Raw genomic sequence first — 144,179 nt, forward strand, 5'->3', positions numbered from 1 at the left:
GGAAACGTGGTACAATCAGGAGACATAAACTGTTAGATCTCAGCGATCTAACTGATTGAGATATTACCACTCGCTTTTTCAGGTATCCTGGCCCAAGAACATTAAGAGCACGAAAGGCGAGGGTGAGGATCTTGAATTGAATGCGGCTTACGATAGGAAGCCAGTGTAGCTTTTTGCAGTAAGAAGCAACCGACTGCCGATAAGGGATATTGCCAATCAGTCTAGCCGCTGTATTCTGCACAATCTTAAGACGTTCGATCAGATATTGAGGGGCACCGGCGTACAAGCTGTTGGCGTAATCTAGATGAGATGTAATGAGGGCCTGAGTGATGGTTCTACGGGCGTCTAAGGGGAGATACGGGAAGATCTTTTTGATCATGCGAAGTTTCGCAAAGCAAGCTGAGGTGACCTTGTTGATTTGCGCTTTACAAGAAAGAGAGTCATCAAACTGAAAGCCAAGGTTGCGTGCTGATTGAACAGGAGTAGGCGGGGGGTTAAGCACTGTGGGCCACCACAGGCTAGGGGACATCAGAGTTTTCTGGTTAAAAAATAAGACCTCTGTCTTATCAGTGTTGAGCCTAAGGTGGTTGGTGGTCATCCAGGCACACATATTATCCAGACATTGGCGGAAGTTGGCAAAGGTGGAGTCAGAGTGATCTCTAAAAGAGAATACCAGCTGAGTGTCATCAGCGTATGAGACCACTCTGACCCCACAGGACTCCACCACTCTAGCCAAGGGTGCAAGATAGACATTAAAGAACAGAGGGCTCAGGGCAGAGCCCTGCGGGACACCACACAGAAGGGGTTTACCCTCTGATTTAAAAGGCCTGAGCACCACCTTCTGAGATCTACCCATAAGGAATGACTCAATCCAGGATAATGCAGAGCCACCAATTCCAACCTGCCTCAGACGATGTAGAAGAATTTTATGTGAAACCGTGTCAAAAGCGGCGGATAGGTCGAGGAGGACCAGCATGGCCTCCTTTCCCCTATCCACACACTCACAGATCATCTCAGAGACCTCCAAGAGAGCAGTCTTGGTACTGAAACCCGCTCTAAATCCGGATTGAGAATCGTGCAGTAAGGAATTGTTTTCTAGGTATTCTGTCAATTGTAGCTGCACGGCCTTTTCCAGAATTTTTGCGGGTTTGGGGAGGAGGGAAATGGGGCAGAAATTGCTCAATTTTGCAGGATCAACATCCGGCTTTTTCAGAATGGGTACCAAGATCACCCGCAAGGGCAGCGTTAACCAAACCGGAGGAGGAATAGCCATCATCTACAGGAACACCATCGGAGTCACGACCAATGCTGAAGACACCCTCACCACCTCCGAACACCTACACATGCAAATCCACACCGACCCCAAAACCACCCTCAGAGGAACCCTCGTCTACGGACTCCCGGGTCCGCGCACACACTTCAGCGAAACCATCGCCAACTTCATCAGCCCACATGCCCTTGCCACATCAGAATACATCCTCCTAGGGGACCTGAATTTCCACCTGGAGAACAATAAGGACAACAACACCACCACCCTGCTCGACAACCTCGTCAACCTCGGACTCAAGCAACTGGTCAACACCCCCACCCACTACGTCGGCCACACGTTCGACCCCATCTTTTCCGCCAGCAACCACGTCTCCTTCAGCCACGCCACTGGACTACATTGGACAGACCACAGCTGCATCCATTTCACCTTTAAGAAGACTACTTCCCACCACCGCCCACAAGAGATCCCCCACAGAAGCTGCAGCAAAATCACCACAGACCAGCTAACCACATCACTGAGCCAAAACCAACCAACCGACACCTCTGACACAAACGACGCAGCCCGCAACCTCGCACAGTGGATCACCGACTGTGCCAATGCCCTTGCTCCACTGAAGAACCCCCCAGTCAAGAACCACAACAGGAATACCACATGGTTCACCGACGCCATCAAAGAATCAAAGAAATCCTTTCGAACTCTCGAGAAATCCTGGCGCCACAAACGAACAACAGAAAACATGACAGCTCTCAAGAACGCCACTCGCAAACACCACCAGCTGATCCGCACCACCAAAAGAACATTGTTCAAAGAGCTTCTGGACAACAACACACAGAACAGCAAGAAACTCTTCAGCATCGTAAAAAAGCTCTCCAACCCCAACCCCAGCGCCAGCAACAATGACATCACACCGTCACAAGACCTCTGCAACTCCCTCGCCACGTTCTTCTACCGCAAAATCACTGATTTACATGACACCTTCGGTGCCCAAACTCCGCCACCACTCACCACACCAACGCCCTCCACCACCATCCATAGCACCTGGACACCCATCAGCACTGAAGACACCACCCACATCATGAACACCATCCCCCTCGGACCCATGCCCTCACCACATCTTCAACAAGGCTGACAGCATCATTGCACCTCACCTCCGGAATGTCATAAACAACTCCTTCACATCCACCACCTTCCCAGGAAGCTGGAAGCACATGGAGATCAATGCCCTGCTAAAGAAACCCACAGCGGACCCTAAGGACCTCAAGAACTTCCGCCCCATCTCTCTCCTTCCCTTCCCGGCAAAAGTCATCAAGAAGACCGTCAATAAAAAACTGACTACATTCCTCGAGGCAAACAACTCCCTTGACCCCTCCCAGTCCGGTTTTCGAGCCAACCACAGCACAGAGACTGCCCTCATTGCAGCCACCGACGACATCAGGACCCTGATGGACAGCGGGGAAAAAACCGCTCTCATCCTCCTAGACCTCTCAGCTGCCTTTGATACCGTCTGCCACAGCACCCTAATAACCCGACTCCACAACACTGGGATCCAAGAAAAAGCCCTTGACTGGATCACCGGGTTCCTCTCCAACAGAACCCAGAGAGTCCGCCTCCCTCCCTTCCGCCCCGCAGCCACCGAGATCATCTGTGGTGTACCCCAAGGCTCCTCGCTCAGCCCAACCATCTTCAATATCTACATGAGCCCCCTCGCCACCATCGCACGCAAACACAACCTCAACATCATCTCCTACGCCGACGACAACCAGCTGATACTCTCCCTCACCAAAGTCCCAGCCACCGCCAAAACCAACCTCCAGGAAGGAATTAAAGACGTTGCGGAATGGATGAAGCTCAGCCGTCTGAAACTGAACTCAGACAAGACGGAGGTCCTCATCCTCCGACAATCCCCTTCCACCTGGGATAACTCATGGTGGCACACAGCGCTGGGCACCGCACCGACACCCACGAACCACGCACGCAACCTGAGATTCATCTTGGACTCCTCACTCTCGATGACCAAACAAGTCAACGCCATCGCATCCTCATGCTTCAACACCCTGTGCATGCTCCGGAAGATCTTGTGATGGATCCCCACTGAAACCAGAAAGACGGTCACCCAGGCCGTTGTCACCAGCCGACTGGACTACGGGAATGCCCTATTCGTAGGAACCCCAGCCAAACTTCCGACTTCAGTGCATACAGAATGTCTCCGCAAGATTCATCCTCAACGTCCCTCGCCACAGCCACATATCTGCCCACCTAAGAAGCCTGCACTGGAGCAAAAGGATCACGTTCAGGCTCCTCATCCATGTATACAAGGCGCTCGACGACATGGGCCCGAATACCTCAACAACCGCCTCACCTTCTACACCCCGACCCGCCAGCTCCGCTCCACCAGCCGCGCCCTCACCACCGTCCCACAGATTTGCAGAACCACCACTAGAGGAAGATCGTTCTCCTACCTAGCCGCCAAGACATGGAACTCCCTCCCCGCCCACCTACATCTGGCCCAGGACCAAATCATCTTCAGGAAACACCTCAAGACCTCGCTATTCTAGCAGTGACAGCACCACCCCCCTCCCTTCAGCGCCTTGAGACCCTCACGGGTGAGTAGCACGCTCTATAAATGCATTGATTGATCGATTGATAGTTTTGTAAGAGTGAAATGCACTTTTTTATTTTCCTTTAGAAATCCATAATTCGGGTTATACTTACTCTCATGTTTTCGTTTTGGTGTCTTCTTTTATATATAAATCTGATCAATGTTTATAAATTGGTGCCGGATTTCTTTCAAAGTGTATCAATTCATTTTCAGTCATGTTTGTACGCTGAAATGCTCACCACATGTTCCTCTACTAAAGCCTGACTGCTCGGTGCTACACTAACAGAAATTAGCTAGAGGTTTCTGTGTGTGAATCCATAGAATGTAGCACATGAAGAAATAAGAGAAATACAGACTTCTTCTTGTTACTTCTCCTCTGGGGAGGTGTAGCATTTTGATGCATTCGAGGGTCCACCAGTTATGGTACATCTGGGAATGTGCCAACATCCATGGATGGATGTGTGAGAACACCCACACTCCACCTATGGAATGCCTCTTTAGTTCAGAGTAACGCAACACAGCAATTTGTGCAGCGTTATTCTAGATTTTTCAAGCCATGTAGAGCCATGATTGGTGTCCTTTTGTGGCTTGAAAAATCTTACTTAGTGGTTGCGTCACCCTGAAAAACCATTGTGTGGGTCAAGAATGAAGGAAATGCGGGATAAATTGCCCCTTAGTATTGTAAGCAGCTGAGAGGTTTTATACAAAATCGTCATAGCATGACAATTTTGACATAGCAATTTGGTCTGAATAGGGGAGATCACCCCCTGAAGCTCTCAAGGGCGGAGCGCAGACAAAGTGAACGGAATGGCATTATGATGATGTGGAAGAAGTGAAGTTAATTTGGACGATCAGGGGATTACATTAATGGAACCTACTTACTCAGACAGGTGCTCCCTGGCTCAAAACTGAAAATGGAGACAGGACCATCTCCCACCATTGATGAAGTTGAGCGAGTCTTTGGATCATTTTTTGACTCATTTCCTATGGCCTTCACATAAACATTGTTACCTCTTCCACAATCAAAAAACAAAATGATCAACAACTAAACTTAGTGGCCCAAAGAGAAATGACCTCTCCAATAGAGAGCAGAAATCTTGGAATGGTGCCCTTTGACTTGGCTCTGCAATATACTGAAAATAATGGTAACAGAAAGAGGACTAACAGGCAAAAGAAAATTCGGCAATAGAAATAAGACTAGCACACATCATAGAGGTAGCCATCTTGGAAGGGAAGTTTGGCTGGCCACCACATGAAAAACTGAGAAAGGATGAGGTTATTTCATACAACCTAATTTTTGTCTTTCAAATTTGCTGCTTTCCCTGTCACCTATATCTGCATGCATACTATTGTCTGGCTTACCTTTATCTCCTAATATTTTGTACTGACTGTGGAGCAAAGTCTTAAGCCATTAAGGCCCATCTGATATTCTCCACGAAAAGAACAACAAAATGGAGGAATATGTTTTACTCCGTCAAGGCAATCATCGCTACGTAGAACATCCCCTACAGTCTAAAAATCATAATTTCAACTCCCCTCTCACTCAAAGTAAAAGCTGACATCTCAATTTCTTAGAATGGGAATATCTTTATCTAAGCAATGGACAATGACCTGCTAGTATTTGACTAACTTTTTAGTAACCTATAAAGGCAAGTAGCACCCTCAGCTAAATCTACTAGTTACCCACCTCATACCTCATCTCCCATCCATTAACCTAAAATAACAAACTCCGGGCCTAGTAGCAAGAAGTAGCGATATTTATAGCTAAATGCGCTTTTTTTTATCGCTGCCTATCGCTGGATATTTTAGATGAGAAAACATGCTATTAGCAACGTTTTTCTCCATTGTGCTAATATATCCAGCGATGGCGGCCAAATGCGAGAATATCGCTGGAAATCCAGCAATATTCTCGCATTAACGCAAATGGGAGCTTAATCTGATAATCCACCCCCCCATTGACTATACAAGTAAATTAACTTTTTAGCAGGCATTAGATTATAGCGATAATCGCGGTTAGCGCAATTTATTTTATCACTTCGCCTGCCTTGCTAATAGGCGATAGCTGTGTTAGCGACTGTTTTCAGTTGCAGATCAGCGTCTAAACATGCAACTGATGTAGCAGGTGTGATCCTAGAGCATAATCTAGAAACCTGGCTCAACCCAACGGCAGCTCCAATACTACGTCTAGACCGCACATTGAAGCAGGGCAGAGGTCTCACTATGATTTACAGATACTTCCTCACTGTAAATTCACTCCCTTTGAAGATACATCATCATTTAAACTCTTGGGAGCAGAAATCATGCTTGAAAGGAAACTTCTTGTGAAAACTCTCCTCTATACTATCCACGGGCGAACATCACAGTCTTCTGAAGCAATTTATGGAAACGATTATAATAAACTCAACATCACTCTCTAATAATATATTATTAGGTGATTCCAACCTGCATTGGAACAATGACAAACACCCAACAGGGGCTGCTCTCAGTAACCTGCTCCAGGACATCAACATGAGTAAAGCTTGCAATGGAGCTACCCACAACAAAGATGCCATGCTTGACCGCATTATCGCTAAACCAGGATCAGTGAATGTGCTAAACATCACTCACCCAGACTGGTCTGACCACAACCAGGTTCTTTTCCAAATATCAACACAAGAAACTAAAATCAAGAGTCGATCAAAAAGGAAAAAAATGTGGATAAGGGTTTACAGTCACGGACTGACCAAACATCAGCTCATGAACTGGTATATCTCTGCAAAAGCTCAAACGGCAGCTTCAATACATCTGAAAAAGCAAAAAAGAAACCTTCATCACCCTTCTTCAATCAATATATGAGCAAAGAAAGAAGAAAATTATGACACCTGGTATGACTTTAGGTGAAGGACCCATATATCACCCATCTTGAATAATTGAGAAGGCACAGAATCGTATACAAAAATGCTATCTGGAGTACAAAAACAACAGTGTTCAGATATCAACCAGACACAGCAAAAAACTGCCCAGAAAACTCTCTGATATAATAAAGCAACAATTGGGAAACTTGCAGAACCCACAATTGCAAACCACTCAACTAACATATTCAACACTTTTTCCACTTTCTTGAAAGAAAAAATCAAAACCCTAAGTAACTTAAACCCAGCGAAGCTAGTTCCCAGCCATAGGTACACAGCGACCCTAGTCTCACAGAACACAGCAAGAACATTGACCAACACTCCCCATGATCACAAGAAACAACAGAGCCTCCTGGAACAGTTTCAGATCTCTGTCTGAGGGTGAAATATTTAAAAACTATCTAGTTAATGAATTCTACCACATATTTTGGCAATCCCATTCCCTCCCACATACAGAAAGAGATCCACCAATCCGTCACTTCCTTATGGACGGAAACTGTGAATACATCTTTCCAACAAGGATCCATCCCTGAATGCTTGAAGATGGGTCAAGTATCTTCCCTACTAGAAAAAAGGGCACTGACCAGAAATATTTAAACAACTCCCTACCATTAACAAGTCTTTCTTTCCAGGCTGAATTGGTAGAAAAATGCGTCCATGATCAGTTATGCTGACATATGAATAATCTGAACTTATTAGACACACACCAATCAGGCTTCAAGCCTAAACACAATACTTAGGTCACCATTCAAAACATCCTAGATGATATACAAGCAACTCTAAACCAAAACTAATCCTGTCTACTAATTCTGTCAGCAACGTTTGATACAGTTAGCCTCAAATGCCTCAAAGAAACTATACAATTCAGAATGGGCCTCTCAGGAGCTGTTCTTAGCCTGTTTGCTGCTTGCATCGGCCAATAGAACTACCTCCCTTCTGAGTTTGGCACGTCCATTGGCCGACTCCAGGGAGCGCATCCTGAACCCTTCTTTTTTCTCTTCCCTTGGAGAGATACAGAAGGCTTTCCACATCTCTCACTGCCTCAATCCCACCCATCTGTGATGTCAGCGTGCCATGAGTCGCTCTGACATCACCGTTTTATCCACCAGAGTTGAGGACAGCCGCAGGTAAGGCAGCACTCAACTCCGGTAGAGAAAACAAGCCGAAAACAGCCTCCCCAGCCGCAGGCGATTGACAGTAGGTAGTTCTGGTTAGGACCTTGTTTTTATTCAATAAGCGTTTTATCTTTTGCCAATATCTTTGGCACCGTTTGACGAATCTTTGCAAAATGTTCAAAAATAATGGTTTGCTCAGGTCAACTCCTGTCTTGAAAGTTTTGGGTTGATTTTTCAAGTGAGGGGCGAGAAAAGGGGGGTCACAAAACGCATTTTACCCATGTTAATTTCCATAAGAAATTTAGACAAAGCAACAGCCCAAACTGCTGAACTGAATTACACCAAATTTGGCAAAAACACTGTAGGTCTTGGTTCAGAAAGTGTGTTTTTTTTTAAAATGGTGTAAATCCATTTAGTTGTTGCTGTGAAATTAAAAAAATAAAAATATCCATATCTGAGCAGCGAGGAGGATTTACGAATCCTCCCGAGCACAAGCTTCATTCTGATTAGCTGCCAACACTCTAAACCAGAATCTGTTGGCAGCCATTTTGTGACTCTGTAACCGAAGAAAACAGTTAAAAAAAAGGTAAACAACAAGAAAAGTGGGCAGGGTAGAAACACCCTGGCCCCCTAGGCCTGCTCAGGGGTTCCCACAAGGACCCCTAGGGCCAAACAAAATAATTTTTTATAAAACAAAATTGGATCAATTCATTCTGGGTGCGTGAATCCAGCCAAAAATGTTCTACGAAATTAAGCACAGTCTCCTGTGCTTCATTTTCTATAAGTCCATGGGTGGGCTAAACCCGGGGGCAATACCTAATTAAGTAGCGGGAGCCCCCCCAGCACTGGGGACCGCCAACTCCCCCGGGCTTAGTTTATGATATACAGGGGCACCTGGCCCCCCTGCAGCCCAGGGGACCACCAATTTCCTGGGACATTGTTATTATAAGATGGAGGTGTCACAGGCTCCCTCGAGACCTGGAGACCCTTACCTCCACAGGGCGATCATTTATTTAGGTCAGTGGGACCTCATGGTCCCCCAAAAGCCCTGGGAAACACCACCTCCCCAGGGCTACATGATTTTATTGCGGGGGCCACGCGGCCCCACCCACAGCCCTGGGGACCGCCACCTCCCTGGGGCTATTTTGAAAAATGAAGTGTCGGGTGGCTCGAGCCCCCTCCACCCTTCTCCAGGGACCACCACCTCCCCAGTGCACTCTTCATTAAAATGTGGCCCCCTGGGGACCACCACCTCACCGGGGCAATAAACAGTTGGGAGGGGCTCCGCAAGGCCCCCCTCCATGAGACCTCCACAGCCCTGGGGACCACCACCCCACTGGGACGCCCCCTGCAATGTCCCGAGGTGCCCACCCCTGGGACACTGCCATTTGCTATGGCAGGGCAGGAGCATGGCTCTGCCCTGCCATAGCAAACACTGCTTTGCCTCTTGGAAGCAAGTGCAGGAAACCTGCTCTCACTTCCATGAAGCAAAGCAGAATTGCTTTTGGACAAGGGGAGCTGCATGTCAGCAGCTCCCCTTGCCCAAAAGCAATGTCGGCTCCTGCAGGAGGTAGGGATACATCTGGGACCACAGAGGCATTGGGGCTCCCCCTACTGTCCCCAACGTGAGGGCCCCAAGGAATGGCTGGGCCCCGGGTGATAGGATCTCTGAGGCCCAAATCAGCCTTGAGAGGGGGGCTGCATGGCCCCTCTACCTGAAATAAATAATAAAAATTGTTGGCCAAGCCTCAGGGGATATTTTCCTGGGGACAAAAATGGCCTGTGGGGAGGGGCAGCTCGGCCCCCTCCCTATGTATTAATGACATTAAAAAAACAGCCTGGCCCAGGGAGAGTGGGTCCTTGGGGCTGAGAATGAAAAAGGGAAGGGGGGTCAAATGGCCCCCTTCCTTAAAAATAATCATTGAATAAATGGCCCAGCCCCAGGGGATGGGGTCCCCAGGGCAGAAATCAGCCTTGGGAGGGGGACCACCCGCCCCCTCCCGTTTCATTGTAAAGAAATAAAAAAATCAAACAGGCCCTGGGGGATGAAGTCCCCAGGTCCTAAAATGGATCAAGGGAAGGGGGGCCACACAGCCCCCTTTCCTAAAATAGGGAAAGAAAAGAAAGGCACAACTTGCTAATGCCCCGACCCCTCTCTACATGACTGTGCAAATGTGCCTCCTGGCATGATCTGGGTTGTGAGATGAAGTCCCCTTTCATGGTGAGGGTCATTAGGGGCCAACTAGTCCATCTGTTAATTAGTGGGATTGCTGAGAGGTGGTACGAGGCCATGCCCCTTTCTACATCACTCTGCAAACGTACCTCTTAGTGCACTGCTGGTGGGGTGATGAGGTCCTCTTCTGTCCTGAGGACATTAGGACTGAAGTGGACTTCATCCCCTGAACAGCAGTGTGCCAGGAGGCGTGTTTGCAGAGTGGTGTAAAAAGGGGGCATGGCCTCGGACCACTTTCAGCTATCCAGCTGCGTGGGGCTTAGTGGAGGTACCTGGTGGGCTAGTTGGCGCCCAGGGACCTTCAGGAGGCAAGGGAACTTCATCCTTCTGCCAAGAGCATGTCAAGAGGCACATTTACAGAGTGGTGGACAAAGGGGTTGTGCCCTGTGTCCACCTATCAGCAATCTCACTATATGCGGCATACTGGAGGTATCAGGTAGGCTAGTTGGCCCCTAATGAACCCCAGCAGTGAAGGGGACTTTATTTCCTATCCAAGAGAGCACCAGGGAGTGTGTTTGCAGAGTGGTGGGGAAAGGGGGGCATGGCTTGCTATGAGAACTTAGCAATGCTGCTCAGTGGGACTTACTGGAGGAAACAGGAGGGGTAGTTGGCCCCCATGGTTGTCCATGGGGCCCAACCACCGCTTCTGTTACCTCCACTAAGTCCCACACAGGGGGATTGCTAAGATGCCTTTGGACACTACCCCCCTTTCTCCACCACTCTGCAAACGTGTCTCCTGGCACAGTACTGGTTGGTGGATGAAGTCCCTTTCATTCCTGAGGGACTTTGGGGGCCATGAAGCCCTCCTGGTACTTCATGTAAGTCCTATGAAGCAGAATTCCTGAACGCTAGGTGGAGGCCCAACCCTCTTTCTCCACCACTCTGCAAACGTGACTATTAGTTAAAAAAAGCATTTGTAATTTAATAGTTCTTGCATTTGCAAGAGTTAGAGCTATTGGCGTTGTAAATGTAAAAGTTTTTTACTAGCGTTTTTGGGAGTGGAGTGGATGTACTTTGTGTGAGGTGGAATTATGTGGTATGTTGTGCAGTGAAAATATGTGGATAGAAAGCATTTAGTATTTATTTTATAGGAATTATGTGTTATGGTGAGTAATTATGTGTTATAGTAGTCTGTGTTGTGGAGTGATAACCTCAGGTTTAGTTTTCCTCTTTTCCATTGAAGCTAAACCATGAAATCAATGGGACAAAAAAGAAGGAATCACTGAGGAGCACATCTAGAACAAGTCAGCGGCATGCGCAGGGCCACTGGAATTATGCGACTGGCTGCACCAACTTTCGCACAATTATTGTTGAGCGCTGAAAAACAGAACTAGGCTTCCACAGGATCCGAAGAACTTTTCCCACCTCCCCAACTCCACTGTGGTCAAAAATATATTTTAACTAACAGTAAAGAGAGGGAAAGGGGAATCGGAGAGAAAAAGAGACTGCCACTACAGTGTCTTGTTCAGCTGGAATTTCCGGATATGGAACTGCTACACCTGTAATCACAAAGCACAGGATTACTAGTTCACACCAAGCTGCCTAATTCTTACTGGAGAAAACTTGCCCATCCTGCCTACTGTTTTCCATATCCTTTACCTGCGCTTACAGTGGTGATAGGCTCTCTCTTATATAATTATTGTTCGTAGTAATTAATATGAATGATATTTAACTGTCTCTTTGTTGTTTCTTGTCAATATAGGAGCGGTTCGAAATGCAATGAGATTCTTTACAGGTAAGTTGGTAAGCATAAATATATATATATAGATATTTTCACCTACTTGGAGGTTTATTGCATTTAGTAAACTTATTGGTTTAACTCAAATTAACTGTCTCAAAGTCTCTTGTAATCTTGTCTTGCAATTTTCTTTCTTAAATGAAGGATAAGCAGTTCCTTTAGCGCATTTAAACTACTCTGCAGACTCTATGCGCATTACTTGAAAGAACATAACTTCTTAGTTTCTCTCAAGAAAACATCTGTAGAATTGAATTCAGCACTGTAATCAAAAAAAGCAAACGTTTCCCAATATTCCACAATGGTGTGAATAGGAAATGAAAGCGGCAAAATCTGGGAAGAGAGACTCAAGACTAAATGTCTCTCACAAAACCCAGTCGCCGCAAATACCTTTCGTCCCTCGACTGCTGAGAAAATAACTACTCCTTGACCTCCACACTGGCTTAATCAAAACTGGAAAGGGCTGGGTTGGCGAGCAGTAAAAATACCCTCGCAAAATCCTCTGACTGAAAACCGGAGCTCGGAAAACATGCTGCTGCTCTCAGTTAATTGACAGTTGAAATGCCCAGAGCTGAAATGCTCACGCACAAACATAACTGTCACCTGAAGCACTAAAAAAACACTAGAGCGCTAACTGCAAGATCGCGGCGGCCGCCATGTTGGAATACTGCGAAAAACGGCAGCTGCGATCTAAATGGCCTTCATAAGGCTGTGAGCCACCAATTGCCTCCAGGACAAGTGAGGCTTCCTTCTTGCACCATCCAAGCGTCTTCCTAGAATGTGAGGCCTGGAACCTGCAATCCTGACAATTATATGTTTTCCTTATTAGCCACATAATCCATCATCTGCTGCCTAATCTGCAGATTTGAACACAACAAGCATTTTTTCTGGCTCAAACATTACCAAAAATGCAGCAACAAGTGTTACAGCGTGGTGGAAGGTCCTTTGTAAACCTAGAATGGTCACCTGTACTTATTAATAAAGTGGGTGTTAAATTGTTAGCAATGGTGTGCAAGCCACTGTTGCTTCTTTCCGCACCTCTCTTGCTTCTTTCTGCATTTCTATTGCCTCTTGATGCACCTTTCTTTCTTTTTCTGCACTTCTCTTGCCTCTTTCGGCACCTGTTTCTTCTTTTTGCATCTCTGTTGCTTCATTCAGCACTTCTATTGCTCTTTCTACATTTCATTTGCCTGTTTCTGCAACTCTCTTGTCTTTTTCATCACTTCTCTTTCTTCTTCCTGCACCTCTGTTGCATCTTTCTGAACTTCCCTTGGCTCTTTCTGTACCCTTTGTGCCTCTTTCAGTACCTCTGTTGCTTTTTTCTGCACTTCTCTTCCTTCTTCATGCACTCCTCCTGCATTGTTCTGCAACCCTCTTGCCTCTTTATGCACCTCTCCTACCTCATGCTGCACCCCTCTAAGCCCTTTTTGCAACTCTGTTGCTTTTTTCTGCACTTCTCCTGCTCCTTTGTGCCTCCCTCTTTCTTCACCCCTGCTGCCTTTTTCTGCACCTCTGTTCCTTCTTTCTGCACTTCTTTTGTTTTCTTCTGCACCTCTCTTGCTTCTTTCTGCACCCATCTTGCCTCATTTCCACCCCTGTTCCCCCTTTTTGCATCTCTGTTGCTTCCTTCTGTATTTCTCGCCTCTTTTTTCACCCCTCAACCCTCTTTCTGCACCTCTGTTGCTTCTTTCTGTGCTTCTCTTGCCTCTTTCTGCACCACTCTTCCCTCTTTCTGCTCCCCTCTTGTCTCTTTCTATACCTCTGTTCCTTCGTTCTTTTGTTTCTTTCTGTAACTCTTGCTTCTTTCTGTGTCCCTCTTGTCTCTTTTTTCTCCCCACTTCCCCCTTTCTGCATCTAAATTGCTTCTTTATGCACTTCTCTTGCTTCTTTCTCTACCTCCTTGCTTCTTTATGCACTCCTTGTTCCTCTTTTTTTTGGAATATTTTTATGTAGGTTTTACAAATATACGCCCTCAAGGAGGGGGGGGGGGGGTAAATACATCAGTCAATCATGCACTCCTTGTGCCTCTTGATGCAGCCTACTTCACTCTTTCTGCCCTCCTCATGCCTCTTTATGTATCTCTCCTGCTTCTTTCAGCATTTCTTTTGTTTCTTTCTGCACATCTCTTGTTTTTTCTGCACCCCCTTGCCTCTTTCTCCTCCCTTCCTCCTCCTTTCTGCATATTTGTTGCTTCTTTCTGCACTTCTCTTGCCTCTTTCCGTACCTCTGCCCCTTCTTCCTGCAACCCTTTTGCCTCTTTCAATCAATTAATTAATAAATCAATACATTACTGCTCTTCCCTTTTTCTGCTCCCCTCTTGGCACTTTCTGTACCTCTGTTGCTACTTTCTGCACTTCTCTTGCCACTTTTTGCACCCATGTTGCTTCAATCTGCAGTTCTCCTGCTTCTTTCTTTACCTCTCTTGCTTCTGTACCCCTGTTGTCTCTTTCTGCACTTGTCTCCCCTCTTTCTGCACCTCTCTTTGCTTCTTTCTGAATCTCAATTGCCTCTTTCTGCAATTCTCTTGTCTCTGTCTGTACTTTTCTTGTCTCTTTCTGCACCCCTCTTGCCTCTTTCTGAACTCCTCTTGCCTCCTTCGGCACATCTGTTGGTTCTTTTTGCACTGCTCTTGCTTCTTTCTGTAGCTCTTTTGCCTGTTTTTGCAACTCTCTTGCATCTTTATGGTCCCCTCCTGCCACTTTCTGCACCTTTGTTGCTTTCTGCACTTCTGTTGCTTCTTTCTGCACACTTCTTCCTTCTTTCAACACCTCTCTTCCTTCTTTCTGCACTTCTCTTGCCTCTTTATGCACCCCATCCCCTCTTTAATTACATCTCTTGCCTATTTCTGCAACTCTCTTGCCTCTTTCTACCGTTCTCTTGTCTCTTTCTGCACCTCTGTTGCTTTTTTCTGCACTTCTCTTGCCTCTTTCTGCTCCTTTCTTGGTTGTTTCTGTTCTGTTCGTGATTCATTCTGCACCTGTCTTGTAATTTTCTGCACCCCTCTTGCCTCTTTCTACTCCTTTCTTGGTTGTTTTTGTTCTGTTCTTGATTCATTCTACACCTGTCTTGAAATTTTTTGCACCCCTCTTGCCTCTTTCTGCACTGCTCTTCCCTCTTTCTGTACCTCTCTTGCCTCTGTCTGCATCCCTCTTGCCTCTTTCTGCACCTCTGTTCCTTCTTTTTACATGTCTCTTGCACATTTCTGCAGCCTTGTGCCTCTGCGGAAACTCACTTGCTTCTTTATGCTCTTCTGTTGCCTCTTTCTGCACCTATCCTGCCTCTCTCTGTACCTCTTTTGCTTTTTTCTGCACATTTCTTGCCTCTTTTTGTATCTCTCTTGCCTCTTTCTTTACCTCTTTCGGTTCTTTCTGCACTGATCTGGCATATTTCTACACCCCTCTTGCCTCTTACTACCCCTCTGTTGGTTCTTTCTGTACCTCTCTTGAATCTGTGTGCACCCCTGTTACCTCTTTGTGCAGCTCTTTTGCCTGTTTCTGCAACTCTCTTTTCTCTTTCTGTACTTTTCTTGCCTCTTTCTGAATCCCTCTTGCCTCTTTCTGCACCTCTGTAGCTTCTTTCTATGCTTCACTTGCTTCTTTCTATACCCCTCATGCCTCTTTCTGCATCCTTCTCCCCTTTTCCTGCAGGTTTCTTGGTTCTTTCTGCACTGCTCTTTCTGCACCCCTCTTGCCTCTTTCTGCACCTCTGTTGGTTCTTTCCACGCTGCTCTAGCTTCTTTCTATACCTTTGTTGTGTCTTTCTGTACTTCTCTTGCTTTTCTCTACACCTCTCTTGCTTCTTTCTGTACCACACTTGCCTATTTCTGCAAGATTTTACCTCTTTGTGCATCTCTCTTGCCTCTTTCTGCATCTATTTTTACTTGTTTCTGCTCTTCTTTTGCCTCTTTCTGTACCCCTCTTGCCTCTTTCTTTTGTTACTTACTGCACTGCTCTTGCTTCGTTCTTCACCCTCCTGCCTCTTTCTGCATCTCTGTGCATCTTTCTACACTGCTCTTGCTTCTTTTTATACCTCACTTGTTTCTTTCTGTGCCTCACTTGTACATTTATGCACCCCTCTTGCCTTTTCTGAACCTCTATTGCTTCTTTCTGCACCTCTTTTGCTTTTTTCTGTACCACACTTGCCTCTTTCTGCATCCTTCTTCCATCTCTTGCCTCTTTTCTGAACCTCTCTTGTCTCTTTCTGACCCCTTTAGCCTCATTCTGTACCTCTGATGTTACTTACTGCACTTCTCTTGCTTCTTTCTGCACCTCTCTTGCAAATTTCTGCACCCTTATTGCTTCTTTCGGAACCCCTCTTATCTCTTTCTGCACCCCTCTTCCCTCTTGCTGCACCTCTGTTGCTTCTTTTTGTACTACTCTTTTTTTCTTCTTTCTGTACCTCTATTGCTTCTTTCTACACCTCTCTTCTCTCTTTCTTCACCCTTCTTACCTCTTTCTGCACCTTTCTTGCTTCTTTTTGCACCTCTTTTGCCTCTTTACGCACACACAGGGCTACTTTTAAACTAACCTCAGGCTCAGCAAGCCACACATGCAAGTGCAAAAAGGTCTGCTGTCCTCTAAACTAACATGTCCTATTATATTGTTGGACTTGGCCCTTCTGGCAGGTTCACCCCTAAACTTTTTGCTTTGGTATGTGACTAAGTGTTTGTTGTGTTTGGCTTTTGCGCACTTTCAATGTGTCCCAGTGTAAAGTACATGCGCACTCTGAGTGCGTGTGGAGAGATTGGCCTGCCCTCCCATAGGAATACATGGGGAATGTATGTGTCCATTTTAGTTCCTGATTCAATTCAATTCATTTATATAGCGCGCTGCATACCCAGAGGGTCTCAAGGCGCTTGGAGAAGGGTGGTGAATTACTTGTCGAATATCCAGGTTTTAAGTTGCTTTCTGAATGCTAGGTGGTTCTGAGTGAGACGAAGGTGAATGGGAAGTGAGTTCCATGTTTTAGCCGCCAGGTAGGAGAAGGATCTTCCTCCCATGGTGGTTTCGTTGATGCGAGGTACAGCAGCAAGGGCTTGGTTGGAGGAGTGAAGCTGGCGGGAGGGGGTGTAAAAGGAGAGTCGTGTGTTGAGCCATTCGGGTCCAAGTTCGTAAAGTGCTTTGTGTGCGTGGGTTAGGAGACGGAATGTTATCCTCTTATGACGGGGAGCCAGTGGAGGTTTTTCAGGTGACCAGAAATGTGGTCATTACGCGGGATGTCTAGTATGAGTCTGGCTGAAGCGTTCTGGATGCATTGGAGTTTTTTCTGAAGTTTTGCGGTGGTACCGGCGTATAGGGTGTTTCCGTAGTCCAGTCGGCTTGTAACCAGTGCGTGGGTGACCGTTTTTCTAGTTTCGGTGGGGATCCAGCGAAATGTTTTTTTGAGCATGCGAAGAATGTTGAAGCATGATGAAGAAACGACGTTGACTTGTCTGGTCATCGAGAGTGAGGATTCCAGAATGACGCCCAGGTTCGTGCGTGGTCAGTCGGAATGGGTGCTTTACCAAGGGACTCTGGCCACCAAGAGTCGTCCCAGGCAGAGGTGGAGGTACCTAAGATAAGGACTTCTGTTTTGTCGGAATTCAGTTTCAGACGGCTGAGCTTCATCCACTCGGCTACTTCTTTCATTCCTTCATGCAGGTTGGTTTTGGCGGTGTTTGGGTCTTTGGTGAGTGAGAGGATCAGTTGAGTGTCATCAGCGTAGGAGATGATGTTGAGGTTGTGTTGGCGTGCGATGGCCGCGAGGGGGCTCATGTATATGTTGAAGCGGGTGGGACTGAGTGAGGATCCTTGTGGCACTCCGCAAATGACTTCAGAGGCCTCTGACTTGAATGGTGGGAGGCGGACTCTCTGGGTTCTTCCGGCAAGGAACGAGGTGATCCAATCCAGTGCTTTTCCTTGGATTCTGATGTTTCTGAGGCGTTGTAACAGGGTGCTATGACAGACTGTGTCGAAGGCTGCGGAGAGGTCGAGGAGGATGAGGGCGACTGTGTCTCCATTGTCCAGTAGAGTTCGAATGTCGTCTGTTGCTGCGATGAGTGCGGTCTCAGTGCTGTGTTTGGCTCGGAAGCCGGACTGTGAGGAGTCGAGGGATTTGTAGGTTTCGAGGAAGGCGGCGAGCTGGTTGTTGACAGCTTTCTCGATGACTTTGGCCGGGAATGGAAGGAGCGAGATGGGGCGGTAGTTTTTGAGTTCGGTGGGGTCCGCTGTGGGCTTTTTCAGAAGGGCGCTGAGTTTGGCGTGTTTCCAGCTTTCTGGGAAGGTGGCGGAGTTCAGGGAGCAGTTGATGACGTCTCGGAGATGTGGTGCTATGATGGAATCTGCTTTGTTGAAGATGTGGTGAGGGCATGGCTCTGTGGGGGATCCTGAGTGGATGAAGTTCATCAGGCGGATGGTGTCCTCAGTGGAGATTGGGGTCCAGTCATTGAGGATGTTCAAGGGGGGTGAAGGTACGGCAGAGGGTTGGGTGGGTTGGTCTCCGGGTTGGTTGACGAAGCTGTTGTGGATGTCTGCGATTTTGTTCTGGAAGAACGAAGCTAGGGAGTCGCAGAGGGCTTGAGAGGGAGTGATGTCGTTGGAGTTGGCAGTGGGGTTGGTAAACTCTTTGACGATGTTGAATAATTCCTTGCTGTTGTGGGCGTTGTTGTCTAGACGGTTTTTGAATGCAGCTTTTTTGGCAGTCCGGATCAGTTGGTGGTGTATGCGGGTGGCGTTTTTGAAGGCGTCCCTGGTGCTGGTGTTTGGGTCTTTTTTCCATGCCTTCTCAAGGAAGCAACAGAGTTTCTTGGATTTCTTAAGATCATCGTTGAACCAGGGGGCGTTTTTGTTGCCTAGTTTGATTTGACGTTTTTTCAGGGGGGCTAGGTTGTCAGGCTAACATGTCCTATTATATTGTTGGACTTGGCCCTTCTGGCAGGTTCACCCCTAAACTTTTTGCTTTGGTATGTGACTAAGTGTTTGTTGTGTTTGGCTTTTGCGCACTTTCAATGTGTCCCAGTGTAAAGTACATGCGCACTCTGAGTGCGTGTGGAGAGATTGGCCTGCCCTCCCATAGGAATACATGGGGAATGTATGTGTCCATTTTAGTTCCTGATTCAATTCAATTCATTTATATAGCGCGCTGCATACCCAGAGGGTCTCAAGGCGCTTGGAGAAGGGTGGTGAATTACTTGTCGAATATCCAGGTTTTAAGTTGCTTTCTGAATGCTAGGTGGTTCTGAGTGAGACGAAGGTGAATGGGAAGTGAGTTCCATGTTTTAGCCGCCAGGTAGGAGAAGGATCTTCCTCCCATGGTGGTTTCGTTGATGCGAGGTACAGCAGCAAGGGCTTGGTTGGAGGAGTGAAGCTGGCGGGAGGGGGTGTAAAAGGAGAGTCGTGTGTTGAGCCATTCGGGTCCAAGTTCGTAAAGTGCTTTGTGTGCGTGGGTTAGGAGACGGAATGTTATCCTCTTATGACGGGGAGCCAGTGGAGGTTTTTCAGGTGACCAGAAATGTGGTCATTACGCGGGATGTCTAGTATGAGTCTGGCTGAAGCGTTCTGGATGCATTGGAGTTTTTTCTGAAGTTTTGCGGTGGTACCGACGTATAGGGTGTTTCCGTAGTCCAGTCGGCTTGTAACCAGTGCGTGGGTGACCGTTTTTCTAGTTTCGGTGGGGATCCAGCGAAATGTTTTTTTGAGCATGCGAAGAATGTTGAAGCATGATGAAGAAACGACGTTGACTTGTCTGGTCATCGAGAGTGAGGATTCCAGAATGACGCCCAGGTTCGTGCGTGGTCAGTCGGAATGGGTGCTTTACCAAGGGACTCTGGCCACCAAGAGTCGTCCCAGGCAGAGGTGGAGGTACCTAAGATAAGGACTTCTGTTTTGTCGGAATTCAGTTTCAGACGGCTGAGCTTCATCCACTCGGCTACTTCTTTCATTCCTTCATGCAGGTTGGTTTTGGCGGTGTTTGGGTCTTTGGTGAGTGAGAGGATCAGTTGAGTGTCATCAGCGTAGGAGATGATGTTGAGGTTGTGTTGGCGTGCGATGGCCGCGAGGGGGCTCATGTATATGTTGAAGCGGGTGGGACTGAGTGAGGATCCTTGTGGCACTCCGCAAATGACTTCAGAGGCCTCTGACTTGAATGGTGGGAGGCGGACTCTCTGGGTTCTTCCGGCAAGGAACGAGGTGATCCAATCCAGTGCTTTTCCTTGGATTCTGATGTTTCTGAGGCGTTGTAACAGGGTGCTATGACAGACTGTGTCGAAGGCTGCGGAGAGGTCGAGGAGGATGAGGGCGACTGTGTCTCCATTGTCCAGTAGAGTTCGAATGTCGTCTGTTGCTGCGATGAGTGCGGTCTCAGTGCTGTGTTTGGCTCGGAAGCCGGACTGTGAGGAGTCGAGGGATTTGTAGGTTTCGAGGAAGGCGGCGAGCTGGTTGTTGACAGCTTTCTCGATGACTTTGGCCGGGAATGGAAGGAGCGAGATGGGGCGGTAGTTTTTGAGTTCGGTGGGGTCCGCTGTGGGCTTTTTCAGAAGGGCGCTGAGTTTGGCGTGTTTCCAGCTTTCTGGGAAGGTGGCGGAGTTCAGGGAGCAGTTGATGACGTCTCGGAGATGTGGTGCTATGATGGAATCTGCTTTGTTGAAGATGTGGTGAGGGCATGGCTCTGTGGGGGATCCTGAGTGGATGAAGTTCATCAGGCGGATGGTGTCCTCAGTGGAGATTGGGGTCCAGTCATTGAGGATGTTCAAGGGGGGTGAAGGTACGGCAGAGGGTTGGGTGGGTTGGTCTCCGGGTTGGTTGACGAAGCTGTTGTGGATGTCTGCGATTTTGTTCTGGAAGAACGAAGCTAGGGAGTCGCAGAGGGCTTGAGAGGGAGTGATGTCGTTGGAGTTGGCAGTGGGGTTGGTAAACTCTTTGACGATGTTGAATAATTCCTTGCTGTTGTGGGCGTTGTTGTCTAGACGGTTTTTGAATGCAGCTTTTTTGGCAGTCCGGATCAGTTGGTGGTGTATGCGGGTGGCGTTTTTGAAGGCGTCCCTGGTGCTGGTGTTTGGGTCTTTTTTCCATGCCTTCTCAAGGAAGCAACAGAGTTTCTTGGATTTCTTAAGATCATCGTTGAACCAGGGGGCGTTTTTGTTGCCTAGTTTGATTTGACGTTTTTTCAGGGGGGCTAGGTTGTCAGCGCTGTTGGTTAGCCATTGAGTGAGGTTAATGGCTGCTTGGTTGGCGTCCTAAGAGAGGGCAAGGGGGTTTTGAAGAAGCGATGAGGAGATCTGGTCGATGGTGATTTTGTTCCAGTTTCTTCGCAGCGTAGGTTGAGGGTGGTTGTGGGTTGTGGTCTTTTTGTAGATACAGTGAACGCAGCTGTGGTCTGTCCAATGGAGAGCTGTGGTGTGACTGAAGGAGATATGTTTGCTGGAGGTAAAGATAGGGTCGAGTGTGTGACCTGCGTAGTGAGTGGGGGTATTAACAAGTTGTTTGAGTCCGAGGTTGGCAAGATTGTCCAGAAGGGTGGTGGTGTTGCTGTCGTTGCTCTTTTCCAGGTGAAAGTTGAGGTCTCCCAATAGAATGTAGTCCTCGTATGGGAGGGCGTGTGGGGTGATAAAGTCAGTGATGTCTTCACAGAATTGTGCATGGGGTCCTGGTGGCCTGTAGAGGAGGGTGCCTCTGAGTGTCGTCTTGGGGTCGGTGTGGATCTGGAAGTGAAGGTGTTCTGCGCTAGCGAGGTTGACGTCTGAGCTGGTTGAGATGCGGATGGAATTCTTATGGACAATAGCGATGCCTCCTCCTGTTTGCTTGGTGCGGTCTTTTCGGATGATCTTGTAGCCTTCCGGGATGGCTATGGTGATGTCTGGGGCAAAGGAGGCGTTCATCCATGTTTCTGTTCGGAAGGCGACGTCCGGGGAGATGGTGTCTAGTAGATTCCAGAGGTCGATGGCGTGTCTGTGGACCGAGCGGGTGTTGAGCATGATGCATTTTAGGTGGTTGGTGTCAGGTCTTTGTTTGGTTTTAGTGGATGATGAGTTGGTCTTGGTGCCGTCATACTTGCAGGAGTTGCATGTGAAGGGTCCATGGGTGTGTCCAGGAGCGGCTTGGGCGCAGTTGGGGAGGCGGCCGGGGTTTAGGGCTAAGAGGGTGGAGGGCCGTATGTAAGGCGGGTGGGGTGGGTGGAACGGGGGCCAGGGGGTCTGGCGCTGGGCGCGGGCTTGGCGCGGATGGGCGCAGACGGGCTTACCTTTGGCGCACCTTCGGCGTGACCACTGCGCGTGGACGCTGCGCATAAAACCATCTATCTAAATGGAGAATGGGGGGCGGAGCGTGGGAGGGTCAGCTGGGAGGCGGTAGCAGGGGAGGGTAGGCGGGCCAAGGGGGTCCACAACAAACAAACAAGATGACAAAATGGAGGATGGCACGTGAAACGGGGGCAGGTTACTATAAGGCTTAATTGCTCAAATTAATGCACACAGTAAAGCAGCACAAAAATACAGTGAGTCAATGGCGGCAGTAGTTACAATACAACCAGGCAACTTTGCGCTTCAATGTTAATTATCATGCGAGGTTCGGCGCTGTATTAAAGTCAATGCGCTATGATTAAATGTCTATTACAATCGCGACCAGAGCGCTGTGCCTACGATACCACGGTGAAATCGGCAGAGGCGCTTCAGGAACGAGGATAGCAGGCAGATTCTGTGGCCAGGGAGCGTGGGGGGAGCGACCTCTTAGGATCAGATCAGGGTCGAGTTTGGTATGTGCGGACTCGTGAGATTGGATGCGGCGCTATGTTTTGTGCGGCGTTAATGGGTCTAGTGTGGAAGTGGCACTTCTAGAAGTTGGCATGTCTGTGTAATAAATGTGAAATGAATGTCTGGCTTGTGATTGGCTGGAGCTGGCTGGTGAGCCTAGCTCTTAGAGTCAGGATGGACTGCCCCGGTGGTGAATAGAGAGATTGACAGCCAGATGGGTGGGAGGAGTGCACCTGGGACCTGAATAGGGCTGGGCGTCCCCTACACAATGCTGGCTCCACCCCCTGTGGTGCGTCTGATGTCCCTAGCCTGTCCTGTGAATGGGGAGAGTGGCTGAGCACAACAGAGTACTCCAAAACCAGCTGTGACTGTTTTTTCCTTTAACCCTGCAGCCTAGACAAAGGATTTAGGTGTATAAAAAGGGGCTGTGACCCCTTGCAAAATATTCACTCTCTGTTCCTGACTTGAGGGGGCCTACGGCTGCTGGGCATCAGAAGGAACTGCCACTGGGGACTGCCTCCCTATCTGGAGGGCCCTGTGAGCTGGCCCCATGGCCCAGCCTTTGCCCCCCTGTTTGCCTGCATCCTAAAGGACTTTTTCCTGAACTTTACCCTGGACTTTGTGCCTCCAGCACCTGCGGGCGCTTTAGCTCTCCTCCTGGAGAGGGCTACTTATTTCCCTGGCTGGAGAAGCACTTTATTGCACTAAGGAGTGCTGGGCCTTTCCCCAGGAGGGCTGTTGAGGGCCTGCAGCACAATGCTGCACCGCGTGGGTACCCCTTCTGCCTCTGTGCCTTGTCCAGTGGGTGCTTACCCCGCATTATGCTTTGTATCCTATCCCTAGCAGGTGCCCACCCGGCCAGGGACACTGCCACTTTGTTATTTATTATGGGTGCCTACCCCGTGTTACACCGCTGCGGCCAGAGCCGCTAGGTAGACCTCTTCCGGGCCGCTGCCCAGCTCGACCTGGAAGGCAGGCGAGGTGGTGTGCTGGGAAGCGGGGCTTCCAAGACGGAAGAGGGAAGCCCCACAAGTGAAGGATCGCCTCCCGGAGAGGACGAGAGCCCACCCTGCCTCCGCGAGTTCTAGTCAAGTCCCATGTTCCAGGTGAAGGCCTCCGACGTCATCAAGCCCAGCCCGCGGACCCAAGCAGCAGACCCGATCGCCCGGGCCCAGGAGCAGACTTCACCGGAGGAGCAGCCTGGTAAGTCCAGACGGGCTGATGGGACTCCCTGGGTGCCACGTGGCTGCGGGACCAGAGACACTATGAGCAGGCCCAGCATTGCGGGCCTCTCCCACGTGATGGGCATATCTACCTAAGGGGCCATTGTGACCCGGGTCCCCAGGGCAGGACTCCAATGTCTGGGGCAGTCTGTGTGGTAGAGCGGCCCCGGATGGCAGCGGGCCGCTCCCACATTGTTCAGCATTTCTGTATCTAGAGCCCACGAGGCTCTAATATCAGGGGGCATTGTTGTTCAGAGCCCACGTGGCTCTCACAAGTAATTGGGCACATTTTTGGTAATTAGAGCCTGCGATGCTCCCACGTTCTTTTGGGGGCACTAGTGTTCTTAGGAGCCCCAGAAGAGATTCAGGAGGCACACTGGGGCCAGGATCAGTTCCACAGCTGCCCAGCACTTAGTGGGCAGCTGCTTCGTTAAGGCCTGAACCTTTGTGCATCCTTCTGTTTGCAGCCTGCACAGCCTGCCCTGACTTTGCTGGACACAGGGCATTTCAGCCCCTGAGAGGCCAAGTTGGCCTGGTGACAGTTTCATGTGTTGTGCCCTTGCGCGGGGTACATGTCTTTGCCTCATGTGATTTTTGCCCAAATGTGATACTTACCTACTGTGATTTATGCATAATATGCAAATGCCTTTATGCTTGAGATACCTCTAAATGTATTTCTATGCTTAGGAGGTTGTTTTTCCTAGTATAGTTATGCTAGTGAGTTCATGGTTTCCTGCGTGATATTTGCCTACGGTGTTTAGGATTGCGTAGGGTGTACTTACCTTTTACCAGTGGTTACTGGTTGTGTGCTACAGTTGCTATTTGGTGCTAAAATTATTCTATGTGCTAAGTGTTATTCCTACAAGGTGTTATTTCTACCATGTGCTAGTTCTACCAAGTGCTTATTCCTGACAGTGATCCATGTGGCCCTGTCCCATGTATATAATCCCCTGTAAATTCTGCCCGTGCCCATGGCACATTGCAAATTGTGTGTTATTATCTAATGTGTTTGGTGTAATACAAAGGCTATTTTTATATATATAGTTGTAACAAAAAAGGGGAGTATCACCACAGAGATTCATAGATTCTGAATGGGATGTATCTTTGAGAAAAGGTCTAGAAAGTTTTGAGTAGGGAGCTACCCTTTGTGACAGGAAAAGGATTGGGTCAACAATCATACAAAATACAGAACTCCTTCTCCTGGATTTAGTAAATCTTGAGTAAAGTACATCACTAGGGGGACGTTTTCATTAGACAACAAGGGATTTGCAGTATTGTATGGGTTACCAAATGTACAACTAAAACAATCTGTTGGACCCACAAGTACTATAGAAACCTCATGCACACGGACAAAAGTTTATGTAAAATATCATTCATTTATTTTATAAAAGTTAAAAATTCATAGTAACACAGAACATGTTATATGAAACAACAAGAAATACACTTTCAATTTTTGCAAAAATATACACTCAAATGTTAAAAAGAGTTATAAGGTTAAAAAATGCTATTGTAGCACTGTCTACATCAACATATTAAAACATCACATTTATTGGTCAAACAATGATAAAGGAGCAAACTGTCGACGCAGCGTTTCGGTGAGTGAGGGTTTTTTACAAAAGGAAAAATGTTCCTTTTCTCAAAGATACAAAATACAGAACTCCTTCTCCTGGATTTAGTAAATCTTGAGTAAAGTACATCCCTAGGGGGACGTTTTCATTAGACAACAAGGGATTTGCAGTATTGTATGGGTTACCAAATTTACAACTAAAACAATCTGTTGGACCCACAAGTACTATAGAAACCTCATGCACACGGACAAAAGTTTATGTAAAATATCATTCATTTATTTTATAAAAGTAAAAAATTCATAGTAACACAGAACATGTTATATGAAACAACAAGAAATACACTTTCAATTTTTGCAAAAATATACACTCAAATGTTAAAAAGAGTTATAAGGTTAAAAAATGCTATTGTAGCACTGTCTACATCAACATATTAAAACATCACATTTATTGGTCAAACAATGATAAAGGAACAAACTGTCGACGCAGCGTTTCGGTGGCCTTTGTTTTATTCTTGCACCTTCCTCAGGACTCGTTCCCTGTATTGTCACATCTACAAAGATCACAGTACATTTCATTAGGTCCCATTCCATTATTACATCAAATGCACTTAGTTTGCTACATCTATTCAATTTTGCCCTAATATTTGGTAACCCTCACACATTACAATCCAAAGTTCATTTATATTGTTCTAATGCATCTCTAGTTTACTGCATATTCTCTTAAGGATTTATATCGAGGACATATATCATAGTCTTGCACTCTAGATACATGTTGGATGTTTGTTTAATTAACATCAAGGACTATTTGCCTTATTAGCTCTGCAGTCCCCCCCGCATGTTGACTTACCCAGGTGATTTAATGTCCTGGATCTGATGTCTATGAGCCTGTTTCTATCCGCTCTTTACACTGTATCTTTGTTTGTGCTAGAACAAAAAAACGTTTCCGTTTGATTATTGGTTCTAACTTATGTGGTTATTCATAAGAAAACCTATGGTTCTGGTTGTTTCATATAACATGTTCTGTGCTACTATGAACCAGAACCATAGGTTTTCTTATGAATAACCACATAAGTTAGAACCAATAATCAAATGGAAAAGTTTTTTTGTTCTAGCACAAACAAAGATACAGTGTAAAGACCGAATGTCATCAGGGTGTGCTGCGACACCTGAACTACAGTGGAGCTGGTTATTGTGAGTGATAAGTGCAGCAAAAATGTTAAAATTGTCCTGGTATGACTTGTATGAAAAAAACTTTATTCGCAAGCTACTGGACAATGTTAAAAAAGTGATGAGATACTTAGTAGGTGATTATGACCAAGAGTATCTATGTGGGTGGTCTACATGTTTCAACCTTTATGTGGAAGTTTCCAGGTTTTCTTCAGGACCAAGGTGCAAGAAAATTTACGGTCTACACTCCCTAAAAAGTATATCCAATCCTAGATTCTTGGTACCAGAATTGCAAAAATCTGCAATCGGTATGTGCTCAAACCTATCTAGGCGAGAAAAAAGGAAAAAGACCTGTGGGAGGAAAAAACGACGAGGCAGTCACAATCAAACTAAATTACGTGTCTGTAAAGTAGTGTTGACTCAAGTGTCTGCATGCTTCATGCGAATCCCATTCTATTAGCACACCAGACATGATGATTTGTCAGAAAGGCGTAAGCAATGTCACGTCTAGTTATTTGGAGTGCTAGTTCATTGTATATATAATCATATACCAGTGTCTCGGTTTGAGCTATTTGCTCATTCAAGCACACAGATCAATAGGTGTGTGTGGTGTGGTAGATTACATTATTCTGTAAGTCACAAGGGCATCCATACTTATGATGGGGTGACTCTCCATACTCACAAATGTGAGTATGGAGAGTCACGCTTTACACCTTGCCTCTAGGATAAGCCTGACTGCTCGTGCCAAGCTACCAAGGGGGTGAGCAGGGGTTATCTTGGTGGGTGACTTCCTTGCCCTGACCAAGTGGTAGTTTCTGCCTGGCTTTTGCGCAAGCCTTAGCCAACCAGAATCCCCATTTCTAACATATATGCTAGGGACGTAGAGGTAATTTCAATCCCCCTGCCCTCATATGTAATAGGGCCTTACAGGTGAGGTCATGCCAATCACAGGGGTACCCCAACCTATATTGTACATGTAAGATTTGGGGGTCTCTAGTTGGCACAGGTAGGTACTTGTGACAAATAAGGACCCTTGCCTCTAGTCAGGGTAAGGGGGTACACTCCTAAAATAACCCCTGCTCACCCCGTTGGTAGCATGGCACGAGCAGACAGGCTTATCTCAGAGGCAGTGTGTAAAGAATTTTGGACCACATACAGTACTCCAGTGACAACACAACAGATGGACACCACACAGTTGTATAATAAAAATAAGTATTCTTTATATAGATTTAACAAAAGACCATAAACAACAAAAATACACAATACTATACTTAAGAAGGTAGTTTTACCTTAGTTCAGTTTGGTTCTTAAGATGCAACACTTTGCATCAATGTACCTTACGATGCGTTGCGCTTCAACAACAAGCAATGTTGCAGCGATTGAAAATGCGGCAAAATTCTGATGCAAAGAAATAGAGCTGTGAAGATCTTCCAGATGAGGCACGCTTCTCCGATGATGTGTGGAGTCTCGATTCAATGCATCAACTACAGCGGTGACACCCTTGTTCCGTGATGAAGCAACAACAGCTTCAGCTGCAAGAAGCTTCTGCACAATGCAACAACTACAGCGGCAACATCCTCGATGCGACAGCAGCAGCTCTGATGGCGGTGCCCTTCTCCAGGAATGCGAGGCGCTTTCCTCGATGCGGTGCCATACAACAGCTACAGCGCCGCCATTCAGCGATGGCGAAATGTTATTCCTCGTTGCAAGACACTTCTCTTGATGCGGTGCAATATGACAGCTACAGCAGCTACACCCTCCCTTGGAGTTGTGAAGGCAGCAGCAGCGACGGCGACACGCTTCCTCTTCGTTGCGAGATGCTTCTCTCGATGCAGTGCAATACGACAGCCACAGCAGCGACACCCTCCTTCGGAGTTGCGACGGCAGCAGCAGCGACAGCGACACACTCCTTCCTCGTTGAGTCGTGATTCCAGCTCCAAGTGACACACAGTCCCTCAGAAGGCCCAAAACAGCAGCAGGCACTTCTAAAGAACTCTGGGGAGCTGGGGGGTGAAGTCTGTTGTCCCTGAGACTTCAGCAGGAGGCAAGCTCTTTTCCAAGACCTTGGAGATCCTTCACAAGTTGAAAGTAAAGCACACAAAGTTCTTTCTCCTCTCTTTGGCAGTTAGGCAACCACTGCAGGCCAATCCCCTAAGCAGCACTTCAGTTTAGGAATAGTCTCTCCTCAGTTTCTTCAGGTTCTTCTCCTCAGCAGTGGTGTCTTCTTGTAGTCCAAAAGTGATCTAATTTCTTGGGATCAGGGTCCCAATACTTATACCCCAACATCCTTTGTCCTCTGAGGGCAGGGGGGCCTTTGCCTAGTCCAAACCAGTTCAGGAGCACTCTGTTTATATGACTCCTCCTTTCCTTTCACAGTGCAGGGCAGAAACCTCAGACGCCCTACAGGAGGTGGAGCCAGCATTGTAGAGGGAAGGCAGCGCCCTGGAGCACTTTGCTGAAATCATTCCTTCTCTTCCTTCACAGTGCAGGGCAGAGATATCAGCCACACCCCAGGGGGTGGAGTCAGCATTGTGGAAGGCAGGCACAGTCCTATTCAGGTCCCAGCTGCAACTCCTCCCACCCATCTAGATGCAGATTTCTTTGTTCATCACTGGGCTGACTCATTCTGTCTCTTGGAATCCCCCAGCCCTGTCACTTAAACTCCAGACAAGAAATACACAACCTAGCAGAGGCAGGCGTTTGGATAGTTAGACAAGAAAATACCTACTTTCTAAAAGTGCTATTTTCAAAACCAACTTCACTAAAACCTGTATTTTATCATTCAGGCATACTAAACTCATTTCTACTGTGTTCTCTGAGTCAGTTAGGATTATAAGAATGTATTAATCTAACTGCCCATTCTGGCCTATGGAGAACAGGTAGCCTTGCAATAGTGAAAAACACAAATTGCTGTAATTCACAATTAGGACATGCCACATACATATGTGCTTGTCCTACCTTATACTGACAATGCACCCTGCCCTTTGGCCTACCATAGGGGTGTCTGATATGAAGAAAAGAGAAGGTTTAGGGACTGGCAAGTGGGTGTACTTGCCCAGTCAGCATGACAGTACCAGACTGCACACAGGCTCTGCAATGGCAGACCTTAGACACATTTTACAAGGCTGCTTCTGTGGGTGGCACAACCAGTGCTGCAGGCCCACCAGCAGCATTTGGATTTCCACTCCCTGGGCACACTCAGTGCACTATACTAGGGTCTGACAAGTAAACCAAATCAGGCAATCATGGAATCACTAATCAATACATTAATTTACAGTAGGGAGCACTTGCACTGTGGCACTGGACAGCAGTGGCACATTGCCCAAAGCATCTAACACCAGCAAAAACACATGAGGCAAAAGCAAAAATGGAAGGTAGACCCACGCCAATGGTGCCAGGTCTAACACGTGTACCCTCCAGCTGAAATGTGGGAATAACTAACCTGCTTCCAGGGAGTTCTCAACACTAAGGCAGAAAAATCTGGAGAGACCATCAGCGTTGGCGTGTTCTGTACCAGGGTGGTGTTACACCGCAAAGTCCATACCCTGTAAGGGAATGGACCACCTCAACAGCTTTGTTCCTCCAAGAAATCTAGGGCATGTCCGTAGTTCAATACTTTTGGTATTCACAAAAGTTAAGATTTTGTCTTAAGTTAGTGTTAAGACAAACTTAAGACAGACTTAAGACAGACTTAAGATAGACGTAAGTTAGGATTTTGTCTTAAGTCTGTCTTCAGTTTGTCTTAAGACAAACTTAAGACAAAATCCTAACTTCTGTGAATACCAAAAGTAGTAAGTTAAGAATTTTGTCTTAAGTTAGCTCTGTGAATGCCCCCCCATGACAGTTGTTGAATCACAACTCTTTCAATCGCCCAAGGTGTAGGAGAGTAGGGTCTGCTATCCTATGGTCACCCCAATTTTTGCTTTTTGCTTCACTGGTTTTCGACTTACTGAGGCTGTGGGCCTGCTAATCAGACCCCCAGCCTGCTGTTCTCTCTCTAAATTTATAATACATGTGCTATAGGTACATACCACAATTGGAAATGGACTCCTTGTCAGCCCCTGTACCATGCACTATAGGTGCTCAGGGCATAGGTGCCACCAAGGCCTACCAGGGGCTGAAGCATAGCTTTTGCCACCCCTGGCTGGTTCTTAAATTGACACAACTGGCTGATCACTCAGCTGGGGCAAGTGGGTGTAATCACCCCTTGCTTAGATATAGTATACCTATATCTAAACCTATATCTGGACACATATATAGCCTGTAAGCCACTCCTATGGAAGGCCTCATCAATCCTGGAGGCAGAGTGCGTGGTTTTATGTGAGATGGAGCTCTGGCATGAGCTGAGCCTGTCTGCAGCTGTCGGGAACAACTCCCTAAGCTGATCCGGGATAATGCCATACCATATACTCTTAAGCGCCTTATAATCCTCGCGGTTATATAGCAACTTTGGTTTGGCTTTATCAAAACATGTCGTGTAAGGTGTCATACGAATTGGAATACTACCCCCTCGCCAGTTCTGGCGACGGGGGTAGCATTCCACCCTTCTAGAGGGTTAAGACATGTTACTTTACTGAAACGCGGTTGATTTAAAATGAGCCTCAGATCCACAAAATGGATGCCTCTGCCACAGACACGGGTCTGGCCTCCTGCTGCTGACCGAAACTCAGCATATGGTGGCCTGGACAAAGAGTTTCCTGTCGCAGGGCGGTGTCAAACCACCCCAGACAGGAGATAGTGGATTGTAGTAGGGAGGTTTCAAAGAAACCAGACACTGCCTGTGGAGCACAAGGCTGCCCCTTGCATAATCCGGCCAAACCGGTTCTGGGGCCTTCCAGCCCCCGTCCCTGGATCAAAGGAAAGGGGTGTAACCACCCCCTTCCTGGGTCCTACCCATAGGAGGGGACCTAGCAGGATGTCCAGCCCACCAGATTCGAATAAGAGTGGGAGCAGTGCCAATGCAACTCAGATCATCCTGAAGAAACATAAGAAACGAATTCTGGACCCTTCGACATTCTACTCAACATAGAAGACTGAAGAATCTCCCTTGTGGTCAAGGAGTGACCACCCTGTGCAAACAGGCAACATCCAGCCCTCGACCCTTGCTTTGTTGCAGTTCCCGCCGGAACTCGAGCAACAGAGATCGACGAGATCAAGCTTGCCTGCCTTCTCCCTGCCCGATCCACAGTCCCTGCAGAGCTGAGACCAGTGGAGGCGACCGGAAGCGTGGGGCACGACATCTTGAAAAGGCCACGAGACGCTGACCGTGCAGCCCACGAGTGACCCTCGAAGCTGTACACCGGGGTTTGAGAAGCCCCAACCATGAGCTCCACTTGCACCAAAGCTACCCCCTCCATACTCAACGAGTGCTGCGTGGGGCCCTTCTGCTTGTGTTGGCTCGACGCGTTGGCCCGGTCACTTGCCAGCTGGCTTGTGGCCCCTGTGCCGACGAAAACTTGAATACGACTTGCTTTTCTGGTTGCTCCAGATCTGCACCAGCTCCTGTGAAAAGGAGCCCCCACTCTGACCCTCCTGGTTCGAGTGTTAAGCAATCTCCCGGTTCCGCGTGGATTGCTTTTGCCAAGTGCTGTTTGCTGCAATCTTGAAGCCGACGGTGCTGACGGCGAGAGCCTTCGTGGGACAGATTGTGACCCGCTCCTGGACGTCGCCCCAGAGCCCACGTGACAGCGGAGAGAAGCCTATCGACAACCACCTGATTGCGCCCGACATTGCCTGGTTCTGTCCTGGTTCCACCCTGGTCACTGCTGAGTGACCCAGACTCTGTCCCCTCTGCTTTCAGGTAGTTTTCTACTTCGATCCACCCTTGGATCGCACCGGACACTTCTGCTTCACATCGCCTGCAGCTGCCACAGCTCCAAGCACCAAGAGCCTGCGTGTCAAAACCCGACGCCACTTCGACCCTGTGCACCCACGGCCTGTGGGTGAGGTAACATTGCAACGCCGGTGTTCCTACACTGGTACACACCTCTAGGGTCTGTGTCTAAAGTTTTGTTCCTCTAGGTTCAGCGGAAGTATCTTTTAACTCACTTTGTGTAACTTTTACGCACCATTGACATTGCATTGGTGCAAGCCGCACTTTCCGTGCTGCACCCGAGTCCCGTGGGCTACTCCCGACTTCAGCATTGCTAGTCCTGACTGCTCCCAGCGATTCTCTAGGCCCTAGGCCTAACCACTGTTCGATTGGTATCTCTTATACCACTTTCTTAGTATATGGTTTGAGTGGCCACCGGCCCTTATCCAAAATTGTGCAACTTTGTATGTTATATTGCGCTTTTGATTTAACGCTTGTGCCCCTTTCCTCATAAAGAGTACTGGGGAGTAATTTAGAAATAAATACATATATTTTTATAATATATACTTGTGTGGTGTCCTTTCATTTGATTACAGGATTGTATGTGGTAAAACAGCTCGCTTAACACGACCTCTTAAGTTAAGCCTTTAAGGCTGCTTAGTCCATGCTACCTCTAGGATAGCTTGTCTAACAAGGTTGACTTACAACCAGACATCTTTGGGGTTTGTTTGGACTGATACCAAGTGGTTCCAGAATTGGAAACACTACATATCAGGCCAACTTCTCACATTGGTGTGCAGCGGTGCGGATTTGAGCTTGCTGTTTGTTTTACCATTGCAATCTTTACATCAAATTGAAAGATCACATCAAGTACCTTAGGTACATATAAATCAAAAGCTTAGCATATTAAGTTCTACTGAACTTAGTAGTTGTAGATTAAAGGGATTAGCACACCCTGACTACAACTCACTAGCAAGGTACAGTAGGAAAACACTCAGTGTAGGTAAGTGCATCACTTACACCTCACTAGCAGTCATGTCTGATACAGGTGGAGCCTCAGGGTCTGCTCCTGTAACAGTTGACCCTACAAGGGCAACTCCCAGATATGACAACCTTAGCCACAAAGACCTAAGTGCCTTGTGCACAGCCAGGGGGCTAAAAAAGGGCAGAGGCCCTACTATTCCTTCCCTGATAGCTATCCTGGAAAAGGATGACTTAGATAAGGTGAGTCAGGCTCCCTTAGGTGCAGGTGAAGGGGTAAACTCCCCTGAGAATGAGGATCTTCCTGAAGATGAAGAAGAGGAGGAGGAAGAGGAAGAGGAAGAGGAAGGCTCAGATGTAGATGAGCCTGAGGATCAGGATCAGAGGGTGAACCGGGTACAGGTTGCCAGGCTTAACCAGGCCAACCTAGACCTACATGGGAATGGAGAGGGCCAGCACCACTCCAGATCTCATAACCAAATTCTCCCAGGTAACAGGAGGGTGCGATCTCAATCAGGGGACTCTCATCTTTCTAGTGCCTCAAGAGAATCTCAGAGAGGGATGACTCCCTCCCAGAGGAAAGAACATAGGGCCAGAATGAGGGCTGTCCAACTCCAGATAGAGAGGGAAGAGGTAGCCTTGGCTCAAGCTAAACTTGCTTTAGCAAGAGAAAGAAAATTGTGTGGCTTAGATGCCACTGGTGGCAGCAAAGTTCCTAAAGAAAAAGACAGGGCCTATGACAATAGAAACCTGACAAAAATTGTGCCCCCCTACAAGGAAGGGGATGACATCCACAAATGGATGACTGCTCTTGAGAGGGCCTGCATGGTACAGCAGGTCCCTGAGGATCAGTGGGCAGCAATTTTATGGTACTCCTTTTCTGAGAAAGGGAGGGACAGGCTCCTCACTGTTAGACCTGAGGATGCCAAAAACTACTCTGTTCTGAAGAGTGTTCTTATTGAAGGGTTTGGCCTAACCACTGAGCAATACAGGTTGTTGTTCAGAGACACCCAAAAAGCACAGACTCAGGACTGGACTGATTTTGTTGATTGTGCCACTAAGGCTCTGGAGGGTTGGCTGCAGGGAAGTAAAGTTTCAGACTATACAGGATTGTACAATCTTATGATGAGAGAGCAGATCCTTAATAACTGTCAGAACCAGCTGTTGCATCAATACCTTGTTGACTCTGATTCGACCTCTCCCCAAGAATTGGGAAAGAAGGCAGACAAATGGGTCAGAACAAGGCTTAAGCAGAAAAACCAGAACCAAGGTGACCAGAAGAAAACAGACCAGAAGGGTGGGAATCAGAAAGATAAAGAAAAGGACCAGAAGTCTTCAGGCCCCCAAACTAGTAATAAGGAGGAGGGTTCCCAAAATGGAAACAAGAAAAAGAAGAATGATGGCCCAAAGAAACCTTGGTGTAATACCTGCAAATCAGTTTCACACTGGGGCAGTGAGTGCACTAAGAAAAATCCAGTTCCTACCACTGCAGCTCCTAAAGCAACTGCACCCCCTAGTACAGTCAGCAGTGGTAGTGCACAACCTAAGGGGATAGTAGGGTTAACCTTGGGTACTGAGGTGGAATCTGGCCTAGTCAGAATCCCCACACAGGCAGTTCTCCTATATGATGTGGACTTATCTTTGACCACTGCAGTAAGCCCCAGTAACCTGGTCAAATATAGGCAGACTCCCTTAATCAATAAGAAACTGGCTCAGGCCTACAGGGACACTTGTGCCAGTGTCACTGTTGTGACACCTGACTTTGTGGACCCTGGTCAGATTGTACTAGGTGAAAGTTACCTAGTGACCAATGCAAGCAACTTCACTACTTCACATAGTGTGGCTGTTGTGAACTTCTCCTGGGGAGGGGTAGATGGCCTAAAGAAAGTTGTTGTGAGTGCAGACCCCCCAGTAGACTGTCTGTTAGGCAATGATCTTGAAAGCTCAGTTTGGTCAGAAGTGGAGTACAGGACTCATGCAGAAATGCTAGGGATTTCAGCTCATGTCCTTGCAGTGACAAGGTCTCAGGCTAAGAAGTGCCTTCCTGAACCAGTGGTGGATCTTGGAACAATAGACCAACCACAACCCAAGAGAAGGAGCAAGAGGGTTAAGGCTGTGCCTTCCCACTTGCCCCAGGTTGAGGATCAAGTTTTACAGGAAACTGATTCTGCAGTCCAAGAGGAGACTGTCTCAGAGGAGCTTGAACCTGAACAGGTTGAGTTTCTGGGGACAGGGGAACCCTCAAGGGCAGACCTGGGGCAGGCCCAATTAGATTGCCCTTCACTTGAACCCCTCAGACAGCAAGCTGCTGCTGAGGCTGCAGGGAATGCTCAAGGTACCCATAAAGTTTATTGGGATGAGGGACTCCTTTATTCAGAGTCTAGAGACCCCAAGCCTGGCACAACCAGGAGGTTGGTCATACCTTTGAAGTTTAGGGGTTTCCTTCTTACATTGGCCCATGATATTCCCCTTGCAGGACACTTAGGCCAGAATAAGACTTGGGACAGGCTTGTTCCACACTTTCACTGGCCTCACATGTCAGAAAATGTCAAGGAGTTTTGTCGCTCCTGTGTCACTTGCCAAGCCAGTGGTAAGTCAGGTGGCACAACAAAGGCCCCCCTGATACCACTACCTGTGGTGGGGGTACCATTTGAAAGAGTTGGAATAGACATTGTGGGTCCCATGGATCCTCCAACAGCAGCTGGGCACAGATTCATACTGGTGGTAGTGGATCATGCCACCAGGTACCCAGAGGCAATTCCCCTGAGGACCACCACAGCTCCTGTGGTGGCAAAAGCCCTCATTGCAGTTTTCTCAAGAGTGGGCTTTCCAAAGGAGGTTCTTTCAGACAGAGGTACCAACTTTATGTCTGGATACTTAAAAGCAATGTGGAAAGAGTGTGGAGTAAACTATAAGTTTACCACACCCTACCATCCACAGTGCAATGGGCTTGTTGAAAGGTTCAACAAGACCCTAAAGGGAATGATAAAAGGTTTACCAGAGAAGCTTAGGCAGAAATGGGACATCCTTTTACCCTGCTTGCTCTTTGCTTACAGAGAGGTCCCACAGAAGGGGGTTGGCTACTGCCCTTTTGAACTTTTGTTTGGCCACCCTGTGAGAGGTCCATTGAGTTTGGTGAAGGAAGGATGGGAGTTACCTCTCAAAAAGCCTAAACTAGACATTGTGGACTATGTACTTGGTCTCCGCTCCAGGATGGCTGAATACATGGAGAGAGCATCCAAAAACCTTGAGGCCAGTCAAGAATTACAGAAAGCTTGGCATGACCAAAAGGCTGTTCTGGTTGAGTTCCAGCCAGGGCAGAAGTTGTGGGTGTTGGACCCAGTGGGGCCAGCAGCTCTCCAGGACCAATGGACTGGACCCTACCCTATCATTGAAAAGAAGGGAGAAGTCACCTACATGGTTGACTTTGGCACCCCTAGGAGCCCCCACAGGGTGCTCCATGTAAACCGTTTGAAAGCATTTGTTGACAGGGAGGACATGAGTCTCCTCATGGCCACAGATGGGGATCAGGAGGAAGAGAGTGACCCTCTCCCAGACCTGCTTTCCCAGAACCCTGATGATGGTTCAGTTGATGGAGTAGCCTTGGCAGGCAGCCTCACTGAGCAGCAACAGGTGGACTGCAGACAGGTGTTGCAGGCCCACAGACATATGTTTTCACTCACACCCAGCTAGACTAACTGGTGCACCCATGAGGTGGACACTGGTGACAGTCTGCCTGTGAAGAATAAGATCTACAGGCAACCTGACCATGTCAGGGATTGTATAAAGGCTGAGGTGCAAAAGATGTTGGAGCTTGGAGTGATTGAGCCATCAGAGATCCCATGGGCTAGCCCAGTGGTCCTTGTGCCAAAACCTCATACCAAAGATGGGAAGAGAGAAATGAGGTTTTGTGTGGACTACAGAGGTCTCAATGCTGTCACTAGGACAGATGCCCATCCCATTCCAAGAGCAGATGAGCTCATTGATAAATTGGCTTCTGCCAAGTTTCTGAGCACATTTGATTTGACAGCTGGCTATTGGCAAATCAGACTAGCTGAGGAGTCAAAAGCCAAAACAGCATTCTCTACCCCTAGTGGACATTATCAATTTGTGGTAATGCCCTTTGGTTTGAAGAATGCACCTGCCACCTTCCAAAGGTTGGTGAATCAAGTCCTTGCTGGGTTGGATGACTTTTGTGCAGCATATCTAGATGATATTGCTGTCTTTAGCTGCACCTGGGAGGATCACCTGATCCACCTGAAGAAGGTTCTGGAGGCCCTGCAAAAGGCAGGCCTGACTATCAAGGCTACCAAGTGCCAGATAGGGCAGAGCAAGGTTGTGTACTTGGGCCACCTAGTAGGTGGGGGTCAAGTTCAACCACTGGAGAGCAAGATCCAGACCATACAGGACTGGGCTCCTCCAACTACCCAGACACAAGTCAGAGCCTTCTTGGGCCTGACTGGGTATTATAGAAAATTTGTAAAGAACTATGGGTCCATTGTGACACCATTGAATGACTTGACATCCAAGAAGATGCCCAAAAAGGTTCAGTGGACAGTTAGCTGTCAAAAGGCATTTCATGACCTGAAGAAGGCCATGTGCTCTGCACCTATCCTGAAGAGTCCTGACTACTCCAAACAGTTCATTGTACAGACAGATGCTTCTGAGTTGGGGGTGGGAGCTGTGCTTTCACAACTTAATCAAGATGGTCAAGACCAGCCCATTGCTTTTATTAGCAGAAGGCTGACCCCCAGGGAGAAACGTTGGTCAGCTATTGAGAGGGAGGCCTTTGCTGTGGTTTGGGCCCTGAAGAAGTTGAGGCCATACTTGTTTGGAACTCACTTCCTAATTCAGACAGACCATAAGCCCCTCTTGTGGCTAAATCAGATGAAGGGTGAAAATCCCAAACTGCTCAGGTGGTCCATTTCCCTACAGGGGATGGACTTTACAGTGGAGCACCGCCCAGGGACTGACCATGGTAATACAGATGGTCTCTCCAGGTACTTCCACTTAGAACATGAAGACTTATCTGGTCAAGGTTAAGTTTAATGTCCCTGCGTTTGGGGGGGGGGGGTTGTGTAGGAGAGTAGGGTCTGCTATCCTATGGTCACCCCAATTTTTGCTTTTTGCTTCACTGGTTTTCGACTTACTGAGGCTGTGGGCCTGCTAATCAGACCCCCAGCCTGCTGTTCTCTCTCTAAATTTATAATACATGTGCTATAGGTACATACCACAATTGGAAATGGACTCCTTGTCAGCCCCTGTACCATGCACTATAGGTGCTCAGGGCATATGTGCCACCAAGGCCTACCAGGGGCTGAAGCATAGCTTTTGCCACCCCTGGCTGGTTCTTAAATTGACACAACTGGCTGATCACTCAGCTGGGGCAAGTGGGTGTAATCACCCCTCGCTTAGATATAGTATACCTATATCTAAACCTATATCTGGACACATATATAGCCTGTAAGCCACTCCTATGGAAGGCCTCATCAATCCTGGAGGCAGAGTGCGTGGTTTTATGTGAGATGGAGCTCTGGCATGAGCTGAGCCTGTCTGAAGCTGTCGGGAACAACTCCCTAAGCTGATCCGGGATAATGCCATACCATATACTCTTAAGCGCCTTATAATCCTCGCGGTTATATAGCAACTTTGGTTTGGCTTTATCAAAACATGTCGTGTAAGGTGTCATACGAATTGGAATACTACCCCCTCGCCAGTTCTGGCAATGGGGGTAGCATTCCACCCTTCTAGAGGGTTAAGACATGTTACTTTACTGAAACGCGGTTGATTTAAAATGAGCCTCAGATCCACAAAATGGATGCCTCTGCCACAGACACGGGTCTGGCCTTCTGCTGCTGACCGAAACTCAGCATATGGTGGCCTGGACAAAGAGTTTCCTGTCGCAGGGCGGTGTCAAACCACCCCAGACAGGAGATAGTGGATTGTAGTAGGGAGGTTTCAAAGAAACCAGACACTGCCTGGGGAGCACAAGGCTGCCCCTTGCATAATCCGGCCAAACCGGTTCTGGGGCCTTCCAGCCCCCGTCCCAGCGCGGCCTGGATCAAAGGAAAGGGGTGTAACCACCCCCTTCCTGGGTCCCACCCATAGGAGGGGACCTAGCAGGATGTCCAGCCCACCAGATTCGAATAAGAGTGGGAGCAGTGCCAATGCAACTCAGATCATCCTGAAGAAACATAAGAAACGAATTCTGGACCCTTCGACATTCTACTCAACATAGAAGACTGAAGAATCTCCCTTGTGGTCAAGGAGTGACCACCCTGTGCAAACAGGCAACATCCAGCCCTCGACCCTTGCTTTGTTGCAGTTCCCGCCGGAACTCGAGCAACAGAGATCGACGAGATCAAGCTTGCCTGCCTTCTCCCTGCCCGATTCACAGTCCCTGCAGAGCTGAGACCAGTGGAGGCGACCGGAAGCGTGGGACACGCCATCTTGAAAAGGCCACGAGATGCTGACCGTGCAGCCCACGAGTGACCCTCGAAGCTGTACACCGAGGTTTGAGAAGCCCCAACCACGAGCTCCACTTGCACCAAAGCTACCCCCTCCACACTCGACGAGTGCTGCGTGGGGCCCTTCTGCTTGTGTTGGCTCGACGCGTTGGCCCGGTCACTTGCCAGCTGGCTTGTGGCCCCTGTGCCGACGAAAACTTGAATACGACTTGCTTTTCTGGTTGCTCCAGATCTGCACCAGCTCCTGTGAAAAGGAGCCCCCACTCTGACCCTCCTGGTTCGAGTGTTAAGCAATCTCCCGGTTCCGCGTGGATTGCTTTTGCCAAGTGCTGTTTGCTGCAATCTTGAAGCCGACGGTGCTAACGGCGAGAGCCTTTGTGGGACAGATCGTGACCCGCTCCTGGACTTCGCAGATGCCCCAGAGCCCACGTGACAGCGGAGAGAAGCCTATCGACAACCACCTGATTGCGCCCGACATTGCCTGGTTCCGTCCTGGTTCCACCCTGGTCACTGCTGAGTGACCCAGACTCTGTCCCCTCTGCTTTCAGGTACTTTTCTACTTCGATCCACCCTTGGATCGCACCGGACACTTCTGCTTCACATCGCCTGCAGCTGCCACAGCTCCAAGCACCAAGAGCCTGCGTGTCAAAACCCGACGCCACTTCGACCCTGTGCACCCACGGCCTGTGGGTGAGGTAACATTGCAACGCCGGTGTTCCTACACTGGTACACACCTCTAGGGTCTGTGTCTAAAGTTTTGTTCCTCTAGGTTCAGCGGAAGTATCTTTTAACTCACTTTGTGTAACTTTTACGCACCATTGACATTGCATTGGTGCAAGCCCCACTTTCAATGCTGCACCCGAGTCCCGTGGGCTACTCCCGACTTCAGCATTGCTAGTCCTGACTGCTCCCAGCGATTCTCTAGGCCCTAGGCCTAACCACTGTTCGATTGGTATCTCTTATACCACTTTCTTAGTATATGGTTTGAGTGGCCACCGGCCCTTATCCAAAATTGTGCAACTTTGTATGTTATATTGTGCTTTTGATTTAACGCTTGTGCCCCTTTCCTCATAAAGAGTACTGGGGAGTAATTTAGAAATAAATACATATATTTTTATAATATATACTTGTGTGGTGTCCTTTCATTTGATTACAGGATTGTATGTGGTAAAACAGCTCGCTTAACACGACCTCTTAAGTTAAGCCTTTAAGGCTGCTTAGTCCATGCTACCTCTAGGATAGCTTGTCTAACAAGGTTGACTTACAACCAGACATCTTTGGGGTTTGTTTGGACTGATACCAAGTGGTTCCAGAATTGGAAACACTACATATCAGGCCAACTTCTCACACAAGGTCATCCTGGCAGTGAACCAAACACCCAGATTTCAAGGCCAGACACTAAGGGGCCGATTCACAGAACTAACTAAAGACAAAAACCTAAACTTACTACTTGTGGTATTCACAGAAGGCATTTAGTAAAAGTAAAGTTAGGATTTTGTCTTAAGTTTGACTTAAGACAAACTTAAGAAAGACTTAAGACAGATTTAAGACAGAGTTAAGACAGACTTAAGACAGACTTAAGACAAACTTAAGACAGACTAAGACAGACTTAAGACAAAATCCTAACTTAACTCTGTCTTAAGTCTGTTTTAGGCTTATCTTAAGTTTCTCTTAGGTCATACTTAAGATAAAATCCTAACTTTACTACTACTAAATTCCTTCTGTGAATACCAAATGTAGTAAGTTTAGGATTTTGTCTTAAATTAGTTCTGTGAATCGGGCCCTAAATGCTGGTGGAAGGACCTCAGAATGAAAAGTGAATATAAGCCATTCACCTTTTAGTCACCCAAACAATGACCCTGTCCTGATGCTATTGAGCCAGATGCAATGCAGTGCAGCAACAAGCTGCTGTGCTGCATCACAAGGGCAGAGACAAAGCACCTCCCTTTCTCCAAACGTAAGCTATGAGGCTGCTTTTCTCTCCATGTGCTGGCCTAATGTGAGCTCCATTCACCAATATGCACACCCCGGCACCAAAGTGCACACCCTACACCAATGTGCATCCCTGCATCAAAGTGCACACCCTGCACCAATGTGTACACTCCTGCACCAATATGCATGATCCTGCACCAATGTGCACACCCTGCACCAATGTGCACACCCTGCACCAATGTGCATGCCCTGCACCAATGTGCACACCCCTGCACCAATGTGCACAACCTGCACCAATGTGAACATCCCTGCACCACAGTGCACACCCTGCACCAGTGTGCATGCCCTGCACCAATGTGCACACCCTGCACCAATGTGCACACCCCTGCACCAATGTGCACACCCTGTACTAATGTGCATGCCCTGCACCAACATGCGCAGCCTGCACCAATGTGCATACCCCTGCACCAATGTGCACACCCTGCACCAATGTGCACGCCCTGCACCAATGTGCACACCCTGCACCAATGTGCACACCCCTGCACCAAAGTGCACGCCCTGCACCAACATGCACAACCTGCACCGATGTGCACACCCTTGCACAAATGTGCACACCCTGCACCAATGTGCACACCCCTGCACCAAAGTACACACCCTGCAGCAATGTGCACACCCCTGTACCAAAGTGCACACCCTGCACCAATGTGCACACCCCTGCACTAATGTGCACACCATGCACCAATGTGCACATTGCTACACCAATGTACACACCCCTGCACCAATGTGCACACCCCTGCACCAAAGTGCTCACCCTGCACTGCAACACAAGGCTATAGGCATTCTGTCAAGCACAGTGTCTGGATTTGAAGCAGAAATCTTCCAGAGCAAACACTCTGCTTTAACACTTCTCCAATTATTTACGTGTACTCTACAGTGCAGTACATATGCAAACTTTAAAACGTTTTAATGAAACAGAACTGGAACGATTCACAAAGGTAAACTGAGACAAAAGTCTAACTTTACTACTTGTAAATGCCCTTTGTAAATACCGAAAGTCGTAAAGTTAGACTTTCGTCTCAGTTTACCTTTGTGAATCGGGCCCAGTGTTTTTCAAACCTTATGCCTGTATCAAGGAGCCGTAGGTTTTTGCACAAATCCCTTCTACCAATATCAGCAGATAATGCTTTGCATAAAAACGCAATGTCCAAGCATGGCAACACCCATGGACCACCCGTGGATGCCCTCTTCTTGCAAAGCAGCACAAAATAGTGCCTAACACTGCTTTGTGTTACTCTAACCCCATGCTGCTCGTGACGGAACCGATCCGTCACGAGCCTCGGGTGGGCTGTGCTGGTGACGGAACGGTTCCATCACGGCCCGCGCCTGTGCAGCGCGAATCCACGCCTGCGCTGAAGGTTCTATTAGGCGGGCGGGGCCGCGACGGAACCGTTCCGTCATAAGCAAAGCCCACCCAAGGCTCGTGACAGGGCGGTTCCGTCACGAGCACGGGAGCGCCACGCGGCCCCCCCTCCCCCTTAGCGCTGCGGCGGAATAGCAGCCGCAGCTAAGGGGTTAAACAAAGTAAATTCCGACACAATGTTTTGCACTGGGGTTGCATCGCTTTCGGTATGCAAAGCAGGCACAAACCAGGCACAAAGAGTTGATTAATTTCCCTCCAAATGTTAAGTTGGGTAACATCTGCACTCCTTTGTCCTTTGACTATGGTGCCATTTTAGATAATAGACAGTAAACATGTCATAAAATCATTTACAAAAATATCGTCTAACATAAATATTGTGTTTTAGATATTGGAGGTGATTATGAATGTAAACCTGTTAATGAGGTGTATCTCAACATGAGGAACCCTGGAAAACCTCCTGAAAATGGAGGTTCTTAGTATTGAATGCTGTAAAAAGGTCAAGCAGAGCCAGGAGGCAGTCTCAGCCTTCACCAACAAGGTGCTGGACTCTTCCCAGAAGATGAGTAACACACTCTCAGTCCCACCACAGGACGAGACACTCAGGGACATATTTACAGAGATTTGGCGTGTGCCAGTGCCGCAAGTAATTTTGCTGCGCTGCCCTGCACCAATTTTAAAGGACAGAAATACACTGTATTAGCAAGATATGGTGCATTCCTTTCTTTTCAGCCGACGCAAACATTGCAGCTGTGCTCCAAGGCAGACACACTTGCACCATGGTACAAGGGTGTCTGTGTTGTTAGTATGATTGTTTTGGGGCAGGAAAGGGCTCCTCCCTGTGCAAAAAGAATAACAAGAGGCATGTTTATCTTTCTATGTGTGCTGCAGAATACAGCATACATGGAAGGAGTAAAAAACTAGGAGAAATGTAAACATTTCTCCTCGTTACGCCTGCTCTGGGAGGCATACCTTTATGGCGCTGCCCAGATTTATAATACGTTGTAAATCTGGGGCAGTGTCAAAATCCATGGGTGTTGTGTTGGAACACCCACAGCAAGACCCATGGCACTCCTTCCTGCTGCAATGTAAGACTATGCAGCGGCTTGCACTGAGTGGCTGTACATCTTAACCACAAGTAGATGAAAAGCCACACAGAATGGCTTTGGATGGCTTGTGGATATGGGCACCGTGCACCATCGGGGCATCAAAAAAGTGAAGTTCTGGAGCCGCACAGGGCTTGTAAAGATTCCCCTGAGTTTAAGTTCAAAAGGGATATATATTTATAAAGATTTACCTGGAGCAGCATCACTACAATGCTTTCTAATGGTGTTGCTTAGTTTGGCTTATTGGTGATGGACCAATAATTAGCCACAACCAAGGGTCCAAGGTAGGCTCTTTGAAGAGGTGGAACTTGGCAGAAAGAGCGGCAGAGAGAAAGGCACAGAGAGGGGCACTGAAAGGGGCACTGATAGAGGGGCAGAGAGAGGATAAGCGAGAGGGGCATTGATAGGGTAGAGAGAGAGGCAAAGAGAAGGACTTCAAGAGGGGAACAGAGAGGGGCAGAAAGAGGGGAAGAGAGAAGGATGGAGAGAGGGGCAGAGGGAGGGGCATAGAGAAGGGCACAGAGGGGGTAGAGAGAGGGATGCAGAGAGAGGGACACAGAGATTGTCAGAGAGAAGGGCAGAGAGAGGGGCAAAAGGAGAGGCAGAGAGAGGGGCAGAGAGAGAGGGGTGCAGAGAGTGGCATACAGAGGACAAAGAAATGGGCATCAAGAGGGGTACACGTAGGGATGCAGAGAGGGGCATAGAGATGGGCATATAGAGGGACAGAGAGAGGGACAGAGGCAGGGCACAGAGAGGGGCACAGAGAGGGGTAAAGAGAGGGGCAAAGAGAGGGGAAAGGATGGGCCAAATAGATGGGCACAGGGAGAGGTCAGCGGGGGCAGAAAGAGGGGCACAAAGAAGGCACAGAGAGAGTCAGGGAGAGGGGCACAAAGAAGGCACAGAAGGGGGTAGAGAGAGAGAGCGAGAGAGAGAGGCAAAGAGAGATGCAGAGAGGGGCAAAGAGAGATACACAGAGAGAGGGACAGGGAGAGAGGCAGAGAGAGGGGTCGAGAGAGGGGAGAGAGAGAGAGAAGAGGGAGGGGCAGAGAAAGGCACAGAAAAGGGCATAGAGAGGGGCACAATGTGGGGTGCAGAGAAGAGCAGAAAGAGGGACAGAGAGAGGGGCATAGGGAGGGGCAGAGAGGGGCACAGAGGAGGGCAAAGAGAGAGAGAGGCACTGAGAAGGGCATAGAGAGCGGCACAAAGAAGGGCAGAGGGAGGGGCATGGATAGGGGCAGAGAGAAGGGCACAAGGCGGAGCTAGGAGAGTGTCAGATAGAGGCACAGAGAGAGGGAAAGAGAGAGGGGCACAGAGAGGGGCACAGAGAGAGGGGCAGAGAGAGGGGCACAGAGAGAGGGGCATAGAGAGGGGCACAGAGAGGGCAGAGAGAGGGGCAGCAAGAGTGGCAAAGAGATGTGCACAGAGAGGGGCACAGAGAGAGGTGCAGGGAGGGGCAGAGCGAGGGTCAATGAGAGGGGCACATGGAGGGCCCAGAGATTGCTGTGGAGGGGCAGAGAGAGGGTCACAGAGAGAGGGTCACAGAGAGAGGGGCAGAGAGAGGGGCAGAGAGTGGGGCATAGAGAGGGGCACATAGAGGGGCACCAAGAGGGGCAAATAGAGGGGCAGAGAGAGGGGCACACAGAGGGGCACAAAGAGGGGCAAATAGAGGGGCAGAGAGAGGGACACAGAGAGGGGCACAAAGAGGGGCAAATAGAGGGGCATAGAGAGGGACACAGAGAGGGGAACAAAGAGAGGCAAATAGAGGGGCAGAGAGAGGGGCATAGAGATGTGTACAGAGAGGGGCACAAAGGGGGCACAGAGAGGGGCACAGAAGGGGGTACAAAGAGGGGCAGAGAGAGGGCAGAGAGCGGGGCACATAGAGGGGCACAAAGAGGGGCAAATAGAGGGACAGAGAGAGGACCACAGAGAGAGGCACAAGAGGGGAACATGGAGGGGCACAGAGAGGGGCAGAGAGATGGGTACAGAGAAGGGCACAGGGGGGGACAGAGAGGAACTCAGACAGGGCACAAAGAGGGGCAGAGAGAGGGCAGAGAGCGGAGCACATAGAGGGGCACAGAGAGGGGCACAAAGAGGGGCAAATAGAGGGACAGAGAGAGGACCACAGAGAGAGGCACAAGAGGGGCACATAAAGGGTTACAAAGAGGGGCAGAGAGAGGGGCTCAGAGATGGGCACAAAGAGGGGTAGAGAGGGGGCAGAGAGAGGGGCACAAAAAGGGGCAGAGAGAGGGGCAGAGAGGGGCAGAGAGAGGGGCACAGAGAGAGAGAAGCAGAGAGAGGGCAAAGAGAGGGGCAGAGAGAGGGCAGAGGGAGGTGCAGAGAGAGTGGCAAAGAGATGGGCACAGAGAGAAAGGTACAGGGAGGGGCAAATAGAGGGGCAGAGTGAGGGACAATGAGTGGGGCAGAGAGTGGGGCAGAGAGAGGGGCAGAGAGAGGGACAAAGGGAGGCGCAGAGAGAGGGACACAAATAGGGGCAGAGAGTGGGGCAGAGAGAGGGGCAGAGAGAGGGACAAAGAGAGAGGGGAGCAGAGAGGGGCACAAGGAGTAGCAAAGAGAGTGGCAGAGGGAGGGCACAGAGAGGGGCACAGAGAGAGGGGCGCAGAGAAGGGAAGAGAGAGGGGCTCAGAGAAGGGCACAGAGAGGGGCACTGAAAGAGGGGCAGAGAAAGGGCCAGAAGGATGGGAAAAGAGAGAGGGGTACAGAGAAGGGCAAAGAGAGATGCACAAAGAGGAGCACAAAGAGGAACATAGTAAGGGTCGCAGAGAGAAGCAGAGAGAGGGGCAAAGGGAGAAGCAGACAGACGGACACAAAAAGGCAGAGAGAGGGGCAAAGAGAGAGGGGAGCAGAGAGGGGCACAAGGAGGAGCAAAGAGAGTGGCACAGGGAGGGCACAGAGAGGGGTCACAGAGAGAGGGGCAGAGAGAGGGGCAGAGAGAGGGGCACAGAGAAGGGCACAGAGAGGGGCACATAGAGGACACAACCATCAGAAAAGCACAGGTTGACCAATTGAGGTGTAGTGGGGAAAGGTGGCCGCATGCTCTGTGGGAGGCCAGGCATGTGCACGGTGAATAGGTATGGAGACCTCCATTAATGATCTGAGCAGCTGACCCTCTGTCCTCACAGTGACAGCTTGCAATCAGAAGGCTGAAGGACATGGGTAGATAGTGTGAACGAGGGTGGACAGTGTGGACGAGGGTAGATAGTGTGGACGAGGGTAGATAGTGTGAACGAGGGTGGACAGTGTGGACGAGGGTAGATAGTGTGAACGAGGGTTGACAGTGTGGACGTGGGTTGATAGTGTGGACGAGGGTAGATAGTGTGGACGAGAGTAGATAGCGTGGACGTGGGTTGATAGTGTGGATGTGGGTAGATAGTGTAGACGAGGGTAGATAGTGTGGATTTGGGTAGATAGTGTAGACGAGGGTAGATAGTAACCCTGGGCGGAGTTCGCGGAGTGGGGCTTCGCGGAGCTACGCGAAGTGGGCGAGAAACTACGCCCACCTCCGCACTCCGCGTAGCCCCACTCCGCAAAACCACTGGCCGCCAGCCCCGCCACCCGCCTCCCTCCCGCCCTCCCTAAATACTTTAAAATAAAGGAATGCTAGAATTTAAAAAGCACTTACCTTGCCGCCGCTGCCCGCCGCGTCCCCGGGGCTCGCTATCTTCCGTCTTTATCAGTAATGCGCATGTGCGGGCGGCCGCGCATGCGCATTTTCTCGTGAAAATGCGCATGCGCGGCCGCCCGCGCATGCGCATTACTGATAAGGACGAAAGACGGAAGATAACGAGCCCCGGGGAACGCGGCGGCCAGCGGCGGCAAGGTAAGTGCTTTTTAAATTCTAGCATTCCTTTATTTTAAAGTATTTAGGGAGGGCGGGAGGGAGGCGGCTGGCGGCCAGCTACGCTCCGTCTGCGGAGCGTGCGTAGTGCCGCCTGGCTCCGCCAGCTCCGCAAAATGCGGAGTGGGCGGCACTACGCACACTCCGTGCACGGAGCGTAGCTGGCCGCCCACCCCTAGTAGATAGTGTGGACGAGGGTAGATAGTGTGGACGTGGGTTGATACTGTGGACGAGGGTAGATAGTGTGGATTTTGGATTTGGGTAGATAGTGTAGACGAGGGTAGATAGTGTGGACGAGGGTAGATAGTGTGGACGTGGGTTGATACTGTGGACGATGGTAGATAGTGTGGACGAGGGTAGATAGTGTGGACGAGGGTAGATAGTGTGGACGTGGGTTGATACTGTGGACGAGGGTAGATAGTGTGGACAAGGGTAGATAGTGTGGACGAGGGTAGTTAGTGTGGACAAGGATAGTGTGGACGAGGGTAGATAGTGTGGACGAGGATAGATAGTGTGGACGTGGGTTGATAGTGTGGATGTGGGTAGATAGTGTGAACGAGGGTGGACAGTGTGGACGTGGGTTGATAGTGTGGACGAGGGTAGATAGTGTGGACAAGGGTAGATAGTGTGGACGAGGGTAGATAGTGTGGACGTGGGTTGATACTGTGGACGAGGGTAGATAGTGTGGACGAGGGTAGATAGTGTGAACGAGGGTAGATAGTGTGGACGAGGATAGTGTGGACGAGGGTAGATAGTGTGGACGAGGATAGATAGTGTGGACGTGGGTTGATAGTGTGGATGTGGGTAGATAGTGTGAACGAGGGTGGACAGTGTGGACGTGGGTTGATACTGTGGACGAGGGTAGATAGTGTGGACGAGGGTAGATAGTGTGGACGAGGGTAGATAGTGTGGATGAGGGTAGATAGTGTGGACGTGGGTTGATACTGTGGACGAGGGTAGATAGTGTGGACGAGGGTAGATAGTGTGGACGAGGGTAGATAGTGTGGACGAGGATAGATAGTGTGGACGAGGGTGGACAGTGTGGACGAGGGTAGATAGTGTGGACGAGGGTAGATAGTGTGGACGAGGGTAGATAGTGTGGACGAGGGTAGATAGTGTGGACGAGGATAGATAGTGTGGACGAGGATAGATAGTGTGGACGAGGGTAGATAGAGTGGACGAGGATAGATAGTGTGGACGTGGGTTGATAGTGTGGATGTGGGTAGATAGTGTGGACGAGGATAGATAGTGTGGACGAGGGTAGATAGAGTGGACGAGGATAGATAGTGTGAACGAGGGTGGACAGTGTGGACGTGGGTCTGAGCCTTGAACAGTAACAGCCACACTCTCCCTTTCCTTGTTATTTTGTACAGAAAAAAATATTTATTTAGATCTTCACAGATGTTCACAAATAATTTGTAAACCTGTGTACTTTATATGCTAAAATGCAATGCTTAAAATAGCTGCACTGCCTGTTGCCCATATTTGTGCTGAAACATTCTTTAAACAGAAAAAACAAAAAACAAATCAAGAACAGAAAAGCAGTTTCGCTCTTCATGGAGGAGAGGTGGCGGATCTTACTCTGGGGTTGTTTTGCTCCTTGGGCTGCCTTGTTCCTGAGCGCTGGCTCAGGGTGTTCTCCTTCGGAGGCAGGGAGGAATAGTTGAAGCGCGGAGGCCCCAGGACCAGCTTGGTTCAGTGCAGACAGAGAGGAGAGTCGGCGATGCGGAGGAAACGGAGGACTGGCGTTGGTTTTGGATGCTGTCTGTATGGCTCTGTTGTGTTTTTGCCGCTCTGCTCCACTGATGCACTATTGTGTTACTGCTGTTCCCTCTGTGTTGCTGCTTTGTTCCCTTCGGTTTTGTCACCCAAAACACACCAAAAATCACGGTAGTAAACTAGGTAGAAAAACAGGGGGCGTGGGTTCTAATTACTCTGCTCTCTTTTTTTTTTGTTTTCTTGTTTTATTTCTGCCCTTACACTCCGATCAGCTTGAAAATATCTGAATACCCTGTGAACTACGCCTCTCATTCTTTAGGGTGGCAGGGGCTCTTGCTGAACATCGGCGCCTTTGGCATCAACGTGATTGGCAGTTAAGTTCTAGCCCTTGCTTACCCCCCACACTGATCCGAATGGGTTCTCACTATCTACAGTTAGACCTGGTTGGCAAGTGGAGAGCTATTCAGGAAGTGGAATTCCCAGAACACCTGGAAGTCTCAATTCAGAATCATGCTATCTATCCGGGAAAAGTCAGCTAAAGTAAAGGAGTCGAGGAATGAAAGTGCCCTCTGTCCCATGGAGCCATCTGGCCAGCTTGAAAATAGTGAGGTTCTGTCTACTGAGAGGGGCCTGAACAAACCTAAGGAGTGAGAGGTGTCTCTCGGTAAGAGAAGAAAATTGAGATCACGCATACTTTTCTGTGGGGGACTCATTGCTCAACAGCATGATCAAGGCTGCCAAGGTGTAGCTGGCCCAGCAGCGATAGCAGTGAACCTCAAGTAAAAGAAGCTGTCCAGTAGAACAGGAAAACCTGGGAAACCTACGCCTACGAAGAGCGGGAAAAAAACTTTGCTCCCAGTTAAAGTGACTCCTTCCCTTAGGTCATACTTTATGGCTATTACTCAAGTCACCGGGAAACCTAGTTCTCGGGCATGGATGACCCCAGCAATGCTTCTGGCGACAGTTGAGAATCAGAACTTACTGGCTGCAATTCCCATTTCCAATCATTATACTCTGTTAAGTGAGTCCCGTATGGTTTCTTTGGTAGAAGGTGGCAGTCAGATCAAATTGGATGAGCCAGACCTCTCATCCCCGATCTCCCCGTCCTCTGTTGTACAGAGCACGGATTCACTACACAGGATGTTAAAACAATTATCCATTGAGATCGGAGTACGATTTTCGACTTCTGAATCAAATCAAAAGCTTTTCTTGAACAGAAGCCGACGCTGCGGAACTGGGGAATTAGAGTGTATCCTTATTCCACCCCCGGGTACCCCACCTCCCTGTTAATAAGGCTGACCTCGCCTAGCCACCTGTCAACATCTAAAACAACAGGAGGCGTAAGACCCTACTCGGTCTTAAAAAATGCTTCAGGGGCCGACGTTAAACCAATAGGGCCCGAAAAAGTTGGGATCAAAGAAGAATCCAATTACAGCTAGGGGTGGCTGCCAGCAATCCTGTCATCAAAACATTCATACTGACCGCCAGCGGGGGAAATACTTGAAGAAATACACAATCCCGCTAGAAAACCCCTTTTAGCGGCAGATACATGGCACAAAAGACACACCAAGCAGGGACAGTCTCCATTCTCACTGTGCTCATGGAATATCAGTGGACTCCAGCAAAAAACTTCAAACGAAGACACTGGCTTTTCTGTGCAAACATACAGCAATCGCCATACAGGAAACTTGGGCGACAGAGGGCTGTCCCATAGAAGGATACATTGAGTTCTGGAAACCAGCCGTCAGGGACAACCGATTTGGCCACCCCAAAGGCGGTTTGTCCACATACATCACAAATAACCTAAAAGGCGCTTTCAACCAAATCCCCCTCAAGGAAGATTGGTTACTTGGGGTTAAAATCAACCGCTGTGGGAGGCAGCGTCCAATTCTCCTTGTCAATGTGTATATTAATCCCAGCACCCGTACAAAAAAAGACCACCTCGTCCGATTGTGCGTAATCATGAACGACATCGCTACTGAATATCCTAACTCGGACCGCATCTTTACTGGAGATTTCAACACAAATCTATTCCAGGGGATTGCAGCAGACACGGAAGGGCCGGACATGACTAATATTATCAAAGCTTTGACTCAATCCAAACCCCCGAAGCAAGCCCTAAACATACTAGTTGAGCTCTCCGTGACAAGATTCTACAACGCAGGCTACTTAGTAGTGAACGGAAGGACATCAAGCGATTCACCCCCAAACTGGACCTGGTCGAACGGAAGGAAAAAATCTTATTTAGTAATAGACGGGGACCTGGAGGGTAGGCCGAGGACAAGGGGAGAGGCCTCCGGGGAGGGCCGTCTCCAGCGATCGTACAGACAAGTAACTTCCCCCCCACAGATGGACACCACACAAGGATAAGGTTAACGCTTTTATATGCAGTTCTTGAAGCAAAGTATCACGGTACAGTGAGATCGGGACACGAGGGTCCTCTCAATTCTAGTCTCTGGAAGGGAAAGGGGTAGCGGGACAGTCTTAGTACCGGTCCGGTACAGAGGTGGTAGGGTGGATAGCTCACAATCCTCCAGCTCGAAGTTCTGGGAGGTTGGGCCGCAGCAGCACCAGCGGCTCGGATGGTAGTTCACACAGGGACGGGCCGCGGCAGCGCAAGCAGGTCCCGAGGAGGCTGTAGATTGCAGTGGGCCGCGGCAGCGCCAGCAGGTCCCGACGAGGATGTAGGTTTGCAGTGGGCCGCGGCAGCGCCAGCAGGTCCCGACGAGGATGTAGGTTGCAGTGGGCTGCGACAGCGCCAGCAGGTCCCGACGAGGATGTAGGTTGCAGTGGGCCGCGGCAGCGCCAGCAGGTCCCGACGAGGATGTAGGTTGCAGTGGGCCGCGGCAGCGCCAGCAGGTCCCGACGAGGATGTAGGTTGCAGTGGGCCGCGGCAGCGCCAGCAGGTCCCGACGAGGATGTAGGTTGCAGAGGGCCGCGGCAGCGCCAGCAGGCAGGACGATGATTCACAAGGCAGGGCTGCGGAGCGCCAGCAGTCCGTCAAGGATGAGTTCTTCAAGGTGTCTCTTGACTCCAGGATACAACTGCCTTCCTGCTCTGGAGCTGCCCCAGTTATAGGTCTGGCCTCCTTTGATGTCCGGACCCTCGCTCTTGGAGGTCGGGAGGTCCGGGATGAGGGAGTCCAGACACCCAGCAGGGGGGTGGAGCCAGCGCCCGGGGAGGCTGGGGGCGATCGGCACCTGGTGGGGGAGAGCCATCGACACTCCTCGCCCCCATTGACCTGCCAAGTGGTCCGTTCACCTCCTGGGTGGATGGTGGTGCCGGGATGTCGGGGCCTGGCCAGGCCCAGGGTTGGGGTCGGGCTGAGGCCACGTGGCCTCGTGGTGCAGTGTCCAAGATGGCGGCTGGGCCCGGCAATGGTGCTGACGGTGGCCCGGGCCAGTGATATAGGGATGTCCGGGAGCAGGCGTCCTGTAGGGGCCGGGTTGCGGGTTGCTTCTGTGGGGCGTCGGGGTTGTTCTTCTGGTGGCACCGGGAGAGCCGGTGTCCGGGCTCTGTCATGCGGGGAGGGAGCGAGCCCTTCACGAGGCCTGTCCAACATTTAGATTTCACTATCTGCAATTCTGAACTACTGTTTAAACTAAACTGTTTTTGCATCCACCCACGGTCTGATAGCGACCATAGGCCCCAGGTCATCACTCTCACTACAAACCCGGAACTCCATAAAGCGGCCCCCATAACCTACAAGGGAATTCACACGGAAAACCTCAAGCGCCTTAAATGGGATGAAACCAACAGTCAGAGTGTTCTAAAAGCAAGCAAGGACTATATAACAGGCAGCCTTGATAACAAGGCCAACCCGATATGGAAATGGTCGCAGTTGTGCCTCCACCTGATCAACTCATATCCTGCGACTGCTCAGAGCACAAACCATTTGTCTCCACTAGGGGCCGCAACCTCAGACGCCATTAAACCACTAAAGAAAGCAAGGAACATCGCACTGAGGTTGATTTTAAAATTCCCGCGGAACAGCGCCTTCCTTGCCACATATCATCATGCCCAAAAAGCATTCAGGAGGGCAGTCTACCAAGAGAAACAGGCCCAGGAAAACCAATACTGGGTAAAATTGGTGTGGGAAAGCAAGCAAAAAAACTCAAGGAAATTCTGGTCCCTTGTTAACCACACCCATCTAAATCTGACAAACTCTGGCTCTGCAAATATCCAGGAAGGAGAATGGGTAACATATCTAACAGTTCACTTCCAGGCACAAGATAATCCCGATAGTACCAGACCACTCATAGGACGCGGGACTGCAGATGACGAATCACTGAACACCTCCTTGGATAAAAATCAGGGACTTACCCCTGTTTATGTATTAACCGAGGATCGAGTTGCCAAAGCAGTGACACAAGGGAGGCAGGATGGAGCACCAGGCCCTAATGGCCTGCCACAAAGGCTATTTAAATCGGACATTCCTTTTTGGTCCAAGGTGTTTTTTAATCTTTTTAATTACACCCTGCGAACACTGACAATCCCGGACTCATGGCGGGGCGCAATAATTCATCCCATCTACAAATCTGGTTCACGAGCTACGCCCAACATTTACAGACTAATCGCCCTACTGGACATAGAGGCAAAACATTTTGCAGGACTCATTCTAGAGGATCTAAGGCAATGGGCAAAGGACCACGATCTGATTCCTCTAAACCAGACAGGGTTTGTTGCCAATTCAGGAACTATGATAAATCTACTGGCAGTTTCCACGATAATCGACAAAGCCTTATCAACAAACAGGATGGTCTTCTGCTGCTTTGTCGATTTTAAAGCAGCGTTTGATAGAGTGCCCAGGGCGGCCCTTTGGAAAAAACTGACTCAGTGGGGCATTCCAAATGAAATACTGAACCCAATTATCCAACTCTATTCCAACACATGGATCCGAGTGAAGCTAGGGTCCGGCTCGCATCTCTCGCGAAAAATCATGACCTCACGAGGTGTCAAGCAGGGATGCGTGCTGGCCCCTCTTCTCTTTAACCTATTCATAGCTGACCTGTCAAGCACTCTAGACAAGGTAAATAGCCATCCACCCAAAATAGGAGGTGCGGCATTATGTAACCTTTTATACGCTGACGATTTGGCCTTGTTTAGCCTCACTAGAGTAGGGTTACAAAGGCTCCTTGCTGAACTATCAAAATACACGTCCGACAACCAGTTAGAAATTAACATGGAGAAAACCCTGATAGTCCCATTTGGCAAGAACCACTACAGCGGCGGTGGTTGGTCAATTCATAACACAAGCCTTTCGATCGGCCAATCATACAAATATTTAGGCGTCCATCTGGACGCAAGGGGTAGTTTCTCAAAGCAAAGCAGTGTGATCGCAGCTAAAACTACGGCCTTAGTGGTATCTTTAGCAAAGCTATCGAAGAAACTCTCAGCCCAACCTTTGCCCCTTTATTAGAAGTCCTCAGAGCAAAAATTGGGCTAACACTTTCGTATGGCATAGAGATCTTCAAAGGCAAAATGAACACTGCCCTTAACAAATATACAACTAAAATCTACAGGAAGTTACTTCATTTACCGAGCGCTGCCTCCCCGGCTCAGATCAGACTAGAGCTGGGATTAACCAACTATGAAGCCACTAACGTTGGTGCTTACCTTAAGCTATGTCATAAATTGAGACAGGCCGAACCAGGCACACTAGAATCCCTAATATGGATAGAAATCAACAAGACTAATCCAGGGGGAACATTTGGGCGCCTTCTGAATGATTATATCCATCAAATGTCAGCTGCCGATCTTTGGGCTCTTAACCCCAGTCAGACTGTTTTTAAAAACATAATCAAAAAAGGTGTAAGACTGAAATCTCTGGCTTCGGACAAAGTTCTTGTCACGAAACGCAGTCACTCCTGGGCGGTAGTTAACTCCTACAAACGATTGGCCCCTGCTGCCTACCTCTCCACGACATTTGCACTTCATCTAAAGCGCTGTCTGATTGCTCTAAGACTGGGAGATTGGCGCTTTCTCCAAAATCTTCCCACCTGGCGTCGTAAGGAAGAAGACACAACATGCAGAGGATGGGGGTCAGCAACAGAAACAATCTTACACGTGCTCTGCATCTGTCCCTCATTCAATTTCCAGCGGCGATGCCTCCTCAAGCCAGAATGGAACAGGCTTGGTATTCGGACCTGCAGGCACGCCATCATTGCTGCTATGTCTCCAGATAACATTGTCTTAAACATAAATCTGTCCAAATTCATTCAGCACGCTTACCGCAACCTAGATAATATGGACATTGCTGAGGCCATATAGCTGATTGATAAAATGGAAACCTGCACTTTAATAGACCTTGCAACAACGGGGAGAGTTAACTTACAAACTGAAAGGTTTTAATTATTATGCTTACGGTCACATTTTATTCTTTTATCATTTTTTATTCATAAAACTGTACACAATATGATTTGTGCAATCTTTTAAAGATATGTTTTTTATATCTAAATAAAGAATTACCAACTACAAAAAAAACAAAATCAAAAGAAGATTCAAGATACCTGTACTAGCTTAGAGGAAAATCTTACAGCATTGACGCACAGGATGGAAACTCTTGAGAGCAGAGTGGAGGAGCTGGGTTCAGAGGTCAAAGGCAACTCTAATGAGGTACAGAGACTGAAGGATAAAGAGCGGGATCTAACGGAGAGGTTGGAAAGGTTAGAAAATATCTTGAGACAAAAAAAAATCAGGCTTCTAGATTTGAAAGAAGGCTTAGAAGGAGATAACTTAAAGGCCTATTTTTTTAATCTTTTGAGCAAAGCCTTTACACAAATTGCTACAGCCAGTATCTTGGAGTCTGAAATCCAGAAAATACATAGGGATCCTTTTAAATTGAATCCAGCCCGGAAAAAGCCTAGGAAAGTACTGACCTACATTCAATCTTATTTTTTAAAGGAGCAACTACTGGGGGCTGCCTTAAAACTTAAATCTATCCAGGTCCGATAGGATTCGGTCCGATATTTCTCAGGTACAGAGGATAGAAGGTGGGAATTGGGAAAGAGAATGGATGCATTGAGGGACCAGAGAGCCCAGGTACAATTACGATTCCCTGCTTTCTTGAAAGTTGTATGGGCTAACAAAATGTATCATTTCAGATTCCCAGAGTAAGTAGGAAACTTTTTGGCACAGACTAAACCCAGTTAACCCAAGTTTAAGGCGGGTCCATATCGGCACTAGTCTTTACTATAATTCTTCATGTTGCTCATTTCTTTTTCTGTTTTGCTGTTCTGTTTTAGAGGCTGGGGGCCTCGACCTGAATAGACAATATTAATTGCCAATGGGTAATCATTGAGGGTTCCCGCAGGGGGGTGGAGGGGTTGTGGGGTTGGTGGTAAAAGTATGCACGTTTGTTGGTGGGGAGCATTGGGAGAAAATAAAAAAAAGTGTAACAACAATCTCAAGTGACATAATAGCCTCTTGTAGCTTTTGTAGTCTTTGTAGTGAGTGGGGACAAGATAGCGATGAAGGCTAGACCAAGGCAGGGAGGGAAGCATCATCTTGATTTCCTAAGCTGGAATGGATTGAGGGTGAAAGGGAGACAGCGCTTGATCATCCAGTACCTAAAAAATAGCCCAGCTAGTATTTTAATGCTACAAGAAACCCATCTTCTACAATCAGAATGTGAGACATTATTTGAAAAACTAAGATGGGTCGACAAGATTATTGAAACAGATCAGCAATGTGCATTGAACGGGGTGTCTGTGATAATTAAAAGAAATTCAGGAGCAGAAGTAATCAAGTCTCAAGTGGACGAAGAAGGGTGTTGGGCTATAGTTGCAATTAAGTGCCGGAGGACAAAGTATACAATAGTTAGTTATTATGGGCCTAATGATGATGATACAACTCCCCTGAATAACCTCTGTCTTGCACTAGCAGACTATGATTCAGCCTTAATTTTGGGGAGAGATTTTAACGTACTTCTAAATAGTAAACTAGATAGGTCCTCCCTTAAAACTCTAGTATCAGTGCCTATCTCCTGGCCATGCTGAAAAACTTTAGTCATTTTGATGTATGGCGGAATAAAATGAGTGAGAGAAGGAAATATTCCTTCTACAGTAAGAAGAATTCTCACTATTCAAGAATAGATTATATATTTATGGAAAATTCTGATCTTGAAAAAATCTGTACAATAGAATATTTGCCCATTCACCTTTCTGACCATAGTGCCATACTCTTGAAACTGGAACTTCGCACTGTGGTATCTTTGACGAGGTGGACGTTAAATAGAAGATTTCTTTTGCAGTCTTCAACCCCGGGCCTTCTTAAGATAGAATCAGTTTGTTTTTTTCCAGGAGAACTTGGGGTCAACTAGTATACACGTGGGTTGGGGCTCCTTCAAGGCCTGGGTGAGGGGGATACTAAAAGCTGCGGTTGTGGCTTATGACAGGGCTGAGAGAAAAGAAGTAGCGACCTGGAAAGAGAGATAGCGGAGGCAGAGGCAGATTTAAAGGCGACTGGCTCTTCCAGAACAGATAATATAAATCTAATTAAGAGAGTTGAAGAGCTGCAGTTGAAATATAGACTGAGGTCTGAGGAGATCCTCTTGAGCCAAAAATGGGAGGCAAGTAAAATGAGAGACTTTGAGCAGGGGGAGAACTGTGGCAAACTTCCTGCAATGAAAAGCAGGGTTGACAGAGCTAACAATTATATCACCAAAAGCACAATGGGCTCTCAAGTTGTAGGGGACAAGGGCAGTATAGAACAAGCCTTCATACCATTTTTCCAGGAACTCTATGAAGATCGTCTTCAGGTGATAGAAGATCATATTGATGGGTAGCTTAGGGATAAACATCTCCCTACACTAGCGGAGGGCAGTCAAGGAATCCTTATGTCAGAAATAACTGCATCCGAGATCTTAACTATCTTAGAGGCTGTGAAGAAGGGGAAAGTGTCAGGCCCCGATGCTATACCGGCTGAGGTCTATATGATTTTGAGGGAGGAGATTATCCCGGTCTGGCTAAAACTGTTTAATCGGATTTTAGAAGGTACATCTCCCCTGCCTGACTCTTGGAGCGATGCAGTCATCGCACTGACTTTAAAGCCAGGGAAGAACCCTACCCATTGTCAGTCATACCGTCCAATTTTTTTGCTAAATGTTGACTATAAAGTCTTTGCTGGAGTTATGAACACTAGATCAAATGTTTTTTTGCCAGGACGACAGATGTCCGATTTAACACACACTTTACTTGGTCACAGGGTCTCCCTCTCTCAATCATTACTATTGATGCAGTTAAGGCTTATGACCGGGTGAACTGGAACTTCCTTGATGGGGTTCTGAAGGTCTTTGGTTTTGCTGATAGTTTCAGGGAGATGTTGAAAGAAATATATAAATTCCCTCGGGCCCAGATTTTAATTATTGGCAATCTTCCCCTGGTAGTTAAGATAGGGCTTTGAACTAGGCAGGGCTACACGCTTTCTCCCATTTTATTTGATGTATATATAGAGCCGCTAGCTCAGAGCATGACGTTGAATCAGAAGATTGTCCCTTTCGAAATAAACGGGTTTGTACGAAAGTTAGCACTGTATGTGACAATCTGATTCTTCTATCATCCAATGTTAGCACTACACTTTCAGAGCTTGAAGCTGAAACCCAAATTTCTGGAAGCCTGTCAGGTTATGAGATAAATAATGAGAAAACCGAGATTATGGCCTGGTACATAACCAACCAGGAGGGGAATTTTGCTAAAGAACTTAGATATTTAGGAGTTATAATAACTCAGGATCCCGCCCAAATCCCCAAGTTTAATCTAGATAGTCTCAAAGGAGGTCAATGTCCTACTAAGAAGATGGCAGACCATCCCACTATCATTGTATGGGCGACTTAATCTGATCAAGATGTGTGTGCACCCAAAATACACTTACCTTTTCAACAAGATCCCTTCAGAATTTGGAAAATCTGATATCCTTAAAATTCAGGGCATGATACCTTCCTTTATCTGGGCTAGCAAAGCAATCCAGTTATCCTGGAAAAAATTAAGGCGCAAACTTCAGTGAGGGTGGTGGCCCTACCAGACTTCAAACTGTATTGTTGGGCCTATCAACTAAAGAACTGTAGAATGTTATTTCTCTCTCCGGATAACTCATTGATAGGCTGCATTTTTAAAGCCATGTTAGCAGAAAAAGAAGAGCCAGGTTTTATGTACAAGTTTGGTTCTCCTAAATTCTTTAAAAAAATCAGTTTCAAAACTCTGCGTACGGCGACTAGGTTGTGGTCGGACTGCCGGAATTGTCTTGGACTATACTATTATAGTGATTGGGTGCCAGTTTGGGATTCTCTGGGTACTCCGGAATGTCTTTTGGATGCTCTTGCTCTCCCACTAAAAGAGGCAGGAGATGTATATTGGAGAGACATTGTGCTGGGTGATAAATGCCATTCATGGGAATACTGGAACCATATTACTAACGGTACTCTGTCCAGGTTCATCAGAATGCAGATGACACCCACATATTTGCTTCCTACTCCAAGATACAAGAATTCTGTACAAATGTGACTAAGACTGCTTCCAGAGTCCTGGGTCGCATCGTGGAGGTAAGCCCAACTCTTATACTATTTGGTCTTACTCCAGTGCTGCGGGGAATGTCCGACCTGATAGTGCCCGAACAAAAACTGGCGTTTGACCTAATTTTGCTGGATAGGAGGGAGATATGTAAAGTGTGGCACCAGATGACACCTCCCACCTGGAATGCTTGGTGGAGTTCTGTTAGACATTTTAGAGCACTGGATCAAAGAGTAAATGTTAATAGAGAAAGCTCAGAGAAGGGACAGTTTTGGGATCTCTTGGATGATGCAGCATCTGGTTGAGTATAGGGACAGGACAATGACCCAATGATTAAAACCTCTGGTCAGCTCTGGTTGTATGTTATGGGTACCCCCGTAAAGAACAGAAGCTGAGAGTGGAACCACCAAGCTAACACACATCAGAGGTGGTACAGATCGAAAAGGTGCTATAGCTACGGAGGTCATATGAGTTGAGTTAAAAAAAGAACAGAAAAGCAATGCAAAGGCCACACTTCTGTGCTCGCCACCACATGCCAGGTCACCTGTGTTTGAATCTATGCAGGCACCTGGGAGGATGTGAGACTGGCATTGTACCCTCAGACATGAATAAACATACTTCCTAGAGCGGGAAAAGGGAGGTGTTTTGCCATCAAGCAGGACGAGGCTGACCTCAGAAGCGTCATGACGCTCGGGCTCTTCGCACTACGCTCCGGCTTTGAAGCACTGTCTCAGCACCTTGAAGCGCACCTCGGAGGCTGCGTGGGTTTGTGTGCGCAATCCTCTCAGATGTCACACACAAGTAACATGAATTAAAAACAGTGTGATATGCTTCCGGAAGTGGGTACAGGCGTGCACAGCGACAGGTCCGGGCTCCGCCTTTCACCGCAGAAACATAAAGTAATGAATGATTCTGTGAATAACAATCTTTGTTCCAAGGCTCTGCTACCAAATAGCAAAAGATTGAGGGCTGGATTAACTAAGGTTTTGTGTCATGATTGAATCACTTTTATGGAGCGGCCCTAATGCAAAATACTTTTTAGCATTTACTAAGCCATATAAAGCCAAATGTGGCTGTGCATGGTTGAGTGAACACACAGGGGATTATCTCTGAGCCCTATGAGCCACCTTTAGGTCACTTTTTGTGACTCTGCGGCGGCATAAAAAAAGTGCTACGTTGCACAATATTAACAAAGTGATGCATCTAAGCAGATGCGTCACTTCGGATGGCCTTTAGATACATTAGACCTGTGTAAAGTACGATGTATGCAGGGTGAGGGTTACCACACAAAAAAGACTCATAGAAGTGGAACAGTGAAATCTATGAGATTTCACTGCGCCTCTTCTAGGACGCCAATGCGTCAAAGCCTTACGCCTGCCTCACAACAGGCATGACTGACGCAGGCATCTTTAACATGGGACTTGCCCATGTGTAATGACCCATCGTGGGAGTTGCTTCACTTTTCCAGCATTATTTCCAGAGTCATTACTGCGCCTACAGATATGTCAGAAATACTGATGTATCTGTAAATCTTGGCAACAAGGAGCGCTGTACAATAAATGCAGCACATCCATGGTGTCACAGGAGGGCGCAGTGAGAAGTGTTGCATCTCTGTTTTCACAAAGCCATCCAATGCCTTTCATAAATGAGGCCCATAGTAAAGCAAGGCAGCACAGGGGGCTACTGTAATTTACTTCATATTAGGGAGGAGTTCCATGGGTGGAGCATGAGTGTTCCATGGGTGGAGCATGGTCGTTCCATGGGTGGAGCATGAGTGTTCCATGGGTGGAGCATAGACATTCCATGGGTGTAGCATGGGCATTTCATGGATAGAGCATCAGTGTTCAATGGGTGGAGCATGGGCGTTCCATGGGTGGAGCATGGGCGTTCCATGGGTGGAGCATGGGCGTTCCATGGGTGGGGTGTGGGTGTTCCATGGGTGGAGCATGGGTTTTCCATGGGTGGAGCATGTGTGTTCCATGGGTGCAGCGTGGGTGTTCCATGAGTGGAGCATGGGTATTCCAGGGTGGAGCAGGGGTGTTCCATGGTGTAGCGCAGGTGTTCCATGGGTGGAGCCTGGGTGTTCCATGGGTGGAGAATGGGTATTCCAGGGTGGAGCAGGGGTATTCCATGGGTGGAGCATTGGTGTTCCATGGGTGGAGCATGGGTGTTCCCTGGGTGGAGTGTGGGCATTCCATGGGTGGAGAATTTGTGTTCCATGGGTGGAGCATGGGTGTTCCTTGGGTGGAGCAGGGGTGTTCCATGGGTGGAGCATGGGTGTTACATGGGTGGAGCATGGGCATTCTATTGGTGGAGCATGGGTGTTCCATGGCTGTTCCATGGGTGGAGTGTGTGCGTTCCATGGGTGGAGCATGAGTGTACCATGGGTGGAACTTGTGTGTTCCAGGGGTAAAGCGTGGGTGTTTCATGGGTGGCACATGGGTGTTCCATGGTAGGATCGTGACTGTTCCATGGGTGTTCCATGGGTGGAGCATGTGTGTTCCATGGGTGGAGCATGGGTGTTCCATGGGTGGAATGTGGGTGTTCCATGGAGGGAGCTTGGGCGTTTCATGGGTGGAGCATGGCTGTTTCATGGGAGGAGCTGGGTGTACCATGGGTGGAGCATGGGCAATCCATGGGTGGAGCATGGGTGTTCCATGGGTAGTAATACTGGTTTGGGATTGATGCACAGCGTTTATATTGTTTGAGGAATTTCTTTTACAATTTGTATGTTTGAAGGTGCTTCTGTTGGGTGACGCTCTCCGTGCCGTGGCGTCTGCCACTTTCCCAAATGACCAGAGTGAAGCGAATTACCTCGGATCCCCAAACAGTCACATCTAGAATAAAGGAAATAGGGAAACGTTTCAGGAACAGAGGATATCCAGAGTCCACGATAAAAGAAGCCGAAAGACAGATATCATCCAAAACAAGAACAGAACTACTAACTCCAAAAACCAAAGCAGACAACCAAAGGATGGTAGCTGTATCAAAATTTTCCACATCTAGCAGACAGTTAAAAAAAACCATCATCAAACATTGGCCAATGCTGAACCTGGAACCTGATTTCAATAACATTTTTGAATCAACCCCACTGTTTGCCCACACAAGGGCTAAGAACTTCGGTGAGATTCTAAAACAAAGAGGATCTACAATAACCCAACATAAGGGAACACGGCCGTGTTATAATTGCAGCAATTGCAACAACGTTATCACCGGTAGCATAATAACACATCCCATGAAGGGACATAACATCAAATTGAGGGTCACTGCAACATGTGACACCCCCAATGTAATTTACCTACTGAAATGTCGTTGCGGAAAGGTATATATCGGCAAAACCGAAAGGAAGCTTAAGACTCGCATTGTAGAGCACAAATCCAATATCTGCACCAGAAACAGCAAATCTGTGGTTGCATGTCACTTTGTGGAGGCTCATCATAACATCTCACAAATAAAATGTCTTGCGTTGGAAATAGTGGAAAAAATAGAAGGAAGAGACAATAATCAATTCCTTTTACAAAGGGAAAATCACTGGATTTATAGACTGGGGTCTCTAAAACCAAATGGACTGAATGAACGTATTGAACACTCTTGCTATTTGTAAATACATGTTTGATCCCATTGTAAACACATGTTTGATCCCATTAACTGATATGTAAAAGTGGGGAGTATACCCACACTTTGGTTCGAAATGGTGTTTGATTTTGTCAGATCTTGAGCACATCTATCGAGAACTACACATGTAACATACACAAACCTTTGGGGTTTCGTCATTGATTTATTTTCGAATTTAATTTTTAATTTTTAATTTTTTTATTTTCATTCTATCCATGGGTCGATCTTTTTTTGCCTACATTGCCATTCGTTCCAATATTTACACTGAGGTATGATATTTATGAATAGAAACATCACACACGTTAGTCTTTTCTCTTTACTGCCGATACAGCGTGATTTCTTCAGTCTCCATCTTCCAATGTCCACGTGACACGGAAGTAAGTAGTTCGTTGCCGGCAACATCGGAATATACATATCGAAGGCGGCTAGTTCCGCCATTCAGAACAACAGAGATACGGCGCGAATGAACCGGGAGCACTAGAAACCAGGTTAGTGAGATGGACCCTTGATTGGGATTAAAAACTTTCAGTGAGAATACGAACGATTATTTCAACAATACTCCTTGTCGTTTTTCACAGTTTTTGAAGCTTCCACAGCCAGCGACTTATTTGTAAGAGCTTTACCCTTTCATTACTATTATTATTTCACCGGCATGACAGCGGGCACGAGTCACAAATACACTGCACATCTATTCACACGTGCACTATGCATGGTTTAAACTTTATTATTGGACATTTCGTGACAAATGCGTATTATGTATGTACAGTGTGATTACAGTTACTTTTTACGTTCTCAACAGATTGGCTCCCTGAGGAAGTGCAAGAAATGCCCAAAATGCATTGGAGCTCTAAAAGTAAAATGTATCTAAAATGATTATATGAACATGATGAAAAGAGGATTATGATCTAAATAATCGCAAAAAAATCATAAGAATAATCAATAAAAACATATAATTAAGGAATACTTGGAGTCTTCATTTAAGAGGAACCTATATCAGTGTGCCTGGAGGGGATGTAACCAATGACCTATTGGTTACACATTCAGCGTGTTCCATGGGTAGAGCATGGGTGTTCAATGAGTGGAGCATAGGTGGAGCATGGGTGTTTCATGGGTGGAGCGTGGGTGTTCCATGGGTTTAGCATGGGCGTTCCATGGGTGGGTGAAGCATTGGTGGAGCGTGGGCGTTCCATGGGTGTTTCATGGATGGAGCGTGTGCGTTCAATTGGTGGAGCATGGGTAATCCATGGGTGAAATGTGGGTGTTCCATGGGTGGAGTATGGGTATTCCATGGCAGGAGCATGGGCGTTCCAGGGGTGGAGCATGGGCAATCCATGGGTGCAGCATGGGTGTTCCAGGGTTGGAGTGTGGGTGTTCCATGTGTGGAGCATGGGTGTTCCATGGGTAGAGCATCGGTGTTCCATAGGTGGAGCATGGGCGTTCCATGGGTGGGTGGAGCATGGATGGAGCATGGGTGTTCCATGGGTGGAGCGTAGGAGTTCCATTGGTATTCCATGGGTGGAGCGTGTGCGTTCCATGGGTGGAGCTTGGGTGTTTCATTGTTGGAGCATTGGTGTTCCATGGGAGGAGCTGGGGCATTCCATGGGTGGAGAGTGGGTGTTCAATGGTTGGAGAGTGGGTGTTCCTTGGGTAGAGCATGGGTGTTCCATGGTTGGAGCATAGATGGAGCATGGGTGTTCCATGGGTGCAGCGTGGGTGGTCCATGGGTGGAGCATGGGTCTTCCATGGGTGGAGCATGGGTGTTCCATGGGTGAGCGTGGGCGTTCCACGGGTGGAGCGTGGGCGTTACATGGGTGGAGCGTGGATGTTGCATGTGTGGAGCACGAGTTTTCAATGGGTGGAGCGTGTGAATTCTATGGGTGGAGCAGGGGCATTCCATGGGTGGAGCATGGGCATTCCATGGGTGGAGCAAGGGTGTTCCATGAATGGATTGTGGGCATTCCATGTGTGGAGCATGGGTGTTTCATGGGTGGAGCATGGTTGTTCCATGAGAGGAGCGTGGGCGTTCCATGGGTGGAGCATGGGCAATTCATGGGTGGAGCGTGGGTGTTCCATGGGTGGAATGTGGGTGTTCCATGGATGGAGCTTGGGCATTTCATGGGTGGAGCATGGTTGTTCCATGGGAGGAGCGTGGGCATTCCATGGGTGGAGCATGGGCAATTCATGGGTGGAGCGTGGGTGTTCCATGCGTAGAGCATGGGTGTTTCATGGGTGGAGCATGGGTGGAGCTGGGCGTTCCATTGGTGGAGCATGGGCAATCCATGGGTGGTGCGTTGGTGTTCCATGGGTAGAGCATTGGTATTCCATGGGTGGAGCATAGGTGGAGCATGGGTGTTCCATGGGTGGAGCGTGGGTGTTCCATGGGTTTAGCATGGGCGTTCCATGGGTGGGTGAAGCATTGGTGGAGCGTCGGTGTTCCATGGGTGTTTCATGGATGGAGCGTGTGCGTTCAATTGGTGGAGCATGGGTAATCGATGGGTGGAATGTGGGTGTTCCATGGGTGGAGTATGGGTATTCCATGGCAAGAGCATGGGCGTTCCATGGGTGGAGCATGGGCAATCCATGGGTGGAGCGTGGGTGTTCCAGGGTTGGAGTGTGGGTGTTCCATGTGTGGAGCATGGGTGTTCCATGGGTAGAGCATCGGTGTTCCATAGATGGAGCATGGGCGTTCCATGGGTGGGTAGAGCATGGATGGAGCATGGGTGTTCCATGGGTGGAGCGTAGGAGTTCCATTGGTATTCCATGGGTGGAGCGTGTGCGTTCCATGGGTGGAGCATGGGTGTTTCATAAGCGAAACTTGAGTTTTCCATGGGTGGAGCTTGGGCGTTTCATTGTTGGAGCATTGGTGTTCCATGGGAGGAGCTGGGGCATTCCATGGGTGGAGAGTGGGTGTTCAATGGTTGGAGTGTGGGTGTTCCATGGGTGGAGCATGGGTGTTCCTTGGGTAGAGCATGGGTGTTCCATGGTTGGAGCATAGATGGAGCATGGGTGTTCCATGTGCAGCGTGGGTGTTCCATGGGTGGAGCATGGGTCTTCCATGGGTGGAGCATGGGTCTTCCATGGGTGGAGCATGGGTGTTCCATGGGAGAGCGTGGGCGTTCCATGGGTGGAGCGTGGGCGTTACATGGGTGGAGCGTGGATGTTGCATGGGTGGAGCACGAGTTTTCCATGGGTGGAGCGTGGGAATTCTATGGGTGGAGCAGGGGCATTCCATGGGTGGAGCATGGGCATTCCATGGGTGGAGCAAGGGTGTTCCATGAATGGATTGTGGGCATTCTATGTGTGGAGCATGGGTGTTTCATGGGTGGAGCATGGTTGTTCTATGAGAGGAGGGTGGGCGTTCCATGGGTGGAGCATGGGCAATTCATGGGTGGAGCGTGGGTGTTCCATGGGTGGAATGTGGGTGTTCCATGGATGGAGCTTGGGCATTTCATGGGTGGAGCATGGTTGTTCCATGGGAGGAGCGTGGGCGTTCCATGGGTGGAGCATGGGCAATTCATGGGTGGAGCGTGGGTGTTCCATGGGTAGAGCATGGGTGTTTCATGGGTGGAGCATGGGTGGAGCGTGGGCATTCCATGGGTGGAGTATGGGTGGAGCATGGGTGTTCCATGGGTGGAGCGTGGGTGTTCCATGGGTGGAGCGTGGGTCTTCCATGTGTGGAGCAGGGGTGAAGCATGGTTGTTCCATGGGTGAAGCGTGGGTTTTCCATGGGTGGAGCGTGGGTGTTCCATGGGTGTTCCATAGATGGAGCATGTTCGTTCCATGGGTGAAGTGTGGCCATTCCATGGGTGGAGCTTGGGTTTTCCGTTGGAGGAGCATGGGTGTTCCCTGGGTGGAGCATGGGTGTTCCATAGGTAGAGCATGAGTGGAGCATGGGTGTTCCATGGGCGGAGAGTGGGTTTTCCTTGGGTGGAGCTTGGGTGTTCCATGGGTGGAGCATTGGTATTCCATGGGTCAGCATGGGTGTTCCATGGGTGGAGCATGGTTGTTCCATGGGTGGAGCATGTGTGTTCCATGGGTGGAGCATGGTTGTTCCATGGGTGGAGCATAGGTATTCCATGGGTGTTCCATAGGTGGAGCGTGTGTGTTCCATGGGTGGAGCAAGGTGTTCCATGGGTGGAACGTGGATGTTCCTTGGGTGGAGCTTGGGCATTTCATGTGTGGAACATGAGTGTTCCATGGGACGATCGTGGGCGTTCCATGGGTGTTCCGTGTGTGGAGCGTGGGTTTTTCATGGGAGGAGCATGGGTGTTCCATGGGTGGAACATGGGTGTTCCATAGGTAGAGCTTGAGTGGAGGATGGGAGTTCCATGGGTGGAGAGTGGGTTTTCCTTGGGTGGAGCTTGGGTTTTCCATGGGTGGAGCATGTTATGTTATGTTATGTTATGTTAAAGGATTTTGATACCGCGCTCATACACCAATTGGTTTCTTGGCGCTCGAAGACAGTGGGCTAGGGCGCAGGGGGTGTGGACAGCTAACCGTGGGCAAGACGGAACAAATGAGTTTTTAAAGATTTGCGAAAGGTGGGATAGTCAGGGATGAGCCGAATGGGGAGGGGAAGGGAGTTCCAAGTAGATGGGGCAAGGAAGGAGAAGCCAGCACCACCGTGCTTCTTGCGTCTGAACCTAGGAGTGACCAACAGATTGTGGGCAGAGGATCTAAGGTGTCGGGGAGGGATGTAAGGGTGTAGGCAAAGAGAAATAAAAGCAGGAGCGGAGACAAAAAGAGATTTGAAAACGGTGCAGCCAAGTTTGAAGATGCATCGTTGCGCAACAGGGAGCCAGTGCAGAGTTTTTAACAGTGGGGTGACATGTTGATGTTTTGGTTGCTGAAAAATTAATCTGGCAGCCTGGTTTTGCACCAGTTGAAGCCGTTGAAGATGGTAGGCTGGAATCCCCACGTATAGACAGTTGGCATAGTCTAAACGTGAGGTAACCACGGCCAGGATGACAAGGATAAGAGCCTCTGGGGACAGGTACCTTTGGATCTTCCCGATCCTGCGAAGATGGAAAAAGCAGGCCGAGGTAACAGCATTGATGTGCGGCCGCATCGAGAGGTCACTGGAGATGACAACACCTAGGCTCTTCACGGAGTCAACTGGGCAGGGGGGGGGGCCGAGGGCAGGAGGCCAGAAGTTGGAAGTCTAAGGATGAGGGGGCCCGTCTATCAGGACCAGCTCTGTCTTGCTAGGGTTGAGCTTCAGCTGGCTGAAGTTCATCCACTCATAGATGGAGAGCATGGTGGTTTGGAAATTAGAGCAGGAAAGAGGAGAAGAGTCAATAGGAAAGATAAGTTGTAAGTCATCTGCATAATTAAAAGTGGTAACAGAAGAGTGACGGAGGGAGACCAGAAGAGGCTGCATATAAAGATTAAACAGGAGGGGGGATAAAGCAGAACCCTGGGGGACACCGCAAGAAAGTGAAGTGGAAGGGGCAGAAAAGGAGGATAGGTGAACAGATTGGGTCCGGAGTTGGAGAAAGGACACAATCCAAGACCGGGCCAGGCCCGATATCCCAGCATTTCTGACACGGTCGACCAATATGTCGTGGTCGACCGTGTCGAAAGCGGCCGAAAGATCAAGTAGCACCAGGGCCTGGGCCAAGTTCTTGTCCGCCCCCTGTCTCAGCGTGTCCATAACCGCTGTCACCACTGCCTCCGTACAATGGGAGGGTCTGAAACCAGCCTGTTGGTCATCGAGGAAATGAGTCTCCTCGATGAAAGAGCTCAGGCAGCGGGTGACATAGGTTTCCAGGACCTTCCCCAGATATGGGAGAAGGGAGATAGGTCGGTAGTTACCCAGTACCGCAGGATCGGAACCGGGTTTTTTCAGAATAGGTACCACCACAGCGCTTTTGAAAGCATTGGGGACAGAGCCTGTGGAGAGTGACCGGTTTAAGAGGTCCAGAGGAGGGTCGGGACATGACATGAAGGCATCTCTAAGGATTTAGGGGGGACAACAATCCTTGGGGGAGCCTGAGCCCACAGCCGAGAGTAGTGAGCGGAAGGTGTCTAAAGAAATCGGGGGAAAAACATTCAGGGAGTGGGGGTTCGGAGGAGGAAGGGCGCTGATGTGAGACATAGTGGTGGGGGGAATATTGTTTTTGATTGTGGCAATTTTATCAATGAAAAAAGAATTGAGGGAGTCGCACAAAGCTTGTGATGGCTGAGGCTGAGGTGTTACACGGTCAGGAAGAGAAAGTTCAGCGACAATTGAAAAGATTTCTTTAGTCTTGGAGGCAGAGTTAATTACTTTTTGGGAGAAATAAGCAGATTTGGCTAGGATGATGGATTTTTTATAAGATTTAAGTAAGTCGATGTAAACAGACTTCAACGAGGGATCATAGTTACGCCTCCATCGGCGCTCAGACTGACGAAGAAGGAGTTTGCTGGCCTTGAGTTGGTCAGTGAACCAGCGCTGAGCGTCGTGGGGCCGCTTCGATTTAATGGATTTAGCTGGAGCGACTGCGTCACTGGCTTGAGACAGCCATAGGTCCATTGCGGCTGCTTGGGAGTTCAAGTCGGAGTGGCTAGGGGGTAGGGTGGAAGCAAGGGTCGAGTGGAACAGAGAAATATCAGCGTGCTTCCAATTGCGTGCAGAGAAGTTGGAGGTTGGAGGGGGGCGGGTGGGTGCAATGATTTGTAGGGAAAAAGAAATGAAAAAGTGGTCGGACCAGGTACAAGGGTACACCAGAGGAGAGGAAATGTCCAGATTAGTGGTCCACACCTGATCCAGGGTATGGCCCTTGATGTGAGTCGGAACTGAGATGTGTTGGGAAAGATTTAGGCCAGATAGAAGACCAGAAAATTCAAGTGACACTGAGGATTCAGAAGGATCAGATGGCCAGTAATTAAAATCACCAATGATCAGGATCCTAGCGGAGTTAATGGTTAGTTGCGAAATAAGATCACTGAACAAAGATGGGAAAGAGGGAATGTTAACAGGGGGACGGTACATTAAGACACAAATGAAGGAGTGTTTGGGAGAGGAAAATTTCAACATAAGAATATCAGAATTCAATATAGGGGTGGTTGTTGCATGTGTGTTCCATGGGAGGTGAGTGTGTGTTCCATGGGTGGAGCATGGGTGTTCCATGGGTAGAGCATGGCCATTCCATGGGTGGAGCGTGGGTTGACCAATGGTGTTCAATGGGTGGAGCGTGGGTGTTCCATGGATGTTCCATGGGTGGAGCATGGATGTTCCATGGGTGGAGCATGGGTGTTCCATGGGTGGAGCATGGGTGTTCCGTGGCTGGAGCGTCGGTATTCCATGGGTGGAGAGTGGGCGGAGCATGGACGTTCCATGGGTGAGGAATGGGCGTTCCATGGGTGAGGAATGGGCGTTGCATGGGTGGAGCATGGGTGTTCCATGGATAGAGCGTAGGTGGTCTATGGGAGGAGCGTGGGCATTCGATGGGTTTAGAGTTGGTGTTTAATGGGTGGGGCATGGCATTCCATGGGTTGAGCTGGGTGGAGTGTGGGCATTCCATGGGTGTTATATGGGTGGAGCGTTTGCGTTCCATGGGTAGAGCATGGGTGTTCCATGGGTCAAATGTGGGTGTTCCATGGGTGGAGCATGGGTGTTCCATGGAAGGAGCATGGGCGTTCCATGGGTGGAGCATCGGCAATCCATGGGTGGAGCGTGGGTGTTCCATGGTTGGAGTGTGGGCGTTCCATGTGTGGAGCATGGGTGTTCCATGGGTAGAGCATTGGTGTTCCATAGCTGGAGCATGGGCATTCCATGGGTATGTGGAGCATGGGTGTTCCATGGGTGGAGCGTAAGAGTTCCATTGGTGTTCCATGGGTGGAGCTGGGGCATTTCATGGGTAGAGAATGGGTGTTCCATGGTTGGAGTGTGGGCGTTCCATGGGTGGAGCATGGGTGTTCTTTGGGTAGAGCATGGGTGTTCCATGGTTGGAGTATAGGTGGAGCATGGGTGTTCCACGGGTGGAGCGTGGTTGTTCGATGGGTGGAGCATGGGTCTTCCATGGGTGGAGCATGGGTGTTCCATGGGAGAGCGTGGGCGTTCCATGGGTGGAGCGTGGGTCTTCCATGGGTGGAGCAGCGGTGAAGCATGGTTGTTCCATGGGTGAAGCATGGGTTTTCCATGGGTGGAGCGTGGGTGTTCCATGGGTGTTCCATAGATGGAGCATGTTCGTTCCATGGGTGGAGTGTGGCCATTCCATGGGTGGAGCGTGGGTTTTCCGTTGGAGGAGCGTGGGTGTTCCATGGGTGGAGCATGGGTGTTCCATAGGTAGAGCATGAGTGGAGCATGGGTGTTCCATGGGCGGAGAGTGGGTTTTCCTTGGGTGGAGCTTGGGTGTTCCATGGGTGGAGCATTGGTATTCCATGGGTCAAGCATGGGTGTTCCATGGGTGGAGCATGGTTGTTCCATGGGTGGAGCATGTGTGTTCCATGGGTGGAGCATGGTTGTTCCATGGGTGGAGCATAGGTATTCCATGGGTGTTCCATAGGTGGAGCGTGTGTGTTCCATGGGTGGAGCAAGGTGTTCCATGGGTGGAACGTGGATGTTCCTTGGGTGGAGCTTGGGCATTTCATGTGTGGAACATGAGTGTTCCATGGAAGGATCGTGGGCGTTCCATGGGTGTTCCGTGCGTGGAGCGTGGGTTTTCCATGGGAGGAGCATGGGTGTTCTATGGGTGGAGCATGGGTGTTCCATAGGTAGAGCTTGAGTGGAGGATGGGAGTTCCATGGGTGGAGAGTGGGTTTTCCTTGGGTGGAGTTTGGGTTTTCCATGGGTGGAGCATGGATATTCCATGGGTGGAGCATGGGTGTTCCATGGGTGGAGCATGGTTGTTCCATGGGTGGAGCATGGGTGTTCCATGGGTGTTCCATAGGTGGAGCGTGTGTGTTCCATAGGTGGAGCATGGGTGTTTCATGGGTGGAACGCGGATGTTCAATGGGTGGAGCTCGGGCATTTAATGTGTGGAACATGAGTGTTCCATGGGAGGATCGTGGGCGTTCCATGGGTGTTCAGTGCATGGAGTGTGTGCTTTCCATGGGTGGAGCATGGGTATTCCATGGGTGGAATGTGGGTGTTCCATGGATGGAGCTTGGGCATTTCATGGGTGGAGCATGGTTGTTCCATGGGAGGAGCGTGGGCGTTCCATGGGTGGAGCATGGGCAATTCATGGGTGGAGCGTGGGTGTTCCATGGGTAGAGCATGGGTGTTTCATGGGTGGAGCATGGGTGCAGCGTGGGCGTTCCATGGGTGGAGTATGGGTGGAGCATGGGTGTTCCATGGGTGGAGCGTGGGTGTTCCATGGGTGGAGCGTGGGTCTTCCATGTGTGGAGCAGGGGTGAAGCATGGTTGTTCCATGGGTGAAGCGTGGGTTTTCCATGGGTGGAGCGTGGGTGTTCCATGGTTGTTCCATAGATGGAGCATGTTCGTTCCATGGGTGGAGTGTGGCCATTCCATGGTTGGAGCGTGGGTTTTCCGTTGGAGGAGCGTGGGTGTTCCATGGGTGGAGCATGGGTGTTCCATAGGTAGAGCATGAGTGGAGCATGGGTGTTCCATGGTCGGAGAGTGGGTTTTCCTTGGGTGGAGCTTGGGTGTTCCATGGGTGGAGCATTGGTATTCCATGGGTCAAGCATGGGTGTTCCATGGGTGGAGCATGGTTGTTCCATGGGTGGAGCATATGTGTTCCATGGGTGGAGCATGGTTGTTCCATGGGTGGAGCATAGGTATTCCATGGGTGTTCCATAGGTGGAGCGTGTGTGTTCCATGGGTGGAGCAAGGTGTTCCATGGGTGGAACGTGGATGTTCCTTGGGTGGAGCTTGGGCATTTCATGTGTGGAACATGAGTGTTCCATGGAAGGATCGTGGGCGTTCCATGGGTGTTCCGTGCGTGGAGCGTGGGTTTTCCATGGGAGGAGCATGGGTGTTCTATGGGTGGAGCATGGGTGTTCCATAGGTAGAGCTTGAGTGGAGGATGGGAGTTCCATGGGTGGAGAGTGGGTTTTCCTTGGGTGGAGCTTGGGTTTTCCATGGGTGGAGCATGGATATTCCATGGGTGGAGCATGGGTGTTCCATGGGTGGAGCATGGTTGTTCCATGGGTGGAGCATGGGTGTTCCACGGGTGTTCCATAGGTGGAGCGTGTGTGTTCCATAGGTGGAGCATGGGTGTTTCATGGGTGGAACGTGGATGTTCAATGGGTGGAGCTCGGGCATTTAATGTGTGGAACATGAGTGTTCCATGGGAGGATCGTGGGCGTTCCATGGGTGTTCAGTGCATGGAGTGTGTGCTTTCCATGGGTGGAGCATGGGTATTCCATGGGTGGAATGTGGGTGTTCCATGGATGGAGCTTGGGCATTTCATGGGTGGAGCATGGTTGTTCCATGGGAGGAGCGTGGGCGTTCCATGGGTGGAGCATGGGCAATTCATGGGTGGAGCGTGGGTGTTCCATGGGTAGAGCATGGGTGTTTCATGGGTGGAGCATGGGTGCAGCGTGGGCGTTCCATGGGTGGAGTATGGGTGGAGCATGGGTGTTCCATGGGTGGAGCGTGGGTGTTCCATGGGTGGAGCGTGGGTCTTCCATGTGTGGAGCAGGGGTGAAGCATGGTTGTTCCATGGGTGAAGCGTGGGTTTTCCATGGGTGGAGCGTGGGTGTTCCATGGTTGTTCCATAGATGGAGCATGTTCGTTCCATGGGTGGAGTGTGGCCATTCCATGGTTGGAGCGTGGGTTTTCCGTTGGAGGAGCGTGGGTGTTCCATGGGTGGAGCATGGGTGTTCCATAGGTAGAGCATGAGTGGAGCATGGGTGTTCCATGGTCGGAGAGTGGGTTTTCCTTGGGTGGAGCTTGGGTGTTCCATGGGTGGAGCATTGGTATTCCATGGGTCAAGCATGGGTGTTCCATGGGTGGAGCATGGTTGTTCCATGGGTGGAGCATATGTGTTCCATGGGTGGAGCATGGTTGTTCCATGGGTGGAGCATAGGTATTCCATGGGTGTTCCATAGGTGGAGTGTGTGTGTTCCATGGGTGGAGCAAGGTGTTCCATTGGTGGAACGTGGATGTTCCTTGGATGGAGCTTGGGCATTTCATGTGTGGAACATGAGTGTTCCATGGGAGGATCGTGGGCTTTCCATGGGTGTTCCGTTCGTGGAGCGTGGGTTTTTCATGGGAGGAGCATGGGTGTTCCATGGGTGGAGCATGGGTGTTCCATAGGTAGAGCTTGAGTGGAGGATGGGAGTTCCATGGGAGGAGAGTGGGTTTTCCTTGGGTGGAGCTTGGGTTTTCCATGGGTGGAGCATGTGTGTTCCATGGGAGGTGAGTGTGTGTTCCATGGGCGGAGCATGGGTGTTCCATGGGTAGAGCATGGCCATTCCATGGGTGGAGCGTGGGTTGACCAATGGTGTTCAATGGGTGGAGCGTGGGTGTTCCATGGATGTTCCATGGGTGGAGCATGGGTGTTCCATGGGTGGAGCATGGGTTTTCCATGGGTGGAGCATGGGTGTTCCGTGGCTGGAGTGTCGGTATTCCATGGGTGGCGAGTGGGCGGAGCATGGACATTCCATGGGTGAGGAATGGGCGTACCATGGGTGAGGAATGGGCGTTGCATGGGTGGAGCATGGGTGTTCCATGGATAGAGCGTAGGTGTTCTATGGGAGGAGCGTGGGCATTCGATGGGTTTAGAGTTGGTGTTTAATGGGTGGGGCATGGCATTCCATTGGTGGAGCTGGGTGGAGTGTGGGCATTCCATGGCTGTTATATGGGTGGAGCGTTTGCGTTCCATGGGTAGAGCATGGGTGTTCCATGGGTGAAATGTGGGTGTTCCATGGGTGGAGCATGGGTGTTACATGGAAGGAGCATGGGCGTTCCATGGGTGGAGATTCGGCAATCCATGGGTGGAGTGTGGGTGTTCCATGGTTGGAGTGTGGGCGTTCCATGTGTGGAGCATGGGTGTTCCATGGGTAGAGCATTGGTGTTCCATAGGTGGAGCATGGGAGTGAGGTAGTGTGGCTCACTGGTTAGAGGCGGCAGACCCGAGAGCAGAGGACGGCCCGGGACCAGGGTTCGATTCCCGGCGCGGCAGGTTTCTGGACCAGGGTCAGCGGACTCGATAATCCTCTCGTCTCGGTGCCCACTCTGATTAGCGATCACACTCGGCAACTCTGGGCATTAGCTTGCCTCATCCTCACTAACGGCCCCACCAGACCGCCGGGGATGCCTGGTCTCACCCTGGAGATATCCATTAAGGGACCATCTCTCAGGGAAGCCAGGAAGGGTTTCGCAGCGGTCGAAGCGCCTTGGGACCCTCCGGGTAAGTAGTGCGCTATATAAATGCCTACACATTTACATTTACATTTCATGGGTATGTGGAGCATGGGTGTTCCATGGGCGGAGCGTAAGAGTTCCATTGGTGTTCCATGGGTGGAGCTGGGGCATTCCATGGGTAGAGAATGGGTGTTCCATGGTTGGAGTGTGGGCGTTCCATGGGTGGAGCATGGGTGTTCTTTGGGTAGAGCATGGGTGTTCCATGGTTGGAGTATAGGTGGAGCATGGGTTTTCCATGGGTGGAGCATGGTTGTTCCATGGGTGGAGCATGGGTCTTCCATGGGTGGAGCATGGGTGTTCCATGGGAGAGCGTGGGCGTTCCATGGGTGGAGCGTGGGTCTTCCATGGGTGGAGCAGGGGTGAAGCATGGTTGTTCCATGGGTGGAGCGTGGGTGTTCCATGGGTGTTCCATAGATGGAGCATGTTCGTTCCATGGGTGGAGTGTGGCCATTCCATGGGTGGAGCATGGGTTTTCCGTTGGAGGAGCGTGGGTGTTCCATGGGTGGAGCATGGGTGTTCCATAGGTAGAGCATGAGTGGAGCATGGGTGTTCCATGGGTGGAGAGTGGGTTTTCCTTGGGTGGAGCTTGGGTGTTGCATGGGTGGAGCATTGGTATTCCATGGGTCAAGCATGGGTGTTCCATGGGTGGAGCATGGTTGTTCTATGGGTGGAGCATGGGTGTTCCATGGGTGGAGCATGGTTGTTCCATGGGTAGAGCATAGGTATTCCATGGGTGTTCCATAGGTGGAGCGTGTGTGTTCCATGGGTGGAGCAAGTTGTTCCATGGGTGGAACGTGGATGTTCCTTGGGTGGAGCTTGGAGCATTTCATGTGTGGAACATGAGTGTTCCATGGAAGGATTGTGGGCGTTCCATGGGTGTTCCGTGCGTGGAGCGTGGGTTTTCCATGGGAGGAGCATGGGTGTTCTATGGGTGGAGCATGTGTGTTCCATAGGTAGAGCTTGAGTGGAGGATGGGAGTTCCATGGGTGGAGAGTGGGTTTTCCTTGGGTGGAGCTTGGGTTTTCCATGGGTGGAGCATGGATATTCCATGGGTGGAGCATGGGTGTTCCATGGGTGTTCCATAGGTGGAGCGTGTGTGTTCGATAGGTGGAGCATGGGTGATTCATGGGTGGAACGTGGATGTTCCACCCATGAGCTTGGGCATTTAATGTGTGGAACATGAGTGTTCCATGGGAGGATCGTGGGCGTTCCATGGGTGTTCAGTGCATGGAGTGTGTGCTTTCCATGGGTGGAGCATGGGTATTCCATGGGTGGAGCGTGGGTGTTCCATGAGTGTTCCATAGATGGAGCATGTTCGTTCCATGGGTGGAGTGTGGCCATTCCATGGGTGGAGCGTGGGTTTTCCGTTGGAGGAGCGTGGGTGTTCCATGGGTGGAGCATGGGTGTTCCATAGGTAGAGCATGAGTGGAGCATGGGTGTTCCATGGGCGGAGAGTGGGTTTTCCTTGGGTGGAGCTTGGGTGTTCCATGGGTGGAGCATTGGTATTCCATGGGTCAAGCATGGGTGTTCCATGGGTGGAGCATGGTTGTTCCATGGGTGGAGCATGTGTGTTCCATGGGTGGAGCATGGTTGTTCCATGGGTGGAGCATAGGTATTCCATGGGTGTTCCATAGGTGGAGCGTGTGTGTTCCATGGGTGGAGCAAGGTGTTCCATGGGTGGAACGTGGATGTTCCTTGGGTGGAGCTTGGGCATTTCATGTGTGGAACATGAGTGTTCCATGGGAGGATCGTGGGCGTTCCATGGGTGTTCCATGGGTGGAGCATGGGTGTTCCATAGGTAGAGCTTGAGTGGAGGATGGGAGTTCCATGGGTGGAGAGTGGGTTTTCCTTGGGTGGAGCTTGGGTTTTCCATGGGTGGAGCATGTGTGTTCCATGGGAGGTGAGTGTGTGTTCCATGGGTGGAGCATGGGTGTTCCATGGGTAGAGCATGGCCATTCCATGGGTGGAGCGTGGGTTGACCAATGGTATTCAATGGGTGGAGCGTGGGTGTTCCATGGATGTTCCATGGGTGGAGCATGGATGTTCCATGGGTGGAGCATGGGTGTTCCATGGGTGGAGCATGGGTGTTCCGTGGCTGGAGCGTCGGTATTCCATGGGTGGAGAGTGGGCGGAGCATGGACGTTCCATGGGTGAGGAATGGGCGTTCCATGGGTGAGGAATGGGCGTTGCATGGGTGGAGCATGGGTGTTCCATGGATAGAGCGTAGGTGTTCTATGGGAGGAGCGTGGGCATTCGATGGGTTTAGAGTTGGTGTTGAATGGGTGGGGCATGGCATTCCATGGGTGGAGCTGGGTGGAGTGTGGGCATTCCATGGGTGTTATATGGGTGGAGCGTTTGCGTTCCATGGGTAGAGCATGGGTGTTCCATGGGTGAAATGTGGGTGTTCCATGGGTGGAGCATGGGTGTTCCATGGAAGGAGCATGGGCGTTCCATGGGTGGAGCATCGGCAATCCATGGGTGGAGCGTGGGTGTTCCATGGTTGGAGTGTGGGCGTTCCATGTGTGGAGCATGGGTGTTCCATGGGTAGAGCATTGGTGTTCCATAGGTGGAGCATGGGCATTCCATGGGTATGTGGAGCATGGGTGTTCCATGGGTGGAGCGTAAGAGTTCCATTGGTGTTCCATGGGTGGAGCTGGGGCATTTTATGGGTAGAGAATGGGTGTTCCATGGTTGGAGTGTGGGCATTCCATGGGTGGAGCATGGGTGTTCTTTGGGTAGAGCATGGGTGTTCCATGGTTGGAGTATAGGTGGAGCATGGGTGTTCCATGGGTGGAGCGTGGTTGTTCGATGGGTGAAGCATGGGTCTTCCATGGGTGGAGCATGGGTGTTCCATGGGAGAGCGTGGGCGTTCCATGGGTGGAGCGTGGGTCTTCCATGGGTGGAGCAGGGGTGAAGCATGGTTGTTTCATGGGTGAAGCATGGGTTTTCCATGGGTGGAACGTGGGTGTTCCATGGGTGTTCCATAGATGGAGCATGTTCGTTCCATGGGTGGAGTGTGGCCATTCCATGGGTGGAGCGTGGGTTTTCCGTTGGAGGAGCGTGGGTGTTCCATGGGTGGAGCATGGGTGTTCCATAGGTAGAGCATGAGTAGAGCATGGGTGTTCCATGGGTGGAGAGTGGGTTTTCCTTGGGTGGAGCTTGGGTGTTCCATGGGTGGAGCATTGGTATTCCATGGGTCAAGCATGGGTGTTCCATGGGTGGAGCATGGTTGTTCCATGGGTGGAGCATGGGTGTTCCATGGGTGGAGCATGGTTGTTCCATGGGTAGAGCATAGGTATTCCATGGGTGTTCCATAGGTGGAGCGTGTGTGTTCCATGGGTGGAGCAAGGTGTTCCATGGGTGGAACGTGGATGTTCCTTGGGTGGAGCTTGGGCATTTCATGTGTGGAACATGAGTGTTCCATGGAAGGATCGTGGGCGTTCCATGGGTGTTCCGTGCGTGGAGCGTGGGTTTTCCATGGGAGGAGCATGGGTGTTATATGGGTGGAGCATGGGTGTTCCATAGGTAGAGCTTGAGTGGAGGATGGGAGTTCCATGGGTGGAGAGTGGGTTTTCCTTGGGTGGAGCTTGGGTTTTCCATGGGTGGAGCATGGATATTCTATGGGTGGAGCATGGGTGTTCCATGGGTGGAGCATGGTTGTTCCATGGGTGGAGCATGGGTGTTCCATGGGTGTTCCATAGGTGGAGCGTGTGTGTTCCATAGGTGGAGCATGGGTGTTTCATGGGTGGAACGTGGATGTTCAATGGGTGGAGCTTGGGCATTTAATGTGTGGAACATGAGTGTTCCATGGGAGGATCGTGGGCGTTCCATGGGTGTTCAGTGCATGGAGTGTGTGCTTTCCATGGGTGGAGCATGGGTATTCCATGGGTGGAATATGGGTGTTCCATGGATGGAGCTTGGGCATTTCATGGGTGGAGCATGGTTGTTCCATGGGAGGAGCGTGGGCTTTCCATGGGTGGAGCATGGGCAATTCATGGGTGGAGCGTGGGTGTTCCATGGGTGGAGCATGGGTGTTTCATGGGTGGAGCATGGGTGGAGCGTGGGCGTTCCATGGGTGGAGTATGGGTGGAGCATGGGTGTTCCATGGGTGGAGCGTGGGTGTTCCATGGGTGGAGCGTGGGTCTTCCATGGGTGGAGCAGGGGTGAAGCATGGTTGTTCCATGGGTGAAGCGTGGGTTTTCCATGGTGGAGCGTGGGTGTTCCATGGGTGTTCCATAGATGGAGCATGTTCGTTCCATGGGTGGAGTGTGGCCATTCCATGGTTGGAGCGTGGGTTTTCCGTTGGAGGAGCGTGGGTGTTCCATGGGTGGAGCATGGGTGTTCCATAGGTAGAGCATGATTGGAGCATGGGTGTTCCATGGGCGGAGAGTGGGTTTTCCTTGGGTGGAGCTTGGGTGTTCCATGGGTGGAGCATTGGTATTCCATGGGTCAAGCATGGGTGTTCCATGGGTGGAGCATGGTTGTTCCATGGGTGGAGCATGTGTGTTCCATGGGTGGAGCATGGTTGTTCCATGGGTGGAGCATAGGTATTCCATGGGTGTTCCATAGGTGGAGCGTGTGTGTTCCATGGGTGGAGCAAGGTGTTCCATGGGTGGAACGTGGATGTTCCTTGGGTGGAGCTTGGGCATTTCATGTTTGGAACATGAGTGTTCCATGGGAGGATCGTGGGCGTTCCATGGGTGTTCCGTGCGCGGAGCGTGGGTTTTTCATGGGAGGAACATGGGTGTTCCATGGGTGGAGCATGGGTGTTCCATAGGTAGAGCTTGAGTGGAGGATGGGAGTTCCATGGGTGGAGAGTGGGTTTTCCTTGGGTGGAGCTTGGGTTTTCCATGGGTGGAGCATGTGTGTTCCATTGGAGGTGATTGTGTGTTCCATGGGTGGAGCATGGGTGTTCCATGGGTAGAGCATGGCCATTCCATGGGTGGAGCGTGGGTTGACCAATGGTGTTCAATGGGTGGAGCGTGGGTGTTCCATTGATGTTCCATGGGTGGAGCATGGGTGTTCCATGGGTGGAGCATGGGTGTTCCGTGGCTGGAGCGTCGGTATTCCATGGGTGGAGAGTGGGCGGAGCATGGACGTTCCATGGGTTAGGAATGGGCGTTCCATGGGTGAGGAATGGGCGTTGCATGGGTGGAGCATGGGTGTTCCATGGATAGAGCGTAGGTGTTCTATGGGAGGAGCGTGGGCATTCGATGGGTTTAGAGTTGGTGTTTAATGGGTGGGGCATGGCATTCCATTGGTGGAGCTGGGTGGAGTGTGGGCATTCCATGGGTGTTATATGGGTGGAGCGTTTGCGTTCCATGGGTAGAGCATGGGTGTTCCATGGGTGAAATGTGGGTGTTCCATGGGTGGAGCATGGGTGTTCCATGGAAGGAGCATGGGCGTTCCATGGGTGGAGCATCGGCAATCCATGGGTGGAGCGTGGGTGTTCCATGGTTGGAGTGTGGGCGTTCCATGTGTGGAGCATGGGTGTTCCATGGGTGAAATGTGGGTGTTCCATGGGTGGAGCATGGGTGTTCCATGGAAGGAGCATGGGCGTTCCATGGGTGGAGCATCGGCAATCCATGGGTGGAGCGTGGGTGTTCCATGGTTGGAGTGTGGGCGTTCCATGTGTGGAGCATGGGTGTTCCATGGGTAGAGCATTGGTGTTCCATAGGTGGAGCATGGGAGTGAGGTAGTGTGGCTCACTGGTTAGAGGCGGCAGACCCGAGAGCAGAGGACGGCCCGGGACCAGGGTTCGATTCCCGGCGCGGCAGGTTTCTGGACCAGGGTCAGCGGACTCGATAATCCTCTCGCCTCGGTGCCCACTCTATTAGCAATCACACTCGGCAACTCTGGGCATTAGCTTGCCTCATTCTCACTAACGGCCCCACCAGACCGCCGGGGATGCCTGGTCTCACCCTGGAGATATCCATTAAGGGACCATCTCTCAGGGAAGCCAGGAAGGGTTTCGCAGCGGTCGAAGCGCCTTGGGACCCTCCGGGTAAGTAGTGCACTATATAAATGCCTACACATTTACATTTACATTCCATGGGTATGTGGAGCATGGGTGTTCCATGGGTGGAGCAAAAGAGTTCCATTGGTGTTCCATGGGTGGAGCTGGGGCATTCCATGGGTAGAGAATGGGTGTTCCATGGTTGGAGTGTGGGCGTTCCATGGGTGGAGCATGGGTGTTCTTTGGGTAGAGCATGGGTGTTCCATGGTTGGAGTATAGGTGGAGCATGGGTTTTCCATGGGTGGAGCGTGGTTGTTCCATGGGTGGAGCATGGGTCTTCCATGGGTGGAACATGGGTGTTCCATGGGAGAGCGTGGGCGTTCCATGGGTGGAGCATGGGTCTTCCATGGGTGGAGCAGGGGTGAAGCATGGTTGTTCCATGGGTGAAGCATGGGTTTTCCATGGGTGGAGCGTGGTTGTTCCATGGGTGTTCCATAGATGGAGCATGTTCGTTCCATGGGTGGAGTGTGGCCATTCCATGGGTGGAGCGTGGGTTTTCCGTTGGAGGAGCGTGGGTGTTCCATGGGTGGAGCATGGGTGTTCCATAGGTAGAGCATGAGTGGATCATGGGTGTTCCATGGGTGGAGAGTGGGTTTTCCTTGGGTGGAGCTTGGGTGTTCCATGGGTGGAGCATTGGTATTCCATGGGTCAAGCATGGGTGTTCCATGGGTGGAGCATGGTTGTTCCATGGGTGGAGCATGGGTGTTCCATGGGTGGAGCATGGTTGTTTCATGGGTAGAGCATAGGTATTCCATGGGTGTTCCATAGGTGGAGCGTGTGTGTTCCATGGGTGGAGCAAGGTGTTCCATGGGTGGAACGTGGATGTTCCTTGGGTGGAGCTTGGGCATTTCATGTGTGGAACATGAGTGTTCCATGGAAGGATTGTGGGCGTTCCATGGGTGTTCCGTGCGTGGAGCGTGGGTTTTCCATGGGAGGAGCATGGGTGTTCTATGGGTGGAGCATGGGTGTTCCATAGGTAGAGCTTGAGTGGAGGATGGGAGTTCCATGGGTGGAGAGTGGGTTTTCCTTGGGTGGAGCTTGGGTTTTCCATGGGTGGAGCATGGATATTCCATGGGTGGAGCATGGGTGTTCCATGGGTGTTCCATAGGTGGAGCGTGTGTGTTCGATAGGTGGAGCATGGGTGTTTCATGGGTGGAACGTGGATGTTCAATGGGTGGAGCTTGGGCATTTATTGTGTGGAACATGAGTGTTCCATGGGAGGATCGTGGGCATTCCATGGGTGTTCAGTGCATGGAGTGTGTGCTTTCCATGGGTGGAGCATGGGTATTCCATGGGTGGAATGTTGGTGTTCCATGGATGGAGCTTGGGCATTTCATGGGTGGAGCATGGTTGTTCCATGGGAGGAGCGTGGGCGTTCCATGGGTGGAGCATGGGCAATTCAAGTGTGGAGCGTGGGTTTTCTATGATTGGAGTGTGGGCGTTCCATTATGGAGCATTGGTGTTCCATGGGTGGAGCTTGGGTGTTCCATCAGTGGAGCATGGGCTTTTCATGGGTGAAGTGTGGCCATTCCATGGGTGGAGCATGCGTTTTCCATGGGAGGAGCATGGGTGTTCCATGGGTGGAGCATGGGTGTTCCATAGGTAGAGCTTGAGTGGAGGATGGGAGTTCCATGGGTGGAGAGTGGGTTTTCCTTGGTGGAGCTTGGGTTTTCCATGGGTGGAGCATGGGTATTCCATGGGTGGAGCATGGGTGTTCCAATGGAGGAGAGTTGGCGTTCCATGTGTGGAGCATGGGTGTTCCATGGGTAGAGCATGGCCATTCCATGGGTGGAGCATGGGTGGACCAATGGTGTTCAATGGGTGGAGCGTGGGTGTTCCATGGGTGTTCCATGGGTGGAGTATGGGTGTTCTATGGGTGGAGCATGGGTGTTCCATGGGTGGAGCGTGGGTGTTCCATGGCTGGAGCGACGGTGTTCCATGGGTGGAGAGTGGGTGGAGCATGGGCCTTCCATGGGTGAGGAATGGGCGTTGCATGGGTGGAGCATGGGTGATCCATGGATAGAGCGTAGGTGTTCCATGGGAGGAGCATGGGCATTCGATAGGTTTAGAGTTGGTGTTTAATGGGTGGGGCATGGCATTCCATGTGTGGAGCTGGGTGGAGTGTGGGCATTCCATGGGTAGAGCATGGGTTTTATGTGGGTGGAGCATGGGTGGAGCATGGGTGTTTCATCAGTGTTTCATTGGTGTTTCATGGGTGGAGCATAGGTGTTCCATGGGTGGAACGTGGGTGTTCCATGGATGGAGCTTGGGCGTTTCATGGGTGGAGCATGGCTGTTCCATGGGAGGAGCTGGGCGTTCCATGGGTGGAGCATGGGCAATCCATGCGTTGTGCGTGGGTGTTCCATGGGTAGAGCATGGGTGTTCCATGGGTGGAGCATAGGTGGAGCATTGGTGTTCCATGGGTGGAGCGTGGGTGTTCCATGGGTGGAGCATGGGCGTTCCATGGGTTGGTTAACTATGGATGGAGCATGGGTGTTCCATTGGTGGAGTGTGGGCATTCCATGGGTGTTTCATGGGTGGAGCATGTGTGTTCCATGGGTAGAGCATGGGTGTTCCATGGGTGAAATGTGGGTGTTCCATGGGTGGAGCATGGGTGTTCCATGGGAGGAGCATGGGCGTTCCATGAATGGATCGTGGGCATTCCATGTGTGGAGCATGAGCGTTTCATGGGTGGAGCATGGGTGTTTTAATGAGAGGAGCGTGGGCATTCCACGGGTGGAGCATGGGTGTTCCATGGGTGGAGCATAGGTGGAGCATTGGTGTTCCATGGGTGGAGCGTGGGTGTTCCATGGGTGGAGCTTGGGCGTTCCATGGGTGGGTTAACTATGGATGGAGCATGGGTGTTCCATTGGTGGAGTGTGGGCATTCCATGGGTGTTTCATGGGTGGAGCGTGTGTGTTCCATGGGTAGAGCATGGGTGTTCCATGGGTAAAATGTGGGTGTTCCATGGGTGGAGCATGGGTGTTCCATGGGAGGAGCATGGGCGTTCCTTGGGTGGAGCATTGGCAATCCATGGGTGGAGCTTGGGTGTTCCATGGTTGGAGTGTGGTCGTTCCATGTGTGGAGCATGGGTGTTCCATGGGTAGAGCATCGGTGTTCCATAGCTGGAGCATGGGCATTCCATGGGTGGGTGGAGCATGGGTGTTCCATGGGTGGAGCGTAAGAGTTCCATTGGTGTTCCATGGGTGGAGCATGTGCGTTCCATGGGTGGAGCATGGGTGTTTCATAAGTGAAACCTGAGCTTTCCATGGGTGGAGCTTGGGCGTTTCATGGTTGGAGCGTGGGTGTTCCATGGGTGGAGCGTGGGTGTTCCATGGGTGGAGCATGGGTGTTCCATGGGTAGAGAATGGGTGTTCCATGGTTGGAGTGTGGGCGTTCCGTGGGTGCAGCGTGGGTGTTGCATGGGTGTTCCATGGGTGGAGCGTGGGTGTTCCATGGGTGGAGCATGGGTCTTCCATGGGTGGAGCATGGGTGTTCCATGGGAGAGGGTGGGTGTTCCATGGGTGGATCGTGGGCGTTACATGGGTGGAGCGTGGACGTTGCATGGATGGAGCATGAGTTTTCCATGGGTGGAGCATGGGAATTCTATGGGTGGAGCATGGGCATTCCATGGGTGGAGCATGGGCATTCCATGGGTGGAGCATGGGTGTTCCATGAATGGATCGTGGGCATTCCATGTGTGGAGCATGGGCGTTTCATGGGTGGAGCATGGGTGTTCAATGAAAGGAGCGTGGGCATTCCATGGGTGGAGCATGGGCAATTCATGGGTGGACCGTGCGTGTTCCATGGGTAGAGCATGGGTGTTTCATGGGAGGAGCGTGGGCGTTCCATGGGTGGAGTATGGGTGGAGTATAGATGTTCTATGGGTGGAGCGTGGGTGTTCCATGGGTGGAGCGTGGGCGTTCCATGGGTGGAGTATGGGTGGAGTATGGATGTTCCATGGGTGGAGCATGGGCGTTCCATAGGTGGAGCATGGGCGTTCCATGGGGGAGCGTGGGCCTTCCATGGGTGGAGTGTGGGTGTTCCATGGGTGGAGCACAGGTGTTCTATGGGTGGAACGCGGGTGTTGCATAGGTGGAGCGTGAGTTTTCCATGGGTGGAGTGTGGGCGTTCTATGGGTGGAGCGTGGGTGTTCAATGAGAGGAGCATGGGCGTTCCATGGGTGGAGCATGGGCAATTCATGGGTGGAGCATGGGTGTTCCATGGGTAGAGCATGGGTGTTTCATGGGTGGAGCATGGGTGGAGCGTGGGCATTCCATGGGTGGAGTATGGGTGGAGCATGGGTGTTCCATGGGTGGAGCGTGGGTGTTCCATAGGTGGAGCGTGGGTCTTCCATGGGTGGAGCATGGGTGTTTCATGGGGGAGCGTGGGTCTTTCATGGGTGGATTGTGGGTGTTCCATGGGTGGAGCGCAGGTGTTCTATGGGTGGAACGCGGGTGTTGCATAGGTGGAGCGTGAGTTTTCCATGGGTGGAGTGTGGGAGTTCCATGGGTGGAGCATGGGCATTCCATGGGTGGAGCATGGGCATTCCATGGGTGGAGCATGGGCGTTCCCTGAATGGATCGTGGGCGTTCCATGTGTGGAGCATGGGTGTGTCATGCATGGAGCGTGGGTGTTCCATGGGTGGAGCATGGGTGTTCCATGGGTGGAGCGTGGTTGCTCCAGGGGCGGAGTATAGGTGTTCCATGGGTGGAGTATGGGTGGAGCATGGGCATTCCATGTGTGGAGCATGGGTGTTCCATGGGTGCAGCAGGGGTGAAGAATATTTGTTCCATGGGTGAAGCGTGGGTGTTCCATGGGTGTTCCATAGATGGAGCATGTTTGTTCCATGGGTGGAATGTGGCCATTCCATGGGTAGAGCGTAGGTGTTCTATGGGAGGAGCGTGGGCATTCGATGGGTTTAGAGTTGGTGTTTAATGGGTGGGGCATGGCATTCCATGGGTGGAGCTGGGTGGAGTGTGGGCATTCCATGGGTGTTATATGGGTGGAGCGTTTGCGTTCCATGGGTAGAGCATGGGTGTTCCATGGGTGAAATGTGGGTGTTCCATGGAAGGAGCATGGGTGTTCCATGGAAGGAGCATGGGCGTTCCATGGGTGGAGCATCGGCAATCCATGGGTGGAGCGTGGGTGTTCCATGGTTGGAGTGTGGGCGTTCCATGTGTGGAGCATGGGTGTTCCATGGGTAGAGCATTGGTGTTCCATAGGTGGAGCATGGGCATTCCATGGGTATGTGGAGCATGGGTGTTCCATGGGTGGAGCGTAAGAGTTCCATTGGTGTTCCATGGGTGGAGCTGGGGCATTTTATGGGTAGAGAATGGGTGTTCCATGGTTGGAGTTTGGGCATTCCATGGGTGGAGCATGGGTGTTCTTTGGGTAGAGCATGGGTGTTCCATGGTTGGAGTATAGGTGGAGCATGGGTGTTCCATGGGTGGAGCGTGGTTGTTCGATGGGTGGAGCATGGGTCTTCCATGGGTGGAGCATGGGTGTTCCATGGGAGAGCGTGGGCGTTCCATGGGTGGAGCGTGGGTCTTCCATGGGTGGAGCAGGGGTGAAGCATGGTTGTTTCATGGGTGAAGCATGGGTTTTCCATGGGTGGAACGTGGGTGTTCCATGGGTGTTCCATAGATGGAGCATGTTCGTTCCATGGGTGGAGTGTGGCCATTCCATGGGTGGAGCATGCGTTTTCCATGGGAGGAGCATGGGTGTTCCATGGGTGGAGCATGGGTGTTCCATAGGTAGAGCTTGAGTGGAGGATGGGAGTTCCATGGGTGGAGAGTGGGTTTTCCTTGGTGGAGCTTGGGTTTTCCATGGGTGGAGCATGGGTATTCCATGGGTGGAGCATGGGTGTTCCAATGGAGGAGAGTTGGCGTTCCATGTGTGGAGCATGGGTGTTCCATGGGTAGAGCATGGCCATTCCATGGGTGGAGCATGGGTGGACCAATGGTGTTCAATGGGTGGAGCGTGGGTGTTCCATGGGTGTTCCATGGGTGGAGTATGGGTGTTCTATGGGTGGAGCATGGGTGTTCCATGGGTGGAGCGTGGGTGTTCCATGGCTGGAGCGACGGTGTTCCATGGGTGGAGAGTGGCTGGAGCATGGGCCTTCCATGGGTGAGGAATGGGCGTTGCATGGGTGGAGCATGGGTGATCCATGGATAGAGCGTAGGTGTTCCATGGGAGGAGCATGGGCATTCGATAGGTTTAGAGTTGGTGTTTAATGGGTGGGGCATGGCATTCCATGTGTGGAGCTGGGTGGAGTGTGGGCATTCCATGGGTAGAGCATGGGTTTTATGTGGGTGGAGCATGGGTGGAGCATGGGTGTTTCATCAGTGTTTCATTGGTGTTTCATGGGTGGAGCATAGGTGTTCCATGGGTGGAACGTGGGTGTTCCATGGATGGAGCTTGGGCGTTTCATGGGTGGAGCATGGCTGTTCCATGGGAGGAGCTGGGCGTTCCATGGGTGGAGCATGGGCAATCCATGGGTTGTGCGTGGGTGTTCCATGGGTAGAGCATGGGTGTTCCATGGGTGGAGCATAGGTGGAGCATTGGTGTTCCATGGGTGGAGCGTGGGTGTTCCATGGGTGGAGCATGGGTGTTCCATGGGTGGGTTAACTATGGATGGAGCATGGGTGTTCCATTGGTGGAGTGTGGGCATTCCATGGGTGTTTCATGGGTGGAGCATGTGTGTTCCATGGGTAGAGCATGGGTGTTCCATGGGTGAAATGTGGGTGTTCCATGGGTGGAGCATGGGTGTTCCATGGGAGGAGCATGGGCGTTCCATGAATGGATCGTGGGCATTCCATGTGTGGAGCATGAGCGTTTCATGGGTGGAGCATGGGTGTTCCATGGGTGGAGCATAGGTGGAGCATTGGTGTTCCATGGGTGGAGCGTGGGTGTTCCATGGGTGGAGCGTGGGCATTCCACGGGTGGAGCATGGTGTTCCATGGGTGGAGCATAGGTGGAGCATTGGTGTTCCATGGGTGGAGCGTGGGTGTTCCATGGGTGGAGCATGGGCGTTCCATGGGTGGGTTAACTATGGATGGAGCATGGGTGTTCCATTGGTGGAGTGTGGGCATTCCATGGGTGTTTCATGGGTGGAGCGTGTGTGTTCCATGGGTAGAGCATGGGTGTTCCATGGGTAAAATGTGGGTGTTCCATGGGTGGAGCATGGGTGTTCCATGGGAGGAGCATGGGCGTTCCTTGGGTGGAGCATTGGCAATCCATGGGTGGAGCTTGGGTGTTCCATGGTTGGAGTGTGGTCGTTCCATGTGTGGAGCATGGGTGTTCCATGGGTAGAGCATCGGTGTTCCATAGCTGGAGCATGGGCATTCCATGGGTGGGTGGAGCATGGGTGTTCCATGGGTGGAGCGTAAGAGTTCCATTGGTGTTCCATGGGTGGAGCATGTGCGTTCCATGGGTGGAGCATGGATGTTTCATAAGTGAAACCTGAGCTTTCCATGGGTGGAGCTTGGGCGTTTCATGGTTGGAGCGTGGGTGTTCCATGGGTGGAGCGTGGGTGTTCCATGGGTGGAGCATGGGTGTTCCATGGGTAGAGAATGGGTGTTCCATGGTTGGAGTGTGGGCGTTCCGTGGGTGCAGCGTGGGTGTTGCATGGGTGTTCCATGGGTGGAGCGTGGGTGTTCCATGGGTGGAGCATGGGTCTTCCATGGGTGGAGCATGGGTGTTCCATGGGAGAGGGTGGGTGTTCCATGGGTGGATCGTGGGCGTTACATGGGTGGAGCGTGGACGTTGCATGGATGGAGCATGAGTTTTCCATGGGTGGAGCTTGGGAATTCTATGGGTGGAGCATGGGCATTCCATGGGTGGAGCATGGGCATTCCATGGGTGGAGCATGGGTGTTCCATGAATGGATCGTGGGCATTCCATGTGTGGAGCATGGGCGTTTCATGGGTGGAGCATGGGTGTTCAATGAGAGGAGCGTGGGCATTCCATGGGTGGAGCATGGGCAATTCATGGGTGGACCGTGCGTGTTCCATGGGTAGAGCATGGGTGTTTCATGGGAGGAGCGTGGGCGTTCCATGGGTGGAGTATGGGTGGAGTATAGATGTTCTATGGGTGGAGCGTGGGTGTTCCATGGGTGGAGCGTGGGCGTTCCATGGGTGGAGTATGGGTGGAGTATGGATGTTCCATGGGTGGAGCATGGGCGTTCCATAGGTGGAGCATGGGCGTTCCATGGGGGAGCATGGGCCTTCCATGGGTGGAGTGTGGGTGTTCCATGGGTGGAGCACAGGTGTTCTATGGGTGGAACGCGGGTGTTGCATAGGTGGAGCGTGAGTTTTCCATGGGTGGAGTGTGGGCGTTCTATGGGTGGAGCGTGGGTGTTCAATGAGAGGAGCATGGGCGTTCCATGGGTGGAGCATGGGCAATTCATGGGTGGAGCATGGGTGTTCCATGGGTAGAGCATGGGTGTTTCATGGGTGGAGCATGGGTGGAGCGTGGGCATTCCATGGGTGGAGTATGGGTGGAGCATGGGTGTTCCATGGGTGGAGCGTGGGTGTTCCATAGGTGGAGCGTGGGTCTTCCATGGGTGGAGCATGGGTGTTTCATGGGGGAGCGTGAGTCTTTCATGGGTGGATTGTGGGTGTTCCATGGGTGGAGCGCAGGTGTTCTATGGGTGGAACGCGGGTGTTGCATAGGTGGAGCGTGAGTTTTCCATGGGTGGAGTGTGGGAGTTCCATGGGTGGAGCATGGGCATTCCATGGGTGGAGCATGGGCATTCCATGGGTGGAGCATGGGCGTTCCCTGAATGGATCGTGGGCGTTCCATGTGTGGAGCATGGGTGTGTCATGCATGGAGCGTGGGTGTTCCATGGGTGGAGCATGGGTGTTCCATGGGTGGAGCGTGGTTGCTCCAGGGGCGGAGTATAGGTGTTCCATGGGTGGAGTATGGGTGGAGCATGGGCATTCCATGTGTGGAGCATGGGTGTTCCATGGGTGCAGCAGGGGTGAAGAATATTTGTTCCATGGGTGAAGCGTGGGTGTTCCATGGGTGTTCCATAGATGGAGCATGTTTGTTCCATGGGTGGAATGTGGCCATTCCATGGGTGGAGCATGGGTTTTCCATGGGAGGAGCGTGGGTGTTCCATGGGTGGAGCATGGGTGTTCCATAGGTAGAGCATGAGTGGAGCATGGGTGTTCCATGGGTGGAGAGTGGGTTTTCCTTGGGTGGAGCTTGGGTGTTCCATGGGTGGAGCATGGGTATTCCATTGGTGAAGCATGGGTGTTCCATGGGTGGAGCATGGTTGTTCCATGGGTGGAGCATGGGTGTTCCATGGGTGGAGCATGGTTGTTCCATGTGAGGATTTTAGGCGTTCCATGGGTGTTCTGTGGGTGAAGCGTGTGCGTTCCATGGGTGGAGCATGGGCATTCCATGGGTGGAACGTCGGTGTTCCATGGATGAAGCTTGGGCGTTTCATGGATGGAGCATGGTTGTTCCATAGGAGGAGCGTGGGCATTCCATGGGTGGAGCATGGGCAATTCAAGTGTGGAGCGTGGGTGTTCCATGATTGGAGTGTGGGCGTTCCATGGGTGCAGCATGGGTGTTCCATGGAAGGAGCGTGGGTGTTTCATGGGTGGAGCATGGGTGTTCCATAGGTAGAGCATGAGTGGAGGATGGGAGTTCCATGGGTGGAGAGTGAGTTTTCCTTGGGTGGAGCTTGGGTTTTCCATGGGTGGAGCATGGGTATTCCATGGGTGGAGCATGGGTGTTCCATGGGAGGAGAGTGGGCATTCCATGGGTGGAGCGTGGGTGTTCCATGGGTAGAGCCTGGCTATTCCATGGGTGGAGCGTGGGTGGACCAATGGTTTTCAATGGGTGGAGCATGGGTGTTCCATGGGAGGAGCATGGGTGTTCCATGGGTGGAACATGGGTGTTTCATGGGTGGAGCGTGGGTGTTCCATGGCTGGAGCGTCAGTGTTCCATGGGTGGAGCATGGGTATTCCATGGGTGGAGCATGGATGTTCCATGGGTGGAGCATGGGTGTTCCTTGGGTGGAGCCTGGGTGTTCTATGGCTGGAGCATCAGTGTTCCATGGGTGGAGCGTGGGTGTTCCATGGGTGGAGCATGGGGGTTTCATGGGTGGAGCATGGGCATTCCATTGGTGGAGCATAGGCATTCCATGGGTGAGGCATGGGCGTTCCATGGGTGGAACATGGGTGTTCCATGGGTAGAGCGTGGGTGTTCCATGGGAAGAGCGTGGCCATTTGATGGGTTTAGATTGGTGTTTCAGGGGTGGGGCATGGCATTTCATGGGTGGAGCTGGGTGGAGTGTGGGCATTCCATGGGTGGAGCATGGGTGTTCTATGGGTGGAGCATGGGTGTTCCACGTTACCTCCACTTCTTCTCGGATGTTAGAGAGGGGTACCGACGGATAGGTAGGTCTCGGGCTTTCTCCATGGGGGTTGCTCAAACAAAGAGAGCTCTCAGCTTTTCACATACATTTGGAATGGATCTCTCCCCAGTTAACGAGCATAGAGAAATTGGGCACCTTGATCCTTTTAAGTTTACCCATTTTTCATTTAAGGGTTTTTTGCCAAATCAAATTTTCATCACCAGTGGTGGAGATCATTCTGCGCCATTAGCAACTTCACTGTAAATATTCAGCCTCCATGATCACAGAGGGGATGTCTTTATTTAACAACTGGGTTTTATCTCAAAGTAACGATGATATAGCAATCTAGCTGGACACAACAAATAAGGTATTGATTGTGGCCTTATTTCATTTTTACACAACAGAGAGGGGCCTCATGTTCCTGAGCGGTTGCCGGGCAAAGTGAGGTTATCTCCCACATAATGCTGGGTGAGTAAGATATCCAATAATTTAATTAAATCAAAAATAATTAATAAAACAGAAGTACAATATACTTCCGTTTAGCGAAGGGGCGTTACTCTTCGTTTTGTGTGTTTCTGTAGTGTCTCTTTATGTTTTTAGGGATACATGTATGCAACCTTACTATGTATTTGTGCATTGTCTCTTTTTCCCCTCCAGGAAAGGACAACTAACTCATTTACCACCAGATTACATTGGGGACCCAAGTTCCTGGTAGGATGAAATGAACATTTTTTGCACAGTAACACTTTTTTCATTGTCACTTTTGCAGTAGCTTTTCATCTTTGGTCCTGAAGAAAGACGGACAGTTTGTTCCGCACGGCTGAAACATATTGACCTTCCGGCACAGCACCACAGTATAGTTATATTTTCAGACTATTATGCGTCATTTTAACTTTGACACTAGGACAACCTTTATTAAACTTGATTTTTTTGCCTTAGTAGCCAATTTTAGATTTTCACTCACTTTTTTCACAGCACTGCACATCGTCAGCTCCACTTGAACAACACTGTGGCTAGAGTTTACTGCAGATAACCACCTCCGCACCATCGATTGATGGGTTGGGCGAGGTTTGGATCCACTATCTGAATCCCACATGATGATGCTCAGCCATAAGGGTGGGCTGATCGGAGTTTCTCAGCCTAGTGTTATTTCCTGTGGTTGTTACACAATCCCAAATTTACTTTAGTGTCCAGTACATTAGACACGTATTTTTGACTGTGTTAGACCTGACATCTTTGGCGTGATTACCCCTATCTTTTTGCCTCTGCCTCCTGTATTTTTGATGCTGTGCTGGATTCGTTTTTGCTGGTTTAGATGCTTTGGACACTCTGCCACTGCTGATCAGTGCCAGAGTGTAAATGCTCTCTATGTAAATTGTTATTCTGATTGGATATACATGTTTGGCATATTTGTATCACCATGAAGTCCCTAGTAAAGCGCACGGGGTGTGCCAGGGCCGGTGATGACAAATGCTACTAGTGGGCCTGCAGCACTGATTGTGCCACCCACAGGAGTAGCTCTAAAATGGTGTCTCGGGCCTGCCACTGCAGCGCCTACGGGCAGTTTAGAACTGCCATGTCCTCCTGGTCCGCGTCCCCGCTGACCAGGCCTAACCCTTCCCTTTTTGTGCACATCAGTCACCCCTATGGAAGGCCCAATGTACCCCCCTGGGCAGGGTGCCGTGTATGTGAAAGGTAGAGCATGTACTAGTGCAGGTGACATGCTCTGGTAGTGAATGACAGCCATTTTCGTTTTTCACTATTGTAAGGCTATCTTGCTCCATAGGTTAACATGGGGGATGCTGGCTACAGTGGTTAACAGCATTTCTTCCCATAGGAACAAGATAGGACATAAGTATCTAGTATCCCTGAGCTCAGAATGTAATAATACATCTTTTAGGAAAGGTGGTTTTTAAATCCTGTGTTTGAGAACAGCACTTTTCGAAAGTTGCTGTTCTCTTGTCTGACCCTTCTGTGTGCCTGGGTCTGTTTGTGTATTGACTGTCTGGTTTGTGAGTGACAGGGGCTGGGGAATTCCCCCGGAGGCTGGATGAGTCAGCACTAGGCTGAATGAATGCAATTGCTACCTGAGTGGTGGGAGGAGTTAGCACCTGGGCCGAATAGGGCTGTGCCTGCCTGCCACAATGCTGGCTCCACCTCCTGCTGGGCGGCTGAGGACCCTGCCCCTCACCCTGAAAGGAAAGATGCAGCCAGCAAAACAAAGTGCTCAGGATCCACCCAGAACTGGTTCAGACCGGGCTCAGGGCCCACATGCACAGAGAGAACAAAGACTTTAGGGGTATAAGTACAGGACCCCTGACAACAGAAAATTAGATCATCCTGGAAATCAAGAAGGAACCTCTGCCAAGGAGAAAGCTGACTCTGAAGAAGGAAGACTGTCCTGCTATTGCTCTGCTGGACTGACCTGCTGTTGCTTTGCTGCCAAGGAGAGGGGAAGGACTTTGCTGTGAGCTGTGTCCCCTGTCTTGTAAGGAATCTCCAAGGGCCTGAGAAGAGCTGGCTCCCTGTTTCAGAAGTCCCAGGAACAAAAGGACTTCACCCCCAGTCTCCATGAACTCTGCTGAGAGAGTTCTGTCCTTCGTAGAGTGCTTGATCCAGTTGTGGGGCCTCTAGAAGTTGAACCTGAGCTGGGAAGCTTGAGACTAAGCTGAGAGACTTGTGAAGATGAAAAGTGTTGCATCGCTCGCTTCCAGAGCACATCCCCGACAGTGCGAGAAGTTTCCCGCCGCTACGAAGGTCGAGATCGGCGCAGCGCCTGATATCGCTGCCGGAGCCGTCGCACCCTTCATTTGCGGGACGCACCAGACCGGTGCGGGAGAATCGAACATCGCTGCTAGTGTCGTTGCAGAGCCTGTCGCCTGGGTGAGATCGCCGCCCCGCTTGCTTGCGGACCGCATCACGTCGCTGCGAACATCGTCACAGGAACATCACATCGAGGAGCTGCGAGAGAGAGGATCCCCGCTGGACCGCGCATCGTCGCCCCGGAGATCGTCGCAGCCCGTACGAGATCATCACATCGTGCCTTTGCGAGAACAGACTTCCTACGGAACCTACGCACCGGAATCCACGCAAGCTGCCTTCCTTCCCATACAGACCGGATTCGTCGCCACACGCCCACTGCTGCAGCGGGGCTGTCGCATCGCCTCCCCAGGGTCTCAGGAGTAACGCATCGCTTGTTTCCACCGCACCAGCTTCCTGCTTGTGGAACTTTGTTGCATCTAAAAGGTACTGTGAGTCAACGTGACGCAACTGTGAACTTTTCACGCATCTGTGGATTTTTTGATCGCAACTTAAAGAACTTTGTTTACAACCTGAAGAACTCTTTTGAAACCATATCCTTGAACTGTGTGTTGGATTTTTGACGTTTTGGTCTTGTGTAGTTTAGAATAAATATCTTTATTTTCCTAAACTGTTGTGGAATCAGTTTGTGGTGTTTTCACTGTGTTACTGTGAGTGTTGGTACAAATACTTTACGAATTGCCTCTGGTTAGCCTAGACTGCTCAGGCCAAGCTACCTTGAACGCGAGCAGGGGTTATCTAAGAGGGTTATCTCCTTGCCCTGACTAGAAGCAAGGGTCCCTATTCGGACAGTGGTACCTACCTCTGCCAACTAGAGACCCCCAGTTCTAACAGACCGGACATCTCTTCTTCTTTTGTTGCTATAATTAAATAGGGGTATTGAGATGTCAGGGTCGGTAAACTAATCCCCTTAGACCCTCATTGCACTCTCTTTTTTTCCATATTTGGAGCAACTTCAGTTCTGGGTCGTTATATGCAGACGGGTTTGAACTAATTTTGTTCATCCCCTTAAAGGCTCGCCTGGTTGATTCTCATATTGACACTCCTTGACTGATCAAAGGCTGATTTTGCAGGATTGGCGTTTGATGATGAAGTTTTGAACTCTATCCTGACTAACAATCCTAGCATTTTAGATTCTTTACCGGAAACCACTAGCACAACAAAAGATGATTGGTTGATATTGCTAAATTTGAAGAAAACACAGTCACGCACCACCGTACATGGGCTGACAATGGCGGAATACCTGAGAGGGAAATGAGCACCTACAGGTTTAATAGTAACTAACACACCCAGACTTTTTCTGACCGACAAAGATTTTCTCTGAGACTGGTCCTGTAGTGTAGTTCCTATTTTCCCAATAGGCCCTGCGCAGTGGAATAACATAAACAGTAGTATCGACGTAGAAGTGCGGATCTTCCAGGCCTCCACTGACTATGCTAAACTTAATTGGGTTTGTTACCAACTAGCTCAGAGGTCACTGGAAACTTTCTTGACTGAAATAGGAAGTGATCAGCTTCCCTGGCACAGCCAAGAAGGGATTCAGTTTTCCAACAACCGTGCAACATGACAACTTTGCTCCTCAGATAAGAGTCAATCTCTAGGGTCGTGTGAAACAATAGACAGTTATTTTACTCAGTCAGTGGTTGTGCAGGTTACTTTCACAAAATGTAGAGAATAGAGAGACGGGCGTTTTCAATAAAGGGTAACATTTATTGAACAGTCTTTCTTCTCTTACAAGAGAAATGAATTGCCACAATTGCAAGACTTGTTATTATAAAAAGTACGTACAGTAAGATGAGTATTACGAAATAATACTGTAAAAGCATTGATATGGTTTCTTAGCCATACAATGGTTTAAAATGAATAAAACATATATACATTCATATATACATTAGGCTAAAATACTCAACTGGTGCTTCTAACTATGCCTACCCCAGTGTACCTGACCTAAGCCTAATACTTGGGAGGGGAGTAAGTAAGTAGCTTTAAGTTAAGTTGGTTTTGCCAAGGTTTGCTTCAAGAATTCTCTCTAAGGGTTTAGTCAACACCATACCTCTGGAATAGAATGATGGAGGTCTGGTATCTCCTTCAGGGGGTCGATATCCCAGTCACCCGCAAGGGTAGACTAGAAACGCCGGAGCTGGATCTCTCTGCAGGAGAAAGACAGCGTCTCTTCTCAGCGCGTCGAGGAGGAGGAGGAGGGGCAGCGTCCGCGGGCAGCTTGCATCTGCTGGGCTCTTGCAGGGGGACGGCTGTTCAGCTCCCAAGTTCACCACACCATCGTTGGCTAGTTAGCAGCGATAGCAGTAGCGATAGCAGCTATGGTATCATCAGCATAACACTACTTCAGCAGCAGCGAGACAGCAGCAACATCAGCTGCAGCATCAGCGTTTGCTTAAGGCAACGTTGGTAATATTTATACCTGAAAGGTGCCTTGTTTGACGTAAGTTTTTGGACATAAGATGTCAATAAAGATGTCACTAGGAAGTGATCGTCTATCAGTGCTCATTAGAGTTCTATTACTAATCAAAACACAGCAAGCAGGGATTTCCAGGTTGCTGAGTTTTTATCTTGTTGAAGAACTCGGAGTGTTAATCTAGGAATCTCAGATAGTAACTTCTGCTATGTCATTGCACTAATTGGTTGCAAAGGAAGTGGCAGAGAAAGCTATTCTGAAATGTGGCTCTGTTTGTGTGAGGCCAGAGACGAGTTTCTGAATATTGCACTTGAACGGTTATGCCAATATAGGGAATAAATGGATTTATAGCCGAATAGGGGCATAAGGTCACAGTATCGATCAGGGTCCTAGATTAGAACGCAATACCCACTCCACAAATTCATGTCCATCAAATAACTAAAACTAGAGCAATAAGATGCATGTGTAACATTGCCCACCCCAAAATACATATATGCATTTGAAATAGGCGTATTTGTAATACGTGAAAATTTAGGTACTGTACGTTTTTGAAGCATAGAAATCATTCAAAAATTATAGCATATGAAATCAATGAACGATTATGCAAAAAGAATTACACATGAAATATCTCTGAAACAGAAGAAGGGCGAGATAATTTCATCACATATAAATGCATTGCAGTAAAATGTGCTAGAGGCTGGTTTAAAGTGATTATGTCTCTAGATGTATTTAGAAATAGAAGTTGAAGCTTCTGTTCTCTATGAATAGTTTTACTTTAAGCAAAGAATCTTTTGTGCCAAAAAGGGTGAATATTAAAAAGTGTTCAATTCAAAATAATTAATGCTTGAACGGGAAAAATAGAGTTCCAACGCTTTTAGCAGTTTTTGTTGTTCAAAACTGAAGGCCGAATTCAGAGTTCATGGGAACGCTGTGTGTCGGAATGCTTCTCTAAAGTTATTGTTTCTGCTCGGGTGAGAACATCATATCAGACAGGCTCTCAAAGAATTGGTCTACAAAATCAGGTGACAGTTCGATCAAATTTGATAGTGCTGTAACTTGGCAGGTGTGAGAATGATTGCTGTCATCAAAGTCGGGATCAGCAATGCTCACAGAAGGTCATACCTGGGTGATGTTGCTTTTGTCACTCGCTCCACTGTTACCACCTAGTCGTAGCACAGGAGTCTCAACGAATGCCGTCATCAGGATTGGTAGCCGCTGGGGACAACACAATGCGTGAGCGGTTATCGGACTGAGCAAAGTATCGATATCCATTGGTACTGCTGATGGAAGTGAAAGACAGATGTCCAACACGCACTCATCTCCGCATAGCATACATCGTAGTACAGGTAAGATGCAATTTTGCCATATCGGTCTAAATGAAAGGAACCAGTTCATGTTTAGATCTCTCAGCCTGGCCAATCCAAGGACTCTAGTTATTCTGTTCCGGTAGCGCACTGCTAGGATTGTTTCTTCCATTCCCATAGGAGTCATGTCTGATCTGTGGCTTGCCATAACAAAGCAGGAGGGTCAAAAATAAAATTCCTGCTACAAGTCCCAAAAATAGGGGTATGCCGCCAAAAACAGAGTGGACAAAATTTTGAACGATTCCCAGAATTGCTTGAATTGGTGTTAGCAGTCCCATAAAAATCGTCTTAAATATGCCTGGGATGCCTGTGGCACTAGACATGTTAAGAAATTGGCTCAACATTTCTACGAAATGCACAGGGCAATTTGTTGATAAAAGGTCATGAACCTCCGAAGCTGTCCTTGCAACTAGGAGATCATACGTCTCTTTTGATGACGTTATGGGCACTGTTGTCTGCAAAAGCACAGACTTCATTTTGCTTAAAGTATCAATTCGTATAGAATAGAGATTCAGACAAGGCCAGATGGGAGTCTCTATGTCTCCAGGCCCGCTCGGGAACAATGCTTGCATACAGCATTTGACCATGGAAGTTACGCTTACGAGATAACTTTTCCCTGGCACAAGGCCACAACATCTGCGATCCGTTCTTCGAATGTAACTCCCATTCGCGAGTTGCATAAAGAAGGGCTCTATCTGTGTTGCAGGTGTGACAAGCTGGTGGCATGAAAGGTTGTTAGAATTACCTTCACAGGCTCCGTGTAAATTAATACCCTGACACAAAAGTATACCGCTTAGTGAACGTTTACAGTTTTCACCACTAAGAAATACATTTTTGTCGCTGTCACTATAGCATGAATGTGTGTATGGTAATTTCCATGCTGATTTTACATATCCTTTACCCAATCGTTCATACTGGCCAGTAGGCATGTATTCAAGGCACTTTTTAAATCGGAAAGTTGTTATCGGAATAGTGATAATTCCGTGAATTATCCATTCAATGACAGGACTTTCTGACATTGTCAATGGTAATCTCTCAAGTTTTTCGATGCTCAGGATTGTATAGTCTACTCCTTTCTGTGCCAAGCTGATTTGTTTATCAGTAAGGTTAAAAATGGAAAACAATGACGTTGTGTTGATTAAACGCCAAGGCACATAGCCTGAACGAAGATTTTGCAGCGTCCAGCCTAATTGTACAATAGAACGTAATTGTGACTGGCCATGCTGTAACATTAGCAAGTCTCTGTCTATTATGTCAAAGGCAGAAGATACAATATTGTCCAACGAATATATTCTGGAGGACAGAGTCATTAACCCATTGTCCACTACAGAAAGTGATTTTTCCAAATGAATACGATCAATTTCTCGTATTTTTTTCTGCTGTTTCAATTTGTGTGACTTTCCAAGCCTCGCTGTACCCAGCATAGATGCTGGCCGCTATGATACGCTTTTGACGCTGTTTGCGTGGTCCAAGAATGAAATCGCGCAAATCAGCACCATCTTTTAGTAAAGATAAGTGTTGCTTAATTTCAGCCAGTGTGGATGATCCTACCATTCGAGGCAGAGTTTCCCTACACTGTATGTTGTTACTATCCCTGGATGTTGTCTCTGGGAGTATCTAGGGTCTTGTCTGGTCATTTTTTAACCCCTGTGTTTTGTTCAGGAATCTATCTTGACAGTTGTTTGTGTCAGTAGGCCAGATTAACCACTTTTTCCAATCAGGATGTGTTCTGTTAAAATGTAAAATTCTAGTTACGTCTATCTCAATATCTGTTGTTGCATTTTCAGGTATTGGCTTCGGAATAGACGGTTTGTTTAGGTCTTTGATCTTAGCTAGGCCAAGACAGGATGTTTGGTGAATTGTGTCATTTAAAAACATCATTTGTTCTAGTATCATGCAGGTTCTGAATAGTGCTTCTAGGCCTTGTACCTGCCAATCTTTTGTACCCCAAATGGTTTTTGTTTCAATGTTATTTTTCCAATAATCAAAACCAAATGTCATCATTTTGTCATAAAATGCTTCTGAATATATTAATTTAGTGTTTGTCAGCATTGTTTTCATTCCTGTTTTATCTTACAGTTTGTAATAAAACGTTTCTGCATCACTGGTGTTAAACCCTGAGAAGTATTCGAATTTCTCCAAGAATGTTTTAGAACTGCTTTTAGGTGGTGTAGCACAATGTTCCCATTGATTATACTTAAAAACATTTCTAGGCTGTGCAGATTTATGCAAATAATGATCGCCATAATGTGTGTAACAGAACAACTGTTCATAACTAGACGAACCTTGTAAATAATCATGTTCTGTGAATCTAGCTGACATTACTAAATCAGACATCATGTCATTAATACTGTTAAAGTCCCAATCATCAGAGAATGTACTATGTTTTACAAAGTCACTTAAGGAAACCTTCAGTTGATGAGGATACTTCAGGATCTCGACCAAACCATAGATCTCATAGTCAGTTTTCTCCCATACTACCCTACTGGGTATTGGAATGGCTGTGACATTTACTGTTGACAGTTCTCTTTTCTTCACGTGGGATGATCTGTGTGGTTTGAGGACTAGGTTGATGTTCAGACTTGCTGTGTCCATTCAATTGTAATAAACTTTCCTAAAATTAAAACTAAAATTAGGCATAGTAGGAGTATGAGTACCCCTGAAATAATCCAATGCTCAATCAACGGTGTATCCAGATATAATTCTTTGATTTGTTGAAGGAGTTCCGTTTTATTTTCTTTAAGAGTCTTTTTTGTTTCTGGCATCACTTCGGGGTTACTTTGATCCTCGGAAAAGTTGTCGAAGTCGATGAAATAACCGGAGGCAGTTCTGTCAATTGTTGGGATTGTTCTTTCAATCTGTCTTTCGGTAGCACTTTCTGATGCCACATTATTGTAGACTGGTGTTTCTTGACGAACTGTTTCAATCTGTGTCTCAAGAGGCACAAGTTCCATGGCATTATTGCATAGTCCTTCTCTGTGCACTGCAGGCTGATCGAATGTGATTAGTCTTTCAGTTTGAACCTCTTGGATTGTTGCAAATTTGGGTATTCTGTTGTTTCTTGGGAGTCCACTGGGCCTACTGTTGATTATAGGCCACATGCTTGTGGTTTTACCAGGTCGATTGATACAACTCTGTTCTCCTTTTTACCAGCAAGGGGCGGTAGTACTACTGATCTTGTTCCGGTGACTGCCAAGACAGGTACTGCTTTTCTGTAAGAAGGCCCAAATTCCTTCTTCACCGCTATTTTTTCTCTGACTAGATCACCAATCTTTGTAATCCAGACAGGCCTTGCTGGGGCTGTTGCTTGTGGTGCCTCGTCAGTGGTATCTGGCTGTCGCTTTAACTTTATGTTTCTTAAGGATTTTCTTGTTTCATTCAGTTCCTGTAAAACAGCCAAACGATCTTTGATGTCAAAGTCTGTTTTATTATCTTGTACCACTGATACTTGACTATCTAAGTCCTGAATTCTCATTTTAATTCCGAACAATAGTTCATGTGGCTGAAACCTTTTAGAGAATTTCTTGGCAAATTGTTAAGACTGGTTTGGACACTTATTAAATGTTTGACCCACCCAGCGCCTGAACCTAATACCTTCGCTATTATAGATCGCTTTATGTCCCGTTTTTTTCTTTCTACCACACTATTCCCTTCGGGTGTGACGGACAAGAATACCACAACCCAATTCCCATGCTGGCCATGACCTCCTTATATACTCGAGAGCTAAAAACAGGACCCTGGTCAGAATGGAACGTGGCAATTGCGTATGTGCCGATAAAGACTCGCAGATCTTTTATAACCGTTCTAGCGTCAGCCGATCAATCAATCAATCAATCAATCATAGGCATTTATAGAGCGCTCTACTTACCCGGAGGGTCTCAAGGCGCTAGGGGGGGGGGGGTGCTGCTGCTACCCGAACAGCCAGGTCTTGAGCTTCTTCCTGAAGGCGAGGTGGTCTTGGGTCAGGCGCAGGTGGGTCGGGAGGGAGTTCCAGGTCTTGGCGGCCAGGTAGGAGAAGGACCTTCCTCCTGTTGTCGTTCTTCGGATGCGGGGGACGGCGGCGAGGGCGTGACTGGCTGATCGGAGATGTCGTTTGGGAGCGTAGAAGTTGATGCGGTTGTTGAGGTAGCTCGGGCCTTGGTCGTGAAGAGCTTTGTGTGCGTGGGTAAGGAGACGGAAGGTGATTCTCTTGTTGACCGGGAGCCAGTGCAGGTCTTTTAGGTGTCCGGAGATGTGGCTGTGTCGTGGGATGTCGAGGATGAGTCTGGCTGAGGCGTTCTGGATCCGTTGGAGTCTCTTCTGGTAATTGGCGGTAGTTCCGGCGTAGAGGGCGTTGCCGTAGTCCAGTCAGCTGGTGACGAGTGCCTGGGTGACAGTCTTCCTGGTCTCGGTGGGGATCCACCGGAAGATCTTCCGTAGCATGCGCAGGGTGTTGAAGCATGACGAGGAGACGGCGTTGACTTGCTTGGTCATGGAGAGGGAGGAGTCCAGGATGAAGCCCAGGTTGCGTGCGTGGTCTGTCGGTTTGGGTGCGGTGCCCAGGGCGGGGGGCCACCAGGAGTCATCCCAGGCGGAGGGCGAGGATCCCAGGATGAGGACTTCCGTCTTGTCCGAGTTCAGCTTCAGGCGGCTGGTCGACATCCACTCGGCTACCTCTTTCATTCCTTCGTGAAGGTTGGCTCTGGCGGCGGCGGGGTTGTTGGTCAGGGAGAGGATGAGCTGGGTATCGTCAGCGTAGGAGATGATGTTGAGGTTGTGTTGGCGTGCGATGGCCGCGAGGGGGCTCATGTAGACGTTGAAGAGGGTTGGGCTCAGCGAGGATCCTTGGGGGACGCCGCAGATGACTTCGGTGGCCTCTGACTTGTACGGTGGTAGACGGACTCTCTGTGTTCTTCCGTCGAGAAAGGAGATGATCCATTCCAGCGCCTTCTCCTGGATTCCAACGTTGCTGAGGCGCTGCACTAGGGTGCGGTGGCAGATGGTGTCGAAGGCCGCGGAGAGGTCTAGTAGGATGAGGGCCGCTGTATCTCCGTTGTCCATCAGGGTTCGGATGTCATCGGTGGCAGCGATGAGGGCGGTCTCGGTGCTGTGGTTGGCTCGGAAACCAGACTGTGAGGGGTCGAGGGATCCGTTCGTCTCGAGGAAGGCGGCCAGCTGCTTGTTGACGGTCTTCTCGATGACTTTGGCTGGGAACGGGAGCAGCGAGATGGGGCGGTAATTCTTGAGTTCGGTGGGGTCCGCTGTTGGTGGCCGCATTATTTAAGTGTGTTTAGCCTTAATGGTTAATAGGACGCAGGATGGGGTGTAGACAGCGTTACACTGTTTCTGATTGGTAGCCGGTAGCATGGTTCACTACTGCGATCCCTGTTGCAGTTTTCACAGTTGTTTGCATATATTTGGTGTTGTACACTCATTCCCGGCCCCCTGTATACTGATTGTAATTCAGTCAGGGATTCCTTGATCTTTCTGTGCCTAGGACCCAAACCCATGTGTGCGTCAGCTATTAAAAATATTCTCCTGTTCGTGTTTGGAATTACCCTATCCCCCACTCCAGGGATTCGAGCAAAAGGAACGGAGTTTGCATCGATTATGTATGCATAATTGAGTGGATAGTTCACGGGCAGTGCTGCACAGTCGCCTTTTAAGGACGTTTTTACTGCCAGCATGGTTTCCCCGTCTATGTATTTTTCTGCACGCTTTTTTGTGGCTACGGAAGCCGGTTTAGTTGCTTCCGCTGTGGCTGTGTTAGCCAATGAATTCCCTGCAACGTGAACGCCATCACGTTGAAGATTCTGTGCGTGTATCACGTGAGTCATTTGTAGTTCTTTCTGTAAAAGAGCTACCTGTTTCCAGAGCAATTTATGCTTTATTGTGGCACCTGTGTCATCTTTGTAATCGTTTTCAATCCAGCTCTGCAGTTTATTATTGTAAGAGTTGACGCATAAATAAGAATCACACACGATAAGTGTGGGCAATTCACGTTCTGCATTTTCAAGTGCCATCTTTAAACATCTGATTTCAGCTCTCTGAGCCGAACAGTTTCTTACTGATTCAGTGTTTGTTACTTTCGGTCTGAATTTACCGCACAGCCAACGACCTTTAACAATCGCACACGCTGCATCGTAGGATTTGCTCTCTACGTTGAAATGCTGTACAAATCTATCTGTATAGATTATACAGGCGTATTGTGGGAGAGGCAGAAGTTCGATTGGCAGAGGATATTCTTCTTCATATTCTAAATCATTCAGTTCTTCGAATTGCGGGGCGAAATAGTATTTCACATCTTCCGCTCCTAGAGAATCTACACACTGTATCCATTTCGGATCCAGTGACACTGTAGGCAGGTTTACTGGGCTGAATAGCGCCTCGAAGGCGGATTCCGCTGTGAGGATATTAATACTTTTGCCGTGTGATAGTTCTCGTTCATTTGCTATTGCGGTTTGCACTGCTTTCACAGTATTTTCTGTGTGACTGAATGTTTTTTCCGCTTGTATGTACAAGTGAGAGTTAATTGAAATTGGTACCTTTTCTCCCTCATTAGAGGTCAGGGATGTGAATCCGCATCTTCCTGGGATGACTCGGATTACAAGATCGCGTGTGTTGTCACGTGTGTCTAATTTTGTTTTTGCTAACATGTCTGTTTGCAATGATCTCAAAATTTCTGTGTGTTTTTGAGTCCAATTGATTTGTTTAAAATCTGGTTTAATTAGTTCGTAGAGAGGTTTAACCCTCTCTGCGTAATCTAGAATGTAAGTTCTTCTGAAATTCAGAAAACCTAGTATGGATTGTAAATTCTTCAGCGTTTTTGGAGCTTGTAGTACAGCGCACTTCTCTAAGAAGTTGTACGCAAGGCTTTTTCCTTCACTTGATAATTCGTATCCTAAAAATAATACTGTCCGATGGGCAATTCGAGACTTTTTAAAGTTGAATTTGTAACCCTCTGCTGCGAACCCAAGTATAATGGTGTTCACTCTTTTCAAGTGAGTATCCAAGTCGTCATCTGTGAGATAGATATCATCTACGTAGGATAATGCCTCATCATCATATATTTGTAGTAACTCTGTTACCCTAGCTGAGAATAGTCCTGGGCTGTTCTTGAACCCCTGTGGGAGTCGACAGAAATTTTTCTGAGACCCCATTACAGAGAAAGCGGTCAAATACCTGCTTTCTGGTGCAATGTTTTGACAAAAGAAACCATTAGATATGTCTAATGTCGTTTTATATTTTTTCCTAACTATGTTGTTCATTAGGGCTGCACTATGCGAGTTTTGTACTGCAAAAGTTTTGCAACATGCATTACGGTGTCTGCAGTCCAAAACTAGACAATATGAATTGTCTGGTTTGGAGACAGGAAAAAAGGATTAATCATTTGAGAGGTGCATGTTTCAATCACCCCCTGGTATTCAAGTTGATCTAAGATCTCCCTGACTTGTTTTTTAGCTTCTTGCTTAATGGGATACTGCCGGTGGGCAGTTGGTTCACTTTTTAACTGGATTTTGTGAGGAGGTGAGTCCTCATCCCATCCTATATGATTTTTATATAATGCCGGTGCCTGGGCTACTGCCCATTTCCTTGCATAAGTATATTTTTTGTGAATCGGAATGTGATTCGAGAAGGCAGGCATAATCATTTCTTCGCCACGAGGGCACTCCCTGACAAACTCTGCGGGCCAATCTTTTTCAGCTAACAGAATATCATAGCCTTTTGAGAGTTTATCCCAAAATAGACCCTTTATTTTCCTAGTCTTATCACCCTATATACGCAATGTTATTTCGTATATCCTATGGGGCTCGCTAAGTCTGGTGTCGGCAGTTTCAACCTGAATGTATTCATTCGTGTCCACTGTCTCCAGATGACTCATCAAGATCTTGCGTGCTATAGTGATTTCTGCTGCACTGTCCAACATTGTCTGTGCCCACTCCCCGTTTTTCAACTGTGCCCTCAGTATTCTCGGCATGGTTGATTACTCTAATACTGACTACCTTCTTTTTTGGAAATTGAGATTTTTTACTCTGAGCAGGTTCCTTGTCTTTGGACTTGGTGTGCTCTCCTGGGTCTGACCGTCCTCTTCTTTCCGATTTCTGCGAAAAAGATCGAGAGGGACGTGTATCCATACCTTCATATCTATCAGGCTTCTTCAAATTATCCCTATTTCTAAGGTTGTATCTTTTCTCAGAGGGCTCCCTCTGGGGAGACTGGTGTTCTCGAGTCAGAGTTCTTTCCCTCGGTCGAGGAGACCTTCCTCTGGACTGGAAAACTTTTTCCTTGGGAGTGGATTGTTTATTTCCATCCCAGCTCTTTTTAGCAGTGTTTGAATTATTTTTAATAAATAATTTTTCAGGATTTTCGAGCAGTTAGGGCTTTACTGGCTTTCCACCCAAGCTGACTCTACCTAATTCTTCATAGCACTTTTCTATGATTCTGGCAAGCTCAACTGGCTGATCTGTTATATCTGTTTCCTTCAACTTCTGGCGGATCGCCACAGATGCTGCTTCTCCTTTTATGTTGGCTAATAATATAGCTGAGACCTGCTTGAAGTCTTTCAGTAATTTCATACTAAGAGTTAAAGCAGGTTCTGAACCGTATTCATTTTGAATCTGTCGTAGTACATCTGGTATTACCGCCATAGACGGAACACCATGTGTTTTTGTGTAAATGGAAGCAAAGACTGTACCCCAAGTGTCACAGTCCTCCACGTGTGGTGCGATTCCCATAGGAAGGCAGATGGTCAAGATTCTGTGTTTCTCGATAGGGGTAGTATCCGGAAATACTGCCTCTATTTGAGTGATTTTTTGTGCTAACCAGAAAGGAATTTGTTCCCGTTTTACGGGTGTTTTACCAAGACATGACTGTATGTTCAGTGGTGTAATTTTATTAGTGTTCCCCTGATGAGGGGTCAGCTGTGGTACATTAACAGCTGGTTAGACTGTTGCAGTCCGCATTACATATTGGACTAATTGCCTATGTATTTTAATTAGTGTTTTTAGCTGTACTAACAGCTCTTCTCCAGACATTTTTGCAATGTCCAGATGTGGTGTGTAGCTGGCTAGAACCGGCCACGTTGCTCCTGGTCTACCTAGTGGACCGAGCCTGGTAATATGATCATTATGTTTTAGGGCGCCATTAAACCAGAGCAGATGCTCTTGGAATTTTAGTGGGATTTCAGCGTACTCATCCGGAGGTTTCTCTATTTTGTAATAGTGAAACTCTTTTGTTCTAGCGTTTGCCGCTGGAAAGTTTATCCATGAATAGAATACCTCTGTCTGCCGATATTCGTGTGCCTCTATCACGAAAATTACTGTACCACCTTGTGGTGTCAGTCCATTTTCTATAAGTTTTAAAGTTATAGACTTTCTTAAGTGGACCGGGATGTCGATAGCATCCGGGTCAGTCTGTAGGAGACTCGAGTCTTCCTCTATTAGTAGGGTTGCCAGCCTAGCTGCTTCCCTTTCTTCTTCACTGTCTGACATTTTATAAATGCAGGTTTTGCAGAGTAGGTCTCCAAGGAGACAAAGATTAGGTGCACAATATTTTGGAACACTGTATCCTTCAATGTTGAATAAACCAGAGCTTTACATAGGAATCTCTTCCTACTGAGTTCGGGCGGATTTTAACCTTTCACCCACTCCAGACGTCTATTGGAGTATTTACGGGAGAAAGGGGTCTGTGTGAAAAAATGCACGACTGAGTTACTCTAACGTCTTGCGTTAGTTTATCGCCTTACCAAACGTTGGGCGCCATGTAGTGTAGTTCCTATTTTCCCAATAGGCCCTGCGCATTGGAATAACATAAACAGTAGTATCGACGTAGAAGTGCGGATCTTCCAGGCCTCCACTGACTATACTAAACTTAATTGGGTTTGTTACCAACTAGCTCAGAGGTCACTGGAAACTTTCTTGACTGAAATAGGAAGTTATCAGCTTCCCTGGCACAGCCAAGAAGGGATTCAGTTTTCCAACAACCGTGCAACATGACAACTTTGCTCCTCAGATAAGAGTCAATCTCTAGGGTCGTGTGAAACAATAGACAGTTATTTTACTCAGTCAGTCGTTGTGCAGTTTACTTTCACAAAATGTAGAGAATAGAGAGACGGGCATTTTCAATAAAGGGTAACATTTATTGAACAGTCTTTCTTCTCTTACAAGAGAAATGAATTGCCACAATTGCAAGACTTGTTATTATAAAAAGTACGTACAGTAAGATGAGTATTACGAAATAATACTGTAAAAGCATTGATATGGTTTCTTAGCCATACATTGGTTTAAAATGAATAAAACATATATACATTCATATATACATTAGGCTAAAATACTCAACTGGTGCTTCTAACTACGCCTACCCCAGTGTACCTGACCTAAGCCTAATACTTGGGAGGGGAGTAAGTAAGTAGCTTTAAGTTAAGTTGGTTTTGCCAAGGTTTGCTTCAAGAATTCTATCTAAGGGTTTAGTCAACACCATACCTCTGGAATAGAATGATGGAGGTCTGGTATCTCCTTCAGGGGGTCGATATCCCAGTCACCCGCAAGGGTAGACTAGAAACGCCGGAGCTGGATTTCTCTGCAGGAGAAAGACAGCGTCTTCTGTCAAGAAGGATTTCTAAAAAGGAACCATAAACATGCCAGCTGGAATTGCACATTCAATGCCATTTTAACTCTTTTTTAAGAGTGAGCATAATGTTTGTATCTATCGGTTAATGCAAAGAATTATTCTCAGCTAGTTTGAAAGTAAGACTAGACAGACTGTGGAGCAAGATTTCAAACCGGTCATTTGAAGGAATTATTTAGAATCAAGGTTATTGTATCCAGAACAAGGCTTTCGCCTGTCTTGCAGTGTTAGCAGTCAGACGATGCGGCGATTCCAGAACTCAGTGGATTTGGATGAATCTCAGGCTGAATTGCACATTTATGTGTAGTACATCTAAATAATGATATTTAGTGCTGTAAAAGTATACTTGCTTTTTACATCAGTTGTGCTTTATTTCCTCACAGCTAAACATCTGAATGACACGATTTTTTAGGGAAACTTCACATTCTGTGGAGCGATTCAACATTTTCGAGTTGTTGAATTGGCCCATTACCTTTGTCAACTCAATCACACTCATCAATTTATGTTCGGAATAATGGGGTCTTTATTTCTGTAGGAAAGCACAGCCCCTTACATGCAACTTGAATTAAACTAACTTAAAAATGTAAGGGGCTCAATTATGAGCCCCTGTGTCCCTTTTGCGCCACTGGTCCATCACTTTTTTTGATGTACCAGTGGCGTAAACAATGCGCCATGTTGCGCCATATTTACGAAGGGACGCATCTAGGTAGATGCGTCACTTCCTAAACCCCTGCACTACATTCTACCTGTGCCAGGTATAATGTATGCAGGTTAGGCATACCCCCACAAGAAAGGGTCGTAGGAGTGGTGCAGCAAAATCTATGAGATATTGCTGCGCCACTTCTAGGATGCCAATGCGTCAAAATCTTACGCCTGCCTCAAGACAGGCGTAAGGGTGACGCAGGCACTTACGCATGGGGCTCGCCCCATGTGAAAGGAACATTGCTGGAGTTGCGTCCAGCTTCCGACACAGCTCCAGCAATGCGCCACTTTTTGCGCTGAGATGTTCCTTGTGACATGGAGGAGGTCGCACTTAGAAGTGGCGCATCGCAGCTTTCACGCAGCGATGCGCCACTTCTTGTAAATGAGGCCCCAGGTTTAGACACCCTCAAATGAGGAACTAGGAGGATGGATTGACTAGCGAGATTCTGCAGTATGACCAAGAGCACATTGAACCGGCTGTGAGGAAACACATTTTTCTTTTTTTTTTTAAATGGATCTTTGTCGCTTTTTCATTCCACCAGTGTTGACTTAAAAAACAGATTGAAAGACAAGAAACCGAAAACTAATAAGTTGCAAGTGTTGCATTTCAGACGGCTATACAATAACAAGCCTTACTAGAGAAATGAAGAATCAAGAGACCGTTTTAGAGGTGAATGATGCTTCATGGTTCTGCTACATCATCCGTCCACATCTCCGCTGCGGGCCACGAGTAAAGCCAAGCATGTCCGTGGCATAGCATGTGTGAGATTTCCTTAACCCTCCAGGCTGGGCACGAGAGAGCAAAGCGATGAAAAGCATACAGGTGAGGATAAATCATGGCTGTTTCTAAAGCGGCAGGTCTGCCCGGCCAGCTCTTTACCCAGTGAGCGAGACACGCCGAGTATAATAGATTTGTAATGGGCATATTTATCAATTTCTCAGGCTCATTCAGTTTGGCGCCAGATTAACCTCTTTGGAGAACTCTGGAGAACACTGCATGTCCTGAAGGCGGCTTAGATTAATAAGGAGATTGTTGGTCTCTATAAAAACAGGCTCAAGGGCACGCAGAGAACCGGATGTCGAACTGGAAGGGAGTAATGATGTTCTTCAAGGCTCTAAGCCATCCTGGGCTTCTCGGTAGACGCTGCTGCAGCAAGCAGATTAGGTTGCGCTGGGTGAAGGATGCTTCTAAGTGAGACATCAGTCTTGCTGTTCATTTCATGTATTTTGGGCTGATATTCGGTGCACTGCTCAGTGCTCAACAGAACCTCGGCTTAAACAGTAACACCAGACTCTCAAGACCCTCTGGATCATAGAGTAAGATAAACAAGGGCGCGCGCCTCGTGCTCAAAGTATATATAAAAAAAAAGCAGCAGGGGGATGAGAGATAGGAGGGGGCCTGCGCCTATTTCCCTTGTGGGAGCGAGCAGGATGGTTTGAAAGCTCGATCCCGCAAGGGAATCGCGAAACGTGCACTCGTTGCTACTCAAAGCAATGCAATGCGTGCACGTTTCTGACTGCAAAACTGAATCGGTTTCTAAAGGTCTTTTTCCTATTTAGCGATTGCGCGGTGCGTAGGCGAGACTTCACATTTTCCAATTTGTGAAGCAGCTTTTACAAAAAAAATGATTGCTTTATTTAAAAGCAATCTCAGACATGGTGTTCTGCTCACACCAGCAGGCCACCATCACAATGTATTTTGCGATTCCAAGGGGGTCGCAAATTGCGAGCTACCTCATTAATATTAATGAGGTAGGTCGAATTGTGTCCCACTACAAATTACTATCTGAAACTCATGGAGTTTCATACATTGGGAATTCAGGTTACCTTATTGTGATTCTCAGAAAATCGGAATTAGGTAATCGCAATTCCCAAGTTTGATACATGTGGCTCATGGAGTTTAGAAGCAGTAGCTATTTGCCCATCAGAAAAAATGTGGGTACCTATACTGTGAATTACAGGACATTTTTCAAGAAGACTTATTTTGTCATACATTGTTTTACAATTGAAAGGCAGAAATGTATAGAAAGTCAATAGGTAACAACAGTTGCTACACAATTCTGTGTTCCCCTAAGTCTCCCGATACAAATGATACCTCACTTGCGGGTAGACCTAGTGCCCGCGACAAGAAACAGCCTAAACCACAACATGGACACACCACATTTTTAAAGAGAAAACAGAACCTTTTTGGCAAGGTGCCTAGCTGTGGATTTTAAACCTTAGCTCAGCCGGCACCCAGGGAAACCTAGCAAACCTATACTTTTTTAAAAACTAGACACAGAGGGGAATACAGGAGGAGGTGACTTGTGTGACTCCTACCAGAATATGTTACCCAGAATCCATTGCTAACCTCAAACTTTATCAAAAACACATTTTCCTCACATTTCTGTGATGAAAATGTCTCGAATTTGCCTGGATCCACAAACTTCCATGCACCCTGTATTTCCCAAAGTCTCCTGATAAAAATGGCACCTCAATTGTGTTGGTAGGCCTAGTGCCTGCCACAAGAAATTGGCCAAAATGCAAAGTGGACAAAACACATTTTATCTCTGAAAACATACACTTTTTTTGCAAAGTACCTATCTGTGTATTTGGACCCCTAGCTCAGCCGGCACCCAGGGACATTTTTGAAAAGTAGACACCGAGGGGAATCCAGGAGGGGGTGACTTCTGTGGCTCTCAACAGGGTCCATTACACAGAATCCCTTGCAAACGTAATTAAAAAATATATTTTCCTCAAATTTCCGTGGTGGAAAGTTCTGGAATCTGTGTGGATGCACAAACTTCCACTCACCCCACATTCTCCAAAGTCTCCAGGTAAAAATGGTACCTCACTTTTGTGGGTATGTCAAGTTCCTGTGACAGGCAAGAGCCCAAAACATATTTTGGAGACATCGAAATTTCCTATCACAAAACAACAACCTGGTTTTGCAAGGGGTGGCACCTCGGCTTTTGGCTACTGGCTCGTTGGGCATCTAGGGAAACCTACTAAACCCAGACATTTCTGAAAACTAGACATGAAATGGAGTGCATGGAGGCATGGCTTGCAAGGGTCCCCTAACGATTTCCTACATAGAATACCCTGCAAACCTCAAATTTTCCCAGGGCAGCGAGGGGCTTGAAGGTAAGCATGGGCGGAAAATCCGTTTCGCTCGCGGATTTTGCGGATTTTCGGGAAATTCGCAATCCGCGAGATTTGCGAATCTCCCGCAAAATCCGCAAATCCGCGAGCAGCGGATTTTGCTCGCACTGTTCGCACTGTTCGCGTGAGTTCGCGCCCCGCGAATAAGTGCAAAATTGCAGAAATACGATCTTAGCAAAACTGAAACTACTTACCAGGTTCAAAAGTACAGGCTCATCATTAGTAGCCATTTCCTGTAGTGCTTCCTGAGGGGCCCCTCCAGAGTTCAGTTGCCAGTTGCAACTATTATGTGACCCTGCTCTGAACCTCAGAATAGGCGTGGGCGGAAAATCCGTTCCGCTCGCGGATTTTGCGGATTTTCGGGAAATCCGCAATCCGCGAGATTTGCGGATTTCCCGCAAAATCCGCAAATTCGCACGCAGCGGATTTTTTTGGCGGCGCGCGGCGTTGGTGATACAATTTTTGCGGCGCGCGGCGTTTATCATCGTTTGCCGAGTTGTTTTTTTCGATAGTTTGCGAGTGCTGCGCCATTTTGGATCTTGCTGTGTGATCCCGCGGGAATTGGCGAGCGCGATTACGTCATCGCGGCTTGCCAGCGAGAGTTTGTCAACGCGAGTACGGCGAGATCACGTCTCGCGGTACTTCGCAAATTGCGAGATTTGAGATGCGGCGCGCGAAAATATAAATTTGCAATTCTGCACAAGAAATCCACCAGCAAGCAGCATAAACCTTCTAGAAATGATGATTTTTATGTGAATAACTCCTTAGTTTGACATTTGCCTGCACTTTTTTAGCGAGGAGTCCATTTTGGGGAGGGGGGCAGGGGGGTGGGAGGAAGGAAGTGCCCCATAGTCTTCAACTTCCTGTTCCTGTTCAGCAGGCTCCTCCCAGTGCTTTGTCCATCTCCTGGTCACTTTTCATTCGGATGTGGACCTGGAAGGATTACCTTTTGTGGATGCTGCTGGATCTTTGGATTTGAGGCCTTTTTGACTTTCTTTGGATCACTGTTGGATTAGAAATTTTACAAGTAAGTTTGTTTGGGGCATTACAGTTGCTGCAACTAAAATTTTGGGATTTTCGATTTTTTTGCTGTTTTGGGGCCTTTTCCCAGGGGTACTCAGTGGTGGGTGGACTGATTCTTTCTGTGGGTTGTCTTGAATTTAAACATCATGGAGGCCATAGATGAATTGGGATTGTGCTGATTTTTCTGTGTTTTTCGATTTTTTTTTTTTGTAAAATTTTGTGTTTTTCGATTTTTGACCTGTTGTTGGGGCCTTGACCAGGGGTAGTGAGTGGTGCATGGGGCCTAGTCTTTCTGTGGGCTGTCTTGAATTTAAACATCATGGATGGAATGGGATTGTGCTGATTTTGCAGTGTTTTTCGATTTTTGGGGGTGTTCATGGGGAGGGACATGCCATGTGGCTGGTGGCCATTTTGAGTGCAGCTACAGGCACTTGCCATGTGCTGGCAGGCAAGTGGCCATTTTGAATGCAGGCTTTGTTGTTAGGCCTCCAACCATTTTGCCTACTTTTCAACCTTTATTTATGCCAGGGGTAGTGAGTCTTGCATGGGCCTAGTATTTCTGTGGGTTGTCTTGAATTTAAACATCATGGAGGCCATAGATGAATTGGGATTGTGCTGATTTTTCTGTGTTTTTCGATTTTTTTTTTTTGTAAAATTTTGTGTTTTTCGATTTTTGACCTGTTGTTGGGGCCTTGACCAGGGGTAGTGAGTGGTGCATGGGGCCTAGTCTTTCTGTGGGCTGTCTTGAATTTAAACATCATGGATGGAATGGGATTGTGCTGATTTTGCAGTGTTTTTCGATTTTTGGGGGTGTTCATGGGGAGGGACATGCCATGTGGCTGGTGGCCATTTTGAGTGCAGCTACAGGCACTGGCCATGTGCTGGCAGGCAAGTGGCCATTTTGAATGCAGGCTTTGTTGTTAGGCCTCCAACCATTTTGCCTACTTTTCAACCTTTATTTATGCCAGGGGTAGTGAGTCTTGCATGGGCCTAGTATTTCTGTGGGTTGTCTTGAATTTAAACATCATGGAGGCCATAGATGAATTGGGATTGTGCTGATTTTTCTGTGTTTTTCGATTTTTTTTTTTGTAAAATTTTGTGTTTTTCGATTTTTGACCTGTTGTTGGGGCCTTGACCAGGGGTAGTGAGTGGTGCATGGGGCCTAGTCTTTCTGTGGGCTGTCTTGAATTTAAACATCATGGATGGAATGGGATTGTGCTGATTTTGCAGTGTTTTTCGATTTTTGGGGGTGTTCATGGGGAGGGACATGCCATGTGGCTGGTGGCCATTTTGAGTGCAGCTACAGGCACTGGCCATGTGCTGGCAGGCAAGTGGCCATTTTGAATGCAGGCTTTGTTGTTAGGCCTCCAACCATTTTGCCTACTTTTCAACCTTTATTTATGCCAGGGGTAGTGAGTCTTGCATGGGCCTAGTATTTCTGTGGGTTGTCTTGAATTTAAACATCATGGAGGCCATAGATGAATTGGGATTGTGCTGATTTTTCTGTGTTTTTCGATTTTTTTTTTTTGTACAATTTTGTGTTTTTCGATTTTTGACCTGTTGTTGGGGCCTTGACCAGGGGTAGTGAGTGGTGCATGGGGCCTAGTCTTTCTGTGGGCTGTCTTGAATTTAAACATCATGGATGGAATGGGATTGTGCTGATTTTGCAGTGTTTTTCGATTTTTGGGGGTGTTCATGGGGAGGGACATGCCATGTGGCTGGTGGCCATTTTGAGTGCAGCTACAGGCACTGGCCATGTGCTGGCAGGCAAGTGGCCATTTTGAATGCAGGCTTTCTTGTTAGGCCTCCAACCATTTTGCCTACTTTTCAACCTTTATTTATGCCAGGGGTAGTGAGTCTTGCATGGGCCTAGTATTTCTGTGGGTTGTCTTGAATTTAAACATCATGGAGGCCATAGATGAATTGGGATTGTGCTGATTTTTCTGTGTTTTTCGATTTTTTTTTGTGTAAAATTTTGTGTTTTTCGATTTTTGACCTGTTGTTGGGGCCTTGACCAGGGGTAGTGAGTGGTGCATGGGGCCTAGTCTTTCTGTGGGCTGTCTTGAATTTAAACATCATGGATGGAATGGGATTGTGCTGATTTTGCAGTGTTTTTCGATTTTTGGGGGTGTTCATGGGGAGGGACATGCCATGTGGCTGGTGGCCATTTTGAGTGCAGCTACAGGCACTGGCCATGTGCTGGCAGGCAAGTGGCCATTTTGAATGCAGGCTTTGTTGTTAGGCCTCCAACCATTTTGCCTACTTTTCAACCTTTATTTATGCCCAGGGGTAGTGAGTCTTGCATGGGCCTAGTCTTTCTGTGGGTTGTCTTGAATTTAAACATTATGGAGGGCATGGATGGATTGGGATTGTGCTGATTTTGCAGTGTTTTTCGATTTTTTTGTGCTCTATAACTGAACTGATGTTCCTCTGTCTTCCATTTTTTTTAGGTGCACAAGACTCAAGAGAACCACCAGTGCCAGGAAGAAGTCCTGCAGCGGTGTGTGTGTGCAGCATAACGTCACGCGACGTCACGTCTGGCCTCAGACAACTCTACAATTCGTGCAACTGCGGCCTGCTGTCTGACCTGCTCTGAAGAAGATGGCCCCAAAGAAAGTTCTCCGTAGCTCCTCTAGCAAGAAAGTTGCTAGTAAGGAGCAGAAGAAGCAAGTTACCAAGGAGGCTGGTGTGTCACCCGCCACTTTTTTTGGGAGCAAAAGAAAAAGTACGCCTGCAGCAGCAGGATCTGCTGGGGACCAACCTGAGAGCAGCACCCCTGCTCCATTGGGTTCAGTGCCTCCACCACCACGCCAACTTAAGTCAAAGCCCTTGAGTGCTTCAGAGGCAGTCAGTGTACTTCTCCAATCACCATCGACCAGTGATGTTGGCTCATCGCAAGAAAGTAGCAGCAATGTCCCTGAATCAACACAGGTTGTTGTAACTCATCTGACAAGTGTTGAACAACCACAGCCGCAACAACAACACCATGTGCAAGTACACGCCCAAGTACATGTGGAAGGAGAGGCAGCAAAAGGAGATGCGCAAGCAAAGGTGCATGGACGTTCACAAGTGCCCACAATAGTTGTTCCTCCCGAAGTAGGGGCACATTTGGAAATCGACAATGAAGCTGAGGTATCATTGGAAGCCACTCCTCCTGATGATCATTCATTGTCTTCCACATCCCTAGCAAGGAAAAGATCAAGGGGGGTGTCTACATCTTCTTCAAGCCCACCTCGTTCTGGTGCAAGTGATCTGTCTTGGGAACCACGACAACTGCGGTCTGACAGTGAGGCAGAGGCACACCATGATCTGCCACCGGTACCTAAGCGTAAAAGGAAGGTCGTCCAAAAACTCAAACCTATGGAGTGTGATGAGGCTCAACAAGAAGTGACAGATACTGCTGGTGATGAAGCCTCTCACGATGACGACGAGCCAGTCATCACAAAGGTCACTGCAGCCCCACCGGGCATGCAGCAAAGAGACATTTTGACCCTATCCCGAGAAGCTGCTGAGCGTGATGATGATGTCGGCGAGGAGGCAATGGAAATGGAATCATTAGATTTGGAGTTAAGTAGTACACCAAAACCTACCGCTTCCATATTTCTTCCTCGCAAGAAGGTACCCACCTCGTCCTCGACCTCAATTCGTGGTGGTGAAAGTGCAAAACGTACTGAAGTTCGGCAATCCACATCCTCCACTTCATCTGTCATTAGCAGCAGGACCACCACCACCAGTATCGACGCCTCCTCCGGCGGCGGCCCCCGAAGACATTTCAAGTCTCCAGTTTGGGACTTCTTTAGTGTTTGCCCAAAAAAGGAAAACGTAGCCATTTGTAGCCTTTGTAAGCTTCGATATAGTCGTGGTAAGCTTGGTTCTAACTATGGTACCGGAGGCCAGAGAGGTCATCTTGAGAGAAGGCACCCTGTCGAATGGTTTCCGCACCTAGAGGCGGTCAAGAAAGCCGGAATTGCACGTAATGAAAACGTTGATTTGTCATCTGCTGATGACGAGGAGGTAGAAGAAGACGATCCAAACACTTCACTTACACCCAGTTCCCATGTCAGCAGCACACCCCATGGGAGCCACACTAAGAGTGTGGGAGAGAGTGAGACATCAATGCGGAAAAGTTCATCAGCGAGCGTAACTGGGTCGAAGAGATCATCATCCCGTAAATCATTGGTCCAGGGCAACATTAAAAAGATGTTGTTTACAGAAGCGCAATATGAACGCAACCACCCAATGACCCGTCTGTATAACACTAAGCTGGCTAAAATGCTAGCTCTGGACCTTCTCCCTTTTTCTTTTGTCGAAGGGGTTGGTTTTCTAGAATTAGTGGCAGCGCTCTGCCCTAAATGGAAGGTTCCTAGCCGGTTCTATTTTGCCCGAGTTGCGGTTCCAGCACTACATGAAGATGTTCTGAAGGCGATTGGGGCAGCTTTGCAGAAGAGTGCTGTTCACACTATACATCTGACAACAGACATGTGGAGCAGTGGCGCAGGCGCTGATTACATGTGCATCACTGCACACTGGGTCTCTTTTTCAGGGGCTAAAGCAAAGCTAAACTCAGGTGTTGACACTAACATTGTTTTTAAAGGTGCTCGGAAACATGCAACACTAGCCATGTTTGGTTTGGATAAACGTCACACAGCAGAAAACATTTTGGATGTCTTTAACACAAAGGTCCTTAACTGTCTGTCCCCACTAAAACGCAAGGTTGGTTATGTTTCCACGGACAATGGCTCCAATATAGTTAAGGCCATGAGGGACGGTTACTATTTCAGAGTGCCGTGTTTGGCGCACTGTATAAACCTGGTTGTCCAAAAATTCTTGGGTAATAAACTCAGTGCAGCGTCCAGTGTATTGGAGAACTGCCGAAAAATTTGCAAGCATTTCAGGCATTCTTTTAAGGCCCGCAAGCAGCTGAGGAGCATGCTATATCAATGTCAAATGCCAGTGAAAGCACTCATCCAGGAGGTGGTAACACGTTGGAACTCAACCTTCTACATGCTTGAGCGTCTGTATGAGCAGTATACGCAACTCGATCAATATTTCTTGAAAGAGGGTATAGAGGAGCTGAGGATGGGTGGGCCGCAATGGAACATAGTTGAAAGCCTAACACGCATGCTTCGTCCTTTTGAGGTCTTCACGCGTGCAGTCAGCAAGGAGGACTCTAATTTGGGAAAAGCTATCCCATTGTTGTACATGCTGGAGGACCAACTGAAGGAGGTGTGTTCTGTGTTTCGAAAAGATGACAAAAAGAAAGGCTCTTCTTTGCTTCTGGCTGAGCAATTATTAGAGCTCCTACAAGGTGATGAACGTCTTCAAAAGATCCACTCAGAACAGCATTACATTTGTGCTACTATTCTGGATCCACGCTACAAAAAGGCGCTGGCAGGCAGAGCATTCTTTTCTTTTGCTGATGAAGATGTTACAAAGTACAAACGTTGGCTAGCCTTGTCAGCCAAGAAGTTTGAAACAGAACGGCTGGAAATTGAAGGAAATGGCAGTACATCAGCAGGCCATCCCCAGTCAAAACAATCCACTTCTGCACCTGTGGCTGTGGCACAAGTGACCTCTCAGCCGTTAAAGACACCGGCAACCGCATCATCTGCACGAAAGACAGCAGAAACATTGGAGGCTGAAGAGGATTGGCTAGCTCTGCGTGGGTTTGGTTCTCAAAAGGCCAGAGGCACAGCAAGAGCTACGCAAAGTGGAGGAACCTTGGAGGAGGACCTTGAGTCGATGGTGAAGGACTATCTGAATGACTCCACAGAGGTCTATGTTAATTCTGACCCATTGGCGTATTGGCATGGGAAAAAAGAATTGTGGCCACAGCTCACCAACCTGGCTTTAAACTACTTGTCTTGCCCACTCGCAAGTGTGTCTTCTGAACGGGTTTTCAGTGCGGCTGGTGGGATTGTAACTCCCAAACGGAGCCGCCTCTCGCCCAAAAATGTGGAGAGGTTAACAATGATCAAGATGAATCAGCACCTCATACCACCAGATATAAGAGTACGAGAGAGCGTGCCGGATGAAGAGGAGGTGGCCAGCACCATAGATGAGGGAATTTCTACTCTGTCAGGTGGCACTGACCTCACCCGGGCTGAATTCGCAGAGTATGATGACGAAGCCTTATTCTTATTCCTGGACCGTGATTCCGACTTCGAGCCCTGAAAATGAGACAACGAATCAATAACTTTCTTTTTCATCCTTATTCACTTTTATTCCTGTGTGTCTGTCTTTCTTTGTTGTGCACAGTTAATATAATTCAAACTTTAATCAGATTATCACAAAGACAAGCCCATCAGCAGAACTGTCTTCACTTGTTTGCTAATTTATTTGAAGGTGCCGCAGTCTGCATTCCTCAGGTTCACAAGTTCAGAAGAACATGCTCCTCTATCCTCCTCCTCCAGACTCCTATTTCCATCAAAGCAGAGGGCTGGTTTACGCCCAATGAAGAAAGACTCAGCACTTGTGGGGGTGTTGTTCTACCTCTTTGCAGGTGAGTTGACGGGTCTGGGGCCATTGCTGGGAAGCACTAAAAGTGGTTTGTGCCAAATCCGAGGCGGAAATTTTTTTGTGTTTTTGATGACTTGCTTGCCTTTGAGGTGCTCTTAGGGGGGGTTCCGTCTGTTTGTGGGTGAGTTTCATGGTCTGAGAGCATTGCTGGGACACTCTAATCTTGATTGCATTTGCTTTTCAGGAAATCCGTCGTGCCAACCCCGACTTATGGCCTAGCTACGCAGCGCGTTTGGACCGAAGGCCCAGAAATATTGCAAGTATGAGATTTTGCTTTTGGCCTGTTTGGGGGTGTTATGCTTCTTGGCGGGTGGGTTGCCGGGTCTTGGGGCATTCCTGGGAAGGTCTAATACCGGGTAGAAGTGGTTGGGACAAAATCCAGGCCGATTTTTTTTGGGCTATTTCAGACATTTTGCTCTATGTAGCGTTTTCGGGGGCCTGTTTGGGGGGCTTGCTGGTGTTTGCGGGTGAGTTTCGTGGTCTGGGAGCACTGCTGGGACACTCTAATCTTGATTGCATTTGCTTTTCAGGAAATCCGTCGTGCCAACCCCGACTTATGGCCTAGCTACGCAGCGCGTTTGGACCGAAGGCCCAGAAATATTGCAAGTATGAGATTTTGCTTTTGGCCTGTTTGGGGGTGTTATGCTTCTTGGCGGGTGGGTTGCCGGGTCTTGGGGCATTCCTGGGAAGGTCTAATACCGGGTAGAAGTGGTTGGGACAAAATCCAGGCCGATTTTTTTTGGGCTATTTCAGACATTTTGCTCTATGTAGCGTTTTCGGGGGCCTGTTTGGGGGGCTTGCTGGTGTTTGCGGGTGAGTTTCGTGGTCTGGGAGCACTGCTGGGACACTCTAATCTTGATTGCATTTGCTTTTCAGGAAATCCGTCGTGCCAACCCCGACTTATGGCCTAGCTACGCTGCGCGTTTGGACCGAAGGCCCAGAAATATTGCAAGTATGAGATTTTGCTTTTGGCCTGTTTGGGGGTGTTATGCTTCTTGGCGGGTGGGTTGCCGGGTCTTGGGGCATTCCTGGGAAGGTCTAATACCGGGTAGAAGTGGTTGGGACAAAATCCAGGCCGATTTTTTTTGGGCTATTTCAGACATTTTGCTCTATGTAGCGTTTTCGGGGGCCTGTTTGGGGGGCTTGCTGGTGTTTGCGGGTGAGTTTCGTGGTGTGGGAGCACTGCTGGCTATATATACTTTACTTTGCAAGAGGTTTTAAGCAAATCCATGGTGGCTGAGGGGACTTAGGGCCTAGCTGCAGAGCGCGCGCGGAGTGATTTGGGAAATTTGTGAAAAAGTGACTAAGTCCCCATTTTTGTACTTTTGCTCTTTGGCTGTTTGGGGGTCTTCTACTCGTTTTCTCCTGGGTTGACGGCTCTGGGGCCATTGCTGGGAAGCTCTAATACCGGATAAAAGTGTTTTGGACCAAATCCCAGGCGGAATTTTTTTTGTGTTTTTGATGACTTGCTTGCCTTTGAGGTGCTCTTAGGGGGGGTTCCGTCTGTTTGCGGGTGAGTTTCGTGGTCTGGGAGCACTGCTGGGACACTCTAATCTTGATTGCATTTGCTTTTCAGGAAATCCGTCGTGCCAACCCCGACTTATGGCCTAGCTACGCAGCGCGTTTGGACCGAAGGCCCAGAAATATTGCAAGTATGAGATTTTGCTTTTGGCCTGTTTGGGGGTGTTATGCTTCTTGGCGGGTGGGTTGCCGGGTCTTGGGGCATTCCTGGGAAGGTCTAATACCGGGTAGAAGTGGTTGGGACAAAATCCAGGCCGATTTTTTTTGGGCTATTTCAGACATTTTGCTCTATGTAGCGTTTTCGGGGGCCTGTTTGGGGGGCTTGCTGGTGTTTGCGGGTGAGTTTCGTGGTCTGGGAGCACTGCTGGGACACTCTAATCTTGATTGCATTTGCTTTTCAGGAAATCCGTCGTGCCAACCCCGACTTATGGCCTAGCTACGCAGCGCGTTTGGACCGAAGGCCCAGAAATATTGCAAGTATGAGATTTTGCTTTTGGCCTGTTTGGGGGTGTTATGCTTCTTGGCGGGTGGGTTGCCGGGTCTTGGGGCATTCCTGGGAAGGTCTAATACCGGGTAGAAGTGGTTGGGACAAAATCCAGGCCGATTTTTTTTTGGGCTATTTCTGACATTTTGCTCTATGTAGCGTTTTCGGGGGCCTGTTTGGGGGGCTTGCTGGTGTTTGCGGGTGAGTTTCGTGGTGTGGGAGCACTGCTGGCTATATATACTTTACTTTGCAAGAGGTTTGAAGCAAATCCATGGTGGCTGAGGGGACTTAGGGCCTAGCTGCAGAGCGCGCGCGGAGTGATTTGGGAAATTTGTGAAAAAGTGACTAAGTCCCCATTTTTGTACTTTTGCTCTTTGGCTGTTTGGGGGTCTTCTACTCGTTTTCTCCTGGGTTGACGGCTCTGGGGCCATTGCTGGGAAGCTCTAATACCGGATAAAAGTGTTTTGGACCAAATCCCAGGCGGAATTTTTTTTGTGTTTTTGATGACTTGCTTGCCTTTGAGGTGCTCTTAGGGGGGGTTCCGTCTGTTTGCGGGTGAGTTTCGTGGTCTGGGAGCACTGCTGGGACACTCTAATCTTGATTGCATTTGCTTTTCAGGAAATCCGTCGTGCCAACCCCGACTTATGGCCTAGCTACGCAGCGCGTTTGGACCGAAGGCCCAGAAATATTGCAAGTATGAGATTTTGCTTTTGGCCTGTTTGGGGGTGTTATGCTTCTTGGCGGGTGGGTTGCCGGGTCTTGGGGCATTCCTGGGAAGGTCTAATACCGGGTAGAAGTGGTTGGGACAAAATCCGCGCGGAAAAGCCTTTAGTTTTGGCACTTTTTGTAACTTAGGGTTCGTTAGGGTTAGCCCTAGCAGCAGGATTGCATGTGTATCGGGGTGTTCTAGATTTTTCAAACTGAGTTCTGGGGTCTTAGAGCACTCGTGAGAATGTGTAATTTTGGTTGCAAGTCATTTGAAGAAAATCCATGGTGGGAAAGGGGGGATTTGGCATAGTTAAAGAAAGCCTTTGCCACTATTCTTAACTTAGGGTTCGTTAGGGTTAGCAGTATTTCTATTGCATGTGTTTGAGTGGGGGGGATTTCGAGTCTTGGAGCGATGCTGGCTATGGCTACTTTTGCTTGGTTGCTTGCAAGTGGTTTGAATACAATCCACGGGGGGTAATGGGTAATTAGGGTACTTCGGCCTACTTTTACTTTCAAAGTAAGTTTTGTCTCCAGTTTTCTGCTAGGCCTCGTTTTTTGGGTGGGAGCACTGCTAGGAAGATCTATTTTTGTTCTAAAACACAGTTTACAGTACACCTAGCTTGAGGGGCAAGATCCGCTACATTAATTTGCCCATACTTACTTATCCTTCAAAAGGTGACTCAGAGTACGCACTTTCAAAAACATTGTACTGTCTGTCTACTAGGAAAAACAAATTGTGACTTTTTGCACTCCACAGCCTACATACCTTATATTTATTTATCAGTGGTGTTGTAATATTATATCACTTCCTGTTTTTCGTTGAATAATTACAGGCCGGGTTTCAGTCTCTGCAATGGGGAAAAAAGGATGGAGTCAGGCTTCACAGTAGCGAGCCACAATTCAGCATCAGGCAGGCAGTGGACAGGGTGTCTTCTGGTGACCAACATCGGTGGACGAAGCGTCGGCTGCAATGGAGGAGTGCCGCTAATAGGAGGATTTTTTTTCTGCGGGCAACTTACTTACCACTTCCAACAGGACCACTACAACCACATAGATACAGTATCCCTTGCCTTTTTCTCTGACTGTGACTGCATTTCTTTGCTCTCTCTCGGCTTCTACATTGATCCCTTAACACATCACTTAGTCCACTCCACTATCTGCACCACACATAGTCATTTGTAAGTGCTCCTACGTAATTCGCAAGTCGCAGCACGCCCCAGGCCGTAGAGGACTGGGATGGCCCCAATGATGAAGCATGTCACCAAGGGGCAACCCTGGTGAGTGAGGGGACACCTAGAAAAAAAGCAATTTCTCCTTTTCTATCTACTATACCTTCTGTCAGGTTACGCAGCCCCTAAGCGCCTACCGTACTATGAAACTACATTTCCCATGAGTAGGCGGGAGACTTGCAGACTATTTAGTGAGACTATATGAGAGTACCCTTGTATGTTAGGACATCACTTCACTGATGCCTGTCTTGTCTTCTCTTACAGGTATCCTTTCCCTGCTGACCCTACCTTTACCCATCCCACATTTTTTATTTTAGTTTGTTATTTTTCTCCCTCGCCTAATGCCTCGAACACCCTGTGTTTACACTTCTGGGTGTTGGTGACATTTGGAGGTGGAACCATATTTGCATCGACTGGATCACGGGGAGTAAACGTGACACCTTCCAGACCAACCCCATTGAGTGTTGTTGTGAATGGATTTATAGTGACCAGCAAGGCTCTCGGGTATCTGGCTACAGAGACCTTATGTTGAATATAGTTATCAATAATTCCACACAGGCCCTGTACTGTCGCATTCTTTCTTTCCACAGTTGTCGATGATATATTCTTACTCTGCTTGACAAAGAACCATTGCTAATGTGAAAGAACTTCAACCGAATTAGTAGTTATACTTTACCATTTGTTAGGCTACAATGTGGCACTGCTCTACTGTACTTCTGTCACCTGCTATATTCTCAGTTGTACCGTTGAATTGCTCAGGAGGACAAACCAGATTTCATTTTCTTTTTTTTCATAGGCATGCAACTGCCACTGTGTCACACCACTACTACCACCGCTATGAGGAAATTTTATCCGACCAAGATTGCCAACGTTATTCGGTGTTTCCCGTGGAGCCAGCCCTGGGCCTAGCCCTACTTTCAAACACAAATTACAGGTAAGATAAGCGTTTGGTGGTTTGGGGGTATAATGGAGTATTAGTACGAGAGACGAGAGCCTGAAGGTAGTACTACTAAAGTCCTAGGACTCTTGGATTCACTTCACTTAGTCTGTGAGAGGCACTTAGTGTTGAAAACATTTGGGCATTTACACTTAAAGGAAGAAAATGGAACTAAACTTTCAGGAAAACAGTCAACGTTAAACCCCCACCCACCAGGCAAGCAGTAAAAAACAGGTATGCTCAGATAAAGTTTGAAAAAGTATATTTATATCCCTAACAAAATAATCTCCCGCAAGACCCTCCCTAACCCCAACGATTGTCCTTCAAAAGTCCCCAAAAACCCAACTCCCAATTCCCACCCCCCAAAAGTCTCTAAAAAAGGGGCAAGGGACACTATGGGTGGATGCTGTTCACTTTTTGGGCCAGGGCATCATGCTCCTCGCGGAGCAAGGCGAGCTCCTGCTGAAGGCGGGACACCATCAGGGTGGTGCGGCGCAGGCGTGCCTTCACTGCCTTGCAGGTGCAAGGCCTGTGAGAAGCAGCTGTTGGCCTTGCTGCTCGGCGGTGGCGTTTGCCTTTGGCAGCCCGGCTCAGTCTCGGTGGACCACTGTGCTGGGTCACGGTGGCAGCCGGTGAGGCCACGGAGGACGACGTTGTCGTTGTTGTCGACCGCACACTTTCCACGTCCTCCAGGGCCACCAGCCGCCGATATTCCGCAACAGTGGCCTCGATTCTCCGTTGCCGGGCCGCTCTAGCCAGCTCCTTCCTCCTTGTTCGTTTGGAAGGAGAACCTATATGAAGAAAGAAAGACATAGTCTGTAACCAATGCTCTTTAAGATTAACTCAATCATTCAGCAGAAATGTGTGCTGCAGTACAACTAGCAACTTGCAAGCGCATTACATAACTATTGAGGCCAGTATCTATCTAACCTCACACTTCTTCATCCTTGCTCTAACATTAGTGGGAGTTTAAGGAACAAATTCTATGAGCACTGTGGACTTCCATTGGAGTCGACTATGAAAGTACACCAGTCTTATTCTTCTTCTTGTCTCTTGTTTTGGAAAATTGGTACGTTATTTTCTGCAAGCCGGCATAATGCCAGCGCGGTAAACTTGCACCCGAGAAAAAGAGACGCACGCCATGAGGAGTGACCTAGACTTGCGTTGCCGTTGCGTTACTGTACCCGTCCAGTACATGCAGGTGGTGAATCTCTTACTTTTCTATTACGGGTGGCACTGAGAATACTCTGTTACAACTCAAGGGCTACTGCTTAATTAATTTAACTTTCACCCTACAGTGGAAATGAGTACTAGAAATGGAAAATTGAAGAAGATAAATAATCTGATTATCTATCACTTCACATGGGATGTTTTTGCTTATATATGGGATGACTTTAGGTGCTTTGCTTTTTATTGAGTGACAGGCAGTGATACACCCACACATGAATGACTGAGTACTACTAAACTTATTAAGAGAGGTAGGGAGTGGCCACCATAATAACCGGATCTATGCAGTGCTTGCAATACAAACTACTGCTACTATTTATGGTAGTATTTGGACAAAATTAAAAGTTCTTTTCCTTGCCTTTCCTACACTGGAACGGACGTGCGGGTGCAGTGTTAGTGTTACATGCTCTTCAAAGTTACACTTAGTTCATCCACTGACCGTCTACTCTCTCTAGATCATGGGTACTCACAAACTTTCTCTCAGGGGCTACATTTACAGTGTAGTTTGGGGCCGAGGGCCGCACTGGTGGGGGCGGAGTCAGAGGGGGCGGGGCTAAAGCAAAACGATAACTTGTGACCATGAGGTTGCACACAGGTCCCTGCAGCAGATGCCCTCATCCACTGAGCCACCAGACCCAGCATTTACATACATCTCTCTCCCTCCTGCTGTCCCTCCTGCCCTCCCTCCATCTCTCTCTCCCTCCTGCCCTCCCTCTCCCTCTGTCATCTCACTGTGTGTGTGTCTATCTGTGTCAGCCTTCAGCCCGGGTTGAGACCGCTTCCTCAACGCGCACACACAGACAACAACACCAAAGTACTTAACAGGTCTTTAAAAGACCATTAACATATTATTGAGGCTTTGTTTGTTTTAGCGCCCCTGCTTCTCCACCCTGACAATCACTGCTTGCCCGGCCCCACAGAGCAGAGGCTTAGTTCTATTTCACCTCTTTGTGGCCTTGCATCTCCACTCTGCTCTGTGGGGGCCGGGGGAGCAGTGATTGTCAGAGTGGAGATGCAGGGGCGCTAACAGGTGAAATACAAAAAAGCCTCTGCTCTGTGGGGGCCGGGGGAGCAGTGATTGTCTGCAAGGTCAGCGCACCGCCAACGAAGGCTTGCCGGGCCACCACCGGCCCGCGGGCCGTACTAGGAGTACCCCTGCTCTAGATACACATATGCTATCTAAGAGTCAGATAGTAGCATGATCCAGGTATATGGACACATACAGTTTCTGTGTCACCCACCCAGGCTGTTGTCCTTCCACCCATCATTGCTTCATCATTCACCCAGCCATGCATCTCATATTCTTGCCTTCCCAGCTAGTCTTCAATCTCAATAAGTAAGGAATATATAAGAGCTTACCTCTGGCCGCCACCACCGTCTCAACTCTCACATCCGGCGCCGCCGCCTCCTCCCCTGATGATGAATTGCCCTCCGCCTCCGTGTCGAGCACCACCACCACACTGGCCCCGCCACCAGATGTTCCACCTACAAAGTACATTTAAGAATCTTAGAATAAAGCACTCACTAGTCACTAGTATTTGGTCTAGGAATGAAGACATGTGAAAACAATGTAATTTGTGACTGTCTACGTTAAAGTTAAAAAAAATGTCCCTTTTTCCAGGGAAGGTTGTCTTGCTGCACTTTTTGGCACAACTGATGAAGGCTGATTTTTTAACACGCACCATTTTTCTCCACACAGACAGAAGATGGACTTCTAACAACAAGATCAAGTTGAAACCAGGTGAGAGCTCGGCTCGACCACAAGAAATGTCTTCAATTAATCGTCAGCACTAACCACTTTTCCATTATCAGTTAAACGTTTAGTTTTATTATGACTTCATTTTAATAAATGTGTTTACTTTTAATAAAGCTTTTAAATTTAAATACAATCTGTGTTTTTTGGTCCTCCAGACTAGAGTGACTGAACGAAAGGTTTTGCAATTTTTGCAAGCATGAGTCCAGATAGAACACTTCAAAAGACATTATGGACAATCCCAGAGGACTGCACTAAGTTGATAGAGCTATTGCTGACTAGAATCATGGGAGTTTCGCCAACCGTGCAATCTTAGTTAGCTACACAGACAGACTAATAAGAATAATCTAGTAATACCACAGGGAGTCATAGTAGAGGCAGGATAAGAATTTAGATACAGTCTACAAGAAGAGCAAAGACAATTTTGAAAAAATTCAAATGAGGAACGCTAGGAAAAATAGGTACTAGTCTAAAATGAAAACTTACTGGGGCCAGCAGAGGAGCCCTCGCCTGCCCGATCCTGGCCCTGTTGATGAACAGCATCCGCCGCCTGCTGCTCCTGTGTCCTCCTCTCGCCCCTGGGGGGAGCTGACGTACAACATGAAAGAAAGAACAGAAAACATGGATGATTGTTGCTTGTCAATGTCAACCAAATCAAACATTTCAAAAGAACAATAACAAAATATTTCCGCGAAATTATATTGATTATGGTTACTTTTTATTTATTTGCGGACCTGTGACTTCGAAAGTCACGTAACTCACTAAACAAAGTACTGAAACGTTCACCTAGGACTGGCAGGCAGCAGTCCGCAGGCAAGACGCAAAGTGACAGACAAACTCCATTGTGATTTCAGTCAGATCAGTGACAACACTAACAGTTGCCTGCTACATTACCAGTCATTTAAATAGTCAAACTATCAATCCACCGCCACTATTTTTCTTATTGTCAGGGTTACAAAGGAAGGGGCAGATTTAAGCCCTTGCGGCTCATTTGCGCCGTTCTTGCGTGACTTTTGTGACGCAGCAGCTAAACAAAAAAGGGCGCCATGGTGCGGCGTATAATATTATAACAACGTGACGCATTTGGGAGATGCATCCCGTTATAAAGCCCTGCGCCATCAGGGGGCGTTCCGGCGCAAGGGAGGGCATTCCTGCGCTGGAACACATCCTAATAGTGGCTGAGGGAAATCTACAAAATATCAATCAGTCACCTTTAGGACAATGATGCGTCACACAAACCCTGCACCTGCTTGAAGCAGACGTACGGCTTGACCCAGCATTGGGGAGATAGGGTACCCCAGAGCATTGATGGAGCTGCGCCATCGTTGCGACGCAACTCCAGCAGTAAAGCTTCGGTGACGTTTTGGGCCCATGGGGAGCCGCATTGCAAATACGGCGCACCATGTTTGGTGGTGGTAGCGGGCCGCACAATTAATGGCGCATCCCTGCTACTTTGCAGGGATGCGACGGTAATTGCAATTCTGCCCCTTAGGGGCATACTTACTTACGCGTTCTGGCGCATCTCCAGAGATGCGCCAGATCAAATGCGTCACGCAAAACTACCCTTGCGACACGGCAGATGTGCCTCATTTACAATGCGGCGCGCCCTGGCGCAAGGGTAGGCACTTGCGTGACGCATCTCGTCACGTAAGAGCGGCGCATCGCTGGAGTCACGTCGCCAACGCAATGCAACTCCAGTAATGCTCAGGGCCACCCAATACTTTACATGCTGTGTCAGTCCTTTCGCCTGCTTCGAGCAGACATAAGGAATTGAATTGACGTAGCAGCGTCGCAGAAGTGCCTGCGTTAAATCTTGTAGATTTCACGCAGGCAATTTTGCGAGGCGCACAGCCGCTGGACCGCCCACCCTGCGTACTAGGAACGCACCCATTGTGGTGCAGGCCCATGGCTTTATAACGTGACGCATCTCCCTAGATGCGTCATGCTGTAAATGACTTGCAGGGATGCGGCACGTTTACGCCGCTGTTGCGTCACGCAAGGCAACGTAAACGTGGCGCAAGGGGCTTGTAAATGTAATCTGCCCCCTAGTGTCTAGCATTACGCAGTTCTGTTAAGTACACTCATACATAATAGTTACTCAGGCCAATGAGACCACGAAATAGAAAACAAATAAGCATAGTAGCAACCCCACTGAGAAGGAGAGCAGTGCACCTGAAATGCACAGAAGATTTTGAAATATAATTTAACTACAATGTAATCGTCATCAGCGGCATTATTGGCTTGCTCCATGTAAAAAACAAATATTTGCAATACAACAACACAGAGCAGGAGAAAACATCATAGTAGTGAGTGATTAAATGCCAATGGCTACTACTACTCACCAAGCCCGGGGATCTCCAAGCCGAGCTGGTCCAGCAGGTCGCGCTCGCGGTCCAGGAGGTCCGTCCAGCGATGGGTGACCTGGCTGTAGGTGCGCTGGACCCCGTAGAGGTGGGATATGGCCCAGCACACCTTCTCCCACCGCTTCCGGCGCTCCCGCATGTTATAGCCGCCGGCCGCGATCCTGCCGCCTCCCGCGATGGTCCTGGGCAGGCGGCGCTGGACGAAGTAGACCAGCGCGCCCACTTCCTCCGGGCTGAATATCTCCCGGCGCGTCACCTGCTCCCCCCTCGATCTCACGCCTGCTGTCCTGCCACTGGGTCCAGCACTACTCCCCGCCGCCGCTGCGGCCCTCAAGTGCCTGGGCAGCTTCACGGCGCCTGGCTTGACCATGGTCTGGGCAGGTAAGGTAGGAAGAAGTAGAAAATTAAGAAAGAATAGGATAGGGAAGAAGAAAAGAAAAGAGTTTACAAAAGTAGTTTAAAAGTAAAGAAAAATAGCAGAAAAGACAAAAATATACAGCTAGGAAAAGAGAGGGATAGATAAGAAGCAAAATCGTAAAAAAAAAACTGAAAACAAGCAAAGGATGGGAAAGATATCAAGAGGATTAAACACCATGCCCAGACACAGGAAATGAATGAAAAACAAGATGGCCGGCGCCCGTTTCCGAGCGCGAAAGTCAGTTCGCGCGAGATTTTCCTCGCGATCTCGTGCGAACCTCTAGATTTCCCGCGCGATCTCGTGCGAACCTCTACTCGCAATGCGCTTACTGCGCGAGATTATACATAGCGGGCGGAAACGGAAATACGTCACGCAAACAAAATGGCCGCGCCCGTACTCGACCTTGGGGTAAATTCGCGTGTTGCGCTGCAAGCGGCTCGCGAATACTGCAAAAAAACTCGCGAAACAACAAGCCGCAAAAAAATAAAATGCTCATTCGCACGAATTGGCGGCTTCCGCGGTCGGTTTCGCACGACGCCGCGCCCCGCGAATAGCGCGAAAAAAACCGCAAAACGATTTCAGCAAAAGCAAAAGCAATGAGCAGGTGCAAAAGGTCAACCTCATGATTTGTAACGATTCTTTGTATTGCTTCCTGAGGGGGCCCTCCAGAATTCGGTTGCCTGCTTGCAACTATTGTGTGACCCTGCTCTGACCTTAACTGTATGCCACAAAGGTCCTGATTTACAGCTAAAGGAGCAGACAAGCAGGTGCCAGGCTGGAACTTTAAATTCTTTCAGTGACACATTAATTAGCCCCTAATTCATTATTGTCAGTTGGGGCAGGGCAGGTGTTGTAACTAATTTTGCAACAATGAAAGCACTTAGCAAGTGCAAAAGATCACTAATCAGGGCGCACTAAGGAAGCAGGTGCCAGCTAAAAAAATATTCTGTGACACATTAATCAGCCCCAAATTAATTCAGGTCACTTGAGGCAGGGAAGGTGTGCTTTGCTTTGCCGAAAATAATGTACACTGGACAACCAGAGGGTGTGGTGATGAAACAGAGGGTGGCATGGGTGGGCCAGAGGGTGGCATGAGTAGTCAGAGAGTGGCAGTGGTGACAGAGAGTGGCAGTGATGAAGAAGAGTGTCCCAAACAGGCTGGACATGTAGAAACAACAAGTTCGCAAAACTTGCGACCCGACAGGTAAGTTCGCAAATTGCGAAATTGTAAAAACCCTCGCGAACTGGCAGAAACACGGGCGAACACAAAAAAAAAAAAAAATCCGCAAATTCGCGGGAATTCGCGGATTTTGCGGATTGCGAATCCGCAAATCCGCAAAATTCGCGAACGCGAGATCCGCAAAATTCGCCCATGCCTACCTCAGAATAGTTACACATATGCCACAAAGGTCCTGAATTACAGCTAAGGGAGACAAGCAGGAGCCAGGCTGGAGGTTCAAATCCATTAATCAGCCCCTAATTCATTATTGTCAGTTGGGGCAGGGCAGGTGTTGTAACTAATTTTGCAACAATGAAAGCACTTAGCAAGTGCAAAAGATCACTAATCAGGAAGCACTAAGGAAGCAGGTGCCAGCTAAAAAAATATTCTGTGACACATTAATCAGCCCCAAATTAATTCAGGTCACTTGAGGCAGGGAAGGTGTGCTTGCGTTGCCACAATAATGTACACTGACTGGACAACCAGAGGGTGCTGTGATGAAACAGAGGGTGGCATGGGTGGGCCAGAGGGTGGCATGAGTAGTCAGAGAGTGGCAGTGGTGACAGAGAGTGGCAGTGATGAAGAAGAGTGTCCCAAACAGGCTGGACACGTAGAAACAACAAGTTCGCGAAACTTGCGACCCGACAGGTAAGTTCGCAATTTGCGACATTGTACAAAACCCTCGCGAACTGGCAGAAACCTGCGCAAACACAAAAAAAAAAATCCGCAAATTCGCGAGAATTCGCGGATTTTGCGGATTGCGAGTTCGCAAATCCGCAAAATTCGCGAACGCGAGATTCGCAAAATTCGCCCATGCTTACTTGAAGGAGCACTGGGCATGGACTCACATGCGGGTCATTAACCCCCCTCCAAGATTAGGAACAGTGGGTCTCCTCTCGCACACCCCACAGCATGGGCCACTCCTATCTGTGATGCCCATGCTCACATGGGCTCACATGTGGGTCATTAATGCCCCTCCTGGAATAGAAGCAGAGGGTCTCCTCTCACACACACCACAGCACTGGGCACACTTGCCTGCAATGCTCCTGGGGCATGGGCTCACATGCGGGTCATTAACCCCCTCCTAGACTAGAAGCAGAGGGCTCATCTCGCACACCCCACAGCACGGGGCACTCTTGTCTGCGATGCTCCTCGGGCATGAGTTCACATGTGAGTCATTAATGCCCTCCTGGAATAGAAGCAGAAGTTATCCTCTTGCACACCCCACAGCGCTGGGCACTCTTGCCTGCGATGCTCCTGGGACAAGGGCTCACATGCAGGTCATTACTGCCCCTCCTAGACTACAAGCAGAGGGCACATCTCACACACCCCACAGTGGTCCTGGTTGAGGACTTGCACTGGAGCTGCTAACCAGGCCCCAGTAGCAGAGCTTGCCTAGCACACGAACCCATTCGCTGCTAGGCCTCCCTCCGTGCTAAGCCTTTTTTTGGCTATTTGGGGTAGTTCGCTCTTAGGCCCATGTAACGTTTTGTCCACATAAGGTATCTACACTTAATTTGTGTTCTTTTCTTCCGGCATCATGGAGATTTTAAAGATACCCAAGTTTTGTGGATTCCCCTGGAGGAGGCCCAGAAATTCGCCAAAGTACATTTTTAAATAGGGAAAAAGTGCAAATTGTACTAACAAAGGGTTTGTGTTGCTAAAATTACCATCGTCCCAGCTTTCAGGGACAGGCATACTTTTGTAAGAAAACCATTATTTTACATAGTTTGGTGCTTTACTGGGGCATAGCATATTTTTGCTACTTTTTGTGCTTTCAACCTCTTTCCACTTAATGGTAGAAATAGATGTGAAAGTTACAATGGATCCCGGAAAGCTATACATTTCTGGAAAGTAGACGAAATTCAGAATTCAGAAAGGGGTCATTTGTGTAGATCCTTCAAGGTTCTTTTCATAGAAATTACCAGTTGAAAATAACAACAAGTAAAAATTAGTTGAAAAAACAGACATTGGTGCCAACGTTTACACCTGTAACTTTTTCAAAGCATGACAGATCTTTTAAAGCAAGATTGTGTTTTATCCCCTGGACCCTTCTGCTTGTGTGGAAATATAGGACTTGTAGGTTCAACAAGAACTCGAGCAACCCAGAGCCCATAACTGAGCTGGGTCTTGTAATAGCTTTTCATTGTGTACCAAGTGTACAGCAATAATTTGGTAAAGTATAAAGGATGGAAAATAGGTATCAAGGACACATATGTATTTCTGAAATGGGAACAAAATTTAGGGCCACATATATCAATTATTTTTGTGTGCGTGGACTGGACGATTCATAGAATAAGCCTGTTTGAGATTGCAAAGAATGCTTGATACATATATCAAACCCTATTTTGCAATTCGGTAATCTGTTAACGAACGGCTTAATGGATTGCGATTCGCTATTTGGAAGGGGCGTGTTTAGTAGGGGTGGACAGAATTTGCTTAGTCATGCTAAGCAAAGCTCGGCAAAATGGTAACAAATCTCTGCGAGCAAGCATACATTCCACGAACACGTGAAATTGCTTGTTCGCAATGCTTTTTTCCTGTTTGTGAACGCTGTTTGCGTGCTCGGGGGATATTGTCTCACGAACACGCATTTTGATAACGTGAACAAGCAAAAAATTCTGCTGAGCCGCGGAACGTAGAATTTTGGGCAATTCCGCGTACTCCGCCGAACACAAATTTACCTAAATTCTAAAAATTCAGTAAGCAGAACAGAATTTACAGCCCAAGCCTAGTGTTTAGGGCATCCCTTCCAATTTGTTAATCCTAATGGTATGTATGAATGCAGAAGCAACACATTTGCATGTTACCACCTACTTCAAGTAGGTGGTAACCCATTCGCAAATGGGAAGGGTCCCTGAGGGACACCTTACCCTCTGTGAATGTTTTCAAAAGCATTTTTAAGAGAAGGCACTTGTCCCATAAATTACTGCCTGCTCTTAAAAAACAAGCATTGGCATAGCCAATCGGTAGGGCTTTTGGAACCTTATAAGTGTTTACCCATGCAACAGTTGAATTTGCTGCACCAAGGATATTGTGCTACATAACTAAATACTTATAAGGTCCCAAAGGTGAGACCTATTGGCTATACCAATACTTCTGGAAGCAAGCGCTCATCACCCCGCTATTAAAGAAACCCACGATGAATCCAGAATGTCTGTCCAACTTTCGCCCTATATCACTTTTACCATTCCCGGTGAAGGTACTCGAACGTTGGGTCAGCAACTGCCTCTCAAACCATCTCGAGCAGCACCACGTCTTAGACGAATTCCAATTCGGGTTTCGCCCGGCCCATGGCACTGAAACCGCTGTGCTCACTGCCATGGAGGAGCTTCGAATGCGTGCAGACAGGGGCCAAGCCGTGGCCTTGATTTTATTGGATCTGTCTGCCGCATTTGATACGGTCAATCATGGGATTTTGCTTGAGAGATTAAGAGAGGCAGGGATCACTGGTACGGCCCTGCTTTGGTTTCATTCATACCTTAGTGATAGACAACAGGCTGTATCCCTTCCCCCATACCTATCGGCCTTTTCCCCTGTCCCTCACGGTGTTCCTCAGGGCTCCTCTATTAGCCCGATCCTTTTTAATGTTTACCTGAAACCATTGGTTCTGCTAATTAAATCGCACAAGGTGACCACAGTAAATTATGCAGACGATACTCAGCTGTTGCTCTCTTGGGAGGGCGAAGAATCCATCCCCTTAGAAGCTTTTCACAACTGTCTAAGAGACACCGCTAGCTGGTTGCACCGGAATTCCCTCCAGTTCAACTCCGCGAAAACCGAGGTTTTGTTCTGTCCGGCGAGCCGCATTCCCCGCCCTCTGCCTGCTGAGTTCTGGCCCCCGGAAAACTCTAACAACCCACCACCCGTCACCAGTGTTCGCAATCTGGGCGTCATGCTAAACCACCAGCTGAGCATGGAAACGCAGGTCTCAAGAACAGTTGCTACCTGCTCAGCCCTCATGCGCTCACTGCGCAAGGTTCTGCCTCTTTTACCACCCCCGGCCCGAGCATTGATAGTCAGGTGTACTATTCTCAGTCGCCTTGACTACTGTAATGCTCTCCTGTTTGAATCCCCTGTGACACTACTGGACAGACTCCAACGAGTTCAGTCGGCAGCAGCCAAACTGGCTCTTGGTTGGACCAGAAGATCCTCTGCCACCGCTGCGCTGGCCGAGCTGCACTGGCTACCGCTGAAGCAGCGTATTGCCTTCAAGGCCCTCTGTCTGGTCTTCAAGGCACTACATGGTGCAGGACCTAGACCTCTCCAACGCCTGTTCTCGTGGTACACACCCACCAGAACACTTAGGTCTACAACTGCCTGCCTGGTGAAAGTCCCCAAATATAAGAAGTCCAGGATCGGAGGCAGATCTTTCAGAGTGGCTGCAGCTAAGCTGTGGAACAGCTTGCCGGCCGATGTCCGTCAAATCACTCATCTCCTACCCTTTAGGAAGCGAATCAAAACTTGGCTCTTTCCTTCACCCCTTTAGCCTGCTAGTTAAAGTTCAACCTCCCTGTCTATAAACCCAGGAGTAGCCACCAGCGCCAGGATACCTGCAAGGTGACAGTTGCGCTTAATAAATGTTTTAAATAATTAAATAAATAAATAAATTCTAATTATAGTGAATGGGGATTTGATGCTTTGGTCTCTTTAGCTATACGCTACCTATCAGAAAGGACTGAGGAGGGAACTGAATCAAGAGTTGTTGGCCTGAAATGAATTTCAAGCTGTAACAACAGAACACCCAGGTTTACAGCTCTCAAATAATTCAACGCATTTGGAGAGGGCCTATTTCATTTTGACATAGGGGAGAGTAGTATTGAATGGTTGAAGAGAAGAGAATTTCACAAGGATACTGAGTTAGCAAAGTGTCTGACCTGCAACAGTAACTATCATCTGCGTTCATCTTGGCATTTAGCCAGCTCAAACTACCCCTTGCCATTGGAAATGGCCTAAATCCCTCTCTGATGGCATGGATGGAGGAAATCTTTGGTTGTAAAATAGACACTGCCCTAAATAAGTATTGGATTCCTGTCAGTAGCAATGACACTCCTGCAGAAGATGCCTGTCGGTCTTACGGCTTGTTTTTCATTTCCCTTATGGAGGGCTTCCTTGGGTCGCCCACCAGAGCATGGAAGAATCCAAGAGTGGGAGAGGGACTTGTGACAGGAAAGAGTAATCTGTAGTAAGTCACTGCTGTGAGTGGATCAGAGGTAGACGCTATAATCTAAGATTGACCTCACACCAGAGATGGAAAGTTGAACACCTGTAGCAGCAGCTGTGCAGCAGCATAGAGACATTTTACAAAGCATGAATCGCCCCCAACATTTGGGCATGAACGTGCTGGATCAGTGATGCATGCCTACACCCCCAGCAGCGCCACGTGCCTCCCCTTGCCCACCAGGGCCGGGTGGTCCTCGGTCAGCAGCACCTCCATGAGGGGGCACACAGGGGTGAAGAGCTTCACCAGGGCAGTCCTTCAACCCCTTGTTATTCTTGATGTTCTTGTGCACGCAGTGGGTCACCAGCTGCTGGATGTGAGGAGGTAACAGAGAGAGGTGTGAGTCTTGCTGTGAGAGGGAGCCAGAGCCAGCTCTCCATACACGGGGAGAGAGAGGGGGAGAGGAGGAGGAGGGAACAGGACTTTCAGTCTGGCAGCCTGGTATCCTGGTAGCCGCATGCACTCCTACATGTGCTGGCATCTCAGGCGCATACTAAAGCTCACACTGCCAGGCTTCTTATAAGGCTGAGCTGTTCTCACCTTCAACGTACAACAGACAAGTCCAGTGGCTTAATGAAACTTGAGGGGGCCCCCCTGCAAACTACATGGAGGGCCCCCCCATTCTCCATGCCGTTCTAGAGCTCTCAGCCCAGCGACCCGCCATACTGCAGGGGATGCGCGGCTATTGTTACGCCACTGTGACCAATCCAGCTGTTATAAGTGACACTGGATGGTGGAGTCAAAGGTTGGGCTTAGTCTGCCCGCAGGCTATCATAGGTGGTGGTCCATTCATTACAAGGTCCCTGCCATCGGTATACCGGGGAAGTTTGCCCAATTTTAGTTGGGTTTACTTATGCAGACTCCTGTCATGACATACAACATCGGGCCCTCTCATCATTCAGTTTTGACAAAAGTGCATCCACTGCTCCTTCTCGTTTCCATTTTAAAACATTAGACAATGCGACAATGCAGTATTTAAAAAGCAGATGTAACTACAAAGAGCACATTTTGATAATACATTTTTATTAGTAGACAATAACAATCTTAAGAGGCATTGCATAGCTTCATACACACTTTGAATCCAATTCCATCACCGTCTCTCTCTATCTCTCTGTCAGTCAGTATCTCTCTTTCAGTCAGTAAGTCAGTCTCTCTCAGTCAGTCAGTCTGTCATTCAGTCAGTTTCTCTCTCTCTCTCTGTCAGTTTGTCTGTCAGTCAGTCTATCTCTCTGTCAGTCAGTCTCTCTCTCAGTCAGTCTATCTCTCTCTGTAATTCAGTCTTTCTCAGTCTGTCAGTCTCTCTCAGTCAGTCAGACTGTCAGTCAGTCAGTCTGCCAGTCAGTCAGTCTCTCTCTCTGTCAGTCAGTTGGTCTCTTTCCCTCTGGCAGTCTCTCTCAGTCAGTCCCTCTCTTTGTCAGTCATTCTCTCTCAATCCGTATCTCTCCCTGTCAGTCCCTATGTCTGTCAGTCCCTCTGTCTGTCAGTCTCTCTATCAGTCCCTCTCTCTATCAGTCTCTCTATCTATCTCTTTCTGTCAGTCTCTCTCAGTCAGTAGGTCAGTCTCTTTCTCTCTTTCTGTCAGTCAGTCTCTCCCTTTCTGTCAGTCAGTCTCCCACAGTCTCTCTCTGTCAGTTTCTCTCAGTCAGTTAGTCTCTCTCTCTCAGTCAGCCAGTCTCTCTCTATCAGTCTGTCTCTCTCTCTCTGTCAGTCAGTCACTCTCTGTCAGTATCTCTCTCTGTCAGTCAGTGTCTCTCTCTGTCAGAGTCTCTCTCTCTCTCTCTCTCTCTCTGTCAGTCAGTCTCTATCTGACAGTCAGTCTCTCTCTTAGTCATTCTCTCTCTCAGTCAGTCTATCCCTGTCAGTCTCTCTTAGTCAGTCAGTGTCTCTCTCTTAGTCAGTCAGTCTCTCTCTCTTAGTCAGTCAGTTTCTCTCTCAATCAGTCCCTCTCTTAGTCAGTCTCTCTCTCTGTCAGTCCCTCTCTCTGTCAGTCTCTCTCTCTGTCAGTCTCTCTCTGTCAGACTCTCTCAGTCAGTCCCTCTCCCTGTCAGTCCATCTCTCTGTAAGTCTCTCTGTCAGGCTCTCTTTCTCAGCATCTCTCTCTTAGTCTCTCTCTCTCAGTCTCTCTCTGTCAGTCAGTCTTCCACACAGTCTCTCTCTCCCTCTATAAGTCTCTCTCAGTCAGTCATTCTCTCTCTCTCGCAGTCAGCCAGTCTCTCTCAGTCAGTCTCTCCTTCTCTGTCAGTCTCTTAGTCTCTCTCTCTCTGTCAGTCTCTGTCAGTCAGTCTCTCTCTCTCTGAGTCAGTCTCTCTCTCTCTAAATGTCTCTCTCTGTCAGTCAGTCTCTCTCTCTCCCAGTCAGTCTCTCTCTCTCCCAGTCAGTCAGTTTCTCTCTGTCAGTCATTCTCTATCTACCTCAGTCAGTCAGTCTCTCTCTCTCTCTCTGTCAGCCAGTCTTTGTCAGTCAGCCAGCCTCTCTCAGGCAGTCTCTCTCTCCTCTGTCAGTCTCTCTCTCAGTCAGTCTCTCTCAGTCAGTCTCTCTCGCAGTCAATCAGTCTATCTGTCTGTCAGTCAGTCTCTGCCTCTCTCTCAGTCTCTTTCTCAGTCAGTCAGTATCTCTCTACCTCAGTCAGTCAGTCTCTGTCTCTCCCTTCTCTTTCTCAACTCTGTCCAACCTATCTCTACTGTCTCTCTCTCCACTCTCGCTCCACTGTCTCTCTCTCCACTTTCTCTCTCTCTACTCTCTCTCCACTCTCTCACTATCTCTCTCTCTCTCTCCACTCTCTCTCTTCACTCTCTCCCTCCACTGTCTCCCTCCACTGTCTCCCTCCTCTCTCTCGCTACTCTCTCTCCACTCTCTCTCTCTCTCCACCCTCTCTCCCTTCTCTCTCTCTCTCTACTCTCTCTCCACTGTCTCTCTCCACTGTCACTCTCAACTGTCTCTCTCCACTGACTCTCTCCACTGTCACTTTCCACTCTATCTCTACACTCTCTCTCCACTCTCTCTCCACTCTCTCTCCACTCTCTCCACTGTCTCCCTTCACTCTTTCTCTATACTCTCTCTACTCTCTGTCCACTCTCTATCCACTCTTTCTCTCCCCACTCTCTCTCTCTCTACTCTCCCTCCACTCTCTCTCCACTCTCTCTCCACTCTCTCTCCACTCTCCCTCCAATCTCTCCACTCTCTCCACTCTCTCTCCCCACTCCCACTCCACTCTCACTCTCTCTCCGCTCTCTCTCCACTCTCTCTCTCTCCACTCTCTCTCACTCACTCTATCCACTGTCTCTCCATGCTCTCTCCACTCTCTCTACACTGTCTAAATCCACTCTCTCTCCACTCTCTCTCTACTCTCTCTCCACTGTCTCTCTCCAGTCTCTCTCTCCACTGTCTCTCTCCCTCTCTCTCTACACTGTCTCTCTCTGCTCTCCATACACTCTCTCTCTCCAATTTCTCTCTATCCACTCTCTCTCTCTCCACTCTCTCTCTATCCACTCTCTCACTCTCCACTCTCTCCCACTCTCCCTCAAAAAGTAGTGTGCATTCCATGGGCTTCCGCAGAAATGTTTCCAGGGGGGGTACATTTTTAACTTCATCACCATCCCCCTTGCACCCTTCTCTTCTCTACCTTGCACCCTTCTCGCCCTCCCTCTTGCACCCTTCTCCCCCTCCCCCTTGCACCCTTCTCCCCCTCCCCCTTGTACCCTACTCCACCTCCGCCTTGCATCCTTTTCTACCTTGCACCATTATCCCCTCTGCCTTGCAATATTCTCCCCTCTGCCTTGCACCCTTCTCCCCTCTACCTTGCACCCTTCTCCCCTCTGCCTTGCACCCTTCTCCTCTCTGACTTGCACCCTACTCCACTTCTGCCTTGCACCCTTTTCGACCTTGCACCATTCTCCCCTCCCCCTTGCACCCTTCTCCCCCTTCCCCTTGTACTCTACTCCACCTCTGCCTTGTTACCTTTTCTACCTTGTACCAATCTCCCCTCTGCCTTGCACCATTCTCCCCTCTGCCTTGCAGCCTTCTCCCCTTCGCCTTGCACCCTTCTCCCCTCTACCTTGCACCCTTCTCCTCTCTGCCTTGCACCCTACTCCACCTCTGCCTTGCACCCTTTTCTACCATACACCATTCTCCCCTCTGCCTTGCACCCTTCTCCCCTCTGCCTTGCACCCTTCTCCCCTCCCCATTGCACCTTTCTCCCCTCTGCCTTGCACCCTTCTCCCCTCCGCCTTGCACCCTTCTCCCCTCCGCCTTACACCCATTTCACCCTCGGCCTTGCACCCTTCTCTACCTTACACATTCTCCTCGCTGCCTTTGCACCGTTCTCCCCTCTGCCTTGCACCCTTCTCTCCTCTGCCTTGCACCCTTCTCCTCACTGCCTTGCACCCTTCTCCCCTCTGCCTTGAACCCTTCTCCTCTCTGCCTAGCACCCTTCTTCCCTCTGCCTTGCACCCTTCTCACCCTCTGCCTTGCACCCTTTTCTACCCTGCACCATTCTCTCCTCTGCCTTGCATCTTTCTCCTCTCTGCCTTGTACCCTTCTCCCCTCTGCTTTGCACCCTTCTCCCCTCTGCCTTGCACCCTTCCCCTCTCTGCCCTGAGACCCCCTCCTGCCCTCGCTGACTCCTTTCCAGAGCTGCCTGGTATTGTTGTCATTGCGCTGCTGATCCTTCCTAACGCTGCTCTCCTCACTTCCACATTTACTTGACATAGCGCTGCTGCCCTCGCTTAGCGCTCGAACGTGCCTGCCTGATTGTGCGCTACTGTACATGCAAATTTTAATGTTGTGTAACCCTTGTGCCTGAAAGCTGCATTTGGTCACTGTTGGGATCGTGTTTAATCAATTACGCTCCAAGTTTCCTCATACTCGATCTGCTTGCGTGTTGTTATTTCCGCCGCCATTTGCTGTGTTGTTGTTGTTGCCCTGAGACCGCCCCCTCCACCACGCAACCGCCTCCCATCGGATCCTCCCTCCCACTTTGCATTTAGGCTCTCCCCTGTTCACCATAGCGCCTCGACCTGGTTGAGAACGGTAGCTCCCTCCTGCCCTCGCTGACTCCTTTCCAGAGCTGCCTGGCATCGTTGTCATTGCGCTGCTGAGCCTTCCTAACCCTTGTGCCTGAAAGCTGCATTTGGTCACTGTTGGGATCGTGTTTAATCAATTATGCTCCAAGTTTCCTCATACTCGATCTGCTTGCATGTTGATATTTTCGCCGCCATTTGCTGTGTTGTTGTTGTTGCCCTGAGACCGCCCCCTCCACCACGCAACCGCCTCCCATCGGATCCTCCCTCGCCCCTCCCCTTCCCACTACCCATATATGACAGATGCATTCCCGCGCAGCGTTCACGCGCAGCGAACGCGCCCCAGTCGTGCCGAAGGTGCGCCAAAGGTTAGCCCGTCTACGCCCGTCCGCGCCTGGACCGCGCCCAGCGCCAGACCCCCTGGTCCTTGCCCCACCCAACTCCCCCGCATTACATACGATGCCACCACCCTCCTAGCCCTTAACCCCGGCCGACTCCCCCACTGCGTCCAAGCCACTCCTGGACACACCCATGGTCCCTTCTCCTGCAAATCCTGCAAGTTCGACGGCAGCGACATCAACTCATCATCCACGGATACAGATCAGATATCTGACTCCAACCACCTAAAATGCATCCTGCTCAACACCCGCTCAATCCACAGACACGCCATCGAACTTTGGCATCTACTAGACACCATCTCTCCTGACGTCGCCTTCCTGACAGAAACATGGATGAACGCCTCATCAGCCCCTGACATCACCATTGCCATCCCGGAAGGGTACAAGATCATCCGTAAGGATCGCACTGACCAAACAGGAGGAGGCATCGCTATCGTCCATAAGAACTCCATCCGCATCTCT

At 48.9% G+C, this 144,179-nt stretch overlaps 1 protein-coding gene across 2 annotated transcripts; it reads right to left on the bottom strand.

Annotated features, from left to right (window-relative positions):
* Nucleotides 1–125,960: 125,960 nt before the first annotated feature.
* On the bottom strand, nucleotides 125,961–129,665 carry LOC147678940 (uncharacterized). Of its 2 annotated transcripts, XR_015300856.1 has the most exons (3): nucleotides 129,567–129,665; nucleotides 128,687–128,812; nucleotides 125,961–126,891 (listed from the first exon to the last, which is right to left on the bottom strand). XR_015300856.1 is itself a non-coding variant. In XM_086942690.1 (2 exons), exons 1-2 carry the CDS (start codon nucleotides 128,823–128,825, stop codon nucleotides 126,494–126,496), a joined length of 537 nt encoding a protein of 178 aa, XP_086798816.1. In that variant the 5' UTR covers nucleotides 128,826–128,841; the 3' UTR covers nucleotides 125,961–126,493. The 2 variants fall into 2 exon arrangements, 1 of the variants encoding a protein (XP_086798816.1); XM_086942690.1 differs by lacking the exon at nucleotides 129,567–129,665 and having other exon boundaries at nucleotides 128,687–128,841.
* Nucleotides 129,666–144,179: the final 14,514 nt, after the last annotated feature.

Source organism: Lissotriton vulgaris, chromosome 11 (assembly GCF_964263255.1).
Source record: "Lissotriton vulgaris chromosome 11, aLisVul1.2, whole genome shotgun sequence".
Classification (NCBI taxonomy): domain Eukaryota; kingdom Metazoa; phylum Chordata; class Amphibia; order Caudata; family Salamandridae; genus Lissotriton; species Lissotriton vulgaris.

What these genes read in the sequence shown, in the direction of transcription:
- LOC147678940 (XM_086942690.1), bottom strand. Translation starts at nt 128,825, where the DNA reads ATGTACTTTGTAGGTGGAACATCTGGTGGCGGGGCCAGTGTGGTGGTG. An exon ending in GACGGTGGTGGCGGCCAGAG is followed by an intron (nt 126,892 to 128,686) that starts GTAAGCTCTTAT and finishes TTCTTCATATAG; the next exon opens with GTTCTCCTTCCAAACGAACA.